The 101,989-nt window shown below is 32.0% G+C and overlaps 3 protein-coding genes across 4 annotated transcripts; 1 reads left to right on the forward strand and 2 right to left on the reverse strand.

The window, feature by feature from the left end:
* Positions 1–4,934: 4,934 nt before the first annotated feature.
* On the reverse strand, positions 4,935–5,864 carry LOC139482562 (uncharacterized). Its single transcript, XM_071266474.1, has one exon. The coding sequence runs from the start codon at positions 5,862–5,864 to the stop codon at positions 4,935–4,937; it is 930 nt and encodes a 309-aa protein (XP_071122575.1).
* A 25,146-nt stretch (positions 5,865–31,010) lies between these two features.
* Positions 31,011–74,505, forward strand: LOC139529707 (gamma-aminobutyric acid type B receptor subunit 2-like). The gene is made up of 17 exons (XM_071325559.1): positions 31,011–31,262; positions 43,819–43,956; positions 51,743–51,913; positions 53,399–53,506; positions 54,817–54,882; positions 60,031–60,228; positions 60,930–61,160; positions 63,452–63,512; positions 64,764–64,847; positions 66,338–66,488; positions 66,945–67,071; positions 68,732–68,839; positions 70,286–70,408; positions 71,090–71,422; positions 71,913–72,018; positions 72,693–72,745; positions 73,333–74,505. Exons 1-17 carry the CDS (start codon positions 31,044–31,046, stop codon positions 73,444–73,446), a joined length of 2,391 nt encoding a protein of 796 aa, XP_071181660.1. The 5' UTR covers positions 31,011–31,043; the 3' UTR covers positions 73,447–74,505.
* Positions 74,506–76,186: 1,681 nt separating this feature from the next.
* LOC139482741 (microfibril-associated glycoprotein 4-like) lies at positions 76,187–99,611 on the reverse strand. 2 transcript variants are annotated; one of them, XM_071266812.1, is made up of 6 exons: positions 99,319–99,611; positions 98,331–98,438; positions 96,877–96,998; positions 95,755–95,851; positions 79,960–80,052; positions 76,187–76,472 (listed from the first exon to the last, which is right to left on the reverse strand). In XM_071266812.1, exons 1-6 carry the CDS (start codon positions 99,587–99,589, stop codon positions 76,237–76,239), a joined length of 927 nt encoding a protein of 308 aa, XP_071122913.1. In that variant the 5' UTR covers positions 99,590–99,611; the 3' UTR covers positions 76,187–76,236. The 2 variants fall into 2 exon arrangements, with proteins under 2 accessions (XP_071122913.1, XP_071122912.1); XM_071266811.1 differs by having other exon boundaries at positions 79,960–80,124.
* Positions 99,612–101,989: the final 2,378 nt, after the last annotated feature.

Raw genomic sequence — 101,989 nt, forward strand, 5'->3', positions numbered from 1 at the left:
AATATTGTAAGTAAATTCTGTGAACAAATCGAATGACAAAATTGATTTCTTACATAAAGGAATATTGTAACGTTCAGCACTGCTTACACAAGAACAATTAGTTTGAAGTTATAAAACAATTACAAAGAAAGCCATTATCCTACAAGGCCTTTGATGAGCAACTCTCCCCCGGAACTGATCGTTTTCGATTTCATTTTATGAACGAATAGAAAAAATGTATTCCTTTTCTCAAGGAAATACACAGTATGTTAATCAAACATTTACAAGGTATCATGAAATCACTTCAAGGAATACAATGTAATTACCGGGTAAATACTTCAGAATTGGAAACAAATGCTTCCTTATATTATAGGTAACATCACTGCTATTAGTCTATGCATTCAAATATAAAAATAGTTCAAGCAAAATGGAGGCGAAAGAAACCAAAGGGTCTTTAAAACGCACAAGTCGAAATTACAATGACAATGCCAAGAAAAAAAAAGAATAAGACCCCAAAAAATATCTAAAAGAACACACAGCAAAACACAGAAAAAAAAATTAAGTTACACGAAAACCACAAAAAAAAACAAACTTGGTTGATCTCAGATCCCTCAGAGTTGTTAAGCAGATCCTGATCCAAATGCGTCATCAGTCATAGTGCTTATGTAAATAGAAGACCGATGATATGTCTAATTGGTTGATAACTTTTGGAAAAAAAGAGGTTACGACAATAGGATCATGTTTATCGGTATCTGTGAAACATATATAATATAACGGGCAACCAACTAGTGAGGAGGTTTACAAAATTAACAAAGGGGAGATAAATAAAGAAAGGGATTAACAAATTTTATATACTACGAAATAACTGTTTATTTTCAAGATTATTGATCAATAAGAATAGAACTTAATAATCATGATATTTCAAAACGAATTTCTTCAAAAAGACTGCAACAACAACAACAAAAAACACAATCTTAACCGTTTTCTACCTTTGAAAATGCCTGTACCAGGAATATGACAGTTGTTTATACATTATTTTGATGTGTTTTATAATTTGATTTTGTCATTTTATTAGGGACTTTCCGTTTTGAACTTTCCTTGGAGTTCAGTATTTTTTATTTTTCTTTTAACGGCAACATCAGAAAAACAAAGCGCTTTTCGGGATAAACCCTCACCAGGAACACTTAAAACCGATATTCGAAAGCCAAGGATATATAAGATAAAAAAGGAAACTTAAGTTATTGAAATCATCCTAAAACAACGAAAACAACCAAATCTACAACCAAATACAACAAAAACAACCAAATACAACAAAAACTAACCCAACTAAAAAGTCAAACAACAATAAGCCATAAACATGAAAATTAAATCCAAGCTTAAAACAATAAAAAAAAACTTACAATAGCTGGGCATGATTAACAACAATAAAAGAGAGTCATGGAAGTAGTAATATATTTTTTAATGTAATTCATTCAACTGAATGTTGTGTTCTGGTCCTTCACATTTAATGTCGTTTCTGGTTTTTTTTTTTATATATAATCTTAACATGACATTCGAAACTGTTTTTATGACAGTATCTTATAAAAAGATCTTTCAGTCCTTTATGGGTGGAGTTAACATAGATAAAAAATCATCATATTATAAAAAAGCAAAATGAGGTTGTTAAATTTGATGTATGCCTTTAATGCTGCTTTATTACATTTTTTTGTTTTAATAGTGATAAGGATGATAACGCAATGTTGACTGCTGTATCCCTATTTTTGACATTTTTACCTAATGTGTGTGTTTGGTTTGTTCATGCATCATTGTCAATATATTGGAATTTTATGCGATTGTTTTACAGGTGAGGAGTTTAGCTAGCTATAAAACCAGGTTCAATCCACCAATTTCTACATAAGAAAATGCCTGTACCAAGTCAGAAATATGACAGTTGTTATCCGTTTGTTTGATGTGTATAAGCTTTTGATTTTACCATTTGACTTTTTTTAATATCCTCGAGTTCATTACTTTTGTGATTTTACTTTTCTATTTAAAATCATTGAAGTAGAGAACACATACTTTATAATCTTATATGAGACCCGAACTACGCTTATCTGTTTACTTGCATATAAGTGGACCAATTTGGTAATGATGGTATCAAATGAACGCCAAATACTTTGGAGGACTATAGACCTGTCATGTTGTGACCAAAGATAAACATTAATGCTAAACAATTTCCATACAAGTATTTTGTGCGTGGTCAATGAATCATATCATGAATTGACTGTCTAATAATTCTGATATATTTGTTCATATTCCATTTAACATTATCGAATATTCATTACTAGATAAGTATCACAATTTGTGACATAAATGTGTATTTACTACTATTCATTGAAAGCAAAACTTTACAACAAAAGAGATGATTTCAGCTTTCCAATTGTGAACTTTCCATTTCTAAGTAGCAACATTCCAGCAGCACCTGCATACGTGGTATATATCCTCCCAATTGATACGATATTCCCGTGCTTGCATTTCCTATCATGATTTTCTTGATAGAGGGTTACTGCTCACAAGGAAGCTATTAAACCAAGAGTTCCAAATGGTGAAGTTGAAATCATCCCTTCGTAAATTTTACGGACGCCATCACGAGTTGGTTGACCGTTATGGAATAACCGTTTCACAAATGATATCGGATATGTTCCTTACGTCGTAACTACAACCTGACCTACCGAATTAAGACTATTTACCGGATTTTTTTTTATCACATAAGCAAAACGACGGGTGCCACATGTCGAGCAGGATCTGCTTACCCTTCCGGAGCACCTGAGATCACCCCTAGTTTTTTGGTGGGGTTCCTGTTGTGTATTCTTTAGTTTTCTATGTTGTGTCATGTGTGCTGTTGTTTGTTTGTCTTTTTCATTTTAAGCCATGGCGTTGTCAGTTTGTTTTAGATTTATGAGTTTGACTGTCTCTTTGGTATCTTTCGTCCCTCTTTTATATGTACCACATCTTTGATACATGTAATAGTAATCGTGTTCTAATCTTGTATTGTTGTGAATCACAGTTTCTAGCCAAACGCAGGTAAGATGCGTTTCTATTCAAACATGTTTTAAATGTATATAGTTCTATTTATCAACGAAAAGTCTGTGATAAAATTCATGGCGAAGAACATGTTCCTTATTATTAATTTTCCTTTTGCGGTGTTGAATCCATTATTTTAAACATATATTCAAATTTATAAGCTGTGTCCATCAATCGCCAATGCGTCAACATTCATGAAATGACACATATTGGATCTTTCAACAATTATAGGTCATCCAACGCTCTTCGGCAATGATGAACTCACATAATAAATAGTAAGTTTTGAAAAATTGCGGTATGACAAAACGTAAGACACCCTTTCCATCTGAGTTTTAAAGCGTTCATATTATTGTTTATTTTATATCATGGTACCAACAGTTTGGGTGTTTGAAGTGGCACAACTACATTTATGAAATCGATTGATTGTTGTTGATTTCTGTCTTTGCATAAATGTTTTTCGTTAATATTTGTCTTAATATGTTTTAGGCCGTTTGTTCGTTTTCAAGGAATTTCACCCCATGTCATTCGAGAACATTTTATAGCTTAATATTATACACATCTTATTGATTGTTGGAGCCCGTACGATGACCGGTAATGTATCTTTGCCCTATGATAACTAATGATGGATAATTGTCTAATAAACAATTGTGCTTTATCTTTATATGGATCGTATCAAGCTCCTGATATCATTGTCTGTAGGATAGATATATCTTCCTTTTCTACTGTCATGGAAGAGGTGTTCATTTATAGTTCCAAAACGGAAGCAATATCATGGCATGCTATTATTACTTACAAAAAACGCAATATTTGTTCGTTATGGAATAAAGTGTAATGAAATTCATTTCGAAAGGAAAATATATTTAAGTAATGTTTACAACAAGATTTGCATAGAAACTTCTATAAGGTGAAACAAATATATGTTGAAATGTGCTGTTAAAGATACGAGATTTGTATATATAAAGGCAAAATTAGCTTACGGATCTTACCGGGTTTGTTGTGCTTGTTCTAATTAGAGATTATGCGATAACCTCATTAACGTCAACACAATTAGAGGCTTAAAAGATGATGTTGCGTCAAGATAAAATGATGTAATTAAACAATGTAATTTAAAAAAAATGATGTAATTGAATAATGTAATCAAATGATGTAATTAAATCGATTTTCAAAACTTCTTTCCGGAGTAACAAATATACATTTACAGTTGTTGTTATAACAAAAAAGGATTGTTAAAACAATAATTGCATAACATAAAAGTTCTATACTTTAGTTTTAATTGGCTTAGGTAGTAGGTTCTGTTTAATATAAATACATCCTTAATGACTGCATATACTCGCCGTTAAACTCTCAAATAATACAAGGCTTGATTGAATTAAGGTATCCTTGGTTAAAGCAAACTAATGTATAACCTTGAAAATTATAGATTCTTTATTGCAATTTTATTGGATTGCCTAATTAAATTATTACACGTGTCTAAACCAATCCAAGGAGTAATCAAGCATTTCTATAATGTCTTCGTTTTTTGGAAGACATTTTGCAGTTTTCTGTTTATTATAATTTGTCATGAGGGTTTGATTTTGACACTCGTTGTGTGTTCCCAAGTGTATTGGTGTCATGTAATTATTTAAGTATTCTTTCTATTGTGTTGGATTAAATGTTTTATTGTTTTCATTCCGCATGGTCCGCATGGTGTTTCGGATATCAATTTAGGTCATACTCGGACCAAGGCCGTTCATTCTCATCAGGTGCTCTGGCCAATACTTAAATTATTTATTTGATCTATTAATATGCTTGCATTTTATATCGGATGCGATTATCTTAACGAGCACGACACCTGGCGGATCTTTTATTCTATATATACTATCTTTTCTTGTGTGTCCTTAATTACATTCAAATTATAGTTTTGATGATGTAAGATATTCCTTTAGATTTTTATGTCGTTTATATGCAATTATAGGTGGTTTTGGGAATAGTTGTTTTGCAGTTTTATTTTTCTCAATGATGTGCCAGTGTTTTCTTATCAGTCTGCCAAGTTGTTTAAACAAAGGATTGTATCTAGTTGCCAACACTAGAGGTGGCGCTATACGTTTTTTCTTCTTTTTATAAATCAATGTACCATGTCTAGATCTTTTTAATGTTTCCTTCATAATCGGTTCAATTTGGCTTTCTTTATATCCTCTTTGTATTAATTTATTTTTGAAAAGATCTATTTCCTGTTTTCTGTCGATTTCATTGTTAGACGATCTTATTATTCTTATTGTTTCCCCAATAATGAATCCTTTGAAGACTGCATTAGGATGAGAGGAGGTTTTGTCTAGGTATTGGAAGTTATCTGTAGGTTTCCGGTATAGTTTAACATCCAAAATGTTGTCTTCCAAGAATCTCTTCCCCTTATATATTGTTACGTCTAGGAACTGTATTTCAGTATTTGAAATGGTGTGTGTGAACTTAATTAATGGATGAATGCTATTAGCAATTTTTATAAATTCCATGAAATGTCTTTCAGATTTATTAAAAATTATAAACCCATCGTCCCTGTAAATTGAGATCATTAGGATGTCCTCCGAATATTGGAATCGATTTAGTATGTCTGATATTATTTCAAACATTCTTAGATCTGTTAGGCATGGTGCGGCTGATAGTCCCATTGGGACACCCACTCTCTGCCGAAAAATATTTCCGTGAAATTCAAAAATATTATTTTGAAGAACTATTTTTAGTAGTTCCAAAAATTCTGTTTTAGGTGGAAGTTGGATTTCATATACACATTTATTTAGTTTAGGCCAAGCACGATCCACCGCCTCAATAATTTCTTCATGACGCATATTTGTGTACATAGATGAAATATCAAATGAACACATAATTATTTCCTGAGGAAGTTTGAATTTTCTAGTTTATTAATAAAGTCAGTGGTGTCTTTAGTGTAGGTCCATTGTTGTTTTGCCACCGGGTTAATGAAATAATCGAGGAACGTCCCTATTTTTTCAAGTGGACTATTGCATAATGATACAATAGGTCTACCCGTAATATTAATATTGTCTAGCCACTCTTTGTTAACTTTTAGTTGATTTCTGTCTTGGTCATTCACTTTGTGAATTTTTGGTAGGAAATACAGTCTTCCAAGTCTTGTATTTTTTGGAATTGATAGATATTTTAGAGTAGTATCGTCAATATAAGATTTCCGGTACAGATTGTTTATTTTTTCATTGAGAATCTTTATTTTTAGAGTAGTATCGTCAATATAAGATTTCCGGTACAGATTGTTTATTTTTTCATTGAGAATCTTTATAAGTTCTTCAAAGTCTGATTTATCCACCTGTTCATAGTGAATTGGGTCATTCAAATGATCCATGGCTAATTTGTCATATTTATCTTTGTCCAGTATCACTGTCGATGAATTCTTATCTGCTTTTTTTATTATGATATTCTTGTTATTCCTTAAGGTCGATAGTGCTATTTTTTCTTTGATGGAAATATTTGATTTGATTTTTTTAGTATTTAATTTTCCAATTTCAATCTTAGTAGCAAAGATGTAGTCTTCAATTGCATTATAAGCAAGAGAAGGATTGTATCCTGTTTTCTGTTGAAATGGGTGACTCTTTATTGCAATTTTATAGTATTGCTCAACTTATTAAAGATCCTCACTTGTGTAGTATGTAGCGCCTGTGGTAAACAAATTGAAAACCATAAATATATAAAAAGGGTATTTCAACTTTTCTGTGATAAACTGCTTCTTTATACATGTTGTTCGGTCTCTAGTGTTCGTCGCAAAATCACACACTGTAGAATATTTAGGAGAATGCTCTTACAAATGATTGAATAGATAATGTCATCTGCTGCAGGCACTTTACTTACAATGGCTCTTTTTATATTAACTGTCAGTGTTGTTACTTTAGTATCGCAAGAATGAACATGGTCTTTCAAGTTTTACTGCTTATTATCAAAGTCATTGCTCTCTGTTCATTTTTAAAACACTATACATGATCGACCACAAATATCTGTCTTTGTGATTGATTGAGCTGAATGCTTTTTGAAGAAAAAAAAAGTTTTTTTATTCATCGTTTCAAACTATCATTTCATTATATTTTCTTATCAAATAATTGAGTAATTGATTTCACATAGTTGTTAGATATGTTTGAATCATTAAAACGCAAGCATTTCCTAGATTTGATAATAAAACTTCTACCATAAAAGAGGGACGAAAGATACCAGAGGGACAGTCAAACTCATACTAGAGGGACAAAACACTATCATGAAAATATCTTGCAGTATATACACACAATGTACCTTTTCCTAAAAAAAAACATAAAGTTGCAGTTGATTATTTGAATGGATTCTTTTTTCACAGTATTGTTTAAAATAAATCAAAAGAAGATCTATATGAGCCTTTCATTATAAACCAGAGGATCAAGAAACAAACAATACTGCTTGTTTTAATCTCTTTACGAAAAATGAGTACATACAATATGATAATGTTTAATGGTTGTAATAATGCTGTTGTAATAGTAAATAGTAACAGTATACTAGTATGCTAGTAATATCCTATTGTTTGTTTTGCTTTGTCTTTGTTTGAATGGCATTCGTTTAACAGTTCTAATCTTACAACGCCTCTCCGTAGACAAAAAGAGAACTACTGGATTAGACAATTGGGAACTGCGACACCATATGGTTGCAATGACAAAATTGATGGTATAGATATTCTATCTAGTCCTTCGTGTAGCTCGGTGAATGTGATGAATATTTTCAACTCTACTCCTCGACTTAGACGCAGTCATGGTCATCGTCATTATACATCCCCCACTCTGCATGATGTCTCTATTAATAAAATTGAGAATGGAAATGGGGAATGTGCCAAAGAGACAACAACCCGACCATAGAAAAAAACAACAACAATGCATAAAAGGTACATTAAAAAGAGGTTTGATTTAATAAGATCCATGTATTAAAATAATAAGTTAAGATGTAAGAATTTAATAAAATCTAAAAAAGCAGATTTTCGCAGTGGAATGTTATATGTACTTTATGATCAATGTATATCAAAAAAACTTTTAAAAGTTATAAAAACGTTTTGTCACCATCAATAAATTTAAACGGGTTATATAAATGATAAGGACCATATCATAAATGTATTAGCCAGTTAAGGATAGGAGTGATCAATAATTATTTAAGCTTCATACAATTATTGAATGACAGACTCTGTGTTGGTATGTATATGTTACTTATGATAATCATTATTCTCATTTGGTTGTCAATTCCTCCACTTAACGATATATGTATCTTTATATAACTATATGCACAATGTGTGTTATTATTTGTTGTCTTAAATTTTCAGTCTCTCTATGTGCATTTGAAATAACATGTTTCTAGTTTTGTTTTCAATATTTTCCATGAATTTTTCACAGTTATCAAACAACTCCTTATATTTTAGACAGTCTATTAGCCATTGTACTATTGCAGTTTTGTTCATGAAGGTGCAGTTCCATTTTGCTGGTGTGATTTTATCAGTAATCTCTTTTCTTATATCAAGGAAATATTTTTCTCTCGTAGTACCGTATTGTACAGGTTGTCAGGAAATGAGTTATGTCTTCATTATAAGTTTTGCATAATTGTCAAGTTGGATCTACTGTATATGGAGTGAATTTATGTTGGTCTGCCTGAAGTATGTATGTTCCAGTTATCATCCTAGTCTTGATTATTGCTTTTCAAAGTTCAAAACGAGGCAAATGGTTTTTTTTTCAGACTCTGTGATATTTATTGATCTCAAATAAATAAAATTGAAAATGGAAATGGGGAATGTGCCAAAGAGACAACAACCCGACCATAGAAAGAAGGTCATCAACAGGTCTTCAATGTAGCGAGAAATTCCCGCACCCGGAGGCGTCCTTCAACTGGCCCCTAAACAAATATACACTAGTTCAGTGATAATGAACGCCATACTAATTTCAAAATTGTACACAAGAAACTAAAATTAAAATAATACAAGACTAACAAAGGCCAGAGGCTCCTGACTTGGGACAGGCGCAAAAATTCGGCGGGGTTAAACATGTTTGTGAGATCTCAACCCTCCCCCTATGGTAGCACTCCACAGTCAGGTGTGTAGTTTCGCATTTTGGACCCTGTGGATTTTTCAAATATGAGAGCTAGTGTGCAATAAAATTCATTTTTGGATAGCTGAGTATTAAAATAGCCTTTGTATTGGGTTTATATGAACATCAAGATTATGTAATGTATGTAATATAGGCTGTTTTCTGTATGACAGTCCGTATTTGCATGTCCCTACCATACATTGGTCCGGCAATTATTGTAATGTTTTTTTCCAACTTTTTATCGCACGAACTTTGTGATTGGATTTTACGAAAAAATGAGGAGAAAGACACCCATTTTTTATTTGATCATTAGGAAGATTTATGAAAACAGTTTCTAAAAAGGTATCACTCAAAGGCATTGAAATTCTAGTTTGATCCAAATTTTGAGGGGATATTTGACATGTCCACCCCCCTTTTTGCAATATTTTATGGTAAATAAATGCAGAATGTTGCCATGGATACACATAAAAGTAATTAATTTTCACTCTTTTAACTTTTGAAAATCAAATCTATGGAATATACTGATTACATACATATGCACATGTACAACACAAACAGTTAGATTAATGTATTAGAAATCTAGGAATAGGAGATGATAAAACATTTTGTGGCTCATTTTCAATTTTATTTTCTAACTGTGGAGTGCTACCTTATGGCACATCAGAAAGCACAGAAATGCACTTTTTAAGATAAAATTGACCACAAATCTTTAGTCTTTTATGTTCTTGTTTTAGTTCTGAAGGTAAAAAATATGCTAGGAATGCAATTTATGTTTATTTTATTGTTTACTGTCCTTAGCAACCAAATATACACATTTTGACACTTAGACATGTTGCGGTCTTAAATTTGTACTCCATTAGCTTCGCCATTGTAACCAAATATTGGGCTTTATATGATATCCTCAGAATGTATCGCTTTATATTTTTGAATGCGAATAAGTCAAATAAACATTTTAAGCAGGATTTTATATTATAATTTGGCATTAATTAAATTTAATGATGCCAGTACTGCTAGAAATTTATACCCTGCTTGAGAGCTTCTTAACCAAGGTTAGGTATGCTATTTACAGCAAAATTGACCTATAAGTGCTTTCAAATACCTAAAAATTGTACAATTGTCCTCTTTTAAGGTAATTTTATGATTTTAAATTAAGATAATGGGAAAAGTTTTAGAAATTTACCCAAAAATGAGACAGACTTGAAGTTTTTCACTATGATCCAGCATTTATTTTTAAATCACTTTTCGTCGCGTTTCAAGATCAACTGCTAACCTTCATAAAATCTTTATTACTGAACCAATTTTAAAAACTAAGGTACCATTTTCATCGTAACAGCTAGTAGAACATAGAAAATATAATAAAAATTGAGGCAGGTGGGGAAAAATTTCACCTTAAGGTAGCACTCCACAGTTAGGTGTGTAGTTTCGCATTTTGGACCCTGTGGATTTTTCAAATATGAGAGCTAGTGTGCAATAAAATTCATTTTTGGATAGCTGAGTATTAAAATAGCCTTTGTATTGGGTTTATATGAACATCAAGATTATGTTATGTATGTAATATAGGCTGTTTTCTGTATGACAGTCCGTATTTGCATGTCCCTACCATACATTGGTCCGGCAATTATTGTAATATTTTTTTCCAACTTTTTATCGCACGAACTTTGTGATTGGATTTTACGAAAAAATGAGGAGAAAGACACCCATTTTTTATTTGATCATTAGGAAGATTTATGAAAACAGTTTCTAAAAAGGTATCACTCAAAGGCATTGAAATTCTAGTTTGATCAAAATTTTGAGGGGATATTTGACATGTCCACCCCCCTTTTTGCAATATTTTATGGTAAATAAATGCAGAATGTTGCCATGGATACACATAAAAGTAATTAATTTTCACTCTTTTAACTTTTGAAAATCAAATCTATGGAATATACTGATTACATACATATGCACATGTACAACACAAACAGTTAGATTAATGTATTAGAAATCTAGGAATAGGAGATGACAAAACATTTTGTGGCTCATTTTCAATTTTATTTTCTAACTGTGGAGTGCTACCTTATGGCACATCAGAAAGCACAGAAATGCACTTTTTAAGATAAAATTGACCACAAATCTTTAGTCTTTTATGTTCTTGTTTTAGTTCTGAAGGTAAAAAATCTGCTAGGAATGCAATTTATGTTTATTTTATTGTTTACTGTCCTTAGCAACCAAATATACACATTTTGACACTTAGACATGTTGCGGTCTTAAATTTGTACTCCATTAGCTTCGCCATTATAACCAAATATTGGGCTTTATATGATATCCTCAGAATGTATCGCTTTATATTTTTGAATGCGTATAAGTCAAATAAACATTTTAAGCAGGATTTTATATTATAATTTGGCATTAATTAAATTTAATGATGCCAGTACTGCTAGAAATTTATACCCTGCTTGAGAGCTTCTTAACCAAGGTTAGGTATGCTATTTACAGCAAAATTGACCTATAAGTGCTTTCAAATACCTAAAAATTGTACAATTGTCCTCTTTTAAGGTAATTTTATGATTTTAAATTAAGATAATGGGAAAAGTTTTAGAAATTTACCCAAAAATGAGACAGACTTGAAGTTTTTCACTATGATCCAGCATTTATTTTTAAATCACTTTTCGTCGCGTTTCAAGATCAACTGCTAACCTTCATAAAATCTTTATTACTGAACCAATTTTAAAAACTAAAGTACCATTTTCATCGTAACAGCTAGTAGAACATAGAAAATATAATAAAAATTGAGGCAGGTGGGGAAAAATTTCACCTTAAGGTAGCACTCCACAGTTAGGTGTGTAGTTTCGCATTTTGGACCCTGTGGATTTTTCAAATATGAGAGCTAGTGTGCAATAAAATTCATTTTTGGATAGCTGAGTATTAAAATAGCCTTTGTATTGGGTTTATATGAACATCAAGATTATGTAATGTATGTAATATAGGCTGTTTTCTGTATGACAGTCCGTATTTGCATGTCCCTACCATACATTGGTCCGGCAATTATTGTAATGTTTTTTTCCAACTTTTTATCGCACGAACTTTGTGATTGGATTTTACGAAAAAATGAGGCGAAAGACACCCATTTTTTATTTGATCATTAGGAAGATTTATGAAAACAGTTTCTAAAAAGGTATCACTCAAAGGCATTGAAATTCTAGTTTGATCCAAATTTTGAGGGGATATTTGACATGTCCACCCCACTTTTTGCAATATTTTATGGTAAATAAATGCAGAATGTTGCCATGGATACACATAAAAGTAATTAATTTTCACTCTTTTAACTTTTGAAAATCAAATCTATGGAATATACTGATTACATACATATGCACATGTACAACACAAACAGTTAGATTAATGTATTAGAAATCTAGGAATAGGAGATGATAAAACATTTTGTGGCTCATTTTCAATTTTATTTTCTAACTGTGGAGTGCTACCTATACCTCTAGCCAATGTAGAAAAGTAAACGCATAACAATACGCACATTAAAATTCAGTTCAAGAGAAGTCCGAGTCTGGTGTCAGAAGATGTAACCAACGAAATTAAACAAAATGACAATAATACATAAATAACAACAGACTACTAGCAGTTAACTGACATGCCAGCTCCAGACTTCAATTAAACTGACTGAAAGATTATGATTTCATCATATAAACACCAGGCACAATCCTTCCCGTTAGGGGTTTAGTATCATACCATCATAACATATATGAGAAGAACATAACCCGTGTCATGCCAACAACTGGTTTTTGAATAAATGTGTTTAGTTCCGATGCAAAGACCCTATAAGTGAATCAATATTAACGCCAAAATATGCAATCTTTAATGACCTGACAACAGTATCGTAACTATATCCCTTCTTAATAAGTCTATTCAAAGGTTTTGTTAGTTTTTGAGGTGAATACTGACACCTTTGTGCTTTATAAAGAATATTTCCATAAAAAATTGGATGTGAAATACCTGAACGTATAAGAAGTCTGCAGTTTGTGAGCTATATTTACGAATGATGTCCTTATACCGATGATAAAATTTAGTAAATGTTTTGACTAGTTTGTGATATCGAAAACCCTGGTGTAATAATTTTTCAGTAATACATAAATTTCTCTCGTTAAAATCTAAAACATTGTTACATACACGAGCGAATCGTACAAGTTGAGATATATAAACACCGTAAGATGGTGACAAGGGAACGTCACCATCTAAAAATGGATAATTAACGATAGGAAATGAAAAATCATCTCTTTTATCATAAATTTTAGTATTCAGCTTTCTATTAGTGATATAGTTTTCCATATTCATGAATTTTAAGCTAGATTTTCTTTCAGATTCTATTAAGGTCTTGTCCTTCCACAATTTGTCTACTTTCAGCTTGATAGTTCTTTTCCATTGTTCTTTCTTTGGAACATTTCTTTGAAGTTGTAAAATGGTTGGAAGTTCATACAGATCTAATATATCCATAACTCTAGAAAAGAAGCTATTTTTGTTATCAAAATTTGTTGTTATTTGTCTTTCAATAAGCTGATGTATTGTTTTTTTAATTTTTGCATGTTAGTAGTGCAAGTAGGAGAGACAACGCTCTTTTATGAATTTCTGCTTCTATTGGTAGTGCTCCTAATAGTAGTAACACTGCAGAAATAGCGGTTCTTTCTGGAAGAGATTGTAACTGGCGAAGATTTTTTCTATGAAATTTTTCCAACTGTTCAATATCAGATCTTGCTAGAGGTAGCACTTCTAGTCCATAAATTAACCTTGGAATAACATAAATTTTGTAAATTTGATATGAGGTTGGTGAGTCTATACCATTTTTACCGTGACATCCTGATCCCATGAGAGCGTATTTAGTTCTTCTTGCTAATTTCATTCTCTCTTTTACATTTATATGACGTTGTTTTCAGCTTTTGTTAATCCAAGGTGTACACCTGATTTAGCTATTGTTACATCATTTCCATCTTGTGTCCAGTTGTAATCACTTTTTGTTTTTGAACAATCTATGATTTGGGTTTTTGTTGGATGTATACTTTTGCATATCTTCCGAGCACATTTAGCATTAGTTGTAGTTCATGCTTGTCATTCGATATAAAGGCTATATCGTCGGCGCAAGTTTGTGATCCTACATATATATATTTCCTAATTAGTATCCTATTGAATTTTGTTCCAATTCTACCAGGAGATATTTGACAAAGATTTTGTATAGATGGGTTAATAGTATTCCTCCCTGTCTTACACTTTGTTTAATTTGGAAAGGTTTACTTATACCAACAAGCCATTTAACCTGTGTAGTTAGGTCAGCATATAGTTCTGTTAATATTTTCCAGTATATTGCATGGATTTCTTGATTAAGCATTTTATTCATCAGTATAGTGTGTTGGTATACATCAAATGCTGATTTAACATCCGGAATATTTATATAGAAATTGTCATTCTCATATCTAGCTTCTGAGATAATTAAGTTTGCCATTATTGGCGACAAACCTTTAGTGAATCCAATTTGGAGGTCTGTTTTTGGCTCTATCATCAGTTTGTTTAGAAATGAGTATTCAAAGGTTTTCCCAGTTATTGGTGTTACTTTTATGCCTCTATAGTTACTGGTCTCTGTTGGTTCTTTTTCTTTCTTAAGTACTGGTGTTAGTATACCAGATTTGAAAAATATTGGTATCTTTCTGTGTATCAGAATGTTGTTAAATATTGTCTTCATTGCAGGTGCTATAGTATGCTTGGAATATTTAAGATGTTCAGCTGTATGTCCAAATTTATCCGGACTTTTTTTTTGGTGTTGTGGCAATCTTTTGCCTTCTCTATGTCCGTGTCTGTAAAGAATTCAGGATTGTCTTCTTACTCTTCTAAGGCCTCTTGCAGATAGCTTTGTCGAATTTTGCATAGATTTAGATAGAAATTGTCATATATTTCTTCTTTTGGGACACTGAGATCTTCATAATATTGTGCAAATCTTTTCCTTTGATCTTCATGAAAACATATATACTCTCCATCTATTTTCAGACAATTGGTTGTAGTTCGATTGTTGCTTCTGCCTCTATGTCCTTGACATCAGGTTACATGTCAAATCAACTGAAAGATTTTGGTGTTGTTCATTCTTTAGGTTTCTATGTTGTGTCATGTGTACTATTGTTTGACCTTTTCATTTTTAGCCATGGCGTTGTCTTTTTTTTTTTTTTTTTTTTTTTTATTCAACAACAATATATCACATGCTGTTAACAGATTTCTTCACTGGTACAGCTATTTCAGTAAATATTCCTGTTTGTTAGTACCTTAAGACCAGGGTATATTCAGGTAGTATTTTTATAATTTTGTTAGTTTATATATTATTTGTCATTATACATTGTTTATCATTGAATACATTAATTCTCTATAATTTTACAATTATAACTTTGAATATAAACTTTATATATATATATTGTATTTATCTGATAGATGTTGGGGATAAAAACAGAATCACGGGTTATTTAAGCGTGTTCCGAATTTGATTTGTGGTTTAATGTATTTCTCTGTTGTCCGGTATAACGGTAAATTCATTTGTTATTTTTTGTGTGGATTATAATTATCAATTCCAGGGGCTTTATTAAATTTCATTTTAAATAAAGAATCTGTGCATTCTTGAGTGCTTAATAAACCTTCCATACTATCGCTTTCTTTATCTGTTAGGACATGATCACATTCTGTATTCATAACATAATCTTTAATAGAATTTTTATCGGGATTTGAACTTTTATAGATTTCTTCATAAAACTCTTTTTCAATATTGAGTATTTCTGTAGGATGTGTATGTATCACCCCTTCTTTGTCTCTGAGCGCTGTAATGGTTTTTCTTGTTTGCCTAGCTTTTTCTATTCCCAAGAAGAAATTAGTGTTTTTTTCGCCTTCTTCTACCCATTTAATTCTGGATCTTATTTGTGCTCCTTTTGTTTTTGAATCATATAATTTACCAAGTTTTTCTTCTATAATATTAATTTCCTCTTTAAGAGAGTTAATATCATCTATTTTACATTTTTTGTTTATACCCTCATTTAATTTCTTCAATTTGTTTTCTAAGATATGTATATCTTTAACATTATTTTGTGCTTTTCTTTTACAGAATGCTATGGTATGGTCTCTTACCTCGGTTTTAAAAAGATCCCACTTGACCCCAATATCATTGGTGAGTAAAATTTTCTTTTCATATTGTTTGATCAGAATTTTAATAAGGTTTTGATATTCTTCATTTTCTAAAATACTATTATTAATTTTAAAGTATCCTTTACCTTTTTGGTCTGATCGACCTTTTATTTTTATAGAAATTGCCTGATGGTCTGTATGAGTTATAATAGCTGGCCTAATATCAGTCGATTCTATTTTAGTTCTTATTTCAGGACAGGTTAAGAAAAAATCTATTCTAGATGCTTCATTTAAATTATTTTTACGTCGCCAAGTGAATTGTATTTCCTTGCCATGAATCTCTCTCCAAATATCACTTAGCTTTTGAGTTTTAATTAAAGATTTAAGGCTAAAAACTGGTTTTGTTTGTTTTAATTTTTGTGTTGACACTTTATTTTTTTTATCTATTTTTGTTAAAGTATCATTCATATCTTCTCCAATTATAACCATTCCTAAACTATTTTTTGTAATTACTTCTTTAACTTTTTTGAAAAAAATATTTCTGTTTTTAGGTATATTTGGTGCATAGACATTTACTAAAGTGTAAATACTGTCTTCAATTTCAACATTTATTAAGAGTAGCCTGCCCTCTTGGTCTTTGAATATATTTATAAATTTGCATTCTAAATCATTATTAATAATAATTGAAACTCCTCTGGACTGTGAGGTTCCAAAGCTATGATACTGTTGACCTTTAATTTCAGAATTTAAGTCTTTCTCTAAATCTTCAGTGAAATGACTTTCCTGAACAAACAAAATATTACATTTTTGATATTTCATCCACAAGTGTAATTGTAACAAAAAATTTGTTCCGGCGTGACATTTGTTCCGCTGGAACAAATTTCATAGGAAATATGTTCCGCCGGAACTTATATCACAGAAAATATGTTCCAGCACTGTAAAATTTGTTCCGGAACTAATTTTTTGCCCAAATATGAAATAAGTTCCGGAACAAATATCATAGCTCCATGAATTTTGTTCCAGTTAATATTAAAAGTTTTAAATAAGTTCCTGTGATATTCATGATATTAGTTTAGGACCAATATGTACATATTTCAAAAAAATCAATGAATAAGTTCTTCTCAAACCTATTTTCACTGAAATAAGTACCTTTGCAACATATTGCACAGCGAAACATTTTCTTGTTACACTTAAATTATAAAGCAAGCTAAATGCTGCACTGAGTGTGCTGGCATGGGTTACATGTGCAATTGTAGGCATGACTGTAAAGTTCTACAGGATAAAGTGATAGTAATTTATCATAATTTGCATCTATGTTTTATGTGGTATTCCTCCTAGGTTCCTGTTGAATGTCATGGACCTGTTTCTAGTCATACATGTACTCGTAATGGAACAGTTTCAAAAGAGTGTGTCTTTTGTTTCTTCGTGTCTTTTGGAATCATTAATCAGTTATTTTGTCCTTCTCAAATTTGTTCATATGTTCATGTTCATCTTTGACTTCAATTTTTTCTGAAAGATTTTTTTTCATCCTACTCTTTTCTGGCTCAAAGTGGGACTGTCATTTTTATATTTTTTACGTTTATAATTAAACATTTGCTACAGTCCACACTGAGATTCTTATTGGATGATTTACATTTTTCATTTATTATATTATCAATATAATTATACTTATTTTTATAATGCACTTGAATGATAACTTTAAACTCATTGATGACAAATGTTCAGTATATAAGATAACCTGTTTAACCAGTGGAACATATTTCACAGACTAGGAACTTATTTTACCAGGTGAGGAACAAATTTCACAAACCCAGAACTTATTTCACCAGGTAAGGAACAAATCTCATAAATCTGGAACCTATTTCACTAGGTAAGGAACAAATTTCACCAACCCGGTACTTATTTCACCAGGTAAAGTGTGGAACTTATTTCATAGAGATGGAACAAATTATATTGAAATTATCTATGAAAAAAGTTCTCCCAGAACATATTTCCTGTGATATTAGTTCCACTGGAACTTTTTTCACAGGAACAAATTTTGGCTCACATAATCTATGTCTTTTATCTTTTACTCTGAGACCTTGACAATTTAAAGAACATATGTGAATTGTTTTTGTCATAAGTCTTTTGTTTTTAGAATTTTATTTACTTGAATGTTTATTGAGCCTAAACAATTACATTCTTGCATTCTCATAGTTATTATTTTTTTAAAAGTATACACATATTTCAAAAATATACAATATTCATTTTTCATTAATACACAAGTTAAAAATAATAATACAAGCCAGAGATTTACAAATGAATTTGTTACAGAACATTTGATCAAAATCAAATACACCTCATCAGAGAAATATGTGTCTCTAAAAATCATGCTGTGACATGTCAATGACAATATAATAAACAGTTGATTTCTTTCATTTTGTAACACCTGTTGTTTTCTATTTTTAGACACCAGACAACGTCGGTGTATGCATGGTTGGAGATACAAGAGTGATTGGATCTTATCGTGTGAATATTGGAATAGTGATTTCGTAAAACTTAGTGTTCTATTAAAGGAAATTGAGTAGTGCGTTGTCAGTTTTTTTTTTCGATTTATGAGTTTGACTGTCCCTCTGGTATCTTTCGTCCCTCTTTCAAGAATCTACCCTTAAATTGTAATAAACACATATTTGGCATGAATAAAGTCATATCGTATCCAGTACTTTAATTAGCTACAATTTCGCAACACATGTCATTGCATGTGAGACAATCAACTTCAAAACAAGTAAGCCGATTATCTTATCAATCCGTTTTTAATGTTTACGAGGTTTAGAAACCAGGTTATCTCAAATTTACAGAATAGTTTACAGTCAAAATGACGGAAATATATGTTTATGACTCAAAAAGAATTTTCTGGTATAATTTTCTATAAACTGACAAAGGCAAGGGAACATTTTTTTTAATTTTTAGAATGAAATCAAATTTGACGTACTATGTTTTGGAGGTATTACATATTAATGACAGTTATTTTGGAACGCTGAAACATGTGGTTTGTTTCTGTTCGTTAATAATTCTTTTATGATTTGAATATCTATAAAATTGAGAATGGAAATGGGGAATGTGTCAAAGAGACAACAACCCGACCATAGAAAAACCAGCAGCAGAAGGTCACCAACAGGTCTTCAATGCTGCGAGAAATTCCCGCACCCGGAGGCGTCCTTCAGCTGGCCCCTAAACAAATGTATATATACTTGTTCAGTGATAATGAACGCCATACTTAACTCAAAATTGTACCCAAGAAACTGAAATAAAAGAAAATAAAGGCCAGAGGCTCCTGACTTGTGACAGTATCTATAAATACTTGAATTGGAGAGGTAATTTAAATAAAATTGAGAAAGGAATTGGGGAATGTGTCAAAGCGACAACAACCCGACCGTAGGGCAGACAACAACCGTAAGCCACTAATGGGTCTTCAATGTAGCGAAACACTCCCGTACCCGTAGGCGTCTTTCATCAGCTGGCTCCTTAAAAATATGTATACTAGTACAGTAATAATGGACGTCATATTAAACTCCGAATTATACACAAGAAACTAATATTAAAAATCATACAAGACTAACAAAGGCCAGAGGCTCCTGACTTGGGACAGGAGCAAAATTGCGGCGGGATTAAACATGTTTATGAGATCTCAAACCTCCCCCTATACCTTAAGCCAATGTAGAAAAGTAAACGCATAACAATACGCACATTAAAATTCAGTTCAAGAAAAGTTCGATGTCAGAAGATGAAACAAAAGAAAATAAATAAAATAAGGTTTGTCGCTAATTCAGAGACTGTTATGTAGGGTGTTAACGTAAATGGACTTACAAATGATAGATTAGATAAAACGCTTTTTGTCATATGTTGACGTCACAAACATTGCTGTTTATTAACTGAGACTAATGCCAGTGTTGTAACTTAGTCATAGCATGAACCAACACGACCTAGTGAGGTTTATTACAAAAAATGTTGTTAAATATCGGAATCACTAGTTCCCTCATAAATATGTTGATTTAACAAACACAAAAGCTTTCAAAATGGTTTGACATGACAAAGGCAATGTGGCTCTGTGAATGATTTAATTGCATTCTTTTTTTATCAAGGTTAAACTTCTGCTCATATTATTCTGGTCAAAACAATAATTTATTCCTTTATCTTATATGAAAATATTGTTATTCATATCAGATGATTTTTAAATATGTTAAAAAAGCATTAACACTGAACTAACCTAAAAACCATAGACCTTCTATTGTATACTCTGTCAAATCAGTCGAAATAATATATCATGACATGGAGTAACACCATTGTTTGTCCCTATGAATCTTTGTTTGATTGAGCTTTTATTTTCAAAGTTCAACCCTTTTTGTTAAATGCAGAAATTATTGGCATGAACAGAATTATAATCTGTTCTGTATTTTACACACCATTTATAGGGATATCGATAACTAACATTCAATGAAGCCACAAAAAACCACTTTCATTTCGTGATTACTAGTTCTAGTAACATGGTCAATTCAACTTTCAAGAAAAACCTTAGAAGAACACCATTGTCTTGTGTATTAAGACAATTAAAAAATGCTGTTAAATCGACAATCCGGTGTAACAAACAGATTTCAATGGGTCACACATTGTATTACAAGAACTACTATAGTGTTAAAATGTTATTCATAAATTTAATAGTATATGATATTTGTTTTTTATTATACTTCACGTCAAAATGCAATATTTTGATAGGATAGTACGAGGGAGATAATGTTCTCTGTCTCACGGCTCAGCGGGAGACAATTATTCGAATGTCAACCCCGAGTGCAGACAAACCAACACTTGCTAATTAAAAGGGCAATTAATTGAATTTACATCAATAAATTAAGAACAACCTCATGGTCGTCTTTTTAGCCTCGGCTGAACATTATCATAGACATCAAAATAAAAAAACAAATTGTATTGCTTCTTTTCTGTTCTTTTATAGCTGTTTCGTTGATAGGTTTGTGACGTCATAGTTAAGTTATTTCAACTTACAACTTAACAGTAAAAGACAATAATAATAGAGCATTCAGGTTATTAAATAAAATAACACAAAGCTAAGATGTTGATAGAGCGAATAGTACCCATTGAAAAAAGAATGTCAGCCTCGGCTTCGACTCAATTGACAATGTTTTCTCGGGGTATCAACCTGTTCTATTATCCTCTCAGCTATGTTTTAAAGATTTCATTTCTCAGAATAACAAGAAATCATAGTCATATGTTGACTTTCAAAAAAAGTTAATTCACAAAAATATTGACCTCCGAGGAAAATTCAAAACGGAGAGTTCCTTATCAAATGGCAAAATCAAAAGCTGAAACACTGCAACATATTTCTGTTATTTATAATAACGATTCTGTTATAAAGAAGTAACATAGGTATAGTATATCAATCGTGTCTCCTCTTTATCAGGACAAATGTACTGCTCTAGCTCCATGGCAAAATACAAGAAACAAAAATAATTATAGTTTAATGTGTTGAAATTGTCTTTTACGATAAAGGAATTAGATTTGTGGTTAAGATGACAAATTTGTGATCATAACGAACTGGTGTGTTTGAAATTGGATATCTGCCTGATTAAGTTGATGTACAAAGTCATCTTTTGGAATTAATTGACTTTTTAGAATCTGTTTTTATATTACCTCACATGGGAATTTCCAAATGCAAATACCAAAGACATCTTTATCATTGGAATAGACATAAGAAATAAAAGATTGAAACACTTTTTTTTTAAAGCTTATGAACAATAGTATCGCCTACGCACTACGCAGAGAGGAGAAATGCAAAAGTTGGATTTATCAACATTTAGAAAAATACAAACGCGATATAAAATTCCAACCGTTTCAAACTGTCCAGAAACAACCATTTTTTCTGTTGTTTCGTTGTTTTCCTTATACAGTGTTTCCCTCGGTTTGAGTATGAAACCAGGATTTGTTTTCTTTCATTCGATTAATGACACTCGAGCAGCGGTATACTAATGTTGTCTTTATTTGTCTACCGATCAAACAATATTTAAAGATCTAATCATATTTTTGAATTGGTAACTTTTTAGAAAAAGTGTAGTTTTAGCGTGATTTGTTGTTGTAATATAGAAACGGAGAGTAACCAAAACCAATCAGAGATGATACAAACTTGCCAAACAATTCATGAATAATTATACACTAATGCTAAACATAAACTTAAACAACACACATCTTATGAATGAATAAAAAATGATTTGTTTGCTCTACAATGAATACAACAAGATTTATTTTGGATATACTTCACTGATACGAATAAGAGTAGACAGCCGCATATCATATCCAGCAGTAGACTATGGAAGGTATGCATAAGATAACAGAGGGACATCCAACTCAAGTCGACAATAAACTAACAACGCCATGGCTAAAAACGAATAAGACAAACAGACAAGCAATAGTTCACTAACACCAATATCTCTGAATCATTGAGATTCCAATAAAACTATGAATTAATTAACTAGATCGAACAAAATGATGAATAAACACTCAATAACAAAGAGCTGAATTTACATCAATGTCCAGGAAAAGAAAGTTCACAAAAGGAAAGGAAAAAACTGTCCTGTTTCGTATGAAACTTATTATATTATCTTTCTATTATTTTGATTTACAGAAGCATAAGTATAAAAAAAGAAGATGCGGTATGATTGCAAATAAGACCACTCTCCCAAAGAGACCAAAATGACACACAAATGAACAAATATACAATGTAGGTCACCGTACGGTCTTCAACAATGCGACAAGCCCATACCGCATAGTCAGCTATAAAAGGCCCCGACATATATGTTAAACAATTCAAACGAGAAAACTAAGACACATTTGATATCTGATGTTCGAAGACATCTCCTTATCGGATTATCAATCACTCGGCAGTCAGCTTTATCTCCGAAATAACATTAATATAAGCCAGCAAAACCATAACCACTTTGTTTACTTCTAGCCATGCCCAATCAGTATGTATTATAAAAGGAAAAAGAAATACTGAACTTAAAAAGGAAAGTCCCTAAGCAAATGGCAAATTCAAAAGATAGAATACATCAAACGAATGGATAACAATAGTCATATTCCTGATTTTGTACAGACATTTTCTAATGTAGAAAATGGTGGATTAAACCGGGTTCTACAGCTAGCTAAACCTCTCACTTGTACGACAGTCGCATCAAATGCCATTATATTGACAACGATGCGTGAACAAAACTAACAGACACATTAGGTAAATAAAGTCAACAGTGGTAAACAACTGTTTGAAATTCATAAATCGATTGAGAAAAAAACAAATTCGGGTTGCAAACTAAAACTTAGGGAAATACATCAAATATAAGAGGAGTACAACGACACAACAGAAACACTCAAATGCTACACACACAGAAACGACCTATAATAGAACAATTGATAAAATAATGTTCATTACTGAATAAGGAATTATAAAGACCAGAGTAAGATCAGCAGGCAATTAAAAAGGGGAGATAATCCATAAAAATGTTTGGTGGTCGATCGATAAGGAATCTGTCAAAACATTTTAATATAAGTAATTATGTTAACAATAGAAAAAGATTATTTATAATGTTAAATTTACGTGTCTGCATCCGTCATTAATCAAATGTTTTAAAACAGTTTTTAAATCTTACTTTTTCTTGATAGTCAATAAATTGATAATACAGTCTTTCAATTCTTAGTATTTATCCACTTGAATGAAACTGAATGTACAGCTTGTAAATAATTTAGAATTTCATCAAGTCGATATAAAGGAAATCTAAATGTTTAATAGTATTGAAATGTATTCCAGGTTAATGACATATTTATCACTACATCTTGTTATTAACGTACATGAAAGTTTGATGTCTATTTATCTATCTATATCCTTAGGAATGGAAACATCTATACGAAGGACAACATTATCATTAAATGATTGCTTTGATAGTAGAATAACTTATGCTTTTCATTCAGTTGATACAAAATGAGCATAACTAAAAAAAGTTATAAGAAATAAAAAGTAATCAATAATCAATGCGAATTTTATTGTTATGTGGTTATGAGGTATAATCATACAAACTATGTTAAAGAATTTTATTGTTATGTGGTTATGAGGTATAATCATACAAACTATGTTGTAGAATTTTATTGTTATGTGGTTATGAGGTATAATCATACAAACTATGTTGTAGAATTTTATTGTTATGTGGTTATGAGGTATAATCATACAAACTATGTCGAAGAATTTTATTGTTATGTGGTTATGAGGTATAATCATACAAACTATGTCGAAGAATTTTATTGTTATGTGGTTATGAGGTATAATCATACAAACTATGTTGTAGAATTTTATTGTTATGTGGTTATGAGGTATAATCATACAAACTATGTTGAAGAATTTCATATTTATTATTATAATATATAAGTATATTTGTTTTCAGCTAGACATACCAAGTTCTTAATTTTTTGTTTTATTTAGTGTTATTTTAATTTCTTTCCCCTCCATTTCAACATTAATTCCAAATAAACTCATTATAGATACTAGGATTAAATAAAGTATTTACGCCAGACGTGCTTATCGTCTACAAAAGACTCATCAGTGACGCTCGAATCCAAACAAGTTGAAAAGGCCAAATAAACACGAAGTTGAAGAGCATTGAGGACCAAGATTCCTAAAGAGTTTGCCAAATACAGCTAAGGTTATCTGTTCATGAGGTCGAAAAGCCTTAGTATTACAAAAATTCAAAAATTTTGTTAACAGTAAATTAATAAATATGACCATATCAATGTTAATTCATGTCAGCACAGAAGTGCTGGCTACTGTGCTAGTGATACCCAAGCCATATTTATATATTTCCATTTTTCAAGGTACCTGAAAAATGATGAGTAATTGCCTACTGATCTAAATATACTCAAATATCTTAAAATATACATTTAGTACATAACACTGTTAACATATATTTGCTCGTGTGTGCTCATTGGAGGCATGCATGTTCCACTATATTATATTATTTTTAAATACAGTTGTTGATACTTGAGTTATAACTTGTACATGTAATATTGAGTGAGCTTGTTGCTCAATCTTCGTCATATCTTAAAGAATGAAATATATTCAAAATCCAAATACCGCGTTCATGACATATGGGCAGCATCCAGTGAACAGATAATCATTTCAATATGAATTTTATGTATACAGCTACAGTCATCCAAATACAAAACGGAAAGTCCATAATCAAATGAAAAAATCAAAAGTTCAAACACATTTTCCGAATGGATAACATCTGTCAAATTCCTGACTGAATACAGGAATTTCTGATGTAAGAAAGGGGTTTAAAACCGGTTTTATAGCAAGCTTAACAATAATAAAGCATGTAAAACCATAGTGTGCACTCAGTCAAAGTTTAGGATTGGACAATTTTAAAGTAAAGATGGTTAAAGAATTTTGGTGATGTCTTATGAATTAGTTACTTATAGTAGTACCATTTATTTTTTCATGCCTGTTCAATCCATTTGATTTATCAACAATTTGCATTTTGGATATAACGCATTACATGAACTAATTGCATGAAAATTAATTAATGTATCACTTATAAATGGCTTATTTTCAAGACAATGTTGCAAGCCTTAACAAGGCAAATTGTAAACCCATACTTCCATTCCTAATAGATTTTAGACAACATCCATTAAAACGCCAGCAATAAAAAAAATCTTAAACGACACGTTTGGTATTAAAAGATAATCTGATTCCCTCGATAGAACAGCTTTCTTTGTAAAACAAATTGATGGTTTAACTTTACGAAAGTTATAAAGAATGTCTAGGGAATTCTACATAATATGTTTGTGCTTTTAAATTAAAACGATATGCTTCTGTTGTACATGTACAGCCCTTGGATGGTGTAAACTTCCCCAAAAAACATGAATAGTTTAATTATGTATGGCATATGGTAGAAGGTGTATGGTGCTATGGTTTATGGTGTATGGCATATGGTAGAAGGTAAATGGTGCTGTGGTGTATGTTGCAATGGTAGAAGGTGTATGGTGCTATGGTTTGTGGTGTATGGCATATGGTAGAAGGTGAATGGTGCTGTGGTGTATGTTGCAATGGTAAAAGGTGCATGGTGCTATGGTTTATGGTGTATGGCATATGGTAGAAGGTGTATGGTGCTGTGGTGTATGTTGCAATGGTAGAAGGTGTATGGTGCTATGGTTTATGGTGTAAAGCATATGGTAGAAGGCGAATGGTGCTGTGGTGTATGTTGCAATGGTAGAAGGTGTATGGTGCTATGGTTTATAGTGTAAGAGGAATGGTGTCATTGTGTAACGGGAGATGGGGAGTGGTGTACGACAATTAAAACTATCCAAAATATTGATAAGAACTAATTTTTAATTTTATATATTAATTTATAATATTGTGATCAAATTTTTTTTTTAAATAAACAAATAATTTGTTAGTCACCACTTTAAAATAAAAATCAAATTGCATTATGGTGTAATGTGTAAGGTGTATGGTGCAAAGATGTAACGTGTATGATGTAATGCCACAGGGTGTATGTTGTATGGTGCATTGTGTAATGGTGTATGGTGTTAGTGGGAAATTTACACCATTCAAGGATTGTTATTTTTAGCTAGAAGGCGATATCACCTTAGATAATGACAAAAATAAAATATTAAAAAAACGGAAAAAGGCATGGCCGTACAGTAACATTAAATAAACTTCAGTTGCGTAATTACATGTCATTAAAGGCTCTAGTAGACAGCTGTATTATTGTCATTCTTACAATATCTTCTTATTTTATATTGAATAAGGGGCTGCAACGGAAAATATATGAACAGCGAACTCTCTCATAAATTGACCTATTTTCCATAGAAATTACCAGCAGCCAAATAAATTTCACATCCAGAAAACCATAGCCGTATTGGGCTCAACTTTTGGAACATTTGTTCCTCAATGCTCTTCAACTTTTTACTTGTTTTGGCTTTCGAACTTTTGTCATCTGAGCGTCACTGGTTAGTCTTGATGGGACGAAATGCGCGTCTGGCGTATTAAATTTTTAAACCTGGCACCCTTTGTTAGCTATTATTCGTGTGTTTCTCTATCCTATATGTTCTCCCATTTATTCGTATTGTAGTCATGTCATGTAATGTTGTTATTTTAATGTTATATTTAACATTGCCATAAAAGGGGGAAGTTTGGCATACCACAAACCAGGTTTAACCCACCATTTTTTTTAAATGTCCTCTACCAAGTCAGGTAAATGGCCATTGTTATATTATAGTTCGTTCCCGTGTGTTGAAATGTTGTGTTTCTTTTGTGTCGTAATTCTCCTCTTATATTTGATGCGTTTCCCTCAGTTTTAGTTTGTAACCCGGATTTTTTTTGTCTCAATTGATTTATGAATTTCGAACAGCGGTATACTACTGTTTCCTTTATTTTTCAAAAATATGATTAAGATATATATAATCAAATTCCTATTCATTAGAATATTCATATGGCTCTCTACTTTTTTAGACGTATGCTTCGTAAAATCATTAGCATCATACTTTATTTCCTTCTATATGAGCATGACAAACGCAAAATACATTATGTACAATTATAAAGCTTGAAATTATAAATAAGACTGTCACTTAATGTTTTGGGCGGAATACTCATTACAGTGTACATCATTCTAGACGGGAAAAGCATTCGTTTAGGACTTTCTATCAATGCTCTGGTGATTAAACAAAACAAACAGACAACTATGGAATGCTCTCGTAAAATATTGAAAAAGCCTCATATGACTTTCCACTAATCAAGTCAACCAATCGATTACATACCAAGGGTCCCTTTGTTTTAGGGATTATCCTCAAGCTTCGCTGTTAAAATTCTCACAAAGGTTTTAGCATACCGCTACATGAAATTGAAGTCATCAGTTTCGGCTAATCTTAGAAATCTGATAAAATTGTTGTCCCTCTCCTTCTGGCTTATAGTTTTCACTCATTCCAAAGCTCATATCAAGTCAAGAAATAACTATTTTATTAGTCAGGTTACACTCATTTAACGAATTTAACAAACAGGATTTAGTACCCACTAAGTCAAAATAAAAATGTCTACCCTCTCTAGATGCATTCTGAATATATGCTGTTCTAAATATCCCAAGATGCTTGGTCTCAGTTATAATGTATACATTATGATCAAATAGTTTCGATACATGGTCTTTTTCGTTTCTGTAGTTTTTTTTTATAATGAATTTTCTTTATTGTAACAAATAGACTAGCACAACATGTATGAACAAAGGTGTACAAAATGGCATTTTCACACAAAGGAAGTATTAAATAATAAAACAACAATTGAATATATATGATGGTGCAATAATAGGTTGATACATGAATAATGAAACAGTAAACAAAAATAGCAAAAAGCCTACCAAACATTTACTTAAAATTGTATTGTATCACAATATAACGTACAAAACTTAATTTAAAACCAAGTTTCCTTTTTTTTATTTACATCCGTTGGTGTTGCAAAACAGACAACAACGTTAACACATTGGCCAAAGTAAACTTGTCTTACTTATGCGATCATCAAGAAGAATAGGCAAATCCTTTGTCCTAGGAGTATTTAAGTCGTTTTAACCGATATTCTATGCATATTTATACAATTATTTCTTGATTTAATCTATTATCTGTAGCACGTTAACGTTTTTGTCACAATTCTGAATGATAATACAATTATGATCCATAGATATTCATATCTCTTCTAAGTAGATTTGCATAATATGGACAGTTACTAATTCCTCAAAGTATGACCACAAAGATTTGTGTCGTATTTGTGACAACTAGACATGAAAAATCAAAAAGAATATCTGCTAATAAAAATACCGACTTCATAGATGTAGTCTTAAAACGATAATCTGTTATTTTGGTTATTTGTTTTAGAGCTTCTTACAAATCTAAAAAGTCAATCCCATAGATGTAATCCACTCAACACAAGATTTGCTGTCAACACCATATTTTAAGTTAGTCTAGTCAGTCATCTGTTTTTCATTTTTTTTTTTTAGCTTCTTCAAATTTTCTGTTTTAAAAATTTACAGCTTAATTTTTCATTTTACTTTTCATATTTGTTTAGATACTTAAAATTCTAATGCAATTTGGATGTAACAATTTTTTTCATTGGCTAAATGTTGCCGTCAAATCCACAGTTGACCAGGCTTAACTAAGGAGGGACCCTCCATTTTGAATTGGTTGAATCAACAAATGTTCGATTACTACTATATAATCGAAAATAAAACAACACCTACCTCGAATTCGCCATTTTAATGTAATTTTATCCGAATTTAAAGCGTACAGGTAACGTAATAACCTCCAGTTTGTAAGTTTTCATTTGTATGACGTCACGTTTAGCCATGACGTCTTTGTGCCAAAAAGCATTCATGAAGTTTCGCGGATTTTTTTCTATTTGTCAAATTAAGACAATTTTTCAAGTTTTATCGTATTTTCTTTTTGTAATGCATCCGAATCGGAATAACAGTACTGTAGTTGAAGAGTTGCCACCGTCAATATTGATTTGACGGTCGCAAATCTCCGTTTTACTGTCTCCGCTACGCGTCGCCAGTAAAACTACATTTGCGACCGTCAATCTACAATTGACGGTGTCAACTCTTCAACTACAGTACTGTTATTCCTTAACTACACTGCATTAACATACAATAACATTCTTTTTTAAAAGATATTCACATGAAATACCTTTTTTATAAAATATTTTAAAAATCATTGGAAAATTAAAGAAACGAGAAATCATGTTTAATTCAAATGTTCATATGTAGGAATACGTGCATGTAACCTTTTTGTCTCTTCTTTTCCAAATTCATTTTGATATTAAATATCTATCTAGGGACATCGATGTTTTTGGAATTAATCGGCAAACTCAATGGAAGCAGTGCAATAATATCTGCAAAATGTATGATGTATAATTATATAAAAAAAGAAGATGTGGTATGATTGCTAATGAGACAACTATCCACAAAAGACCAAAATAACACAGACATTATACCTTTTATCAAATGCCAAAGTGAAAAATACTTTAAACACGAATATCAATACATGTGATGAAATATGTGAAACTTTTCGACATAAATTATATCAATATCCTATTTTTTTGTGAATTGTTTTAAATCGTAGAAGTCAACTAAACCCTCGAATTGTGAAACATATTTTTTTAATTGCAATTAGCTTTTGATTAGTTTAGCCAAAAATCACTCGTATTGGAAACATGTAATGGCAACTTAATTTATCCAACAATCACTCGTATTTTAATCATGTATTGGTATTTTTCATATAATTATTTTTTTCCCTAAGATTGTGTATAATTATTCCTTCATACTATTCTGCTTCAAAATGCTATTGCTTAAAAGAGTTCAAGAGATTTAAAAAAAAAACACCTGACATGCAAATGATATAAGTGGGTGTTATAAACACGGCACACAGAATTTTAGATTGGTGTAAAACAATACCATGAGAATAATAAATCCTTCGAAATAAAAACTATAGATGTTTTTTCAATTTCATTTTGCTATTAACATGATGATGTAAGCAATCATGATTATTTAATTATCTAATATGGAAAGGTTTATACATAAAGCTTTAAACAGCAGTGCGACTATATAATCTTTGTACTAAAGTACGCCGTTCGATTGGATGTTAGGAATCTTGGATTGAGGTATTGATCTATATAAATATATCTATATTACATCAATGTGTTAAATCATTTCTTTGAAAATGTTGTTTCTGAGTCTACTAGGATTGTTTTTATCAACATCGTCATACCATGCTACCAAGACTTTGTATGTTGCCGGATTGTTAGAAATGTCAGATCATTGGTGGAGTAAATATGCCAATTTCTTGCCTACTTTGTTCCAATCCGCTGCGGACGAAATATTTAATCGAACGGACATTTTGGACGGATATGAATTAAAATTTGTGTATGGGGATACCAAGGTAAGACACATTAAACTTCCCAGAATGCAATATTATGTATGTATGTGCCTGTCCCAAGTCAGGAGTCTGTAATTCAGTAGTTTTTTTGTTTGTTGATGTTTTACAGATTTTATTTTCGTTAATATTTTGTACATTTATTATGCTGTTATAATTAGTTTTTTCGTTGAATATGTTTTACATTTGTGATTTCGAGGCTTTTTGTAGCTGTCTATGTGATATGGACTTTAATTTGCTCATTTGTGACCTATAGCTGTTAATTTCTGTATTATTGGGTATCTTTTGGAGAATTGTCTCATTGGCAGTCATACCACATCTTCTTTTAAATCAGATATTTTTTTTATCATGTAACCATCGACAAATCATCTGATTGATGAAATGATGTCTTAATGTGAGGTTTTCCCCTGTTTTCCCCACCATCAACAAATCGTCTATTAAATGATGTCTTAATGAGAGGTTTTGCCCTGTTTTCCTCACAAATGATGTCTTAATGACAGGTTTTCCCCTGTTTTCCTCACAAATGATATCTTAATGAGAGGTTTTGCCCTGTTTTCCTCACAAATGATGTCTTAATGACAGGTTTTCCCCGGTTTTCCTCACAAATGATGTCTTAATTAGAGGTTTTTCCCCGTTTTCCTCACAAATGATGTCTTCATGAGAGGTTTTTCCCTGTTTTCCTAACAAATGATGTCTTAATGACAGGTTTTTCCCCGTTTTCCTCACAAATGATGTCTTAATGACAGGTTTTTCCCGTTTTCCTCACAAATGATGTCTTAATGAGAGGTTTTCCCCCGTTTTTCTCACAAATGATGTCTTAATGAGAGGTTTTCACCCGTTTTCCTAACAAATGAAGTTCCTTCAAGTAGGCCTGAAAATTTTACTGAGCGTTATCAAGTTATTTTGTATCTTCTTCTTGGGTTTTGTCATGAGTTTTTTTTTAGTAGGTCATAAACATGGCAAAGTAAACGTTTTTCTAGGTCCTTTTTGGTTTTATAGCTCTACAAATGCCGCGGTATTTATACATCAATTGCTTTCAAATATTCGGATGAAGGCAAATAAAAAAGGCGTATCGGACACATGAAATTTATAACGTGTTATGGTCATTTTCTTTATGCTATAAAATCATCAAACATCAAACTATTCATAAAATTAATCGACCTCGGTTTTAGTTTGCTACTCATATTTGTTTTATCTCCAACAGTTTTGTCTGTTGAACAGAGGTATACTACTATGGTCTTATTTAACTCACATGGTAATTTGCACTACAAAAGTCAAAAAGTCTGAAAAGACCAGTTTTTGTCTGAATTTGCATGAATTTTTACTCGACATTCTTGATTTGTCTTAATAATTTTAAAAAAATCTTGACATTGTATGAATTTGTCTCAAAAGGTTCTTGATTTTTCTTGACAAGCGTCTTGACTGTATGAACATTGTCTTAAAATTTCTCGACACTTCCTGTATCATCTGATAAGAGTCTGGATTAGTCTCGACCAATTCTTGACTGTCTTAAATTTGTCTCGATCTGTCTTGACATATTCTTGACATTCTTAATAATGTCTGAATATGTCTTGACATATTCTTGACATTCTAAATAATGTCTGAATATGTCTCGACACAATCTTGACAGTCTTAAATATGTCTTGACACTATCTCAACAGTATAAATTTCGCCTAAAAATGTAAACAGACTTATTCTGCACTGTTTGTGACATTCTTTTGCTGTTATATACTTATTATGGCTAAACTAAACTTTGAAGAATCAAGGATTAATTTTGTGTAGTAAGATACCCTTTTGGTGCAACTAAGTTGGAATACCCTGAATAATCCCCCATGTACTTTGATTTTGATTAATTTTTATTAAACGTTTAATTAATTGTTTTCACTTGGAATATAAGTTGAAGTTGCTAACAAACAGCATTTAGATTTTTTCGTGAAGGTCAAAGACTTAGTTCGCATCTTGATTCAAAAACCTTGTTCATTTTTTAGCACAACCAAACAAACAGTTTTTATTTCAATTTGAGTGTTGAATTTTTATAAATTTTTAACAAAAATAAATATTTTTGATAACCGACCTTCCGAAAAAGAAAAAAATGTTAAGATCTATATTATGCATGTCTGTTTGGGATCCATTTCATAAGACCAATGATTTCTATATAAAATGAACCCATTATAAATACATTTTTTATTATTCTTTGGGTAGATAATACTTTTCTTTTAATCTTTGGGAAATATACAATTTTCAATTCATTTTTTTCCCATCAAAATGATGATTTCCTTTTTCGTCTATGAACAAACTTTTTAAATTGTAGTGGCATGGTCGGTCAATTGATAATTTGTATGGCTTATTACAGGTAAAACAGTAATTTCTATTTGACAGTTGTGTGTATTCTGGGTGTGTGGAATATCTTAATTTTATGGGGAACATCCTATCCATGTGTAATATTCAAAATATATTCCAACAGATGACATTACACAATTTTTCTTCTGTTAAATGCATGATTTGTATATCATCATAATTTGCTATTAATATAAAAACCTCAGTTTGGTACAATAATTTTTTACCATATAAACATTTGATATTATGAATGTAGAATGAAATATGTCTACAGTATGATTGGTTTTAATCATTTAATTTATAAAATTTAGGAATCAAAATTTGTAATTATTTAAAAACTCATTTTTAAATTGTTTTATATCAACACATCCAAATTTAAATTATTTTAAACAATAGATTAAAACTCAGAACTGTCAAGTAAATTTAAGACACAATTCAAAATGTTCCGAATATGTCAAGACATACTGAGAAAAAATAAGAATGTCGAGAACATGTTGAGAAATTTCAAGACAGTATTCAAATGTCAAGAATTTGTCAAGAAATTTTAAGACCATATTCAGAATGTCAAGAATATGTTAAGTAATTTTCATACAAACTTGATATAAATGAGAATTTGTCAAGAAAAATTAAGACACAAGTCATACTTTTGGAGAATGTCGAGTAAAAGTTCATGCAAATCAAGACAAAAACTGGCCTTTTCAGACTTTTAGACTTTTGTAGTGTTGTGAACATGTTTTCGTGTTCGAAATTATATAGAAATACAATGTGTTTCCTTTCCGAAAATCATTTACAGAAAATTTCAACAATTAAGAATTGAATGCTCTTTTTTGTAAATTTATTGGGGTGTAAAAGCGTTGACCGAAGTACATTTTGTATGAAGCGCGGAAGCGCTTCATACTAAAAATGTGCGCACTGTCAACGCTTTTACAACCCTATAAAGTTACAATAAAAAGCATTCAATACTTATAATTACATTTTTACCTATAGGATCATGAAAACACGCCTTTTATCAAGTTTTTATTTCATTTACCTGTGCACTTTATTGTGGGACCTCGTGTCATCATGAATGAAAAGTTGCATTGTGTAATGCAATTGATTAAGGAATATCACGAGATTGCTAGTTAGCCAATCAGAATAACGTATTATATTGAAACATACATCTAATGTAATTATTATACTACAGTTAATAGTTATGTAAACATATTAACGATAAAAAGTTATTAAAGGTACCGGGATTATAATTTAATACGCCACACGCGCGTATCGTCTACATAAGTCTCATCAATGACGCTCATATCAAAAAAGATATAAAGTCAAACAAGTACAAAGGTGAAGAGTTGAAAGTTAAAGATAGTTATTGGGCAAATTGTTGTTACTTCCAAAATATATTTTCCATAACGTATAAAAACACACTTTAATCGTATTAATGTAATAAAAGCATTACGCAAACACCAAAAGAAAGGAATACATTGAAGGTTAACATAATATCAATAGAAATAAATAAAGTGCCAAAAGGTGTTTGTTTAACTGAGTATGATTTTAAGATTATTGATATACATCAAGATGAGGTACTATAGTCAGTAAAAATATTCCATCAGACTGAAACAAACAATATGTAGAAATGAACCTCTATTTTGAAGCAAGCAAATTTAGTAAAAAATATCTCAAGATTAAATTCAATAAAACATATCTCTAGATTAAATTCAGTTAAACATATCTCTAGATTAAATTCAGCACAATAAAAAAAAATTACGACTGAATAAACAATGTCAGCGTCAAAGGTGAAAATCTTCAGGATATTGTGTCTGTAACAAAATTACTAAATGATTAAGTCCCTCATTCATCATATTCTATTTCATGACAATCATGTTTTCGAAATATGAATGATTTTGTGATAAAATGAAGAATCATTGATATGGTTTCAGTCATAGAAAACGTTGACTATAACCAAATACTAAGGATCATATCAAAGGAATAGATCACATTGGCTGTATTTGACAAAAGCCTTTAGAATTATGACCGCATCAATGATTTCCAACTTAATACTTTATTTGGCCTGTACCAAGCCAGGAATATGACAGTCGTTATCCATTCTTTTGATGTATTTGAGCTATCGAGTTTGCCATTTGACTACGGACTTTATATACTTTTGTTATTCGAACGACATTGATGAACCGTGAATTTTTGAATTTCAATATCAGACGATTCGAGTAGATGGCACTGAACAGATACAAGAAATCAGTTGGGGTACATTTCAATAAAATCACTTAATACATAAAAATAATAACAGGAACTACAAAACATAGTGAACAGTATACAATCGAATTTTAGAGAACTACACACGACAAGAGAAAAGTTATATATTTATATATATGTGTGTGTGAGTGTAAAGAGAAGTATGAAACTATATAAAAGAGTGTCCGAAAAAGATGAAATTTAGTAATCTAAACATGTAGCAAAAGAGCTCTCATAAAATTTTAACAATGGGGGAGTGGGGAAATGGGGGTCGGGGTGATTGCTACTGAGGTGTAGCACCTACAAAATTATGTCAAATTGTGATTATTTGTTTTTAATAAATCAATTAAGATTGGAGTTAAACGAAACTGCAACAGGATGATGAAATAAAATGTATATTTTTGAATAGCGTTGTTAATATACAGGAGAGGTCATGGTCTTAAAATTTTATGCTATTTCATTTTTAAGAATTTTACACAATTAAATGATATTTTGTGGTAATGTTATGATTCACTTTTTGGTATTTGTAAGAAAATTTGTTTATGCCCAGTATTATTAAAAAAGAAGGGCGATACCTGAGGGACAGTCAAACTAATAGATTAAAAATAAACTGGCAGCGCCATAGCTAAAAAATAAAAGGAAAACAGACAAATAATAGTACAGATGACACAACATACAAACTAAAGACTAAGTAACACAAACCCCACCAAAAACTGGGGGTGATCTCAGCTGTTCCGGAAGGGTAAGCAGATCCTGCTCCACATGTAGCACCCGTCGTGTTACTTATGTTATTACAAATCCAGTTAATAGTCTAATTCGATAGGTCACATTCGTGAAAAGGGAAAGGTATTGCAGTTATCACATAAGGAACATATCCGATATCATCTGTGAAATGGTAATTCCATAACGGTCAACCAACTCGTGATGGCGTGCGTAGAACTTTTGGGGTTTATTTCTCTTTTTATTGAATGAATAGCGGTAATTTTTGACATTACTGCAAATTAATAGTTCTAAAGTGTCGATCGTCATAACGTTAGATACATATGAGTTTTTTTTAAATGTTTTTCTCATACGTGGTACGATAGAAATAATTAACATAAATATATATATATATATATATATATATATAAACACGTACGTTCAAACCTATGATTGCGTTTGATTTTATACGTGTGCATTTAAAACAAATTTCGTTGTAGAAGGGTCTGAATACAGCACAGACAACATTTTTGTAAAAGACAATGAAGTGAAAAGAATATTTTAACGAAACGCATTTTACTAACAGATCGAACAACTGTTCTTAAACCCTGCTGACTGCCATTGACGATTGCCAAATAAATTGATCACAAGATGTAACAAAATGGATCTTAATATTAATTTAATACTAAACAGAAAAAAAAAAAATAAACTATGGCAAAGATGTTCTACCACAACATGAGTTGCAAGCATTATTTTTGTACACCAGATCCGGATTTCGACAATAAATGTCTCTTCAGTATTGTTAGGAATCGAAACGGTATTATATATATATATATATATGTAAATATTTAGTTACTCAGATTAATCTTACGTATTCATGGGTGATTAAAATGAAATCTTGACGTGTTTGGTACATTCTCAAACAATAACGGAATCCTTTAGAGATTGATTAAAGCGATTTTGTATCTGTATATCTTTTACAACATTTCAACTTATATATTCATAATGTTATAGTATAGCCTTCAATTGGAATAAGCATGGACTAATACCCATGTAGTTTTAAAAGATAAATTACGTTGAATGATAATAGATATGGGTTTTCATGGTGCCTTCGTTATCACATTTTATGTTGTCTCGCTAATAACGTAACGCGTTAAGTGCATATGAACGGAATACATTATTCATTGTTTCATAAAGTTTGAGTTTAATATGGCCTATAAGCTACGACATTATTGTTATCAGTTATTGATTTATTTTAATCAACAATTTGTTGAATAAGTTGTGCATTTGTATTAATGGGATTATAAGGATAAAAATATGTGTTTCTATCTAGGGAATTCCATACCCAAAACAACATTAAAAAATGTTTCACAATGATTTAATCTGGTGATATAATGTTTAAACGAAGCACATACTAATCAACATAATAAACTATAAGCAAGGAGATCACTAGAAAAAATGTCAGAAACTAAGAAATGTGTAAAATAATGATGTAGAACAAAAAATGACGAATGGAGGGAAATACCAATACGCAATGCTACTTTGCGAGGCAAGACTGTTAAAATTCCAACGTGATTTCGCCAGACCCGTCTCTTGTGTAATTTCTTTATTTATCAAAATTGCAAACGTCAATTACAAAATATATCATATTTCTTTTGACAATTTTTGCCAGAATTTTTGCCAATGAATACAAAAGAGTATCTTAAATTTTCCAATCTAGCCCACACAAAGGAAGGTACGTTAAATGGTGACTGCAAACCATTCAATTATCGCACGCAATACCCTTCACCCAAATGAACATAAAAGACCAATGACCAATATTATAGTCTTTTTAACTTCAATTATGTCTTACAGATTTATCAGTAGAATCACTAACCAGTAGATGTCACTTACAGCCAAATAATTTCATTACCGTTCATTTATTTCGATAAGGATATTTTTACATTGGATGAAATAGTTAATTGCTTTAGGGTAATTTTTTAGAATTTTAGAAATTAAACGGACCATATGCTATTTACTGTATACTTAAATGCAATGAATTTTGAAAGCAGACAGCCATATTATAAAATCATTCACCTTTTTTTTGTCTTGATTATATTCTTGATTTTAGCTTGCATCATCAAACTGTGAATAACAAAACCCTCAATTGAAAGATTATCAGCAGAAGCATTGGTTTTTTTTACCGATATTGATATATGTTTGTATTACTTTTTGGATTTGAAATATTTCGATTATCATTTAAGAGACATTAATGAATGAAATGCACATCTGGTGAAATATATTTAATACCGAAAATAATGTATACTTAAATTTTCGGCTCACATTTTTCATATACAAATATCAGTTTTATGATATTTGCAGTATGATTCACTGAAGAATAATCAATATGTATTTTTATTTTCTAAATAGATGCAGACAAATGAAAGTTTATCGTTTATTACGGACTTTTTTAGTAAGAAAATTAATTTGTCTCTGAATCTGTTAAGGGATATCTGTCGGATAAGAGCGAAGAACGGACGAAAATACCATGATTATTTTTAACTATTAAAATGTGTTATGTTTATGTATAAAAAACTCTCCCTCCTTTTATGTATTTTTTCGAAGAAGGACTTAAACGTAAATTCACAACAATATCGAACCCAGAGGAAATTCAAAACGGAAATACATGAGTAAATGGCATTATCAAACAAAAGCATTGACTATTATTTATGTTTCTATTTTATCATTACACAGATTTTTCATTGTTTCTCCCTTTTGTTAAATGATTTGATGCTTCCGATGTCTTCTGCGTTTTGTGCTAAATGGACAGCAATATTGAAAATGCATTTAAGTCATTCATTGTGTATTTCTTTTCTTTTTTAATCAGATTTGTTTTAGATTCAATTTTATCATATATCTTATTAACTTCTTCGTTTCAAATGTCATCTTTGACAAGCATAAATAACGATTCTACGAAAAAATAAATGTCATAAGTTTGTGAAAAGTTGGAAAAGACACGACTCTGTAATTTATCCAGTTCCAAAATGGATTATTCTGAAAACGTTCAGTTTATGTAAGCAGCTAATTTGAATGTTATAGCAAAGAGACTTATTACTGAAATAAGTATAGGATTAGAACTGTACTGAACACAAGGCTAGCAAACTGATAAACGCGTAGTTTTTTTTTTTTTTTTTTTTAAAGTTGACTGTCATCGGTTCTTATAAATAATGTTTTATCTGTAGAACAAGAACCTTTTATATAAAATCATATTTGGTCTTTTTACTTTGATGGCTTCATATCATTCTTCTATTTCATGTTTAATCCTTTTCTTTTAATTATAAAAGTATCATTAAAAATTGTTTATCACAATTTGTCTAAAATATTTCTCTTATGTTTTATTATTACCTTCGAGGCAAATTCAAACAAATTCTGTCATTGGATCATTATTGGCAGTACACGGTTGCATACAGCATCTCTGAAGGTACATAGATTGTCGAAATGCACATCGAAGGACAGCATAATATAAAACTCTAATATCCAACAACCGAAACGTGTATGAACTTACTATATAAATAATGATCAACTAATGGAAACATGGATTTATAATTAAAAGGGTTTTAACAAGAATATTCGTGTTGACTGAGAATATCAAGTGTTCTCACGATTTAATAATGATTTCTGATTTTTTTTGCCGAGTAAACAATAAACCTATAATTACAATCCCGTCCTCTTCTCTATCGGTATATTACAAACTGCAACTTATATTGAATTTTACCTTGGATACGTAACAACACAACGGGTGTAACTAGTGGATCAGGAACTGCATTGCCTTCCGAAGCATTCTGTTCGCCTCTAATAATGTAGAGGTTAGTGTAGCTAAATCTTTAATTCTCCGTAAAGTGTTCTGTGGACTGTTCCTTATCTTTTGGACTCTTTTTTTATAGTGTTCTATGGACTGTTCCTTATCTTTTGGATTCTTTTTTATAGTGTTCTGTGGACTGTTCCTTATCTTTTGGACTCTTTATTATAGTGTTCTATGGACTGTTCCTTATCTGTTGGACTCTTTATTATAGTGTTCTGTGGACTGTTCCTTATCTATTTGGACTCTTTATCATCTGCAGTGGTGATTTCAGCTTTGATTCGTGAGGCTTGTTATCTACTACCATTATTGTGCTATCGTATCCGTCAGGCGACACTGCGTTTTTAAACATCAGAACCAAACCAATTAAATAGTAATTCCGGTTGGAGTTGTACTTATAAGATATATTAGCATGGAATGGTCTGTACACCCCGGGTTATTAAATATATTAGCATGGAATTGTCTGTACACCCCGGGTTATTAGATATATTAGCATGGAATTGTCTGTACATCCCGGGTTATTGACATGGAATTGTCTGTACACCACGGGTTATTAGGTATATTAGCATGGAATGTCTGTACACCCCGGGTTATTGACATATAATTGTCTGTACACCCCGGGTTATTGACATGGAATTGTCTGTACACCCCAGGTTATTGACGTGGAATTGTCTGTACACCCCGGGTGATTGTTTTTGTTGCACGTCAGTGTTTCTGTTGTTCTGTTGTTTTCCTCTTATACTGGAAATGTGTCTCTCGGTTTAATAAAATTAACGGTACCAATTTTCTTGCACCAGATGCGCATTTCGACAATACATGTCTCTTCAAGTTTGTAACGCGGATTTATTTGCTCCCTTTCAATTTATGACTTTTGAACAGCGGGATACTACTGTTGCCGTTATCTACCCTTTGTTATTAAACGAAAGGCATGTCATTCACGTACAAAATAAGTGGACCACATACATGAAAACATTTTCAATACTTCTCACATTTTAGTTTGTTACCCCGATTTTGTTTTTTGTCCATGGATTTATGAGTTTGAACATCGGTATACTACTGTTGCCTTTATTTATTCATACACGGATTTGTTCGATATGCACTTTAATCTGCCTACGCGAAAGTTCTGTCGGAAAACAAAATCAAATATTTATATCTTAAATCATATTTCAATTGAACACTGCTGATATAATTGATGTGTCTCACAATTTCAAACCTACATCGTCGTACCTGATGTATATTAATTTTCAAGTACCGTTTTCTATTTTCCAAATGTCAACAGAGGCATAAATTACATACGATTTCCACCAATAGAAGTTTTCTGATGTTTGAATTCGTCAATCCATCTATAAATATCAAGAGAAACACTCTGTTATGAACATACAGTAAGCTTTCATTAGTTATCTTAATGTCATGGTCTATGCGTCACAAAAGATGCAAAAATACACTAAGTATAGTTTTTTCTTGTGTTAAAGAGAATAGCAAATATATGGTTGTCTGAACGTGAAATTAGAGATATTGGCAATAGTGCATATAACATTTTATCTTTAGGAAGGTTTTGCATTAGTTCTGCTTCATATTGTTTTAAAAAGAATATAACCTATTAAAATACGAACTGTTTGTCGAAATATCAATTCATAAAAAATCGACAAATAGGTTATTAAAACAAGTATTTTTCAAATTGACCCCTTACCATATATATATGATATATCTGTAAATGTAGTTCGAACCTAATTTGGAATAGAGGAGAGGCGAAATATACCACACAAGGCATATTCAAACTCATAAGGCAAAGACAAACTGACATGTCAAATCATTAAGATGATTAAAAAACGAACAACAAGCTACAAAACCATAAAGCAAAAGTGAAGACTGGGTATAACTAACCCCAAAAAAGCCAGGATAAACTCCAGTTTAAAAAATATTGCAATTGAAAGATGCACGAATCAAATTCCGACATGAAATATTCTCATTTTTTGGGAGAAATGTCAGAGAGGGCCGAAAGATACCTTTGAATAGTCAAACTCATAGATCTAAAAGAAACTGACAACGACATGGCTAAGAAAAATACAAAAGACAAATGATAGTACACAAGACACAATAAATAAAACTAAACATTTAGCAGCACGAACTCCTCCAAAAATTGGCGATGATATCAGGTGCTCCGGAAGGGTAAGCAGATCCTGCTCTACATTTGGCACCCCTCATGTTGCTCATGTTATTACAAATATAATAGCATGTGTCTTACTATCCTCATGATCGTAACACATGACATAGTTTCGAAACAACAAGAACAATAATATAGCTTACAATAATTACCTGTATATTGCAACTTCTTCAATGAACATTTTTTATTCAACATATCGAGCTCGAGCTCAGCACAACCCTACTGCTTACAACTGTACATGGACCTGTCCAATGTTAAAAAAAATCGTTAATAGCAACTCAATGTTTTTAAGGAATTTAGAGTTTTCGGTAATATCTACTAAATGTTATCTCTTCTTGTCTAGATTTCGTCACGATTCATTGCTGATCTTTTGCTCTTTGATCTTTCTTTCTTGTCTGGAAGGTTGTTTCGTTATTGTAACATCGCCTAAAGTAAAGTTATTCTGTTTGTGGGATATATGTGTTCGGGTTTTTGTTCAGTCGGCGTGTGCTTTCGCTTTTAAAAAAATTCAAATCGTCTATTACTATTAGTATAGTTATAAAGCGCCTTGTGTTAAGATGTTTTCTTTTACCATATAATGGAAAACTGTGCACACTTACTTGTGATCAGTTTTAGTGTGCGCGTACTTTCTGATTTAGATTGTAGTATAAATTATTTTTGATACTATTGCCTAAAGTGCTACTGTAGCCGTGATAAGAATCTGCAGCGGTCATGAACATTGAAATCGGTTCTGTAAATCCCTGTAGTTATTTAAATAGACGTTTAAGTATCTTGTAAAATAAATGATTGTATTCAAATAAAAATGAAATTGATGAAAGCGGGATCAAATCTATTTTCCTAATCCAGGAAAAGGAAGTAAATATGTTTAAGTGAAGTATTGATTTCGCAGAATTGTAATATAACTCATGACAATGTCCTATGCGCCGGTCGAATATACGTATCCTCATGGTGAAGCAATCTAGATAACACAAAATCTAAGAGATGTAGTATGATTGTCATTGAGAAAAATATACACCGGAGACCAACAAACAGGATGTAAAATATCAATAGAGCAGTGTTAAGTCAACAATGAGTAAAACGAATATCGTAAATACCAATAGAGCAGTGTTTATTCAACAATGAGTAAAACGAATATCGTAAATTAAGCATTCATGAAATAGTTCCATGAACAACTGTGAAATTTGTCAAGCATAACTAGAATTATACATTGTTTAGAAGGACAGAATAATAATGTAGGTGACAATAATGATAATTAGAAAAACAATAAAATACATTTGCTTGTGTTTTAGGGCAAAGAAGGTTTGGCAGGGAAAGTCTTGAATGAAGTATTATCTGCGTCTCCGCCTAAAATAGCAGTGTTTGGACCTCAGATGTCTGACGAAGTGAAACTAGCAGGAGCTATTACACCATTCTATAATACAATCCAGGTAAATTAAACTTTTTACACTATCATAATATCATACTTAAAATGAATTAGATTTTTAACAGACTGGTGACAGCTGTCATTAGATTTTACGATATTATGCGTAAGGTAAATGCGCATAAGGTTTTATAGAATTCGTGCATCCGAAGCAGTTTTCATGATTTATCTTTACCAGGAATGCTCAATCTCAAACATCTAAAAGCCAGTGATGTGTAAACCGTTAGAAGATACGTATATATGACAATGAGAAACAAACCCTAGACGGAAAAACATAATCAACATTCAAATTTACCATTGAAGAATTTTAGAAAAAATATCTATAAACTATGTCAAGTTGAAGTATTTACTAATGAACTGATAATACCCTACATGCAAACAGTCCATCTGCGGCAGATACCCAGTGTTAGTAAATAAACACTTTATAAACTTGATCAAAAGTCATATTGCCCGAGGTAGTTGGAACCTTATTTTCTACGTGATATCTTGATTAATGAACTGAAAATTGTTTTCTTTAATATACCATTCGCACCTGGTTTCATACATAGATATAAGAAGATGTAGTTAAAGTGCAAATGAAACAACTCTCAGTCACCGTTTGTAAAAGTAAACCATTAAATGTCAAAGTACGGTCTTTAACACGAACTCTTTGCTCACACCGAACAGCATGATACAGGACCCCAAAATAACTTGTGTAAAACCATTCAAACAGGAAAACCAACATGCCTATCTATATAAAGGAGGGACGAAAGATACCAGAGGGACAGTCAAACTCATAAATCGAAAATAAACTTACCTTTTTTTGCATCATCATGATCAATCAACTGTCCGCGAAAATTTATCAACCAAGCACACAATAAAGAAGCTTGAATCACTCCCAAGTTCATTGTTGTAGCCTAAAATTATGATTATATGAATTGAAAAACAACAGGTCAAAGTTTTATACCTTTTTGATAAATATTAAAGTAACAAAAAGAAATTTCAAACCGGCAAATCCCTTATTAAAGCGCAAAATTAAAAGCTCAAACACATCAAATGAATGAATAACAACTGTAATATTCCTGAATTGGTACAGACATTTCTTTATATAGAAAATAGTGGATTAAGCCTTATTTTAGGGCTAGCTAAACCTGTCTACTTGTATGACTGTCGCATTACATTCCATCATATTGACAACAATGTGTGAGTAGAAACAAACGGACATGACGCTGTATTTGTTTACATCTGTCCTAAGTCAGGAGCCTGTTGGTCAGGGTTGTCGTTTGTTTATGTAGTTTATAAGTTTTTTTTCTCATTTTTACAGCAGATGACCGATGAGGGCATTCCGGTGTATTGCTATCGCCTAATTTACCATTATGTAAATTAGTTTTGGGTTTTTAACCGATCTACAAACATGATAAATACGCCGACATCATCGAGTGCAAAATATCATTCCTTATCGTTTGCTTTAAATTCATTTCTTCAATGAATACTCATCAAATATATTTTTTGGAACATAATTTAATAATATTAAAATGTTTTATATCTATGTAAGTAAAAATTATTAATATCTATGCAGACGTACAGAAAAATTAACGCATGCGAAAGAATATCTAAAGAACGATTACAATGTCATATAAAGGAGGTGAAGATTATATACAAATACATGCAGAGTTAATGGTCTTTGCTCTCTCGCTTTGCGGGAAATGGGAATGCCTACCCAAATCCAATCTATAAGAAAAATCAAATCATTATAGAAGAGTGTCCACGATACACTTGCACTGCTATATTAATAACTAGTAGAAGAGAATGATATACAAATAGATCAAAATTATATATACATGCTACTGTAATATACAAATATTGATATGATATACTAGTATACCAGAGTATATTGATTTGTATCATTACAATGTATATATGCAGGACTCTAAAGTGCGATGGTACTCTAAAGTGCGATGGGCAAGCTAAAGTGCGATGGTCTACGCTAAAGTACGATGATGTCTCACGCAAAGTGCGATGGTTGTTTGTTTGCTAAAGTATGATGGTTGTTAGTTTGCTAAAGTACGATGGTGTCTCACGCTAATGTGCGATGGTTGTTTGTTTGCTAAAGTACGATGGTATATCACACTAAAGTTTAATGCACCAATAGGGTAAGGTTCGATGGATTTAAACGTTGTACAATGGGTTTTTTTAATATTTGTTTTGCAAAAAAAGTTAGTATGCTAAGGTGTGACAAATGTGGTACATTTAGGCTTTATAACATACTGGACTGTAGTGTAGGATTAAGTGATTGTTTACAGAATACCAACCACGTAATAATTGTTAAAAAAGGTAATTTAGGTGTGACAAAATACTGTATTTCCTGTTCAATCATTTTTTTAAAGTTCAGGCGTATTTAGAAATATTTGAATAATTGGCAAAGCTTGCTGTTCATACAGCTCATCAATATTCTATCCCCCCTCTTATTTTACAGTCGTAATTGTAAATTTCAAATACAAAATTTCAGAATAAGTAATATTTATTTGTACAAGCTTTAATCTAAATGCAAGAAAAATGCAATATTCGCCAAGCTTTCTCCGTCTTAGAAACGAGTACAAATACATGTTATATTTTCCTACAGTTTTAGCCGACAGTTTATCATTTACGCTTAATTTTCAATAAAATCGACATATATATTTTCACGGGGATCGCAAAATAAATTTCAACGTATACAATGATATGATTGGATTTGCTCGCTTCCAATAGAAACAGGACACAGGAAACCTATGCGTATTCTATTTTGTATCTATATAGTAAAATGCCAGGTCGGGTGCAGGACACGGATCTTCTTTCTGCACTGAAAAAACGCATTTGCTTCGGCCGACAAATCATAGTTAGGTTTGAAATATTTTTTTAATTTGTTTAAAAATAGATGTAGATTAAATATTATGTTACGGCATGTACATTTTTGGTTTATAAAAACGACTGTTAACGTCATAATCCAACTGCGTTTCTAACGTCTATATTTTCGCGGACAATCGGACTTAAGCGTATGGAAGCATCGCACTTTAAATAGCGTAGACTATCGCACTTTAGCGTGACCATCGTACTTTAGCGTCCCAATCGCACTTTAGAATCCTACTTATATAATAGTTATTACGGTGATGTTGCGTTGCCTTTCATTTATGTATCTTCCACACAAGAACTTGTCTCAGAATAAAAACTACATCTCTACATTAACCTCACTTTATTTTCGATATGAGCGTCACTGATAAGCTTATGTAAACGAAACGCGCGTCTGACGTAATGAATTATAATCCTGATACCGTTGATAACTATTTCAGGTATAAAGATGTGATTATTTTGTCTGAGACAGGTGCTTGTGACCATCCACTAGAACGTGCGGTCATCCGATGTTCAGTACTTCAGTACTTTGATTTATATAGATGAGACCACTGATGTTCATATTTTTATTGTTTTAAATGAGTCATTTAAGGGTGTTTTATAGTTTAACGATGGGTGTGGGCCAATGCTCCGTGATGATGGCCGTTCTTTGACTAGTATTTGTTAACCTATTGCCCAGTGTGACTAGGAGATTTGTCTCATTTACATTCATACTACATATTCTTATTTCAATGTAGTAGCTACGGTTAAAATGTCAAAAAGGGGTATATGTATGCCTCTTGTACGACCTGTCTCAACACTCAGAAATGCTACTTGCTGCTTAGACACAAAGATGAAAAACAGTTATTCAATCAATCACTTGTGCATCAAACTAAATTTTACTAAAAGGATTATTAAGTACACACGAGCTGGTGTGTCGTTCACGAGATTATTTACCGTTAAATATTATTTGCATCAATCCACTAAAATAAATTAATATTCAACTAATCATCACGATCATAGAATTATCCTTGATAACATATTAAATTAAGATCGATACATAGAATCTTAAATTCCGTTAACCAAACAGTTTAATAGACTAAATTCATTTTCATTTAAAGATTGCTGTTCATTTTTATCCCAAAATCAATATGATTCAATGAATTTTTAATATCTTCGAAATTGAAAAATGTCATTTCTTGATACGATTTGTAATTAAACAAAACATATCTATCGTTAAGTACGAATTTGACTGTTGCGTAATTACAACTTGTTAATCCCTGACATGTTATACTTTATTGTTACTACCGGTCTTGCTCAGAATTTACAATAAAACATCCATAAAAAATAAAGGTAACCTTCAGACAGGAAGATAAGTATTGATTAAATAGTGTCAGTCCATGCATTACAAGTGTAAAGAAATAGTTGTCATATTTGTGTTAAACGATGGCTGTAATCTTAATTGCTATAAAAGACAGCAGGACAAGTATTTGAACATATGTAATGTATTTCTTTGATTTTTTTGTGCTACATTGTAAAAGGTTAACAAATTAAATGAAAGAATGTGTCTAATAACTCATGATGAATACGTTTCCGTTTAGTCTGATACATGATTTATTGGTCGTTTCTTACCGTCTAATAAAAATAGGTGTATAAGCAAGGAAGTAGTGTCTCAGTAAGAAGTTATATTCGCATTATGAAAACTGTCATTAAGCGGTCAATTTAACTATAGGAAATGTCATTCTGTGTCTTCAAGCATCTCTTTTGTGAGCAGCCATAGTTAAGTACCATATGCATAATATGTCATAAGTTGTCAAACAGAACATTGTTGACTTGAATAAACATTTGCTAGCTATAGAAACCAGATTTTATCCACCTATTTCTACATAAGAAAACGCCTGTAACACGCAAGAATGTGACAGTTGACCATTTTCGGTGTGTTTGAGCTTTTGATTTTGCCTTTTGATTTGAAACTTTTCGTTTTGAGTATTCCTTGGAATTCTGAATTTTTGTTATTTTACGTTTTTGTTATAAAAAAGAAAATAATAGTCTATAAGTTTTAGATAAACATTATATATAAGTGTTTTTATTGATAATTAGTAGGGATGGCAACGAGAACTCGAGTACTCGGGTACTCTCTCGGAAGGCCAAGTACTCGAATACTCGTTTGCAAGTTATACATCTTGAGATATGTCTCTTTACATTTCCACTCACTTTATTTCCGTTGAAATATCCACCTCGTATTACTAAATAAAGTCAATTAACAACATAATCTCTGATTAGAGACATTTTTAACGGTGTTTGTACACGGATAAACACTTTCATGGATTAATAATTAACTCATCACAAGCCGTAAAACTTACCTTTGATTGTTAATCAAGACTTCTATGTAAATAAAGGCAACAGTAGTATACCGCTGTTCAAACTCATAAATCCATGGCCAAAAAACAAAATCGGGGTAACAAACTAAAACTCAGGGAAACGCACCAAACATAAGAGGAGAACAACGACACAACACTACAATGTAACACACACAGAAACGGACCAAGCATCAGACAAAATCCCACGAGAATAACAAATATAACATCAAAACCAAATACATGAATTTGGGATAGACAAGTACCGTGACATGTCTTGTCGCAATGTGAATTTACACTAAAAAATAAGAGAAAACAAACGACGCAACGTTAAAATGTAACACACACAGAAACGAACAATAATATAACAATGGCCATATTCCTGACTTGGTACAGAACATTTATAAAGGAAAAAATGGTGGGTTGAACCTGGTTTAGTGGCATGCCAAACCTCGCACTTTAATGGCAATGTTAAATATAACATTGAAATGACAACATAATATTACAGGACTACAATACAAATAAATAGGAGAACGTATTAGACAAAGAAACACATGATTAATGGATAACAAAAAGCATCAGGTTTAAAATTCACTACGCCAAAAACGCGCCTAGTCCACAATACTCACCAGTGACGCCCAGATATAAAAGATCGAAAGTGAAAAAAAGTACAAAGTTGTACAGCACTGAAGATCAAAAGTTGAACAAGGTTGTGTCAAATACGCCTATGTTTTTAAGCTTGGGATAAGAACATCCTTATCATTCAGAACAATTAATGCTATTGCAAACAGTAGATTTTATTAAATGAATATAATTGATATACATAATGAAACTGAAGTATTAACTAATTACAGAAAACAAACACGAATACATAATTGAAAGACCAACACTGAATAGACACACCCGACTCAGTCCAGGCCTCAACGCAATAAATCATAATAATGACGTCACATACGATGGTGAAAAAGCACGAAAATTACGTCACATTTGAATTTATGAAATTTGAAAACGGATCATCAAAAAATGAAAAATGACGTCACATTTGAATGAATAAGATAGAATTAGGATTGATTTAAGATTATATTTGAACTAAATACTGATATTGCATTTAATAACAATGCACATTTTAATACTTATAAATAGCAAACTAAGGAAGCAATTAACTATTTATTATAAAGCTATGTCCGGTTTGTTTTGAATCTAACTTCAAACGTAAAATATCGTACTGATTACGTTGAACAAAATCGAATGCGGTGATTAATTTTCTTTACCATAACACATAAATATAATAGAAAAGACGTTAACACATTTGACAAAATCCGATGAGAATTACAAATATAACATAAAACATTTAAACTAAATACATGAATTTGGGATAGACAAGTACCGTAACACGTCTTATAGTAATGCGAATTCACACTCAGCAAAACAGTCACAATCGGGAATAAGTCACGTTTGGTAATTAAAAGATTAGACGACATAATGACAAACCACAATCTACCATGTGGTAAAAATGTCCTTAGCTAGTTTGGTTAAAGACACATCGTATGGATCCACCAATTCGTGATGGTGTCCATAAAATTTACGGAGTGTCAATTTTAATCTGTCCTCCTCATAACTTTGTTGGAGCAGTTTCTGCGTAAGGAGCACACTCCTGTATATGAAGTCCGTATAGTGTGAACAAGCACGAGAATAACGTATCAATTGTGATATGTAAACACCATACGAAGGGGCAGAGGGTATGTTACTGCTGAGAAATGGGAAATTGATAATTGGGAAATTGAAATCGTCCCGCTTATCATAAATGTTCGTGTGAAGTCGTCCATCTTCGTCAATATTGAGGAAAAGATCAAGGTATGAAGCAATCCTTCTAGTATCAGTAGTATCCTTAATTTCAAGTTCACTGGGATATATGAAATGTAGGTTTTGGCTGAAACATGGGTTATTCAATGATAGAACATGTAAACGTGATTGGTATGAGATGTACATTTAAATTAATTTAAAATTACTCTGTATTTGAAACTTAACTTATAATTGTTTAATTTACAATGTAAAGATAGCCGAAAGTATGAGTGCGACATTTAAACCCAAAAGTTGAAAATAGACTGTCAACGTCATGGCTAAAAAAGCTCTAGTGCAAAAAGTCGTATTATAAAAAGTACCAATTTCTTAGGAACAGATGATACATATATTGTCTACTTTATCGGACTTTATTTGCAAATATTTTTGATTTTATTGGAATTTGGTTCATGAACACGTACACAAACTATGATTGCTATTATGATAGGTTATTCAGTTGTAGACACGACAGTCGATAATTCAGTGTTTAATCGACAAAAAAGAGGATCAAGCTATGTTTAATGTAGTACTTTTGTCTTTCGTTAATATGTTTATGAAAGGTAGTAACAAAGCACTGCATCCCACCTAAAACCTGAACTTTTCAATAGACGTTTAAGATTCATCCGAGTACTCGCGAGTTCTCGAGTATCATGCCCGAGTATCCGAGTATTAAATTTCAGATATTTTGACATCCCTAATAATTAGTAACAACAGATAAATGGTTTATTGTCTTGTTTATGTTTATATGTTTAGATGAATTTCGTTGCCAAAACATCCACCACGAAAGATAAATCCGTATATTCCACCTTATACTCTACCAATTATATAGAAGATGACCTGAATCCATTACGTATAGCTTTAATGAATCATTTTGGTTGGAACAGAGTAGCTACATTGGCGTATAATGATGATTCATTTACATCAGTAAGTATACACTAAGCCTAAGTGTGTGTAGTACAATAAGAAGATCTTGTATCATTGCAAATGATAAAAAACTAACCACAAGAACCCGTTTATTAATCCGTCACATCATCTTAATATTTGGTAGTTACTCTACATTCAATTCTTAAATTTGACGTACATTATGTCAACCACAGTTGGAAGCTGCAGAGTACACTTAACACAATGTGTATTATCTCAAAAGATTAAACCAGATTACATATTGTAGAATGATTTTAATTTTAACCACTTTTTTATACATGGACATATTGTCAATTAAATTATTTATTACTCTTTGACATTTCTGTACGCCATATTTTTACTATTTTATTTACTATGTCTGTTTTGTTCACACATCATTGTAAATATAACGGAATTTGATGCTACTGTCATGCAATGAAAGGTTTAGCGCTATAGAACCAGGCTCAGTACACCATTTTCTACATTTGAAAATGCCTGTACAAAGTCAGGAATATGACGTTTGATGTTTTTTTATCATTTCATTTTGCCATTTGATTATGAACTTTCCGATTGAATTTCCTCAGAGTAAAGTATTTTTGTGATTTAATTTTTTCTTGCAAGATACATAACTTTAAGTGTAATCCACCCATGCACTATGACAAGTAATCTTCAGTATCACTGAAAAAGACAAAGGAGACCAAATGATGTATTAGTTAACAACTGTACATATATACTAGAAAGATAACACACAGAACATCATGGCGTTGTCAGTTTGTTTTAGATTTATGAGTTTGACTGTCCCTTTGCGATCTTTTGTCCCTCTTCTATGTATACATGTGCTTGAAAGATAATAAACAGAACCTTATAAAATATCAGTTGAAATAAGGTTGGAAAAAAAACATGCACTAAAGGTCAACTATAACCAACACATAGCACAAGTTGATGGTTGTACACAATATGGTATATGACCACCGATTCTTGAATTGTTAAACACCGAAACCTAATAAATCGCTAGGTTTCGTTTTTCTCGAAACCAAACCTATCCTTAAAGAACTTATCTCTAAATTATTGAATAATGGATGTGAAGTTCTTATCAATTAACCAATTAGATATTTCCTATTTCTTCCGACAAAACATCGATGTCATGTGTTAATGTATCAAAAGACTCTGCGTGATATCATTGGACCATTGGAAATATTTATATTTTTGCAAAACGTTTTTGTGTTGATGTTTACTTTTCATTGCTATTTCAATACGTAAACTTTCCACGCTTGTGATAAAATTCTCGAGTCGAATGTTAATTCTACTTTACTGTAATAAGCTTTCCAAGTTTGGAAGGGAGTCTAGAAAGGAGTGGTAGAGTTATCCGCGATTTTTAAAAACAATAGCCCCGGATGTAGTTAACCGAAATATTTCTTGACAATTTTAAATGGCGAAAATTTATTTATTTTGGTCAAACGCCTTTCCCGAAACAACCTTAATCACATTTAATGTTGTTTACAATTTTAGCAAATAGACGAGTTTCACCAGGCCCTCATAGACAATAACATGACACTTATAACATCTGGGATTATAACAGACCTCAGGAATGTAGAAAATCATATAACCAGGCTCAAGGTGGGTCAGTAACATATAGAAATCATATCACAGACCATAAGGTTGGTCAATAATAATATATAAAATAGGTCAGTTATATTATGTCCATTGAAGGGTTATCATTTTTCAGCAAAACGTTCAGGTGTTGACAAATTAAACCACAACCAGAGCGAACATAGATTGATATTGCAATACTTATATGTTATTGAGGTATCCTGTGCTAAAGATAAGAACAATGCAATTGTCAAACAAGAGAGAGGTTTAGCTAGCTACAAAGCCAGGTTTAATTCACCGTTTTCTACATCAAGAAATACCTGTGCCAAGTCAGGATTATGACAGTCATATTTCATTCGTTAGATCAATGGTATCAACAAAACCAGCAGTATTTATTTTCCACTAACGAATTTGAACACTATTTTTTATTTAAAAAATATTTGTTGGTGGGAGATATGTCACAATTGGTTACTTTTTAAATTAGACGAAAATCAAGGTAACTGAATAACTATGCATACTGAAATGAATCATTTTTATATTTTGCTTTTAATATTTAAAATTTTAATTACAGCGTGATTGTTTTCATCATAACTTTGGTTCTCGGTTGACGAATAATTTTTCGAGTGTTTATGTGTTTATAATTTTCTGTTTTCAATCACTATTTTTTACAACACCAGGAGTCTTAATGTAATCTTGTCTGAAAAATCTAAAACTATTGTTTCACAAGTGCATTGTCAATTCTCGTTTTTTGGAAAATGGTGTATAGGAATAAATGCAAACAATTAGAGTCGTCTGCGTAAAACGTACATGTTAGTTTGGAACAATCCTCAATATCTGTAATTTTTGAAAACATGACGATAACTTTTTATTTTTATTTAAAAAAAAGATTACATCACTCGGTCAATTCAGTTTCCATGATTTTGTAATGATTGTTTATAAATGTCATGATCCAGTAATCTTCGGCAACTTGGTAATAAGCTTGCGATCAACAATCACTACACGAAATGTTATGCGTCTATCTTACGTTATAGATTGAGAAGAGAACGCAATTAAGGAAAATGATATGGAATTGTTATCAAATCGTTCGTTCCTACGTATGTTTGAGTTTGTTTTTGTTTGCACTTCAGTGTTCCTGTATTTTTGTTTTTGTCCTCTTATAGTTTAAGAGTTTTTCGCGGTATTAGCTTATTATCCTTATTTGTTTTCCACAAATTGGATTATGACAATTGAAACAGCGGTATACTACTGTTTCCTTTATTTATGTCTATGTTCATGCATTAAATCAATAATTTATTCTAGAAAAATCACAGATAACAAGCTTTCTACATATTTTACAGCAATATGATTCCAGGGTAATTGTTGGTGCCTTCAGAAGCTCAGCTGCGACAACTATTTTCTGTGAGGTAGGATCGATTGTTAATTAGGATTATGAAACTAACAAAACTGAAATGAGGAAAATATTGTTGATCTTAAAATGACTGCTGAGTTGAAATTGTTTTTAAAATTAAAGATTTCTCTACAAAATAGAAAATAGTTGCAAGGTTAGCATAAAAAAAAGCTAAAACAAAGATTATTCCAATATAAAATAATAACTATACATATAGCGATCTTTGGTTTCTGAATAAACGTTCATTAAAACACAATTAATTACGTTCTTTTTATTGTATGTTATTTTATTTGTCTATATGTCGTTTGTTTTACATTATTTCCCGTACTTTAATGATACAGATGACTTTTGTTGCGTTTGTTGAAGATTCCTCGTAAAGATAGAAAATTAGTTGCAATACGAATAAAAAAGCACTCTAGTTATCCAACATGCAAGAACATATCATTCGATTAGGCTGAGATTTTGATGAATCATGAATCCTAAAAGAGAGACGAAAGATACCAGAGGGACAGTCAAACTCATAAATCGAAAATAAACTGACAACGCCATGGCTAAAAATGAAAAGGACAAACAGACAAACAACAGTACACATCACACAACATAGAAAACTAAAGAATAAGCAACACGAACTCCACCAAAAACTAGGGGTGATCTCAGGTGCGACAGAAGGGTAAGCAGATCCTGCTCCACAACCTAAGTTGCCCTAATAACCATTTTTATTGAACAGCAAATCGGATGACTAACCATGCTTGTTTTGTATAGGATAACTAAACTTTAGAAAATTTCGTACAAACAACATTGCCGGTTCATCTGCCAGTTCAACTCAATAAGTTTCCATTAGATTGACAGTGAAAGAGGACCTTCAGTAAACTGTTTACTCGTGAAGTGGTATTAAACATATATGGGTTCTAAATAACTCTATCGAACTTCTGAATAATTCTAAATCTTTCTCTGCAATAATTTCTATCAAAACTTATGATTGTTCAACCTTGTATACCACCGTATTATTATAAAAGTGAAAGTGAAAAATCGTTTGAAAGAAATAATCCACAATGCTTTTCAATATGAATATGGTAACATATCCTATAAGCTTTTTACTCTGTGATACCAAACGGTATATTTTGTTTATATTTGGCTAAACGTTAAAACATGCTTCTACATAGAGGAACAAGTGATCAGTTTGCTGTAGATTTTTTTATTGACAACATATTTCAATTCGGAATTATACTTTTTCAACAAATTATCGGCATTTCTATGGGAACGAACGGATTGTCTCTTTTTTAAAACCTCTTCTTTTTTTTAAATGAGTTGGATTTCTTTCATACACTTATCAAAGCAAGGAGATCAAAGAAGCCAGTTCAATTAATTTTACATTCAGATATATTGATGATGTTCTTTCCATTTACAATCCAAACTTTTTCTGATTTGGTTTCATTAATATATCGTTTTCTTAACCGATGCTAAAGGACTAGGTCCGGTAAAGGCCCATTTTGGTCTCACATTTCAGTTTCATCTCATAAAAGATTTTGTACACTTTTTAAACACTTAAGTGTCTACTTCAGCCGACTTAATTAGTTTGTGTGAAAAATTTAAACTGATTTAGTCATTTCAGACGCTCATATTCAAGCTAAAATATGGTAAATCTATCAAATATGCCATAATATGTGACTTTTCAGATAGTGTTATTCAAAAATGAAAGTGGCCGCATCCGTGTTCACCCTCAACCTTAAAATATGTAATGTATTATCATCAAATACAATTTAGATTTAAATTTTTAAGAATGAACACGAATCACTTCCATTTCAGGTGAAAACCGTTTTTAAACAATTTAACACAAATGCTAAAACTGTGAAGCTTTCAGTAATTAAGCATGACTTAGTGATGCCAGTATCCAATATATGTGCTTTGGATTGTCAAAAACAGACCATATTTATGAAGCAGAAGTATTCTACTTTCCAATAAATAGCTAAATGTTTACATTATAACAATTTTGTAAAACTGATATATTTTGGGGTCCTACTGAACCTACTCCTTTAAGAAAAAACAAACACAACTACCCCTGCATTATTTTAAGACTTATACTTGAATTTGACATACGCCGTCATCTCAGTACCAGACTCTATGACAAACAAGATGGTTTCAATTTTGAAATTATCAATATCCTTCCTTGATAGCAGAATAACCACTCAACTTGCATATGAGATATACATTTCCCAACTCATTTTGATATTCTATATATTCTAGGAACTGACTTTGTTTATCATAGTGATAACGTTCGCGTGTTATGATAAAAAAAAATATTTGTCTTTGTAAATTATTACGTTTACTGATTAGCCTGTTTTTGGCAAAATTCATGTAACATAACTGTATACTTATACACCATGTCATTGTGTTATTGTGCTATGGTAAAGATTTTGTATTGTTGTCTTATCTTTATACTTATTTGCGTTATCTGTTCGATTTTTTGTTTATCTTTATGACATATTTGATTGTTTTATAGTTAAAAGTAAAAACACAAAAATACTGAACTCCGAGGAAAATTAAAAAAGGAAAGTCCAAAATCAAATGGCAAAATCAAAAATCCAAACACATCAAACGAATGGATAACAACTGTCATATTCCTGACTTGGTACAGGCATTTTCATATGTAGAAAATGGTGGATTGAACCTGGTTTTATAGCTAGCTAAACCTCTAACTTGTATGACAGTCGCATCAAATTCCATTACATTGTCACCGATGCGTGAACAAAACAAACAGACTCAATAAGTAAAAATGTCAAAAATAGGGGTACAGCAGTCAACATTGTGTTATCATCTTAATCACTATAAAAACAACAAATGTAACGAAGAAGCAAAAAAAGGCATACATCAAATTTAACATCCTCATTTTGCTTATCTTATACGAATTTATTTATCTATGTAAAATCTACCCATAAAGGATGGAAGGTTTTCAGTACTGGTGTAAAATTGCGCGTTTGAAATTCGCACAGGTAGACATAAAATAATTTTGTCGTTAAAAGTATGACGGCATACATAAATGCAGAGTCACGTAAAGTAGATATAACAAAAAACAGACTTAACAGTAAAAGTAATAATAATAAATAAAATGATTATTTGGTTCAAAGTATGACGGAATACATAAGTACAGAGTCACGTCAAAGGTTTATCATAAAAAACGGACTTAACAGAAATAGTAGTATTAATAGATAAAATAGTTTTGTCATTCAAAGTATGACAAGATACATAAGTAAAAGTAATATTAATAAATAAAATCATTTTAGTAATTAAGATTTTTTTTTGAATACAAAGTTGGCAGCTGTAACCCTATTTTTGGCCATTTTTATCTATTATGTCTGTTTGTTTTATTTAAACATTGGATGTCAATATAATGAATTGTCAGACACATGTAAGGTTTAGCTAGCTATAAATGCAGGTTTAAACCTCGATTGTCTACATAATGAAATGCGTGTACCAAGTAAGGAATATGATAGTTGTTATGCATTCGTTTGATATGTTTGAGCTTTGATTTTACCATTAGCTTGGAGACTTTTCGTTTAGAATTTTCTCAGAGTTTCATATTTTTGTTCTTTTTTCTCTTTTGCAAGGTTGGTACTTAAAGCTATTATTAAACAATTATCATTCCTATGAAAATAAAACAAATGCATGGTAATTGTACATATGGCGATTATTTGATATCGGAATGTCATTGAATATTCATATAATCAATTACGTGGCTAGAGGTATAGGGTAGGGTTGAGATCTCATAAACATGTTAAACCCCGCCGCATGTTTGCGCCTGTCCCAAGTCAGGAGTCTCTAGCCTTTGTTAGTCTTGTATTATTTTTACCTTTAGTTTCTTGTGTATAATTTGGAGTTTAGTATGACGTCCATTATCACTGAACTAGTATATATATTTGTTTATGTGCCAGCTTTAGAACGCCTCTGGGTGCGAGAATTTCTCGCTGCATTGAAGACATGTTAGTGACCTTCTGTTGTTGTCTGTTCTTGGTCGGGTTGTTGACTCTTTGACACATTCCCCATTTACATTCTCAATTTTACATTCTTTTTATTGTCATAGTTGTTTTTTCATATGTCACCCTTGTTACACTGTTTCTCATACTTTTAAAATGCACATAACTTTGCCGTTTTGTTTTCATTGTTTAAATGATAAAGAAAACTAGTAACTATGTCGACATAAAAGGCTCTCTTTAATGATTATCAAATTTATCATATACTTAGCTATGCTTTATATACTCCATATAAGCCAGCATTATGATACTCAAAGTTAACAAGCCATATAATAGAGACTTCGTGAAAGGCAATCTAATTGGTTTATAAAGGTTAAGAGCAATCAGGCATTTGACTTATCTTTTTTATTGTAAATATATCTACCGCGTTTCATTATGATTACCTTCGATCGACTAAACTGAAACATAACATGTAGAAAATTTATATTACAGATGCCCTGCTTACTATTATAGAAATTCTTATACAGATACTTTTAATTTTACCAAGTGTCTTTAATATGTTTAATCCACCAGTTTCTAAATAAGGCAATGTCTGTACCAAGTCAGGAATATGACATCTATGCGTTTTTTGTGTTTTAGCTTTTAATTAGGCATTCAATTATTTTCCTTTTGCATATTCCTCGAATTCGAAATTATGTATTTTTGTCGTTTCACTTTTTACTGACTGTTGGCCGGCTGTATTTGATATTTACCCTTTTCAGTACTAAGTTATTTAATTCTTCGCTTTATTTTTTCTCTATTATTTTGTTTTTAAAATTCAATTTCCCAATATATTAAACAGTCAATTATGCAACTCATTCGACAAAATGTAGTGATTAAAGAGCTGTACTGTTAAGCATGTAACTTATATGACACTATGTAATGATCATGATGTTTTACTGTGAATGAAGTAGCTTGGTTGACAAAATCTAGTGATTATGCGGTTGTACTGTTAAGGGTATAACTTGGTCGACACAATGTAGTGATCATGAGGCTGTACTGATAATAATATAAATTGTTTGACAAAATGTAGTTATCATGTAGTTGTACTTTTAATTGTGTTTTACAAAATGTAGTGCTCATGAGGTTGTATTTTTAAAAGTGTAACTTAATTGACAAAATGTAGTGATAACGAGGTTTTGCTGTCTAATTTTAAGGTATATAAGCAGAAACTGTACGGAAGACGATACACCTGGATATTAACTGGTGCTTCAATGTACCGGAACTGGATCAAAAATGCAGATGTCAAGGATATTACCTGTACTAAAGCTAACTTGTATGAAGCGGCTGATTACATGATAACACTGGACCAAAATCAACTCAGTTCAGAAACCAAAGTTACTATATCTGGAAGGGTAAGCTACAGTTCATTTAAGTTAGGTATCTGATGTACAAAAGTTGTCGTTTGTTAATGTAATTTATACGTGTTTCTCGTTTCTCGTTTTTTATATAGATTAGACCGTTGGTTATCCCGTTTGAACGGTTTTACACTAGTAGTTTTGGAGCCGTTTATAGCTTTATGTTCTTTGTGAGCCAAGATTCGTGTTGAAGGCCGTTCATTGACCGATAATGGTTTACTTTTATGAATTGTTATTTGGATGGAGAGTTCTCTCATTGGCACTCACACCACATCTTCCTATATCTATCTTTATATTATCATTATTATGTTGTCTCGTGTTATGACTTATTTGGCTTACTTTATAGAAGCTTCAATAGAATAATGTATATTCCTTAGCATATGTTTACATTTAGCTTTCGTTTATTCCTACGCATCGGTGTACAGTTAGATTTCGTATATTAGCATCTGTTGATATTTAATTTTGTAATTTAAATGCATATATGAGAGTTATAGTAGATTTATTATTAACAAATATACACCTTTCATTCATAAATCGATGACGAAATTTGAAATGATATTCGCTAACTTTATAGTTATGATTTCTATTTCTATAAAAGTACATAAGTGATTTTACTTAAAATAATTATAGCAAACGACGACGATAATGAGTATGATAATGTGGCAAACATAAACGATAATTAGTATTCTTTTCATCAGACACCGGCTGAGTATGATTCGTGGATGAAAAGTGAGGCATCTAATACACCGTACAGTATAACAAGATCTCATCCCTGGATATATGATGCCGTCTGGGCTTTAGCACTAGGCCTCAACAATAGTCTGAAATATCTGAATGGCAGTAAACTGGAAGATTTTAACTACGACAGGTCTGACATAAGAGAATGTATCATAAAAGGCATGGATGACGTTAGTTTTGATGGAGTATCGGTGAGTTTGACATCATTTTATATAATTGGATCTGAGTATATATCATATCTGCCTGCAAATATAAAAGTCTTATGGCAAAGGCTTAACGAGAAATGTCAACCAGACCGAAAAGATAGAAAAATTACATGAACAGTTGACGTTTAAAACAAAACCAAGTACGGTTGAAGCGAGTTTTGATGTGTCTATGTTAATCAAGCATAATTGTGTTTCATTTTTATGTCCAATGTTCAAAAGTAGAATCCCAAAAATACTGAACTCCGATGAAAATGAAAAACGGAAATTCAACATTCAAATGCTCAAATACATCAAGCGAAGGGTTAAAAATTGCTGACTTGGTATAGGCATTTTTTTATGATGACAAGTTGTCTAAATAATTTCCGCTCGTGCGGGTGCACTCCACTCTTATTTGAATGGAGTGATATACAGCATCTTACATCAATAAAAACTGGTCGATACAAAATTGCCCCAAAAAGGTGCTCAAAAATGACGTTAAAACACAAAAAAATCAATTAAATTTAATGTTCAAGTTTAAGCTAAATATAGTTTTAACTCAACATTGCAAGAATGATGTGCTATTAGTATATATATGGTACGTTGAAAAATATGCAAAGGCGAATTCCCATCAATTTTATTACGTCTATGCTACTTAGTAATTGAAATGAAGTAAATTGCCCAGATATATGAATTTACTGTTTAAATAGAATTCTCGAATTCTCATGATTTACAGATTTTGTTTCAAATGTGTGTTTGTTTTGTGGATAGTACCAGATTTCTTCATTTTGGTATAATTGGTAATGCAAAGTTCATGTATTTATTTTATTCTATACTCAGGTAATTGAAAATGCAACATTCTCAGAAAATTAAACGTAGTGGATGTTTTCAAAACTTGTTTGTTACTTAGTCTGCTTCCCCTTCAAGATCACATGAGATCAATCCTCAAAACTTGTTTGTTACTTAGTCTGCTTCCCCTTCAAGATCACCTGAGATCATTGTTTGTTACTTAGTCTGCTTCCCCTTCAAGATCACCTGAGATCATTGTTTGTTACTTAGTCTGCTTCCCCTTCAAGATCACCTGAGATCATTGTTTGTTACTTAGTCTGCTTCCCCTTCAAGATCACCTGAGATCATTGTTTGTTACTTAGTCTGCTTCCCCTTCAAGATCACCTGAGATCATTGTTTGTTACTTAGTCTGCTTCCCCTTCAAGATCACCTGAGATCATTGTTTGTTACTTAGTCTGCTTCCCCTTCAAGATCACCTGAGATCATTGTTTGTTACTTAGTCTGCTTCCCCTTCAAGATCACCTGAGATCATTGTTTGTTACTTAGTCTGCTTCCCCTTCAAGATCACCTGAGATCATTGTTTGTTACTTAGTCTGCTTCCCCTTCAAGATCACCTGAGATCATTGTTTGTTACTTAGTCTGCTTCCCCTTCAAGATCACCTGAGATCATTGTTTGTTACTTAGTCTGCTTCCCCTTCAAGATCACCTGAGATCATTGTTTGTTACTTAGTCTGCTTCCCCTTCAAGATCACCTGAGATCATTGTTTGTTACTTAGTCTGCTTCCCCTTCAAGATCACCTGAGATCATTGTTTGTTACTTAGTCTGCTTCCCCTTCAAGATCACCTGAGATCATTGTTTGTTACTTAGTCTGCTTCCCCTTCAAGATCACCTGAGATCATTGTTTGTTACTTAGTCTGCTTCCCCTTCAAGATCACCTGAGATCATTGTTTGTTACTTAGTCTGCTTCCCCTTCAAGATCACCTGAGATCATTGTTTGTTACTTAGTCTGCTTCCCCTTCAAGATCACCTGAGATCAATCACCGATTCGTGTCTAGGCACTTGTTTAAATGGACTATTTGTTTCATTTCTGTTTGACTTTAAAAAAGATTTGTATTGTGAAATGTCATATAGAATAAGCTGTTTCATGTCATATACGGGAAATCAAAAAGTCTGAATAGTTATCAAAGGTACCAGGATTATAATTTAGTACGCCAGACGCGCGTTTCGTCTACATTAGACTCATCAGTGACGCTCATATCAAAATATTTATAAAGCCAAACAATTACAAAGTTGAAGAGCATTGAGGATCCAAAATTCCAAAAGTTGTGCCAAATACGGCTAAGGTAATTGATTAATATGATTACTTTTCATTGTTTGGTATTCGTTCAATGAATGTATATAAAACTGTTCTGGGTAAGTGACTATGGACAGTAGATCGAATTAGTCTAGTTGTTTAGTCGTTAAGAAGATATTCCATTTGAAGAAACACTTTTAAGATCCTGTATTGTAGGGACCAGTATCATTCAAGGATGGAAGACGTATAGGACAATCGTTTATACAACTAAATATAGGTAATGTACTCTCTCATTAGATCTTACTAATTTTGTCTATGTGTGTTACATTTTAGTGTTATGTCGTTGTTCTCCTCTTATATTTAATGCGTTTCCCTCGGTTTTAGTTTGTTCCCCCGATTTTGTTTTTTGTCCATGGATTTATGAGCTTTGAACAGCGGTATACTACTGTTGCTTTTATTTACTAACAATGATATCACAAGGATGGGAGACGTATAGGACAATCGTTTATACAACTTAATAAAGGTAATGTACTTTCTCAATAGATCTTACTAACAATAGTATAACAATGATGGGAGACGTATAGGACAATCGTTCATACAACTAAACATAAAAGGTAATGTACTCTCTCATTAGATTTACTAAAAATGATATCACAAGGATGGGAGACGTATAAGGACAATCGTTTATACCACTAAATAAAGGTAATGTACCCTCTCATTAGATCTTACTAACAATCATATCACATATCTTTATTGAATCCATCATTTAAATATTATTCCATATCGAATACTGAAACTTATCTGCTTATATTGTATTTGTCTTATGTCACGGACGATTATACGACATCTGATCAAGGTCCTTAATCGAACCAGTCATGTTCTTAGTGAAACATAACCTTCAATTACTACTTATTTTGTAATCATCATTAAATCCGATCATATATTGATTAAACTATAGATAAATAAACTCATCATAGATACCAGGAGTGAAATTTTATATTTGCGCCAGATGCAAACTTATGAAGGCGGATAATGGTGATAATCAGATTTCTTACAATGATACCGACATAAATAATGTTAAGCGGATTAATCCATAAAATGATGTTTATATAACACAATTTCATATCACAGCGAAAAATACACAGATAGACGACTCCAAACAGAATCTATGACAAACATGATGATTTCCACTATCCATTTCTCAAAGATACCAGACGGACAGCCAACATCATAGATCGAAAATAAACGACAACGCCATGGCTGAAAAATAAAAAAGACAAACAGACAAATAATAGTACACAACACACAACATATAAAAACTATAGACTAAGAAATACGAACCCGAGCAAAAATTGGGGGTGATCGAAGGTGATCCGGAAGGGAAGCAGATCCTGCTTCACATGTGGTACCCGTCGTGTTGCTCAACATACTGTTCTCTTAGGGTTTATATGTTACCCTGGATTGAATCTTTTTAATGAATATGTATGTGATATCTGTCAATATATCATCTTGTTTTTATATTTGACAGAAGACAACAGAACGGATGCTGGTCGTTTCGATCCTTACACCGGAAGTATCACGTGGGATGTGACTCCATCGTCTTTATGGCCAGGTAAGTATTCAACCATCAAAATAATTTTTTCATAGATTCCAGGATTACAATTTCTTGTATGCGCCACACGCGCATTTCGTCTACAAAAAACTCATCAGTGACGCTCGAATAAAAAAAAATTAAAAGGCAAAAGTATTTGAAGCAAATATATATATTTTTAACAGGTTAAAAATCAATGTAATGTTATCCCTTTGACCTGATCGTACAGCAGACAGGTTAAAATCAATAAAATGTTATCCCTTTTTCCTGATGGTACAACAGACAGGTTGAAATCAATGTAATGTTATCCTTTTGTCCTGATGGTACTACAGACAGGTTAAAATCAATGTAATGTTATCCCTTTGTCCTGATGGTACTGATATTCAAAGCGCTAAAATCAATGTTATGTTATCCCTTTGTCCTGATGGTACTTATATTCAAAGCGCTAAAATCAATGTTATGTTATCCCTTTGTCCTGATGGTACTAATATTCAAAGCGCTAAAATCAATGTAATGTTATCCCTTTGTCCTGATTGTACTAATATTCAAAGCGCTAAAATCAATGTAATGGTATCCCTGTGTCCTGATGGTACTAATATTCAAAGCGCTAAAATCAATGTAATGTTATCCCTTTGTCCTGATGGTACTAATATTCAAAGCGCTAAAATCAATGTAATGTTATCCCTTTGTCCTGATGGTACTAATATTCAAAGCGCTAAAATCAATGTAATGTAAACCCTTTGTCCTGATGGTACTAATATTCAAAGCGCTAAAATATGATCTATTGATTAACATGGTTTTGAATACGACTTCGTATAGTTTTAACGTTTGGTTTTTTTTTCTCGTAAAGGCGAACTACAAAAATAAAAGGAACTTCTAAAATATTTTCCATTTGAGAAGCTAGTTGTATATTGTTTTCAGAAGCTTACACCAAACCGTTGCGACTGATTGATATCTTAAACAATGGAAATTAACAACCAGTAGGTAAACAACTATTAAATTTACAAATCAAATGCAGTTAAGTTAATAATATATACATAGATAGTGATAAAGAAAAACAAGGCTTATAATAATTCGTCCACAAAAGACTCACATCGGCGATCTTATCAGAATAATTGAAAGTCAAAGTAAATGATGAAATTGCAGAACACTTTAAACCAAAACTATATAATCAGAGGCAGTCTTGTTAAGGTCATCTTAATTTGAGCGGAGGAAACTTAATTCTTGTTACTTGTTTGAACATTTTCTGAACATCAAATTTACCCAAAACATATCTCTGCGTCATTTATATTTCATAAAACTATATCTTAGATAAGACCTGTACAAGTCAAGAATATGACAGTTGTTTTCCATTCGGTTGATGTGTTTAACATTTTGATTTTGAGATTTGATAAAGGACTTTCCGTTTGTAATTCAAGCAAATTAAGCGGTATTTTGAAATTATAAATGTAATTATGGTAGATCAATACTTCGGTGAAATATACATACATTTTTATATGCATATTAACTAGGTAATAAAATTCCAAAGGATGGCTCTAAAACACAAACAGAATTGCTTGCATCTTCCATAGCTGCAGTCATTATCCTTGGAATATTAACATCCTTCGGATTGTTTGGCGCCATTGGACTTCTCATTTTCAACATTGTCTATAGAAAAAACAGGTAAATAAAACAATCAAATGTCAAATAAACGACTTCATAAAGTGAATATGCGGGGATATTTTAAGTTTGGGAATAATCGTAGATGTGTCTGCATTTCAACGACACATACAACTAACGAATGTTAAAAGACCTACATACAATCGTAAACAATTTAACATTTAACATTCAAAACTCTAAATACAAGTTCAGTTGACCATTTTGACATGTCTGTTTGACAAATAATTGACGCATTGGCAGATGTTCGTGCATGTTAAGAGTGGAGATATATATTTCCTATCGCTAATATATGTCTGATTATATGTCTGATAAATGCGAAGTAACACTAAATAATTAATTACATTTTTAAAAGGTATCAATTCCTTGTCAAAATGTTTGGGAAAAGTAAAAAGCAAGTATATTAACATCATATTTTCAGATTTTCACAATAAAAGATACTAATTTAAATATTTGTTATAGGCATATCAAGATGTCAAGCCCAAAAATAAACAACATAATTATATGTGGAGGTATCATTATGTTTGTGTCTGTGTATGTATCTATGATGGAGTATCTTAACCTGGTCGAGAATGGAGCACTCTGTATGGTAAATACGATTTAATAGAGAACTTAGACGCTAGAGAAAGTCAAAAGAGAAAGTACAAAGAGAAAGTCAAAAGAGAAAGTACAAAGAGAAAGTACAAAATACATGTACGAAGTCAGGAATATGACAGTTGTTATTCCTTCGATTGATGTGTTTAAGGTAGATGGGGTGTCTTAATTATAATCCATAGAATCTTTTAATAATTTGCAAAAAATGTAGTTCATATCCTGCTTGTTTAAAAACATTTATAAAAAGAATGGGTCACCAGACTTATTTTCACACTACAGGTTGTGCAAAATTGTCAAGATTTTGTATAGACTATGAATGGAAAACCCTTTTTTCCGCCATAAAACGCAAACCACACCATAGAATTTTGAGATAAAATATGAGAAGATAGCTCCAATATTATGCTTTCAGATAAGAAAAAGAAAAAATGGGATCACCGGACTCATTTTCTTGCTACATGTAAAAATGGGTAAATTCCTAACAGATTCTATTGTAAAAGTAACACTATCTGAATTATCTGCCCTTGCATTTGAGTTGCCTCCCCTTATTTGAGAAAGTTGGAAAAAATGAATCAAGCAAAAATATTCTTAGTTTTGTAAAATACAATCATAAATATGATCAAACATTGCATTTTCTATATTATAAGGAAAATTCTTACACTTGAATTACCTACTACTATAAAAATTTGCACATTTCATCAAAGGTCTAGACCTTATTTTCTAGTATTTCAAAAAACCAAGATGGAGGAAGACACCCTATCTACCTTAAGCTTTTTGTTAAGCCGTTTGATTAGTTTTGAATTTTCCTCGCACTTCATTTTTTTTTTGTTATTTTTTTTTTTCAGATTAGACACAGTAGAATAATATCTGCTTATTCTTTCGAATCGCATTAAATCATCCCCAGTCTTCGTATTGGTTTGTGTTAAACAGTTTATTTGTGATGTTTTGTTAACTTGTTTGTCTTTTCGACCTATCTCGTTCCTTGACATCACTCTGTCAGTTTATTTCGATGTGAATTTTTATGGTTCCTTTGGTAGAGAAAGACGAGATATACCAAAAGGACATTCAAACTCATCAGTCGATAATAAACTGACCACGCCCTGGCAAAAAACGACAAAAGACAAAATGCAAACAACAGTACACAACACAACATAGAGAACTTAAGACTTAGCAACACGTCTATAAAGAAATAACATCAAAAATGTGGTGTACACTAAATAACCCGCGTAGCGTGTTATTTTAAAGTGTGCACCACATTTTTATGTTATTTTGAATACACAGAAAAAATATTGCAGTTATAATTTTATTCTAAATTGCATTTTAAACCAGAGAAAACTATGAAAAAATGTTGATGACGTCACGGTCACATGACTTAATTATGTATATGTTCTAATAACCAAAACAACGTCAGCCAATCAGTAGACGCGTTACATCCAACATTAAATTATTAACGATTAACACTCACTATAATGACATGAATTTGTCGAATCACAAACCGTGATATTGTTTTAGAAAACCTCATGGTAGATACAAGGATTAAAGTTTGTTAAGTCAGACTCAAGTTTTGTTTACAAAAGAGACACAAGGACTGGAGTTGACCACAAATATCATTCAGTTAGTATATTTACAGAATAATTGTATACTAACTTGATTTTCAGTTAAGCTCATGGTTCTTAGCAGTGGGATTTACCTCAGCATTTGGTGCATTGTTTTCCAAGACATGGAGGGTTCATGTCTTATTTCACAATAACAGTATTAGAAAAAAGGTTTGTTTATTGAATATTTTAAGCGTATATGACACTTCTTATTCCTATCTATTTTGGTGTAAGGTTATCAGGTAAAATGTCAAGGAAAGTCTTCAAATCGTTTTTAAAAGGTGACATGATAAGTGTTTAATTTTCTGCATTGTAATGCCTGTTCCAAGTCAGAAATATGACAGTTGATTTACATTTGTTTAATGTGTTTATGCTTTTGATTTTGACATATGATAAAGGACTTTCCCTTTTGATTTTTTTGTTTTTTTGTTTGGAAGGTAGATATTTTATTATTTTACTTAAGACAAAATGGGCAATTTCAGGCTAATTCAATGTAACATATGATGGGGATAGATTTTGTAACGTGACGGTACCCAAATTGCACCTATTTTGACAGTTTTTTCAACTAAGTTTTTTTATGATCAAGACAAAAATTTCCATTTTGTGTTTATTTTGTAGCCGTATCCTTCTTTATTATAAAGGTACACCAATTTGATTTTCAATCCATAAGGAATCATAGAAAAATTGGTCTGAACTTACCTCCAAACCACCCCAGATTCTGTAATGAGGAGTACCCCAATTGCATCCATGCTTAAATTCACATCGTCAAAAGTCGAATAACAGAGCTTTTGTTTATTTTTTTCAAATATTTTGAACAATTGGATATTTGTCCATGCTTACTCTTCATTTTTTAAGAAATGGATACTTGAAACGTATTGTATTTGTTTATTTTAAAAAGATGACGTTTTGATGACGTCGCATGGCGACGTTTCAGTACATTTTGCTTTTCAGTAAACACTTCATCTGTTGATAAATATTGTAAACGTTTTGTGTATATATCTAAATATTTTTACCTATGTTGAAAGACATAAAAATACCATTTTTTAGTCTCTAGGAAATCTTGTTAGATTTTCGCTGCTATTTTTGATAAATAGGTGCAATTTGGGTACTCGGTGCAATTTGGGTACCGTTAGGTTATATATGATTAATCATATGGTGAGTTTTCTTTCTCTGTTAGTGTTATCAAGCAATTTGCTTTAGTTAAGATAATCTTCATTTTAAAAATGTTTATAGCTGACTATGCGGTAACGGCTTTGTTTATTTTCCGAAGGCTGTACGGTGACCTATAGTTGTGATTCCTGTGTCATTTGGTCTTCTGCGGAGAGTTGTCTCATTGACAATCATACCACATTTTCTTTTTTATATTTGTTGTTATTATATATGAAACAGTTTTGAAATAAGCTTAAAGAAAAGAGTATATTAAGTAATACAACAGCTACATCAAGACAACAGTAAACAGCAAAATAATGAGTTCATTTCAAGAAATCCAATGGTATAACAAATAAATTGCAAGTATGTGAATTAACCACAATGATTTATTTTAATTTTATGGTTTGAAGTATATTGTAATGTGCTTTATTTTTGTCTGGTTGTTAACATAATTTCGTTCGTCTTCAGGTAATCAAAGATATTCAGTTGTTTGCAGTTTGTGGCGTGTTGATGGCTATAGATCTATCAATAATGGTACCATGGACGCTATTCTTTTCTCTTCAACGAAAAGAGGTTGTTGTTACAATTGAGGTACACTCATTTATTTAAGTATATTTCGATGCATTCATATGATGGTTTTGGTCTTCAATGATACACGAAAAAGGAATATGATTTGTATAATACATGGTGTTTGCATTACTTAATTTGAAAGTGTTACAAACAAAATCACACAAATCGTTAAATCAACAAAATTTTCGAGCAATACTTCTCTCACAAAAAGTTAGCACACAATATCAATTAAAAAACAATTGTGCATACGATATGTCAAACTGTAAAATTTCAGTATATAAGACAATCAAACATTTGTGTGACGGGAGGGATTATTAAGTTCGATCATGAAGTTCAATTGAGGTCTGGAGCTGGCATGTCAATAACTGTTAGCAGCACTGTGTTAATCTATCTTTATCATTGTCATTTTACCGAGTTTTTAACATAGTATTCGTACTTCTTTTAGACAAGAGTTTTATGAGTTTGACTGTCCCTTTGGTATCTTTCGTCCCTCTTTTACGGTGCGTATAGATGCGTGTTTCCACATGGTCAAACGCGTAAAAGACTAGCTCCATTGGGCTGTTTTCCTCTGTTATATATTAAGTACACCTTTCACTTTGTATTCAGAGGGAATTCATACAATATTTAACATTAAAATCTTCTACTGTAGGTACTCATGTTCTTTCATCGTCGGTTGTAGACTATTGCTTGTTATATTTACAGGATGAGGAAAATGATATAACACACAAAGAAATATATACTGTGTGTACAAGTTCTACACAGGTCTACTGGTTATGTGTCCAGTATGTTTACAAAGGTCTCCTGTTAGCCTTTGGTACATTCCTAGCGTGGGAGACCAGACGAGTAGAGGTTCCTGCCTTAAATGATTCCAAGTTAATTGGATTCTGTGTTTATAACATTGTGGTGGTGTGCCTTATTGGAGTTCCATTAAATCATATACTTGACGACGAGCAGAAGACAGCAAGATTTGTTCTGATGAATTGTTTTGTTATGTTCTGTACAGCTTTAGTTTTATGCATACTTTTTATTCCCAAGGTAATTATAATTTGTTTTTCTGTGGATATATTTATTAATAGTACGATAATGTACTTATATTTGCAAGAATGCATGAAAATAGTTAGATAAAAAGTGTTTGCAATTCTATTTTGGAAAAAAATTCTGTTATTAAGATATCACATGTTTCTATATATGAATAATAAAATTCTGTTGTGGAATTATATGATATTTGTTTATGTCGTATTCAAACATCCGTTTGTAAATATATAAAAAATGCTTGTATATAAAAAATTATTCTATTCAATTAGAATTAAAAAAAAAATGTATCTGTATTTATACCATTAATGCATTATGGCGAATTTTGGCTCTTGCAGAATTTGACCCCAAGCGTTCTTGAGAAGCAACAGCTATGCTTTTATAAATCTTACTATAAATGAATTTTCGACATTTTAGTTTAAGATTTGTGCTTCTATTGACGCTTATCCGACATTTCCTTTTATTCATAATATTCTATTCTTTTTTTTATTAGTTGAAACTTAGAAACGAGACTGACAATATAAAATTTGTTCCATCACTAAATGGCAAGATAACATCAACAGTGAGACCAAGTCAGCAAACTAAAGCGCCGTCTTCAGGTAAGACAACTTTACACATGTATGATTTGTGTCGATGATGGTATGTTCCCTCGAGGCTATTTCCGCAAAAAAGAAAATAGACCACCACGAAAAAAGAATAATGACAGAAGGCTTTAGATATTGAACGACACTTTATTTTGTAAAAGGTCATGATACATCCAATATTAAATAATATCCTTTTACTATGTTTTGTATTCATCGTTATTGGCTTAAATACCTTACGTTGAATTTTATATTTCTAGGGTATTAATTAACGTTACTTATTTTCCTGCAAAACAGGCACAGTTCAAAAATCAATATCTTTTCACTGAAGCTGACGGCCAAAGTAAATCCGATTCTAATACTGCGAAGAACTACTAGATCAAACAAAACAAAAAGTAGCAATTAGTAAAACAAACGCAATAAAAGTCATGAAATTTATTGAAGGAACACCTGCGTATTATTTATTAATATAGAGAAAATAATTGATACTGTCACAAAGATATTTCGAACTAATCTTAGACAGTATTTATATTAAAAAAATTACTTTGAGTGACAAATAATTTGAATATCATTTGGTAAGTGCTGATGAATCAAAAACGGCAAAATACTAATATGTATTATTGGAAATTGTAGACAATAAAAGAGACGTTACGCTGTATACAAATATGAAAGAGTATCACACATTATTGTAGGTAGCAATCCAGATGAAAAATACCGTGCTTCGGAACAAACAAAAAATGGCCATGTAAGTACATCTAATTGATATCGAAATTTATCATGTATTGACTTTTGACGAGGTCGATACGTTATATATGGACCTGTTCAGATTATATTGACCGAGGACGAAGTCGATGTTGCTATTTTTAGAAACGATATTAACGCTGTATTCTACTTTTTGGAAATGATATTGACTCTTGATACTAGCTTTAGTTACATGGGGTCAATATCATTTCTAAATATTGTAAAGTCGAGTCAATATAGCATAATTGTGAAAAAATACAAAACATATATTGAAAAATACGTGACCAAATAAACCAATGAGAATCAATTATATTCATACCTTATGTAATATATTCATATATTCACTTATATTATAGCAATATAAAATACAAGAGAGTGCAGGAACATTTGTAAACTACTGTCGCATACATTTATGATCTCACTGATCAAATGGTATTGTCTTACACTTTGGAACATAGAAAGAAGTTTTCAAAGCAGACTAATGAGATAATTCTAGAAAAAAAATATTACTCCAGCATAACAGGTTGTCTCCAAATTTGAATAACGTGTGTGCGCATACAGGAAAATTATATTTTATTTTTATATTTTTAGAAAAGTGTTGCAGAAGCTAGTCCAGCCTTAAGAGGACAAGCACTCTCGCCAAATCCGACCACGGATACTATTATTCAGTCATTTGTAGCAGAAGACTCGACAACTGTTTGCTGACATTTTATTTGGCTTTAAGTTAGAATTTCGACTATTGAACAGCGATACACTATTGTTCCCGTTATTGTTGCCTACCATCGTTGTTATCAATTTTTATATTTTCTTGTTGATTTTATAAAGATCTATTTTTTTTAAAAAGGATGACTTGATATAACATCTGCATTATTTAACTTTTTAGTTTTTGACAGTCAACGTTTTTAAATTTCAAACCACTTTAACTGGTATGCTTAATAATATATTTTTTTTAATAATAAAAAAAAAACAAAAAAAAACTTTTTAGCAAGAATTCCTTTCAAGATCATCTGAGATCAACCAAAGTTTTGGTGATGTTTGTGTTGCTCAATCTTTAGTTTTGTATATAGTGGTGTGTATGCTGTTGTGTATATAGTGGTGTGTATGCTGTTGTGTATATAGTGGTGTGTATGTTGTTGTGTATATAGTGGTGTGTATGCTGTTGTGTATCGTTTACTCGTTTTTCGTTTCCAGCCATAGCGAAGTTAGTTTTTCTCTTATTTATGTTTGAATATCCCTGTTTGATCTTTAGCCTCTCTCTTATTAGTGCCAATCTCTAAATTCATTTATTATGTATGAAAGAAGAGAGATAAACTTGAGAGAATTGTAGCAATAGCGTGAGACTTGATGCGTGGTCAGATTTTACAATTGAAGTTTCATATATTCAAAAGTTCAAAAATCTAAGTTTGTTTTATTGTGGGTTTTTTGAAGGGGGATGTCCATGTTATTTTGAAGAGATATACTATCTGTTTTCCAAAACTGTATACGAAAAACATGCGAGAAAGATCAAATTCATGGCCCATTGTCTCTATAACGCAGTAATCAAAAAAAAAATTCTACTCAATTAAGATTAGCAATCAATCAAAAACTAATTGACTATAAAAAGAAAGAATGTTTCATGAGTATTAATACCAAAGATAAATATGCTCGCTTTTACTTTTTGCATTACATTTTATGTAATTTTCTTGGATTAGTATCACCACGATTTCAATAAACATGATGAAAACTGTTCATTTGTGTCTGTATCATATTGTTCTTTTGCATAGTTATACATCGTACATATTGGTGATTTGTATTTATTTCGATGTTTTGTTGGAATAAAGGCAACTGTTTGTTGTTATTAAACTAATTATATGTTTCTGGGTTTAATTGATACATCACATGTGATATTCATCTTTTGAATGTTTCCGGGTTTAATTGATACATCACATCATGTGATATTCATCTTTTGAATATGTTTTATCGTTAATATATTGTTACATGTTTGTCATTGAATTAAAGATAATGATTTTGTTTTTTATTATTCTTTCAAACAAAGTAAACCTATTCGCACTGCATATTTGATAAACACACAAGTACAAGGAGGTTTCTTAACTGTGTTTCCTTATTTATTCATTCCGTAATTACTTTTTGCATTGTCCTAAGCTGCCGTCAATTTTTCAAATCGACATTTGACCTTCGTGTATTTAAGCCCTAAAACTTTAAAATAGAAATTGTATTTCAGATTCACATTTACAGTGGAAATCACTTATTACCTCTTATCAAATCTGTCAGGAGAACTGCTCTAGGAGAGTATATAGAACTGCCAGGAGAACTGTTTTTGGAGAGCATATAGATCTGCTCTAGGAGAGTATATAGTACTGCTCTAGGAGAGTATATAGAACTGCTCTTGGGTAGTATATAGAACTGTCACCCTGACTTCTTTTAGAAAGTTCCAGCTAGAACAGTTCTAACCTTGAACTTATTTAGACAGTTCTACCTAGAACTGATCCTTACATGTCTACCCTAGATCAGTTTTATAACTGACCTTCGATAATGTTTGCGCTATTTTCACATTTCTTGACCGGTGTGAGAAAAATATTTCTCCTCACTAGTGAAATATCTGTTCTCGGCAAATGATTAGTCGAAATTTGATTTTGACGTCAAAATGTTTTGTTTTCTTCTAAATTTTCATATTGTAACGTCATGAAAAAAGACGAACTTGCCTGATGACGTCGCATATAAAAAACACAAGTTTCTGAAAATCTTTGAAAAAGAATGATAAAAATTATCAGAGAAACAGATTCAAAAACTATATCTCGTGTATTACGATATTTCTCCACTCGCGACAGTTAAATTTTAATCATTTAAAAAGCTCGGCAAGCCTCGCGCTTTATATAATAAAATTTAACTGTCTCGAATGGAGAAATATCGTAATACACTATCCTTAGAACAGCTTTAAGAACTCTTTGTCTTAAATATAAATAAGCCAAAAGAATAAAGTATATATACTAATAACACTGAATAATGCCCTTACTGCAGTGACGTCTTTTAGAACTGTTCTACAATCCTGGTAGTTCTGCTGACAGTTCTACGGTTCGAACTGATTTGGTCAGTTCTGCTGACAATTCTACGACTAGAACTGATTTGGTCAGTTCTACCTAGAACTGATTCTGACAGTTCTACTTAGAAACTCTTATTGTAAGTTATGACATTCTCAAAGTATTTGTGTGCAATCAACAGTTTTGTGTTACGCAAGGACAATTGAAAATATGCATGACTGACAGATTTCTTACAGGAGATAAGATAGAATATAGAATGGAAATGGCGAATGTGTCTAATTAACAACAACCTGACCAAAGTTACGATATATCAAAGACTGTTATCTTTATAGTTTTTCTCATCGTGTTGGTCAAGAACGAGCATGGTATATTCAGCACAGATAAACATATCGAAAAACAAATCAATATTATTACGATCTTTTCCTTTTAACATTAATATCTGCCATTACAGTTTCTTTCAAATGGTTTGTCTGATCATCATAACACTGTATGTAACTTTATCAGCCCATGGATACCATTTTCGTCCGTTGTTTCCAGAATCTCCATTCAGAAAAGCATTATGACATGCATTAAACCACCACCCTCCTTCGAATTGAACAGCACAGTTTCCACTATAAAAGTTGTCATTATCCTGATCTTTTGTTGTAAATTTTTGCCCATTTTGAATAGCTGCATTGTGATTAAAAGCATCTCCTGAAAGTATTTGCAAACCGGTTTTACTTTACAAACCCATTTTCTTATTAACAGTAGCTTAAATGAGTCTCTTCCTTGAATTTTTATTCACCGAATAAAAAAATAAACGTTCTTAGCTGAAGTTTATTTTAAAATACCAATGATAACCTTGTTTCTGCATCCATTTGAATGATTCCGAAATGTTAAGAGAGATAAAAATACAAAAAGGACATATAAACCCAAAATAAACTGACAAAGCATGGTGAACGCGATAAACGACGAAAATCGAAAAAAAAACCACAAAATAAGCTCTGTAATAGAGGTAGTGCTGATTTTAATTGATTGCTCGATTGATTGTTGAATTTTAACGCCATGTTGCTTAATCTTTGTTGTGTCTTGTGTACTATTATTTATCTGTTTGTCAATTTTTAGCTCACCTGGCCCCTTTTCTCATCACTTTGCGTCCGTTGTCCGTCGTCGTCGTCGTCGTCCGGCGTCGTCTGTTAACAAAAATCTTCTCCTCTGAAACTACTGGGCCAAATTAAACCAAACTTGGCCACAATCACTATTGGGGTATCTAAATTAAAAAAAGTGTCCGGTGACCCGGTCAACCAACCAAGATGGCCGCCAGGGCTAAAAATAGATCATAGAGGTAAAATGCAATTGTTGGCTTATAGTTCAAAAAACAAAGAATTTAGAGCAAATCTGACATGGAGTAAAATTGTTTATCAGGTCAAGATCTATCTGCCCTGAAATTTTCAGATGAATCAGACAACCTGTTGTTGGGTTGCTGCCCCTAAATTGGTAATTTTAAGGAAATTTTACTGTTTTTGGTTATTATCTTGAATATCATTATAGATAGAGATAAACTGTGAACCGCAATAATGTTCAGCAAAGTAAGATTTACAAACAAGTCAACATGACCGAAATGGTCAGTTAACCCCTTTAGGAGTTATTGCCATTTATAGTTAATGTTTAACCATTTTTCGTAAATCTTAGTTATCTTTTACAAAAATCTTCTCCTCTAAAACTACTAGGCCAAATTAATCAAAACTTGGTCACAATCATTATTTGTATATCTAGTTTAAAAAAAAATGTCCGGTGACCCGGCCAACTAACCAAGATGGCCACCAGCGCTAAAAATATAACATAAGGGTAAAATGCAGTTGTTAGCTTATACATGTAACTCAAAAAACAAAGCATTTAGAGCAAATCTGACTTGGGGGTAAAATTACTTATCAGGTCAAGATCTATCCACCCTGAAATTTTCAGATGAAACGGACAAACCGTTGTTAGGTTGCTGCTCCTGAATTGGTAATTTTAAAGAAATTTTGCTGTTTTTGTTATTATCTTGATTTTTTATAGACAGAGATAAACTGTAAACAGCAATAATGTACAGCAAAGTAAGACCTAAAATTAAGTGAACATGACCAAAATGGTCAATTGACCCCCTAAGGAGTTATTGTCCTTTATAGTCAATTTTCAACAATTTTCATAAAATTTGTAACTTTTAACTAACATTTTCCACTGAAACTACTGAGCCAAGTTCATTATAGATAGAGATAATTGTAAGCAGCAAGAATGTTCAGTAAAGTAAGATGTAAAAACACATCACATCACCAAAACACTATTTGTCATGAATCCATCTGCTTCCTTCGTTTAAAATTCACATAGACCAAGGTGAGCGACACAGTCTCTTTAGAGGCTCTAGTTAATTGTTAGCCATGGTATTGTCAGTTCATTTTCAATCTATGAGTTTGACTATCCCTCTGGTATCTTTCGACCCTCTTTTGCAGCACTTTTTGCTATTTCCATGGCACCCAGTTTTATGGATGAAAGACGTCGGAGTGCCCAAAGGGAATTGACGACCTTCTACATGTAGGCCGCAGAACACAATTATTCTTTCCCTTGGCTAAAATGCATTTTTTAGTTAAAGTCAAATTGAATGAAAAAATTTGCACCGCTACAAACATGAAATAAGATATAACTGCTTATAGATCATTATTATTCTAATAAAATATGCTTGTCCCAGGACAATCAATCAGTGTTTTTTTTCTTTTGTGGGCTCTATTAGCATGCCAATGGTTAGCTTTGGATCTTGAATAAATGACGAAGGCTAATTTCTACCCTACTTTCATTGTATCCAAATCACTACTTTCACTTTAAACAATAATTTTTTTCCACATGTTTTACTTATTTCAATATATATGCAACTGATAGGACCACTTAAATAGTAAACATTTCAAAGAAAACAGTAGACAGATTACTTGGGAAGAAATACCCTATATAATCATTGGGAACTATATTCCTAGACCACGAACAAAGGGAATTAATTGTGATCTGAGGCCTGTAAGCTTACAATACTAAACAATCAAGATTGGAATGGAACGCACGTTCGAGATTCAAACTCAGAACCGCAATGTTGACAGGTTATTGAAACAGTGATAAACAACATAAATAGCTCTGCAACCGAGGCCATGTATTCAAAATATTGTTAAAAGAAACAGCATTTCAGACTAAAAACAATCATATAACATATTCAAACAATTTCCAACGGTTTAACATGTTTTCGTGTCAGTGGAGTAATTGTTAACAGCGAGCAATACTGTTGTTGAATAAAAAAAAAAAAAAACATGTTTTCGTAAAAGCAGTTGATATTCAACCATGTGAGTATACTAGTATACTCACATGGTCAATAACTATTCTTTCTTGATTTCGTAGTAAAATGATACCATGCTACTATGTACCAATCAAAATAACTATTTTTTCTCCGACAAGAAAAATTGATGACAACGAAAAATAGAATTAATCCACAGTAGATATTATCATCAGTGATGATTGAACAAACCATTTTAACATGCTACTTTTGAATAAAAAATTAAACCTATTTATACAATATGCAACTTTAATAAAATTGAGAATGGAAATTGGGAATGTGCCAAAGAGACAACAACCCGACCATAGAGCAGACAACAGCACTGTTAACAATGTTATAAAGATTTGCATCAAGGTACATCTTTATAACAAAGCATACTTACATTTGTATCGACATGTTGACGAATTAAAATGATACGACACCAAAAATTGTTTCGTGTTTTAACGTTTTAATGGCAAACGAGTGACAATATTCAAAACGTATTGATAAAATAACGAATTCCAAGGTAAGAAAGGGAAATGTCCTAAATTCTAAAAAAAAGAATTCAGAAGCTCGAATATGACAACGAAACGAATGAAAAACCTATTCCTGACTTGGTACAGGCATTTTCTGACGAAAACAGTTGGTTTCACATTTGTTTTATAACTTTCTTAACCATGGCTTATAAGTAAAACAATTATTGAAACTTAATAAGGGTAGCAAAATGAATTTTATTGTATGATGTTAGTCAAATAGATTTTAAGGATAATCGTTCTATCATTGCAGAAAAATTTTAACATTTTTATCAGAGCACAAAAAGATTTTTTTATGAAAATTGAAAATATATTTAAGAAGCATGAACACTCTTCCTACCTGCTGAACCACTGTATCCTGATATTCTCAGCATATATTTGCTATTCTCATCACTGATTGAAAATTGAGAATAATTTGCATATCCACTCTGCTCTGATGATGAAATCATAAAAATACTTAATTCATGGGGACCATTCAATGAAATAGCATGAATATTTTCATTACCTGTAAAAAGAATGAATCTTTCAAATAAAAAAGACTTATTGGTTTTATTTTATCCCTGGTTATCTAGACTAAAACATATTACTGATGTGAACAATGGCTTTTTTGTTCTGAAATTCAAGTTGAATCGTCCGATTTAAAAGAAATGCGTAAGAATGTCTTGCTTCTAATTTAGTTATACTTTACGCATTAAAACTTCTTATTAGACCTTTTCAACATCTCTCGACACCTACAGTTTACAGGTAAAATGGATGGGTCGTCTCAAAGACAAAAAACATCATGATTATCAATACGTAACATATTGGATTGCGGTTATGTACTGTCTTGACTATATAGATTCAGAAGATATACCAACCAAATATATAAATATATGTCTCTGTCATATAATATTCTTATTTCGTATTTATTTTACACGGCATTTCATGTTGAATTGATTAAAAAAAATACTGCAATCAATCTACATCCTGATCCGCTTTCTCTTCAATTTTTTGATTATGTGAGTCTTTCACCAAATATTTGCCGCATGCCAACACGATTAATTTGTTGGTGTAAAAACTTTTATGAAATTTTCAAAATTTATGAAAAATAATGACGAGCCTATCCGTCCGTCCGTATCATACTTGTGAACACGACCAACATGGTGTTTTTCTAACCGATCTTCATTCTCAATTTCTGGATGGATAATCACAAATTGCTTTTTAAAGTCGAAAAAAAAATATCGCATCTAATTTTTTTTTTATCAACGACGGACTTCTCTGCTTTAAGATATCTTGTTAGAATTGATGTTTTCCTTAATGAATTTTGAAAAAAATATAATTGACTCTTCATTTCAATGTTACACTGACCTCAGAGGATATGACATTTAAGCATATAGTTTTTTTACATATACATATGTGCGTATGGAATTTATATTTCAAGTTGTTAGTTTATACTATAGAGCTTGTTGACATTACAAACTCCTTTTGGACAGTGCCAACCTGGGGTTTCGAGACCAACGGCTGATGTCCCGAAAAATAATCATACATTTTCCCTTCGTCGCAGTGTTCTTCCCTCGTTCTTGAAAATGACCTTTGAGTTTTTTACAAATTGATTTTATTTATACACTGTCATTGCTATATTGTGTTTTGTTTTTAACGGGTCTTTGTGATAAATTAAAAAATCCAGGCCGTTTAGACTCTGTTGGAAAGTTGTGTCATTGTCAATGAAAGCAAAAAAAAACAATAATGATCTCAATTTTTTAAATTTTTGAAACGACCCCTCACATTTTACCTTCGTAGTAGTTCTCACCTGCATGTGTCGATAGTTGTTGAAAAGGTCTATTTGTCAATATAACCTTTCCCCGATCGAGTGATAAGGTTCATTTGCACCAAGTCCACCGTGTAGAACGCCACATGCGGGGTGTCGGCTATGTTTGACATGGGGTGGCAATTTTGAAGCGACAAAAAAGTAACAAGGTAAGTTCAAGCATCAAAATTTCTTATTTTTACAAATCTCAGTACCATATAATGTATTGCACGGAAGGAACCGCAACATAATCTATATCCTGAAAGCAGAAGCAGTCGTTTTCAGTGCTCAGTTTTCTCAAACACCTCGCCCTAGTTTTCCGTGTTGCCGATTTTGAGCCTTTATATGCAAATTTCGGTATAAAAAGCTACTTTACACAGCTACCCTCCGTATCGTTTATATAGAATTGTATTCCTCTCATTGACCTATACCAAATACCAGCTTCTTAGTTAAAATCAATTGGTTTTAAAACTGTTATTCATCAAAATATAAAGTGTCGCTCGGGGTGTCTGAATTTTCGTCGCAAGGGGTAGAGGCTTGTCATAAAAAAGAATAAATTTTCTTATAAATCGATCTCTATCTGATACTTTTTAATTCAAACACACCTACACTGTTATGATGACAAATTGCACGGAAGGAACCTTAGTGGTCACGTGACAAACTTCAACACCGGAAGTAAACATTGAACATTCTGTAGACTACCTAAACTATGTACTAACAGGTATTTCCAATACCGGTGCTCCTGAGTCACCCAGGAGACGAAGATTAACTCATCATTTCTACTAACCTTTGGAGTATACCCTACTTTTCACCATTTCTGTTTCGAGCACAGGTGAGTTTGTCACGTGTCAAAGCTAAACGTTTTATCATGTTTACATTTACCATGATGTTTACATCTATTCTGATATCGACTTGCACTATTGCTAAGTTATCACCATGCTTCAACGCTTGTCAAACATATCAGATGAATACATACGATCATAATTTGTCATTAGTACCATCAGAACATTTTCCAATTGTGTATGTGATGGCTAGTCATGGCTGTAGCTACAAAAATGTACTCAATCTCAAGGGTATACAAACCATAAAATTTCTTCAACAAAGAACACCAAGATCAGTTCATAAATATTTGTTCCTTATATTACTCGCAAATGCATTTGACACTGAAACAAACCCAGGCCCTCGTTCACCTAGGTGGCCTTGCGGAAGTTGTAGTAAGGCAGTGACATGGAAACATCATGCTGTCTGCTGCGACTCCTGTGAAACTTGGTATCACACAGATTGCCAAGGAATACCAAACCATATATACAACATAATGAATAATAGTAATATAAGTTGGCACTGTATACAATGTGGCATGCCAAATTTTAGCTCAAGCTTCTTTAATTTTACATCCATAGAAACGTCAAATATATATGACACCTTAAATTCACCAAGTAGTCTTAGAGATGTAGGAAGTCCGGGAGCACCAACAGCTGCATCATCCCCGATTCCACACAAACTTCCTCGTAATCAAAAAGCTTATACAACAACAAAAAAGGGCAAAATGCCATTAAAAATTCTGAACATGAATTTTCAATCAATTAAAAACAAAAAACAGGACCTACTAGAAATCATTGATACTGTCAAACCAGATATCATACTAGGTACCGAAACATGGTTAGAACCAAACACCTCTTCTTATGAGTACTTTCCATCAGATTTATATAATGTGTATCGCAATGATAGGGCACCTAGTACCAACAACCAAAGCTATGGGGGTGTACTTATAGCAATTACAAAAGAATTCATAAGTTCAGAGGTAAAAGAACTAGAAACTGAATGTGAAGTAGTCTGGGCAGAAATCAATATTGCTGGCTCAAAAAACATCTTAATATCATCCTATTACAGACCACCATCTGATACAGGTTTGTCACTAGAGCAACTCCATCAATCTCTAAATCGTATCAATAGTCAATCAAATGCAACTATTATTGTGGGGGGTGATTTTAACTTGGGTCATATTGATTGGTCAACATCAAGCACAATACCAGGCAAACCTGACATACAACTTCACCAAAATCTCTTAGATATAATGAATGACACAAACCTACATGAAGTTGTCAATACACCAACAAGAAATGATCGCATACTAGATCTAATAATGATTAATAACCCAACATACATCAACAAAGTAACCACACTACCACCAATAGGTTCAAGCGACCATGATATTGTCTATGCCGAAGCAGACATCTGGCTTAAGAGAATAAGAGAAACCCCACAAAAAGTATACAAGTATAACAAAGCCAACTGGGACGAAATTAAACTTGACATAAGTACCATCTACAAATCAATCATTGACAACTATGATTCTCTTAACACCAATGAGCTATGGGAACTATTTAAAACCAAACTCATCAGCTCTGTCGAAAAACACATTCCATCAAAAATCCTACGAAACAAACATCGATTACCGTGGATATCTGATAAATTAAGACGACAAATTAACAAGAAAAACAAACTTTACAAAAAGCGAAAAAACAGCGAATACACGGAGAAATATAAAAAGATGAAAGCTCAGGTACAAAAAGATCAAAGGAAAGCCTACTGGGAATATATTGAAAAACTTATATGTGATCTTCCAATTAATGAACCAGACATTCAAATACAAAATCAGAGCAAACCTAAGAAACTCTTTCAATACATCAAGTCAATAAGAACTGACAAATCTGGTATCTCTGCACTAAAGAAAGACGGCAACATCATTACAGACGCCACAGAGAAAGCAAATCTCTTAAACGAACAATTTCAATCTGTATTTACCCCAGTTACAGATGACCCAATACCAAACAAAGGCATCAGTTCACATCCTAATATCAGCGAATTACATATAACACCAAATGGGATCGAAAAACTCTTAAATAAGATCAACCCACATAAAGCCACCGGCCCAGATAACATCAGTGGCCGCTTACTGAAAGAAATGAAGACAGAAATTGCACCAATACTATGCTTAATCTTTAACAAATCATACAACACTGGTATTACACCTAACGACTGGAAACACGCTAGAGTCGCACCAGCATATAAAAAAGGGGATAAGCATAAACCGGTCAATTATAGACCTATTTCATTAACTTGTATTTGCTGCAAGTTAATGGAACACATAGTAACATCACACATTATGAAACATCTCGAATCAAACAACATCTTGTACGACCTTCAACATGGCTTTCGGCACTCTCGTTCTTGTGAGACACAACTTCTCTCCTTCATTCAAGAACTTCAATCCACAAACAATTCAAATACACAAACAGACCTTGTAATAATGGACTTTGCGAAAGCCTTTGATAAAGTTCCGCATCGTCACTTACTATACAAATTACACTATTTTGGCATTAATGGAAACACTTTAAATTGGATCTCTGCATTTCTCTCTGACCGAACCCAGACAGTTGTTCTGGATGGAAGATCATCAAGCACAGTCCCAGTCACCTCTGGGGTTCCTCAAGGTACTGTCTTAGGTCCTGTCTTATTCTTGGCGTATATCAACGACCTTCCAGACTACCTTACACATAGCAAACTAAGACTATTTGCTGATGACAGTATCTTATACATGCCAGTTAAATCCCAGAGTGACTGCCTAAAACTGCAAGCTGACCTTGACGCAGCTGCAAAATGGGAAGAGGACTGGCTGATGGCCTTCCACCCAGACAAGTGTAATGTTCTCTCTGTAACAACTAAACGTCAACCTTTAAAACATAATTACACTCTCCACAATCATATACTAGAATCTGTTACATCTGCTAAGTACTTAGGCATCACATTACAATCAAACCTTAAATGGGACAAACACATAGATGACAATATATCAAAGGCCAACAAAACTCTCGGCTTCCTTCGAAGAAATCTGAAAACATCAAACCAAAACATCAAGAGCCAGGCATACCAAGCACTTGTCCGTCCCAAACTCGAATACTCTTGCTCAGTTTGGGACCCCCACACTTCAGAATCTATTTCAAAGATAGAGATGGTCCAAAGGCGAGCTGCTCGGTATGCCTGCAACAGGTATCATAATACTAGTAGTGTATCAAACATGCTGAACACACTAAACTGGCCTATTTTGACACAACCCAGACTGCGTGCACGACTGGTTATGATGTACAAGATCACACATCAACTTGTTGCTATACCATCTAGCACAATTCTCATTCCATCAGACTCAAGAACCAGAAAACATCATTCTCACACCTTCAGACATATTTATACATCAAAAGACTCGTACAGATTTTCATTCTTCTCATACACAATAACTCAATGGAATCTTTTACCAACCACAGTAGTAAATACACAGACAGTCGACTCTTTCAGAGATCAGCTAACATATGCTGTTCTCTCCACTATTATTTAAAAAACTTCATCTCATGTACATAGTTTTAATCACTACATCTGTTCTTTGCACTGTTTGTAAATATAACTTAATTTTAATAAATAGGCCACGTATGCACCAGTTATTAATCATCTTTATTCAGATGGAAAACTGGAAAACTTAAAGAAGAAATTACAAACTTAAGGTATGTCATTTGGTCCATATTTTAGTCTTTTAAGTAATGTGCATTTTTATTGATAAACATAGCAAATAAAGACTCAAAGTAGAAAAATAATTGGATATGCATAGAAGTGTAATGTTGTTTGTTTTATATTATATCTTTGAAATACAAAAATATTGACAAATGGACGTAAGAATATAAAATTACAAGTATGAATGAAGAAGGGTGTACCCGATTAATTATCAAATCGTTAATGATTTAAATTGAGTTGAATAGGAATACACTTAATTAAATGCTATGACCATATAAATCTTTAATCTTTCCATGATATTGTTTTCAATTTTGTAAATGCAAATGTATATTCGAGATCGTAAATGATTTTATATAATTTTTATTTAGTAACTGTATCAGTTTATTTTCACAAACTGATCGACGCCCAAATAGATTAATTGTTGTTTAGACATTATGTAATTGCATAAACGTATTTTTTGATTTTCCACCATATTTTGGTTTATTGAGCCATAGCCTTGACTTTTTTTTTACCATGATATATATAGTGACTGAAAAGGAAAAGAAATCGTTTACCAGCTTGAAAACTAACTATTTTGAGCCAGTTTTTACTATGAATGAAATCAAAAGCACATGTTTTATAAGACCAAAAACAGGCAAAATGAAAAAACCTTATTTTATCATGGTAAAGTAGATGTGTTTGCAATAAAATGTATCATATGAAGACTAATTTACATGCAAATATGTATTTTTTTAAGCAAGCCTCTACCCCTTGCGACGCAAATTCAGACACCCCGAGCGACACTTTATAATTTGATGAATAACAGTTTTAAAACCAATTGATTTTAACTAAGAAACTGGAATTTGGTATAGGTCAATGAGAGGAATACAATTCTATATAAACGATACGGAGGGTAGCTGTGTAAAGTAGTTTTTTATACCGAAATTTGCATATAAAGGCTCAAAATCGGCAACACGGAAAACTAGGGCGAGGTGTTTGAGAAAACTGAGCACTGAGAACGACTGCTTCTGCTTTCAGGAAATAGATTATGTTGCGGTTCCTTCCGTGCAATACATTATATGGTACTGAGATTTCTCAAAATCAGAAATTTTGATGCTTGAACTTACCTTGTTACTTTTTCGTCGCTTCAAAATTGCCACCCCATGTCAAACATAGCCGACACCCCGCATGTGGCGTTCTACACGGTGAAGTCAGAAATATTGCAGTTGTTATTAAATAGTTGGTTACTTGTATATTCGAGTTTTATTTGTGTTAGTTCAGTGTTTATGTTGTTCCGTTTTTTTCCTATTATAGTTGATGAGTCTCCCTCGTTTTTTTTATGGCTATTGAACCGCGGTCTACACAGATCTGGAATTAAAATCCATACTAATTGCAAGTTTTATACGAATGCAATCGTAATTGACTAGTATTGCCAGTTTCCTGTCGATGATCAGTTATTGTCGCCGACCATGTATGCTTCCACCCCTTTCACGACTAACATTGATGATATAGCAATGCGTAATGAAACACCACATACATCACACGTTGAAAAGACATACATTTGCTATACATTGATCACGTCTTTAAAAGTGTTGTTTATGGAACGCCAAAACTGTCTTGTTATGACCTTTTTCATTATATGATGTGCATTTACCTTTATATGATGTGCACTTGTCATGATATGATGTGCATTTACCTTTACATGGTGTGCAAATACCTTTATATGACGTGCAAATATGCTTATATCATGTGCAAGTATTTATGTATGATGTTCAAACATCCTTATATGATGTGCAAATATCTTATATGATGTGCATATATACTTATATGATGTGCATAACTATTTATATGATGTGCAAATGTTCTTATATGATGTACAAACATACTTATATGATGTGCAAACATTCTTATATGATGTGCAAATATCCTTATTTGATGTGCACATATACTTGTATTATGTGCAAATGTACTTATATGATGTGCAAATTTACTTATATGATGTACAAAAATCTTTATATGATGTGGTTGTGTCATTATATTATGTGTTTGTAATCTTATATCATGTGGTTCGGTTAAATTCATTATATGATGTCGAAACGTTATTATATGATGTGCTTTTATCGTCGTTATGGTCAATGAACATGATTATGATTAGAATGATTACTGTCTACGTCGTAACTGATTCCGATCTGCAGCTGCAGAATTATAGAACCCGGATCAAATCTGTAGCTATCGTTTGGAAAATGGTTTAGATGTAAAAAGAAAAAAAAACTTAGAAATGTGTGTTCCTCGATTTAAGGTAGATCATAAGTAAATATCTTTTGAGACAGAATTTTCTTATACTTAGCCAGAATGAAGATTTTAATATGCTCTTTTCAAAAATATAATAAAAAGGAGGGGTCACCGTGCTATTTTTCAAGCTATGAGTCGTTGAAAATTGCCTTAATTTGGTTAGATTGTTCATGGAAAAACACATTTGTGTGCATAAAAAAAATCTATGAGATAGAATTTTGAAATAAATTGTGAAAAGATAGGTTTTGTAATATGTTTTAAGAAAATAAAAAGAAAAAATGGTGTCCCCGAACTTGTTTTCTTGCTACAAGTAAAAAGAAAAAAATTCCCTATCTGTCCAGTATAATTTTTTTACTAAAAGAGTTATCTTCCCTTAAATGGCTGGTTTGAAAAAAATGATTCTAAAAGCAAGAAAAATGATACTTGTTTAAATATTTTGGATTATACAATAAATTGCCAAGTTTTCTTTATATTATTAAACAGTCTAACCATTAAATTGCCAATCTGTCATCAAATTTGCAGATTTAGGCAAATAACTAGACCTATTTTTTACTGTGATTGTTCAATCCAAGATGGCGGAATACCATGAATCTACCTTAAGATGAAAAAATCTCCCCTGTAATGGCTGCGCCCATGAATGAAAATTTGTAGCAACAGAAACTGAGATATTTGACAGTTTAAGGGGATTTAGAGTCGTCAAAAGTTGTAGAGATGATTATTTCAAACGACTATATATAATATCCACACAAATATAAGGTCTCGATACTACACGGCTAAATGATTATGATGATAAGGTGAACGCTACTAAAAGTCAATATATCACATATCTTGAATGATGAGTTAACATTTTTTGTGTGTTTAACACTATAAGAACCATAGTTTGTGATGTATTAAACACAGTATTTTATCAGTGTAACGAACAATAACGTTTATACGGGTCCAATTCATAACAAACTGTTTACTACATATATACACAAAACTATCGTACATGTAGACCCTGTGTAGAGCGTAGTATATGTGTATTCGTTTACATTGCATATTTAAATTTTGTAAATATTTACATAAAAAGTGTTTCTAACCGAATATGGCATCAATAGAACAATTTCAGGAATTAAAATCCCTTATTTTGGGTGTGGATAAGAAGGTCACAGTTTTTTCGGAACAGTTAACTAAAGTCGAACGTAACCTTACCAGTATGATACATGAGGTTTAAGCCGATGCTAAAGTCCTCAATGTTAAGTTTGAAACGTCGCAAAAAAAAATAAAAATTCTTAGACATGATTTTACAGAGCTAGAAAAAGGTGTCAAAGGTATGGACTTACAGTTTCAAGAATTAGAAAATGAAAAGCTATTCAAACAAAACATTAATTTGCAACAACAAATTAATGAGCTCATAGTACTGCAACCAGAGTTCATTTTTTAAAACTTTAATGGTCCGGAAGAACACACACCTAAATAATATATCGATGGAAAGAGGAAAACGTGTACATTAAAAAAAAGTTGGGTCGTAAAAATCCAGAGTGGTCACAATTTTGTGAAATTGAGGTCAAAGGTCAGACCTAAAATTATCAACATTTCAACCACAAGGACAAAAAGGAGAAATATTCTGATATTTATTCAATAGAATGCTACAAAAGCGATTCAATCATAAGCATATGCTATAAACGATGTTAAAACGACAAATTTGACTACTTATATTAAAAGCTGCCATTACAAAATGCCGTTGATTTGGAACCTTCTGATTTTTTTCCATTTAAGACATAGCAAAAGAAGAAGTGACCTTGACCTTTTCACATCCATAAACTTTCATATTGTGTATAGTATTTCACTAAAGTATATTACAGAATTATTTTCTAAAATGTAAAATATCAGTTTATCAAATTATTTCAATATTTTTTCTATCTTTGAAAAAAACTAAATCAAGCGCTGAAACAGTGTTTTTAATTTTGCATCTTAAAGGTTGTGTATTTTGTGAAAATTAGTATCTAGTTATAGATAAATACATATTGTATATTTGCAAAGTCTGGACAGAGCAGTTATAACACAAAATATACTATAGCCACCCGAGGCGAATGCGAGGTTTAAAAAAAATTGAGTGTAAAACAAAGTCAGTTTGGTGCATGATCAATTTTTTAGTGGGATAATCCTGGTAAAAAAGTTAACTCATTATTTTTTTAAGGGAAGGATGAAAAATTATACAATGCAATGCCAATTTTCTTATGTTGTAATTCAAAATCAGTCATGATCCTTATATAACTTTTAAAAGCGACACACAATAGCTCAAGTATTCATAAAATAGGGACATGAATCAATCACTTAGTCATCAAATGCGGATTCAGTACGCGTATTAGCATTACAAGGCACTTCCCTTTTTTTTTTAAAAGAACACATTTTTTGAGTACAAATGCTATCTGGAGCGTAAATACCGTCATGATTCGGTCAAACTCGTCAGATATAGTCTTACCTTTGCATAGGAAACACAAAATAAATGTGAGTACAAAGTTTCGCGATCAATGTTCGTGACCCATATTCCCATATGCATATGCATGATGTATCTGCACTGCCAATCCCAAATGTAATAGGGCGAATGTTGCTACAGAAACGATTGATTTTGTAATAGCCATACATTTACGAATTTTTGTTATCTTTAAGGACAATATACGGTTCAGAAGCGCCTTGGTGTTATTTTTCATCAAAGTAATTGTTCTTCTTTTAATGTATTCTTGATATTTTCAGACACACCTTGGTGTAATTCTGAAAGTCTTAACATAGACTTCAATTTTCCTGCAGAAGATATGGCATCCCCTAAATTGAGTTCAGAGCTAAACTCTATATTTCATATCCCTTGGCCCCACTGTGTCTGAATTGCGTAGTTTTCTGGGTTTTTTTTTAAAGGTTTGTATTTTACACAAAAACACTGTTTTCATATCCAAACTACAAGGAAGAAACTGAGCTCGAGATCGTATAAAAGTGTCAGGTTGTGAGGATACATGTCGATCAGTTTGATCACATATATGGATTTCTGTTGTTTCTAATTTAAAGTTCCCCAAGGGTGACTGGGAAAACGAAACATGATCACTTGGTCTTCTCCCGACCGGCAGTAAAACGAATAGGGGCGTCTGTTTGGCTGTGCGGGATGTATCAAGTTCGCAGTCACGTCCGGTCAGAATGGGGACGTTAAGTCCGATGCCTCGTGTAAAGGGAGTGTCGCGTTCTTTGCACGTTAAAAGCCCTTGCATCAACTCTTTGAGGAGATCGTAGGTGGCATGTTGCAATGGAAAATTTCTGTCCCAATCCAATATACCATCATTTTCCAGTGGCAGTCTAAATGTTCCCGATCATCATCCCGAATGGCCTCTATTATGACAAAACCTACCTATTGTTTTTATTATTAACTTGTTCTCGTCCTGAACATGCATGAAATATTTGTCACTGGACCTTAAGCAACCAACAATCAATCAATCAATCTAATTTAAAGACGCACCAATTTTGCCTTCTGGTGCAAGTCTCATAACATCACTGATGATTCGCCCACTGAAAGCAGAATATTAAGAGAAGTTGGTTTTAGCATCCCCTTGTCACACACCAAATCTCTGCGAATCTTCAATAGTACTTTTTCCCCGACCACTTGCATGCAAATTAATTGCTCTGAGGTTAAACATTGACATACAATGTATTTTCTATAGTCATTATCCGGAAAAACCTCTTATCCGAAGGATTTGGTTAACTTTTATATAAAGTCAAAATTTTATTAACAAAAATATAACTTATTTACAGAAAATACACGAAAGAACTACTATATATATTCAAATCACTCAAAAAAAATTAACTTCTCCTACAAAATCTACATAATCACATCGAAACTATCAAATTGATGGTGAAGGAAAAAAATAAATGGTGGAGCTGATTGACGGATAGGAAATCTCCGTAATTAAAAAAGGTACAAATGATGTTTTTATTTTTGAGTTTTTGACAAAATTGTTTGGAATTTGACCAAAAAATTTGCATGCAGTATCGAAAAAATATGTTTTGTCCTCTCAAATGTCAAATACTATTTTTGAATCATATGTTTTCTCGTTTTCAAAGAAAAACGCGTTAAATTTTTATCTAAAAAACAGCCAACTTTAAGTTTGAAAGTTTTACTTGGAGATGGTATTATATTTATGTCTTCATCATTCTGATGATTATTGATGATATGTGCATAGAAAATATTTACAAAAACAGCGGGAAATTTAACCAAAAAATATGTTTTTGGATTTTAAGGTAACTACCCAAAACCGTAAATTGAGGGGTACCCCCATTAAAGGGATAAAATACAAAAATGTGACCATAGAAAATTTTTACGACCCGACGGAAATTAAAATATAGATATTATTCTATCATTTTAAACAATTTGCAGCCGTGTGTTATTCCGGACCATTAAACTCGTTAACTTAGCGTCTTTTTCGATGTCAGTTGCAGTTTTATAAGGTGAAATGGATTTCTGTGAAGTAGTTAAAAATCCGACTCAGGGTGTCGGTCTATTACAAATCAGGGTTAATATTCATTTCACCTTAATATGTTCCCGTACGAATATGCATCTGTCCCAAGTCAGGAGCCTGTAACTCAGTGGTTGTCGTCTGTTGATGTGTTACATACCGGTATTTGTTTTTCGTTCATTTTTTGTACATAAATAATGCCGTTAGTTTTCTCGTTTGAATTGTTTTACATTTGTCATTCCGGGGCCTTTTATAGCTGATTATGCGATATGGGCTTTGCTCATTGTTGAAGGCCGTACGGTGACCTATAATTGTTAATAAGATGCAAGCAAATGGCATGCACCGAGTTGAAGGTCATCCCATATCTCCGTCAATTCCTTTTTTTTTTTGGGGGGGGGGGGGTCCAAGTAAGTGTCTAGCCTTTCAATTCTTACATGTAGGTTGTGAGTTCGAATCCCACAAGTAGCAGGTAAGCTCGACTCCAATCTCAATTGAATAGAATTATTAGTTTTCGTACCGAAAGTCGGAACTTCGGCTTCTTCCATCAATATAAAGTCAACGCCACGAAATAGCACGATAGTGTTGAAAGTGGCGTTAAAAAGCAATCAATCATCAAATTAATCAACCAATCATCCATACCGGTATAATTATATATGCAAGAGAGGATAATTTTGTAGCTATCGTTATAAATTTTTAAAATTGACTTTGTGTTCATTGGTGTCTTTTGCAATGAATAGAAATAAGAAGATATGATATGAGTGCCAATGAGACAACTCTACATCTAAGTAATAATGTGTAAAAGTAAACTATTATAGGTTAAATTACGGCCTTCAACACGGAGTTTTTACTTAAACCGAACAGCAAGCTATAAATAAGAGTCACACAATTTGTTTTATCATCTTTTCGCCGCTACCGGGAAATTCTTCAACTTGCTCCTGTATTAATTGATCTCAATCTTCCGCAGAAATGTCTAAAACGTTAGTTTTTGTTAAAATGCACTGTCTCACTTTATCTTAAAAATGCACTGTCTCACTTTATCTTAAAAATGCACTTTCGCTTAAAAGATTAAAGATCTATTTCTAAAACGTAATAAGTTAACTGTATGCTCATTATTGTAGATCCCGTATATTCAGTATTGTAGACCCATCGATTAAAATTCATAATTTGACAATTTTCCATCAATATTTGATGTGATTTTTTCATCTTAAATCGAGGAACAAACATGTAAAGGTTTTTCTCTTTTTAAATAGCTAAAGATTTGATCCGGGTTTATATTAATTCTGCAGAAGCATAATGGAATCAGTTATGACGTAGACAGTAATCATTCTAATCGTAATCATGTTCATTGACCATAACAACGATGAAAGCACATCATATAATGAAGTTGCGACATCATATGATGAAGTTAACTGAACCACATGATATAAGATTACAAGCACATAATATAATGACACAACCACATCATATAAAGATGTTTGCACATAATATAAGGGAAAATGCACATCATATAAGGATATTTGCACATCATATAAGGACATTTGCAAATCATATAAGTACATTTGCACATCATATAAGGATATTTGCATATCATATAAGTATGTATGCACATCATATAAGTATGTATGCACATCATATAAGTATGTATGCACATCATATAAGTGTAGTTGCACATCATATAAAGATGTTTGGACATCATATAAAGATACTTGCACATAATATAAGCATATTTGTACGTCATGTACAGGTGTTTGCACATCATATAATGACAAGTGCACATCATATAAAGGTAAATGCACATCATATAATGACAAATGGTCATAACAAGACAGTTTTGGCGTTCCATAGTTGTCTGTAGAACAGTAACTCATCGATACACAGAATTAAAATTTTGTGCGTCAGAAGTGCATTTCGTTTACACTAAATGTTCGGTGGAAATAGAACTAAAACAGATTTGGAATCCTATGCTGGAAAAGAGGGACGAACGATACCAAAGGGACAGTCAAACTCATAAATCTAAAAGAAACTGACAACGCCATGGCTAAAAATGAAAAAGACAAACAAAAAACAAAAAACAGCACACATCACACAACATAGAAAACTAAAGAATAAACAACACGAACCCCCCAAAACACTAGGGGTGATCTCAGGTGCTCCAGACGGGTAAGCAGATCCTGCTCCACATGTGGCACCCGTCGTGTTGGAACTATTACTATTTCAAATGTGAATAAAACAGTGGAAAATGTTGCCAATATTAAAAAAATAAAAGATAATAATTCAATGAATTCAATGAACAAATAACTGAATAATGTCATATTTCTAAGTTATTAAGAAGAAATTCGTGTCCATTGTAAGGAACAATGCTTTACTAAAAAAACATATCAAATGATATAAACATTTTCGGTGAATATCATGAAATAGGAAATGAGAACAAATGTTGCTTTGACAAAGGGAGTAACTTTTGCAAAATTCTTTGTTCTTCTAAACCGACTCATCTTAATGTGAACAGTTTATGATCAACCACATTTTGATTTGACAGTCACAAACTTCCCTTTGTTTTGTAAAAAGTCTGGTACATTCACAGTTCATCATTTTTGGTTGTTTTTATTTTTTTTTTAAATTGGCATTTTAAGGGAGGGTAACTCTAAAAAAAAAGTACATTTTCTGAAGGATTCTGTATAAAATTTTCCTATTTTGTATTTTAGCCGGAAAAAACGTACGTTGACCCTATCTTTTCTTTTGATATTCTCAAAGCAGTGTCTGAAAGCTATCTTTTCCTGAAGTATTTAACAATTCTATCATTTTGTTTAGTTTCTAATCACAAAATGGTGTTTTTTCCTGTATAATCCATACAAAATGTGTCATTTTGTCCCGTCCTGTAGCATGAGAAAATGCGCGGTGACCTATCATTTTTATTATATTTTTCAAAATGTATCAATAGATACAATGTTTTGGCAAAGTATGAACAAATTCTATCATTTTTTACAGGACCTATTAAATAATTAGGTATGTACTAAACCTCATGAAAAACTAATCTTACCTAGCCAATATTCTCCATAGGCGGATCCAAATCCATCTCGATAATCATTCCAACTCCTATCAAAGCTTACCGTCTCGTTTGATCGTCTTTGTAGAACCTAAATTATAAGATTATGTAACCTTAAAATTTACAAGTAACAAGTTATCATGTGTGCTGTTTTTTTATTGTCTTTTTTCATTTTTAGCCATGGCGTTGTCAGTTTGTTTTAGATTTATGAGTTTGACTGTCCCTTTGGTATCTTTCGTCCCTCTTTTAAACCTCACTGAAACGGTACAGAGGGCTTCACAGTATTCAGTTGATGAATTTGTTTAGGTGTTGCTTTTAACTTTTCAGAATCTATGATAGATACTGTTTCTTACAGTACGTTTTAAATTGTCACTTTGATAATTATGTTGTAAGGACAATAACAATCAAAACCAAGGAGTAAACAAAGACTCACAAAACCAAAGGACATTTACATCAACAGTTATAAATAATAATTAAGAAACAACACGAACTCCACTTAAAACCGGGAGTGAAATCTGGTACTCCGGAAGGGTAAGCATTTCCTGCACCGTAACTTTCGTGATCTCGTTACCTCGCTGGCGCTAGCAGTAAAATCAGGTCCAACCCACTAGTATTTTTCTTTAAATGTCCTGTACCAATTCCGAAATATTGCAATTGCTATCAAATAGCCCGTTCATATGTATGTCGGTGTTTGTTTTTTAGAAGTTTATTGTTTCTGTTGTTTCTTTGTTTTCCTCCTACATTTGATGTGGATCACTAGCTTTGATTTGTGACTCGGATTTGTTTTTGCTTAATCAATTTATGTTTATTGAACACCGGTATACTACTGTTGCCTTTATACGTCACGGTCTGATTTGCCTCTCCTTGGAAATCATCATTACAATGAGTAATTTATCCATGGAGGACAAACATGTTTCAAATAACCATACCAGTTCTTCTATTTTTGTAATTTGTCTCGTTGTATATACAATTCTTAATTTACCTTATCAATAGAAAATTATACATACGGGAGAAGAAAATGATGAATATGCATCGTGTTTAAATTGAAAATATTGATTTTTTTAAACAATTGGAAGTTAAGCACTCGTTGATTGAATACAGCGATAATCAACTTACTGTCCATTTCTTCTTTCTGTTTTCCATGATACAATACACTCGTACTCGTGTGTTTAAATTCACTGGGTATATAAAATATACACCGTCAACATCAGATACTATTTCGCTGCATTCCTTGGCCTCTGTTATATTTGGATGAAAAAGTTTTATAACATGGCACATAAGACTTCCATTCCAAACAAAAAGGCTACTTTAAATTTAACATTGTTAAAAAGTCTTTCTGATCATTATATTGAAGCAAAAAATCCAGTTTCCTCAATAGATATACGGGGCTATCAATACAAAGCTGATACATTTAACTAAAAAAAGGCAGTAGGAAAGCAAGTTTTCTGTTAAAGGGAAACTCTTTGCTGATATGCTCTGTCTATATGCCGTCTTGTCTTTCTTTCTTGAAATATTTGTTTGTCTGTATAGTGATCAAGATTATAGCACAATGTTTACTGCGGTATCCCTATTTTTGACATATTTACCTATTATGTCGGTCTGTTTTGTTAACACATCGTTGCCAATATAATTGAATTTTATGCGACTATTATAAAGAGTTAGAGGTTAGGCTAGCTATAAAAAAGTTTAATCAGCCATTTTCTACATAGTGAACAGCATGTACCAAGTGAGAAATATGATAGTTGTTCTCCATTTTCATTTTGTCATTTGATTAGTTAAACACGTGAAACACCATGGTTAAACACGTGGAACAAAATGGTAAAATCACATGGGACACCATGATAAAATCAAGTGGAACAAAATTGGAAAATCACGTGGAACACCCTTGGAAAATCACGTGGAACACCATGGTTCAATCAAGTGGAATACCATGGGGAAATCACGTGGGGGAAAAAGACTAAGTAAAACCAAACACACAATGTGTGTTTAAATTTTGAATTACTGCGTTGTAGGAAATATGCTCATTTGTTGCGTTAAATCTTCAAAATTCTGTATTATCTGTTTTTTAATCACCATTATTATGTTCAGCTTAAATGTGTACTTGTTCTCGATGATCACCAGTTTCATTCCTTCTTAGTTATCTGCTTTGTTTGTCGTTTTCAGACTGTAGCATAAATGGTTTGTACAGGAATAATGATATGTAAAATATCTGATTTTCCAATTTGAGTAAACAGATTTTCCAATAAAGAGGAATTGAGCGTGTAATAGTGGCCTATGTTTATTCCTATGTCATTTGATATTTGAACCATGAACGTTTCAATGGCAATCAGACCACATCTCTTCAACTCATATCAAAGATACAATGTTATAGTGGTTTATCTTACTTTATATTAGAATTACCTCTATTATGTATCCTACGTAAAGAATCTACTATTTCTTTATGCTAATATCTTTTAGTATAAATATTATAGGTTAACATATTTCAGTATAAATATTGTCTCTTGACATGTTTCAGTATAATTATTGTATCATATGGTCTGTTTTCCTTTATATCTTTATATTAGAATTACCTCTATTCTGTATCGAACGTAAATAATCTATGGTGTCCTTAGATTGATCTGCTTCAGTTTCAATCTTCTGAATGTGATTTGTGTTCGTTTGTGTAATATTTTTCATTGCTATAAATAAAAAAATCTATTAAAACAATTGACTAAAGAATACATACTATCATTTTGTATTCACCCATATTCACTTGTTAATATAGAAGCAAGCTAATAACTCCATACTGTATGTTTCTATAGAATATTTCTATATAAAGACAGGCAAAAAAAAATGTCAATCTAAAATCTTAGTCAAATGAAACGCTACAACATGATCCATTGTAAAAACACGTGTTACACTATGGTAAAACAAACATTGTGTGAATAAAATTTTAAATTACTGCGTTGTAGGGAATATGCTCATATGTTGCGTTATCCCTTTCAGAGTACATAGTATCTGGATTTTTTTTAATCATCATTATTGCCTTGATGTTTTCTGCAGCTTTAATGTGTGCATGTTCTCAATGATTTTCAATTTAATTCTTCTGGGTTTGTCCTTCTCAGAATGTAGCATTATTATTGTGTACTCTATTAGATGCAAAGAAGTTAAATTCCATATTGAAGAAATAAAAAAAAATGTCAGATGATTTCAGGAATACTTTTATAAAATATCTGATTTTCTCATTGGAGTAAAATACAAACCGTGAACAGATTGTCCGATAAAGAGGAATTGATCGTGTAAATTCCTACGTTATTTAAACTATAAACGTCCCAATGGCAATCAGACCACAGATTCTTATCTCATATCAAAGATAAAATGTTCACAGCGATTCCATCATGTGATTTGTGTATGAACAGGATCTGCTCAATCTTTTCTATTTTGTGTTTTTGTTTATCTTTTTGTCCAGTTTCAATTTTTTATTTGTTTTTAATATTTGTTGGCGATACTGTTATTTTTCATTGGCTGATGAGTTTGACTATCCATTTGATATTTTCCGCCTTTTTGTATGATTCTTACATTCTTGTTCCTTTGATATATGCAGGAATTGTATCATCATAATTACTATCTGTCCCAAAGACATCAAAGTTAAGAGCACGAACATTAATATGGTACATGTTGATGCCTTTTTTCGATCTTTTCTATCTTGATGGTTGCGGTCTCTGTTTGCTATTTCATTGTCTTCATGACCATCATGACCCGATACATTTATAAAATCCGAGCTTCGATGTAAAGAGTTGTCTGAGGGATTCGAAGATACAGTTGATATACTGAATTGTGTTTCTGCCATCAATTACATAACTGGTCTAATTTCAGCTCTAAAATATAACAATGATACAACCACTAGCGAGTTCCCAAAAGACCGTTCTACATTAGCATAGACATTGTTTCATAAGACTTATTACAGGGTTTGTACTAACATACATATGAACAATATGAAGGGTGTCACGTGTTAACCAGGATCTGCTTATTCCTTCTGATTTTTTTGGTGAAGTTCGTGTTGCTCAATCTTTCGTTTTTCTATGTTGTGGTGTGAACTGTTGTTTGTCTCTTCGTCTTTTTCTTTTTCTTATTTTCCAATAAAAAAAAATTCAATACAGTCAACTTATACGTTATAAGCTTTGTTTGAACAGGCACTAGCTAGGACATAAAATAAAATATGAAATATATTTTGTATTGTTCTATCATTGATTAAAGAGAAATAGTGAAATAGTCATTCGCTTTTGTCGGCCCATATGGTTCAATTTTCTCAAAATAATCTAAGAAACATGATAAGTATATATATTTTTTTATCAATAATATAATATGAAATTTAAAAGACCCATGAAAATCCAAATGCAAGGGTGCACTGTCTATTTATATTTATGTGTACAGCATATCGCTTATATGACCATCGGATGTCTCCGAAGGTCAACTCGAAATTTAATTAGATTGAGTTTAGACTTATAATTTGGATGTTTTACATTGCTATCAATCAAATATGAGAATTTCAGTCACATCGGTGAACATGAATTTTACAGCTAGTGTCCTGTTAAGTAGACTTTCAAAAGAAATTAAGAAATAAAAAACCTCGTTTACATAACTTTTGTTTTGGCTTCAAAACGTCAGCTCAATTGTGCAATAGTTCAAACTTCTATGTGTTTGGAGAGTTTGTTCAATAATTAAAAATAATAAGCAAATAAGCAGATATTTACACATTAAGTATTAGTTATGTCACAATTGACAATCATTCGTTTTTGTCTTTTTACATGAACTGTTTATCATACTTTTTTTTACATTAATTCTTAAATTTAGTGTGCTGATTTGTATTTCCTTTGCTTTGATTAAGGTGTTTTTTCTTGTAAAGTATTTAATTTGCGTTTTTTTTTTTATTGTAAATTACTCACTTCGATTCGTGAAAAAAGGCAACTATTGTCTACTGTAAACCTACAAGCACGTGTGCTGCTGTGTTTTACTGTAACTAAATTATTTGATTACATCTATTATGAACTTTGAATTTGCTTAGACTATTATGAGAATCATGGTTGAATATTGAACATTTCATTTTGACAAAAAGAAAAAAAGATGATTTAAAACCAAATATTGTGTTTTTAGTATTGAAACTTTATTGTGTACTATTATGCTAAATTTTTGTAATGCTAATTGTTAGTAATTGCTTATTTTGTATTTTTCAGTTTTTCACCCTCTCAAGAGGTTTGTTTATTAAGTAAAATATTTGAAGTCTTATTAGTCTTTCTTGTGAGCCATAACAGTGAAAATGCTTCGAACAGTTGTGACAATGGCAACCTACCGAGAACTAAAAACAGCATGAACAGAAAGACGTCACTCAGATAAAACCGAGTCGTTCAGTGCCAAAGCACAGTCGCTTATCAAGTAAATCTGTTATATTAAGACAAAAAGCACAATTAGAGGCAGAGTTATAAAGTATCCTTCGGATTATCTAAGAGACTGAGGTGTTGGCGTCAGAGATCAGGATATTGAAAACTAAGTCCATAACCATGGTAGGAGAGGATGACGATTTAGACTCTGTATCTGAAGTTCAAGAAGAAAGAACAAAAGAATATGTTCAAAATCTACATATACATTGATATACCAGATACAAAACCAATTACAATAGTGAACATGGTGAATGCACCAGAAAATCAATCTGCACAACTTAGCGCATTTGCAAATACACCTCCACTATATGTGCCTCCTGATGTAAGCAACAATAATTCGCAAATGGAACTGTGTAATTGGATCACAAAGATGATGGCTCGGAAGGATATTGTATCACGACTTATCAAATACAATGATAGCCCATTTCAGTTCCTATCTTGGAAAGAGACATTTAAAGATGTTATCAAATAACTTAGTGTGACTCCTTCAGAAGAGTTGGATCTTCTCATAAAATGGCTTGGTCCAGATTCAGCAAGACAAGCGGAAAGTATAGAGCTGCCAGTGTTAATGATCATATTGGTGGTTTACACATAATTTGGGACCGCTTGGATGCTCGGTATGGAAGTCAAACTTTCCGAAGTTAACCAATACTGCCAAAGATTGTGAACGTCTATATGAATTATATGACATATTATGTGAAATCCAATTTTTAAAACAATCCACACTATTCACAAATTCTCGCTTATTATGATTCCTCAACTAGTGTTAATCAGATCGTAAATCGTCTTACTCATAACTTACAGGAAAAATG

The sequence above is a fragment of the Mytilus edulis genome, chromosome 7 (assembly GCF_963676685.1).
Source record: "Mytilus edulis chromosome 7, xbMytEdul2.2, whole genome shotgun sequence".
NCBI lineage: Eukaryota > Metazoa > Mollusca > Bivalvia > Mytilida > Mytilidae > Mytilus > Mytilus edulis.

Excerpts from the sequence above, each read along its gene's own strand:
- LOC139482741 (XM_071266811.1), bottom strand. The coding sequence starts at position 99,589 with ATGGCAGAAACACAATTCAGTATATCAACTGTATCTTCGAATCCCTCA. Across the intron at positions 98,439-99,318 it reads TATATCAAAGGAACAAGAAT|CAATGAAAAATATTACACAA; the intron begins GTAAGAATCATA and ends TTTTATTTATAG. Across the intron at positions 95,852-96,876 it reads ACAGAAAGAAGAAATGGACA|GTTCTACAAAGACGATCAAA; the intron begins GTAAGTTGATTA and ends CTTATAATTTAG.
- LOC139529707 (XM_071325559.1), top strand. The coding sequence starts at position 31,044 with ATGTTGTTTCTGAGTCTACTAGGATTGTTTTTATCAACATCGTCATAC. Across the intron at positions 31,263-43,818 it reads TTGTGTATGGGGATACCAAG|GGCAAAGAAGGTTTGGCAGG; the intron begins GTAAGACACATT and ends CTTGTGTTTTAG. Across the intron at positions 72,746-73,332 it reads AACAAACAAAAAATGGCCAT|AAAAGTGTTGCAGAAGCTAG; the intron begins GTAAGTACATCT and ends TTATATTTTTAG.
- LOC139482562 (XM_071266474.1), bottom strand. The coding sequence starts at position 5,864 with ATGCGTCATGAAGAAATTATTGAGGCGGTGGATCGTGCTTGGCCTAAA.